At 30.1% G+C, this 113,785-nt stretch overlaps 2 protein-coding genes, 1 long non-coding RNA gene and 2 pseudogenes across 6 annotated transcripts; 3 read left to right on the forward strand and 2 right to left on the reverse strand.

The window, feature by feature from the left end:
- Nucleotides 1–4,515: 4,515 nt before the first annotated feature.
- LOC129308494 (uncharacterized) lies at nucleotides 4,516–8,799 on the forward strand. Of its 2 annotated transcripts, XR_008592630.1 has the most exons (6): nucleotides 4,516–6,459; nucleotides 6,575–6,651; nucleotides 6,818–6,929; nucleotides 7,110–7,226; nucleotides 7,724–8,362; nucleotides 8,462–8,799. XR_008592630.1 is itself a non-coding variant. In XM_054949617.1 (5 exons), exons 1-5 carry the CDS (start codon nucleotides 5,086–5,088, stop codon nucleotides 8,075–8,077), a joined length of 2,034 nt encoding a protein of 677 aa, XP_054805592.1. In that variant the 5' UTR covers nucleotides 4,516–5,085; the 3' UTR covers nucleotides 8,078–8,399. The 2 variants fall into 2 exon arrangements, 1 of the variants encoding a protein (XP_054805592.1); XM_054949617.1 differs by lacking the exon at nucleotides 8,462–8,799 and having other exon boundaries at nucleotides 7,724–8,399.
- Nucleotides 8,800–8,928: 129 nt separating this feature from the next.
- Nucleotides 8,929–13,449, reverse strand: LOC129308495 (pentatricopeptide repeat-containing protein At1g13040, mitochondrial). Of its 2 annotated transcripts, XM_054949618.1 has the most exons (4): nucleotides 11,512–13,449; nucleotides 11,031–11,123; nucleotides 10,349–10,462; nucleotides 8,929–9,550 (listed from the first exon to the last, which is right to left on the reverse strand). In XM_054949618.1, the coding sequence occupies exon 1, from the start codon at nucleotides 13,068–13,070 to the stop codon at nucleotides 11,523–11,525; it is 1,548 nt and encodes a 515-aa protein (XP_054805593.1). In that variant the 5' UTR covers nucleotides 13,071–13,449; the 3' UTR covers nucleotides 8,929–9,550; nucleotides 10,349–10,462; nucleotides 11,031–11,123; nucleotides 11,512–11,522. The 2 variants fall into 2 exon arrangements, with proteins under 2 accessions (XP_054805593.1, XP_054805594.1); XM_054949619.1 differs by lacking the exon at nucleotides 11,031–11,123.
- Nucleotides 13,450–17,864: 4,415 nt separating this feature from the next.
- LOC129308712 (uncharacterized) lies at nucleotides 17,865–97,241 on the forward strand (annotated as a pseudogene).
- Nucleotides 29,834–48,094, reverse strand: LOC129309429 (probable sulfate transporter 3.5; annotated as a pseudogene).
- A 653-nt stretch (nucleotides 97,242–97,894) lies between the features above and the next one.
- On the forward strand, nucleotides 97,895–103,883 carry LOC129307890 (uncharacterized). Of its 2 annotated transcripts, none has more exons than XR_008592502.1 (5): nucleotides 97,895–98,308; nucleotides 99,763–99,929; nucleotides 101,446–101,533; nucleotides 101,732–101,792; nucleotides 103,554–103,883. It is a non-coding gene; the product is annotated as an uncharacterized LOC129307890 (long non-coding RNA). The 2 variants fall into 2 exon arrangements; XR_008592501.1 differs by having other exon boundaries at nucleotides 97,899–98,164.
- Nucleotides 103,884–113,785: the final 9,902 nt, after the last annotated feature.

Here is a 113,785-nt window from a genome sequence, read left to right on the forward strand (position 1 = left end):
AACCCTAACCAATTTTTGAAAAGTACTTCCAAAGTAAATAATTTTTTTAATTATCCAAACAGTTATAGACTTTTCAAAGTTGTTTAAAGACTTTTTTTTCTTAATTTTCAAAAGCCATAAGCCAAACATACAGTTTCATTTAGGGATCGAAAGGAGCCTTCTGTTCAATTTGTTATTATCTAGTGTAAGAATGGTCTAGTTGTAACCCCTCTACCCACCTTCCAAAACGAACAAAACAAAAAAAAAAAAAAAATTACTGTGATGAAAATTACTATGTTGTATCCTTGTTTGATTTGGATGAGGAATCTGCTCTATTCTGCTTCGTCTCCTAAGTTGTTGAGTCCTAGTTTTTTGTCCCTTTGTTCCTCCCACTGAACTTGTTATTCCTAACCCACTAGGAAATTTCTCGACTACTCCAAGAAGAAAGTCCATGGCTGATGCGTCACTTCCTGTCTCATTATATAGTTGAATATTTAAGAAATAACAAAAATTTTCGTATTTTAAATTTGACTTAATTATTAATTTGGTTTTCGTCTTTGAAATGTAATATTTATCAATCAAATTTATAAAGATCGGTAATTGGGTATGATTATGAAGTTTGAGGGACGACATGGTAAAAATTAAATTTCAGGACCAAATTGATAATTAAGTCAAATTTAAGGATCTCAAAATATAAAACACTACAAAAAAATGTTTTATTAATTATAGTTGTTCCAATATTACAATTCCATCTTTATTATATTTTCTTTCAATATTTAATATTTCATAAATAAAGTTTTATTATAAAAGGAATTTTTAAAAATTTATATTTGTATTTTAAAAAAAATTGTAAAGAGTAGTATTTAATATATAAATTTATTAGTGTATGTAGCTTTTTTTGTTTTAAAAAAGTATCTTATAAATTAGAAGGGAGAGAGTATTTTTTTTTTAAATGGCCCTATAGTTTTTTCATATTTTAAATATTACAATAAGAAGAAGTCTTATCCTAACAATAAATATATTTTAAATACATATACTTATTAAAAGCATATCAAGACTTCATCTAATATATCCAACATATTTTTAAAATCCATTTCAATTTCATTTTCAATTCAAATTATTCTAATTTTGATTGTGGTTTCATGAGAAATTTTTCCTTCATATCAAACATGTGTAGGCTTTCAACCTCATAAATGGGTGGAAATTTATTTATGCATTATGAGAATGGATAATAAAAAATCTTAATTTCTTAATTATAATTAAATAATTGGAGTGCAAGTCAATTCAAGCATTTATTAACTTTAACACATGATTAAAAGTGATAGGTTAGTTTTTCATAACATGATCCTTTATATTCTTGATAATTTGTAGAGACTAGAGAGTGAATAATTCAAAGTGAAATTATGACAACTTTTTTTTTTGGGGAATAAAACTGGTCCACTTCATTCAAAAGAATGGGAAACACAAGTAACACCTACAATGCAAAACAAACAGCAAGAAAAAACAAAAAAAGAGAGAGAGAGCAAAAATTAGGGCCACCCCAAAACTAACTAAAAGGTTGTTGATCAAACAAAGTATAAATTTTCAAAAAATTATAGGCTAACTTAGTGAGGTAGTCTAGCATTCTATTGTCCTGTTTATACACAAAATAAAAGTAAACATTTCAATGATGACACAATAGTTGTCGTCAATGATATTCTAAAAAGGATGATAACTATAGTTATCTTTTGTGATTGTTATAATATCATAAACACAATCACAAAAACTTCAAAATTCTAAATCTTTTTACCCAACACAACTCTAACCCACTAAAAATACCATGGATCTTAGCAATGATAGGTGGTATGCTATCCAATTGTTGACTAAACCTTGGAATCCAAGTTCCATTCGCACCCCTCAAATTTCCACTGCAAGCACTTTAGCCATCAACAAGGGTAGAATTGTTAGCAGTGGCAGAGCCCTTTGGTAGTGGAAGGACCCCCTCACTTTGGAAAAAATTATAAATTGGATATATAAATTTTACAACTTTGCATCCCTTATTCTTGATATTTTGCACCCTCTGAACTAAATAAAAAATATTTAGGCTTAAAAGCTTATTAAATACATAATATTTTAATGATTGAAATAAAATAAGAAGAAGATATTTACATAAGAGATCATGTTAACATGTTCAATCTAATTTTCTAAAAAGAAACATGATAATCAAACTACTTATGTTATTACAATTTTAGTCCTAGTATAATTATTATTTTTTAAAAAGTTATTAATTTTTAAACTAATTATCTTGCACCATCTAACTTTAGGTTTTGACTCTGCCATTGACTGTTAGTCTCTAGCTTAATGGCCTCAACATTCATTCCATACTCAAGAGCCATTTGAGATTGCCCTGTTGATGGATATATCTTATCCTTTAATTTTAAGTCCATAGCAATCTTAAAAATGGAGCTATAAGGTTCTTCAATCGTCCCCTCATCACTTCCTTAGAAGGGAATTGTGCATTTATTCTTCCAAATAGTATAAGCGAACAAAATATTCCAAGGGACGACCTTTGTAAAAGGGTTTCCCACCTGTTCTTTCATATTCTAATCTACCACTTACACCAATCTAGATTAAAGAAAGTATCCTCAACATTTGGCCGCACATATTCCCCCCACTTATGTTTAGTATGAGGGAAGTCATGTATGAGATGCATGGCATCCTCCATCCTGTTGCACCCCAATGGGCATTGGCTTGTTGTGGACAAACCTCTCTGCACTCAAAACACATTTGTATGCAGTGTATCATGTGCTATCTACCAGAAGAGTGTTTTCATCTTCTCTAGGATCTTCCATCTCCAAATATTTTCCTATAGTGGATTTTTGTCACCTTTCATGCCTGCAAAAAGAGAAGAGTAGTCCAATTTCACAGTATACATTCTATCAATAGAAAACAACCATAACTGTTTATCCATTCTTCTCTCCTCATTTGAGGGTTTAATGCTGGTAATAAGGTCAATGACAAGATTTGGCAGCCCAGGCCTCATTTTGTACGTATCCTAACTACTTGAAAGAAGGACATAGTCCCTTACTTTTCCATTAATATCAACAAATTCTTTACCATTCTCCATGAAATCAATAAGTGGTTTTTTGTTGGGAAACCACTTATCAAACCAAAATGATGCCTAATGACTAGAATAATCTTTCTACCTAGGCCTTGTTGTAAGGAGTCCCATACTTTAACAATGCTATGCCAAGCAATAGACCCTCCCACTTTCCTTTTGATCTTAGGTAGTTGACCTTCTCCACACCTTTACTTTGACTTGAGGACTTATAACCATAAAGCCTTTGGATTTGACACCAAACCCCAACAACGTTTCTAAATGAAAGTTTGGTTTTGATGTTTCAAATTTCATATCTCCAAACCTCCATACTCCCTATGCTCTTGAAGAGTGTCCCAGGCTAAGAGGTGGTCCTTCCTTACATCCTCCCTATCCTTCCAAAGGAAGTCTCTACTGGCTTTTTCCAAGTCATTAAGGATACTCGAGGGGAGGAGAATGGTTTGCATATAGTAGCTTGGTAGAGTAGAAATAACAAAGTAAATCAAAGTAAATTTTCTCATCAGTGAGAAATTTGCTCTTCCAACTCGACAATTGTTTCTTGGTTCTTGGTTAGGATAGGTGTAGAGAGGCTATTAGTAGCCTCTTGTGTATAAGCGGTATCTCAGTATTTGCCCAAATTACTAGTAAATCCAATAGCCAAATCTTCACCAAGTTCTTTGGCTCTATAGAAGTAGACATTGGCAGATACACACAACTTGGTCTTATCCTTGTTCATCTTCTACCCTGAGGCTTCATAGAATCTAGAGATGCACCTATCCATAGCCTGGATTTGGTCACATGAGGCCTCCTTGAATAGGATTAAATCATCATCAAAGAATAAGTGTGACAATGGGCTTGTTCTTCACAAGCTTAATAGGCTTCCACTCCCCATCGGCTATCTCATCTACAATAATACGATTGGGTTTTTTCATACAAATATGAAGATATAATAAGTATTCGGATCCCTTTGTCTAAGATCTAGAGAGGGTTTAAACTCTTGTATAGTCTCACCGTTCGTTATAACTTTCATAGATGGAGACTTGATGCAAGCCGTAATGATATCAGATAGTCTGTCAATTATGAAAGGGCATTTCAGTCTATTGCAAGCCCTTTCAAGGACACATTATGGTGAATTGTTCCACATGGGCTGAGGATTTTTCAACAATACCAAGATAATCGATAGTGGTGAGATAATAACTAAACTATTCAGAGAATTGCTTGATTTAATTGACGTTAAAAACTTATTTGCATCACCAAGAAATGCATCGTTTGGCGTTTGAAGCAATCTGCTAAATAGAATCAGAGAAAATTCAATCCGCAATGAGTAGGTTGGTCAATTTCATGATTTGTCTGGACAACAATACACTTAACTTCTAAATATACTGGACGAGTGATTTGTCCGTTGCTATGTTTCTTGCGTCAAAGTCATCATCGGCCGCTTGGGAGGAAAACATTTTCTAGAATGTGAAGGAAAAGAAAAAGAAAATCATGTTGCCAAGTGGTTCGTCATTTCCACGCTGGAAAGACCGTAGGGGCACGAAAGGAAGGTTGTGTGTCATTTTCTGAATCGCCGTTCCTCTCACTCTCAGTCGCAGACGAAGTTTCCTTCTCAACCAAGCCGGCGCCAAAACTCATCCTCAAGCGGCTCATCATCGCCCTTTATTTTAATCACATTTCTTTTTCTTTATTTTTTAATTTTAATTTTTCATAAAAAAATTTAGAAGTGACGAATTGGGGCGCAGGATCGGTGACGGTGTTGTGTTGTGCTCAGTTCGGGTGCGAACATTTTCACCGTCGTCGTCGTCATCTTCGGTTTCCACTTGCCCACTACTATCAGCAGCCCGCGATTCCAATCAAAAGATCAAAAGAATATTCATATGTGGATTCATTATTAAACCGTTGTCCAAAACTCCCAAGTGTTCGTTCATAATTGGGTTTCTTGGATTTCCCAATTCAATACGGATTCTTTCTCCTTCCTCCAATTTCAAGGGCTTTGCTTTGGTTCCTTGATATCCGATAAGAGTATTTAAATGGCGGCCGCCGGCGACGAAGATGCCGATGCGGTCCTTAGTGATGTTGAGGACGATGACTGTCCCTTGCCGATTAGGATCACGAATCCGCCTCCAGAAGAAGTCTCCGTTGACAGAGTTAGGGAGCTTCTCGTGGAGCTCGATCGTGAGCGTCAAGCTCGCCAGGCGGCCGAGAATTCCAAATCCGAATTGCAGAGTTCGTTCAATCGGTTGAAGGCGCTTGCTCTTGAGGCTATCAAGAAACGCGATGAGTTCGGGAGGCAGAGGGATGATGCTTTGCGGGAAAAAGAAGAGGCTCTGAATTCGCAGGAGAAGCTTTTGGTCGAATTAGCCGAGACGAACAGAGTGAAGAATGAGTTATCGATACAGAGAGATGAGATTGCCAAGCAATTCGATGAATTGGTGAAGGAGAGAGACGATCTTCGAGCGGAAATTGGAAATTCTACCCAGATGTTAGTGAATGGGATGGACAAAATATCTGCGAAGGTGAGTAATTTCAAAAATTTTGCTGGTAATGGGTTATCCAGATCGCAGAAATACACGGGTTTGTCAGCTGTAGCATATGGGGTAATTATGCGAGCTAATGAAATTGTTGAAGAACTTGTTAAACAGATTGAGTCTACTGCTCAATCTAGGAATAAGACAAGAGAGCAGATGGAGCAGAGGAATTATGAGATTGCTATTGAGGTTTCTCAGCTGGAAGCAACAATTAGTCAATTAAGGGAAGAGGTCACGAAGAAAACTTCTGTTGTTGAGAATTTAGAGAGGACTCTTGCCGAGAAGGATGAAAAAGTGAATGAAGCCGTGGAGTTGAAACAGATTGTCGTTGATTACGATGACAGGTTGAGAAAGATAGAAACAAAGATGGAATCACAGAGGACTTTATTGATTGATCAGTTGAGTTTTGTCTCTAAAATTCATAACCAGGCTTACAATGTTATTAAGATCGTTGATGCAAATCATTCTGAAGTGTCAGAATCCTTGTTTCTTCCTCAAGTAACAGACATTGAAGAACTTATTCGAGCCTCTTTGGCAGGGATGGAATCTATAAATGAATTGATTAGAATTGTTGCTGAGAAAGCAAAGGATGTGTTTGAGAATAAAAATAATGAAATCAAGACTTTGGAAGATACAGTGATTCGATTAGTTAGGGAGAAAGATCAAATTGGTTCTTTACTTAGAAGTGCTTTGTCAAAGAGGATAACATCTGATCCAACTTCCAGAAAAAATGAGTTGTTCCTCGCTGCAGAAAATGGTTTAAGGGAGGCTGGGATAGATTTCAAATTTAGTAAGCTTTTTGGAGACGGAAGAGATACAGCTGCAAACGACAAGGCAAATGTAATGGAAAAAGAGGAGGATGACATATGCTCTCTGGTAAGTACTTACTAGCACTGTTTTGTTCCATTGTAAATTACTACCTTTAAATCTTTAATGTATTTTATACTTCGAAGTTTCCTTGGGGAGTTATTTATTAATATACTACTCACAGGCTGGTGCTTTGGAGAACGTTGTTAAGGCCTCTCAGCTTGAGATCATTGATCTGCAGCATGCTAGAGATGAATTAAGGTACACAACTTAGAACATTTCAGAAATTTTTTACTATCTGATTTGAAATTGGCTGAAAGTCTTCTTATTTTCACTCTCGGAAGAATATGTATAATTTCAGTTGCAAGTTGTGCTGACCCTTTTTTAATTTATTTTGGGTTTTACAACTTTGTTCAACTGATTTAAGGACAGAGTTGAGTTTACTTAAGCAGCACGTGGAAGCTCAGGCCAAAGAGCTCAACCATAGAATGCAACGAATAGAAGAACTTGAAGAGAAGGAGAGAGTTGCAAATGAAAGTGTATGCTTACATATCTTTTCTTCGTCATTTCATTGAGATAGTTACTGTCACCCGAATACTGATTAAATTTACCTATCGTTTGCGTATTTGAATGTTGAATATCCTGTGGACTGTATGACAGGATTTAACTGTTAATTCTTCTTTGATACTAAGTATGAACTTAACCTATTTATTATGTAGGTTGAGGGGTTAATGATTGATATTGCCTCTGCTGAAGAAGAAATTAATAGATGGAAAGTAGCAGCAGAGCAAGAAGCTGGCGCAGGCAGAGCTATTGAACAAGAATTTGCCGCACAAGTATGCCCCCTGTTTTAGCAGTTGCTCTTGATGTTCACACTATATTTGTTGGGATCAAATAGTAGGACTATTTTCATCACATAGGGAAGGAATGGTTCTTTTTCTTATTCCTGTAAATTCCGATATTCTTAGAAATCAAAGCTTCATTGACTATAGTACACCCCGGGGGGGGGGGGAGGGGGGGAGAGCTTCATTGAATATACAAATGGTCCAATGGCAAAGTTCAAAATTACTGAGCAAGTTTACTGGTTGCTAGTGACAAGTTATTTCCCTAGTTCCATACTTTCATCCTTGATACGACCTTTTATTCACGTATCATATTCTGATGTTTCCTCTCTTAAAGTACTGTTATGAGCTTGCTGAACAAGTTTAACACTGTAATAATGGTAGCTTGATATTTGTAGTGTATGCCAAAATTGGATATTTTCATTGTTCCTGCTCATTCGTATTCCTTTTTGAAGATGCAATATTCCTAATTACTGGTTGGAAATCTGCAGCTATCAGCACTTAAGCAGGAGCTTGAGGAGGCCAAGCAATCCTTGTTGGAATCGGAGAATAAGCTAAAATTCAAAGAAGAGACGACAGTGGCTGCAATGGCGGCAAGGGATGCAGCAGAGAAATCTCTGAAGTTGGCAGACTTGAGGGCATCGCGGCTAAGGGAAAGAGTGGAAGAGCTTACCCGTCAGCTTGAAGAGTTTGAGAGTAGGGAAGACTCAAGGAGCCGAAATCGATCTAGATATGTTTGCTGGCCGTGGCAGTGGCTTGGCATGGATTTTGTAGGATCTCATCGGCCTGATACGCAACAATTACAGGCTTCTAACGAGATGGAGCTCTCTGAACCTTTCTTATAATTGCACCATACTTCTTCCGTCTGCCTTTTTTTTTTTTTTTGGATTGCTTCATTTTTTCGTGTCCTGAAATTGTAGCTTGTAGCATCAACATCCTGAACAATCTCTATTGATCAACCACCGTGAAATTGTACAGCCCGAGTATCTGCTAGTTTTGACTTACCATTTGGTTGTCCTTTGTGATCTTTTCATTGACACATTTGTAAACTAGACTCCCCAAAATTTAGAAAGATGGGTTGTTTGTGCAAGGCCCGACCTGGGGCATGACCAGGAGCGATGCTTCAGCTTGTAAGTCAATACTATGAACACGTTACATTTTCTTTCATTGAGCGAAATTCCATAGGGTTGGCCCAGCCCTTAGCTAAACTATGTTCTTAATAATCACAGATGGATCTGTCAATCATGGTAGCTACTCTGAGGTTGTTCATTGAAAAAAGGATTTCCTTTACTCTGATGGAGAGCTCATGTTCCCTTTGGGCTTTCGACAAGATTTTGAGTCGAGATATTTGCAGCAGAAGGAATTGATAATCGTTACCAGGAGCAACAGAGGATGGGAATGTGGACCACCTCGAAGAATTTTACCAACGATTCATTTTAAGGCAAATCATGAGACTTGTCTAGCCGTCTGTGGAGGCAATGTTCCAGTTGTTCTTCCTATTTCTAGTCTTCTTACCAGGTTGGATTTTTGGAAGGTAAAAATATACGAGGAACTTGAGCTTTACCAAGTCTGAAGTCAACTGTTAGATTACCTTGTGTATAATAATAAGAGAACTCAACATCTAGGTTAAAAAAAAGTCTAAAACAGCTTGAACTTCCTTTTCTAAACTAAGCAATGAGGCGAACTTGTACCTAAATTTTGAATTCAAATATTTTACAGTCCTAAATTCCATTCCTTTATACCAATTTCTTTACAAATATATAAATGTATACGGGTAAAAGATCTAATTTACTGAACTATAACCAAGACTTCCTCTTGGATTACGAGATCACAACTTCAAGTAATATAAACCCACATTTAAGAGTACCCGCTCCAATGAACTTAAAATGGACTGAAATCTAGAATTGATAATAATATCACTTCATGTGAACCAGATTGAAAAAACTTCAATCATTAGACCATATTTTGAACTTCACCAACAAACACCTAACCTCTTGAAAATCAAACCGATGCTCCTATCAGTTGAAATACAGTTGTAGAAGAATTTGCAAATCACGGAGGGGCCAATCTGTCAGTGTGGTAAATGCCTTGTGGGCATTTCACCTCAAACTTTGAAATCAAACAAAGGAGATTGAGCTAGGCTCTGTTTTGATGCCATCATATTTTTCAAGCCCAAAAATGGACAGCCAGATGTGCGCCTAACCTTTGAACTTGAAAATATAAACTCATTGGCTTCCTGCACACTGACTTCTAAGAATTCATAGTTTCATTTCATTCATGCTTTTGCTTCTAGTATTTTGACATTCTAGACCTCGCCCCTGCATATTTTAATAACAATGGTGAATTAACATCAGTGAATAAGTTCTCCTCCCTCATTATGCAGAGATAGGAGAGGGTAGTAGCATTGTGCAATTATTATCATATACTATGAAAAAATATGACAACTAGAAGTGCATGAGTAGAATTATATCAAGTGTAGTGCTGGCATAAAGTCAACATCTATATCAACTAAAACTGACGCACAACGTACATAGAAATTCAGCTTCAGTTGTCTACCCAAAATATATATACATATATATATTGAGCTTCAGTGTAGTTAGATAAGACAGAAATTCAATGAACCAGGTGATTGACATTTTATTTCAAGGGGAATCAAAGTTAAGTCCCAAAAGATCAATTTAATGATAGTCAAGTCCCAAAACTTTTTGCCAAAAAATGAGTTGCAAATTAGGCGATTAAGTCTTATAGGCCACTCTCAATAATCTGCAACAGAAACCACCATATTTGCAAATGTTTGAACTAATATTTGAGACTCATTTTTGCACAAACTTTTGAAACTTATTAGTTAATAAATTGATCTTTAGGGACCTAGCTTCCAATTGCCCTTAATTTTACGTTAATAGTAGACAACACACCCCTACATGCATGACATTGTGACCTTATCTAAGGATAACCATTGTTACAAGTTCTTAGTTTCAAAGCAACTACATGGAATAAGCATTTATTTATGGTTTTTATTTTTTACAATATGACGGCACAAATTCTTCATATTGAGCAATTACTTGATAAATGTTTTCCACGCACTGATGGGCCAAAAAGTGAAACAAAAAACTTACCTGGTAACTTGAGATTTGGTAGCTTAGAAACCCTACAATTACATTGGGGAAGCTCTAAAGGATATATGCATCCAAGCTTTTTCCCTTGCCTTCTCCTCTTAATCTTCTTTCATCCTGCACATATAAACAGATGCATTAGATCTCAAGACGGTCAACAACTTTAAAAAGCATTTCAGGTCTTAACATGCATTCAGGAGGTAAAGAGAATGTTACAGTAGTCATGTATATCAACTAGGGTAACATATATCCATTGCACTACATTAAATATTGTACACATTATACTACTTGATACCTTTTTATACTCTACATACAAACATATGTGTAAGAGGGAGCTGTATCTTAATCTTACAAGCGTTTTATTCAAACACTTACTCCTCTAAATCTGTCTTTTCCCATCAAATATCAAAGAAAACAATATTATAACATATATGCTTGAAATTCAAAACGTTATACGCCAACAGATATGGATTCCTTTCTTGCCAACAAAAAATATGAGACCACAAGAAAGTTGTAAGGTGCACCACAACTTTTCAGAATCTAATTCAATTGAATACTGAAAGCCTAATTAATCACAACAAGCTTAACTTGTAGATGTTTCATTTTTGAATGATTATCTGTTGTGTTATGAGCAGTCTTGGAACTTGAATATAATGTTCAAGAAGGAACTAGAAAAAGGATTTACCATGATAAACATCACGGTAGAAGGAATTAGACATTGCTCACACCAAGGTGAAGTTAACATTGAATGAGTATCTCCAAAATCCAAATTAATGCTCTGCAACACACAACAAATGGTATAGCGAATATGATAAACTTCAACCTAGTGAAGCAAAATAGATATTAACAAGGGTAGGCTTGCATCTCAAGAAGAATATAAACTAGTACCAACACGAAAACAAGTTAGCAATAAAATAGTATAGCAGATTAGAGTATGTCATACAGTGCAAAAGCACAAATAAGCAGAGTCTGGCAACAGCATGGTATTGCACTGTGGGGAGCAAAACGATTTGGCAAAGATTTATTGGTGTTTGACATGCAGAAAGACGATAACTCTACAAATGTGTTAAGCATATATTATAACAAAAAATTAAGTAAGCTTAAGCTTCGATTCCATCACACAGAGAAATGAGTTATGTAGTTTGGAGGTTCACAAAAATACAAACCACTGCATTCCTCATGTAGCATCACTTGATTTGATGGCATTGATTAGAGTCTCAGAAAGAAATCTATCAAGAGTAAAACCCTTCTCCATCATTTGGTCCCAAACCCTACAAGCAACGGAAAGCTTGTTTTCCTTTAATAAACCTCTGATGATCAACTTGAAAGTCACCTCATCAGGACAGAGTCCTTTCATCTGCATTTCATTATATAAATGCAAGGCCTCTTTTATTTTAGAGGCTTTACAAAGCCCGTTTATGAGGGCATTATATGAGATCACATCAGGACTTATTCCATTCTCCACCATATCGCTGAAGACACTACAAGCCATACCAATCTTCCCAGTCTTGCATAGGTGATCAACAATTGTCGTATAGAATATACGATCAGGAACCAGATCCATCCTTGTCATTTGATCAACAAGTTCCTTGGCAATATCAGAGTTACCGTCTAACAAAAAAGCTTTTATAAGGATTGTGTATGTCACCACATCAGGTCGAATTCCCTTTCCATTCATTTCCTCAAACAACTTGTAAGCCCTTCCAATCTGACGAGCCTTACAAAAAGCTGTTATAATTGTATTGTAAGAAACAACATCAAACTGCCCTTTCCTTTCCATTGTCTTCACCATCATTAGATAGGCCTTCTCCAGCTTACGAGCTTTACAGAGACCCTTAAGCAATTCATTATAGCTATATACATCTAGTCCCATCCCACCTCTCTCCATCTTCTCCATTAACCTCACTGCCTCATCCAGCATAAGCTCATTACAGCAATAATCCAACAATATGTTATATGTAACCAAATCCGGCTCACCCCCATTTCTCCTCATGAACGATTTGATAGTTAGAGCTTTGTCAATCCTACCCATCCGACAGAACCCACTTATCAAAGCATTATAAATCAAATTATTAACCTCGACTCCACCCTTGATAACACTGACGGTAAGTTCATATGCCAAATTAACCTTTCTACCACTATACAACCCAATAACAAGCGCCGTGCTAACCTTACAATCCGGGGATAACCCCTTTTCAATCATATTATCCCACATTTGAGTGGCCTCATCAAGGCGCTCGAATTTACATAATGCGTGAATAATTATGGTATATGATACAACATCAGGTTCTCTTCCTTTATCAGACATGCTAGAAAAGACCTGTAGAGCTATGTCTAACCTATTCTCACGGCATAAAAGATTCAAATAAATGTTAAAAGTCCAAATGTCAGGGACAGACCCCAGATTATCCATGTCTTGGATAAGCTTCTCTATGAGGGTAAAATTCTTAACTTTACACAAACCAGAAATAAACCTCGAGTAAGTGAATGGCGTCAAAGAAAAACCTTGGATATTCATCCTGCAATAATAATATTCAGCCAAATCAAAGCGCGATTGGCGAACCAAAACACCGATGAAGCGATTGTAATCCAAGCTCAAGACGCGGCATTTTGATTGGATCATTTCGTTGAAAACTTGAATGGCTTTGTCGATGAGTCCTGCTTTAACGTACTTAGAAATTTGAGAGCTGTATATCTGGCGGTGAGCACCAAGACGTTGAAACATATCAGCAACGGACAGAGGGACTTATACCATATTTTGGGGCGTTATTCCTAAAGCCAGATTTTGGAGCTTTTCAACAGGCATTGGATTTCTTTCTTCTTTATCCTCTCACCCCAACCTTTACCCTTTACTTTTTCTTCACTTCAAGCATGCACCGATTGTTGCCTCCAGCAGCTTCTCATGGATGTCGTTGAACGTCTTCTGCTCGCCGCCGCCGCCACCTGTCGAGGTCGAGGGTTTTGGATTGAGATCAGAGAGATAACAAATGGAGTCATGTGCGTGTGAGCCATGAGTGATTGACGAAGATTGAGAGTTGGAGAGGCGTCGCAGGGGAAGGTAGGAGATAAATGTTGAGGAGACGCCGCAATGTCAAAGCGTTTGCATTCCGTACTCATCACTTGTGCTCGTTAAGCCCGGTGGCCTTCCATTTTAGTTTAAATTTATTTCTACCGTTTATTTAAATTAATTTTTAAATATTTTTAATATTATATTTATTAATATAAAAATACAAAAAATTTTAATAATTTTTTTTATAATTTTATAATTTGATTATACACATTGTTTCTAAATAATTCAAATATAATCTAAATAATCTAATTTAATATTAAAAAATAAAAAATTTATAAATTAATTATTTAAATATATATTAAATAGTTCAGATTTAATAGTATAATTTTTTTATATTTTTATATTAATAAATATAATATTAAAATATTAAAAAATTAATTTAAATGAATGATAGAAACAATTTAAACTGAAATGAAAGCCAAAATGTACAAATTAATTTAAGCGTTCATCACCGAATGCAGACGCTACAGTAAATGGGGAGGTAGCAAGTCACGAACTGATAGTGAATTGGTGGGGTGATAGCCATGTCTAGGGTTTCTAAATGAAATTAATAAATTTACGAGGCTTTTCCATATATAATCCACTTTATATAATTAAACTTAATAAATTACCGAACATTTGTTATTTTTTTGTATTATAACCATTTTAATATTTAGTTAAACTTTATATGATAAAACTATCATCTTTATAAATATAGTTGGTAATATAGATCAATTCACAAGTTAACTTGCAACGGGTTGCGAGCTTGGTGAGGCAAGTTGACAAGACCTGCATCTTGTGCAAGTTGTATTTTTACTAACCTACAGTGCTAACCCACCAATAAAAAATATTTTTATATATATTTTTTAATTTTAAAAATTATAAATTCACTTCTTTTCATTGTTTTTTATGATAGAAAAATCATATTTTCTTTTTAAAAATTAATTATCCAAATAACAATAAACTACTTATAAATCATTACAAAAAATACACATTGAAAATACATTAATATAGTCCAAAATAAATATATATCAATCACAAACAAATATAATAAAAAGTTTAATTACAATTTAAAGTTTGAAGATTTTTTCTAATCAATCATAATATTATAAGTTTTATCAGAAACTACAATAACATTAATTATATTAGACCATCTCAATAGATAGTTTTATTAGGGAGATCTAATGAATCTTTAATTTAATTGAGCTTGAAATTATACAAGTCCACTAATATTTTATCTTCATTCAAAATCTTAAAATATAGCGTTTGAGATTTTTAAATTCATATATACACATGTTTTCAAATCTAGCTATATCAATAATGTGATTAGCTTGTTAGAAGTCAATTAGTTTAGATGTGTTTATATTAGAAGTAGCAAGATTATAAAGTAATTTTTGTTGTCCAAATGAAAATTTATAGAAGCTAATTTGTATAGCTGGGCAATAGAAATTTATTTTTCATTTTTTTATTATCCAAACGAAGGCTTCCTACTCTTTGGTGAAGGTTAATTAATTTAACTGTTAAGGGTATGTCATAATACCTTGAGCCCGGTTATGGTTTTGGGTGGTCCAGCCGAACAAATTTTATTTTTTATTTTATAATTATTAAAATAAAAATTAAAAAAATTAATAAATTTATTTTATTATCAATCTAGATAATATAAATTTAATCTTACAGTCTAATTTAATATTAAAAGTTTTTAAAATTTTTATAAATTAATTATCCAAAACTACTTTTGGAGGTTTGATTTTAAAATTTTAATGGGTTTGAGAATTGACAGTGATTTATGATTTTTGTCTTTTTTAATAATAACTTTTTAATGTTCGAATCTATTTGGATTGCTTAAGTAAGTTTGAAAAAATTCAGGCCAAGCCCAACCGAATTCAAGCTTGGCCTGAATACTTCAAATAAAAAATAATTTTTTAAAAATATATAAAATATATAAATATTAATTAATTCTTTAATTTTTATATTATTTTATACTAAAATACCATATATTTAAATACATTACTATAGTTATTTTTTAAAAAAAATTAAAAACATTTATATTTTCATATTTTTATTATTTTTAATCAATAAAATATTTCAAAATAATAGTTAAAATATATTTTAATAATTTTTGTATTTAAAAATATTTTGAGTCCTATACATCATTTGCGTATCTAAAAAATATATTTTATACTTTTTATAAAATAAGATAATTAATTTTAAAAAAAAATAAAATCAAAAAATAATTTTAAAAATAAAATTTAGGCATGTTCAAATTTCCAACACTACTAGTAGATAAACATAATAAATAGAATAATATTCTTGAATAATTATTTAATTATCGTCTATGCCAAACTTAAAAAATTAAGAATAAACTAAAATAAATACCTTTTATATGTAGGAGTTAAAAAATATAAAAATTTAAGAAAAAAAATTCCAAAAAATAAGTATTTTATTTATAATTAAATGATTTTGTTTCATATAATATAATGATAGCTATTTTTCTCATATTTTTAAAAAATAAAACAGTTTACCCAAACGTTATCAAAAACTTTGAATTAATGGGAGCAATAATTTTTAGTTAGTGATCTAATCGTGATTGAATTGAGATCAATTTAATCATAATTAAAATAATATAATTTAATTAAAATATATGAAATATTTATATATGACTATAATAAGAGTAATATTTAAATAAATAAGACATTAATTTTTAAGTAAAGAAAAAATTTATGAATAAATTACATATAATATAATAAAACAGTAATAGAACTACTTAGATACAAAGTTGATAAGTTATTATTTTTTATTTTATTCTTTTAAAGTTAAAATAATATTTTATACTTGACAGAATTATTTAAAAATTAAAATTGATTCAAAAAATTTTAAAAATATTTTTGAAAAGTTTTGAATATTCGGATAGGCTCGAATAAGACTGAAGTCAAAAGGTATTAGGGTCAGATTTAGCCATATGAATTTTTAAAAAAAAAATAAAATATTTTAAGTTCGGTCTGAATTGAACTTGACCTGAATAAATTCAGCACGCTTGAATTACTGACTCTATCGTTAGCCATCATGAACTTTCATCACTAATTACTATTGGCGCTCATTAATTGTCATTATTTGGCACCACAACACCACCACCAATTGTCATTCGTGACTATCAACTGAGTATCATTAGTTTTTTCAACTAGCTACCATTAATTACTATAATCACCATTGTCAACCGCCATTAGAGAGCATTATTTTTAGTTGCTATTGTCAACTACCATCAACCATTATCACTAACCTTAGACTCTACCATTGTCAATTAAAACTCTTTTGCAACTTTAAAATTATTTTGAAATTAGCTTAATCAAACATTATTTTATTTTATTTTTTAAAAAGAAATTTTTAAATAGGGTTTATAAAATAGTTTTTGAATATGAAAAATGAGGGGAGAAAAAATCAAACAAGTCTCAAGTTCCCAATTTCCATTGTAAAGCAGGATAAGAACAAGATTTATTAGTATAACCATATAAGTAATTAATTGGGCACCTTAATTTGACAACCTCATATCATGTCAAATGGTTCAAAATTCCTACTTTTAAACGTTACTCCTTTTTAGTACATACATGATCAAACCAAGCCAAAAGATGGATCGATCGGTGAGGGTGAATAACTCATTTTTTTCAAAATTTGATGAATATATTTATACTTTGCATTTAAAAATACATTTACAGAACAAGTCCAGAAACTAGATCATATCTCAATGGAAAATTCATTTATTTCACCACAGTAAATTATACTATATCTGTGTGTGTGTCACTGTGTGTATAAATATATAATACAAGTATAAAATTTATACTATATCACTTGTATTTTGAGAAAATAATAATAAAATCTTTCAAATTATATAAATAATAATATGATCTCTTAAAATATTATAATTTCATAGAAGTCCTAGAAACTTTTATGTTAATAAATTTTAAAGTGAAAAAAATATTTTACTTTTATTAAAAATAATAAGCTCTAAACAAAATTTTTATTTAAGGAATAAAAATTTTTGTTATATAAATTACAAAAATTAAACAAAAAATTATAACTTGTTAAGTATAATTTTGCTATTAAAAAATAAACTCCGATCACAATTTTTATTTAAAAAATAATAATTTTTATTTTATAAATTATAAAAATTAAATAAAAAATTATAACTTATTAAGTATAATTTTTATTATTGAAAAATAATTTCTTAAACTAATAAACCACAATCATAATTTTTAAAAAAAAAATAATAATTTTTATTTAAAAATTATAATCACAATTTATCAATAAAAGTAAAATAATTTTTTTAATTTAAAATTTATTAACACATAAATTTTTAAGAATTTTAATAAAATTAAAACATATTAAATTATCATATATATATATATATATATATAAAATTAAGGAAAGTTTTATTGTCATTTTTCCTTGTATTTTTCTGATACCATTGTTTATCACTCGCATTTATGAGCATGATTCTTACAGATTTCTCATTTTCTGGAGAAGAGCGAGACATTGATGAATCAATCCAACGAGGCCCGCGAGTCCTACCCTTTCCTTCAAAGCTGTAAAAATTTTGTTCCTTTTCTTTCTCCACTGCAGGATAAGTTTCCATTTGGTAAATTACTGCGAGACGGCATGAAGTAGCGACGTGGTTGAACCAGGGAGCGATCGGGACAATATGCGACCTACCCGAAGAAGGCAACCATTGTACAGCAAAAAGACAAGCAGCGGAATAATATATGTAACCGACAACAGATTATTTTACATTATTTCACTTCTTTGCAGAAAGTTAATTTCAATAACTTCTTAGCGACTTCCATTCTATTGTTTTGGGGAACAGCCACACCAGCAACCATGAAGTGTGTCTCCGTGACCTCAATCTGCTTCTTTCTTCTTTTGGTTATTCAGAGATTTGTCAATTGTCACTATTATCATCTTCTTTGGTCAATGTTGGTGCATTAGCTTAATCAGTAAAGCTTGTTTCTGAATAATTGTTTCTAAAATCTGCTTATTGAGGAACGGTTTAGCTATTGTTTAGTGAGTAACCGAACTTACAGTGAGACAACTTTCTGGAATCATGCAGTTGAAAGCATAGCTGGGTTGCTGATTCCGGCTAAACTTTTCACATCTCATTTATTTTACATCTTATTTATCTAGTCAACGTCAATGTGGATTTATATTTTCTTACACCTAAAAGATAACGTGCTCAAAATTCAAGAGGAAGATCTTTTACCTTGTTATCCAAAATCTGTTGTAGCTATGGACCCAAGTTGTGTATATTTTGAGCTACCGTAGTTTGGTCATATTCTTTTAGTATACGACCTATAATCTTTTGGGTATCAGCCATGAGTAACAGACCTTTCTGTCGTCAGTTGTGAGAAATTAGACGAACTAGTGGCAAACACATGAACATATTGTTCTCTTATTCTCCCCTGAAGCATCTGGTTAGACTTTTCGAGTTCCTTTAATCAAATTTATTTGATGGACAAGATTTTGTTTTCACATAGTTGATAGTTTATTTTAGTGTGACCTCTAAAAATATATCTGAGAATGAGAGGGGCCTATGGCAAGCAAGTGTCCCACCAAGAGGTTGGAATTCCTATGATTCCTTTTGCTGGACAATTTTTGAAGAAGAATTCTTACGGAGTGCAGAAGTCATCTCCCAGTGTCTCCATGTTCATGGATATGAGGTATAAATACTGCAGGCCACTATATGGGTGAATTTGAATATTTTAGCAGTACTCTAGTTGAATCTTGATATGATTTCATTCATGCATAAACCTGCAGTATGTTGTAGTGGATTACCTTTGGTATAGAAGGAAAGTTGAGGGTGCTTATACTGATTCTCTTGGATTTGATGTGATTGATGATTGGGGAAGGATGATGCCTGATCCACAAAGGTGGCCTTCTTCTAAAGACGGGAAAGGGTTTAAAGAAGTGGCTGATAAAGTACATAGCATGGGTTTGAAGTTTGGGATTCATGTTATGAGAGGGATAAGTATTCAAGTGGTTAATGCAAACACCCCTATCCTTCATCGGAGGAAGGTATTGCTCCACATACCTAATTTTCTACTAAGTTATGATACATGATAATCTGTTTCTTATTCTCTCTAATGATAGTACTAATCAATGGCACACTTATGTAACATATTTTACCTAAAAATTGATCATTTGGAAGATGTGCATAACTTTGCATGAGGACTATAAGTGATATTTTTCCTTTTTGGATTTTTGTTACTCAAATAAGAAAACAATCTAATGTTGAAGTTGGTCTACTCAGATCTTAAGAATTTGTATGTTTGTTTTTGGTTGACCTTTGAATTCATCCTTTGCTAATTTTCTAGGGAGACGCATATATGGAATCCAGTAAAGTTTGGCATGCAAAAGACATAGCAATCCCAGAAAGGGCTTGTGCATGGATGCCTCATGGTTTCATGAGTGTAAATACTAAGTTGGGGGCCGGAAGAGCCTTTTTGAGGTCCCTCTATGAGCAGCATGCTGCATGGGGTGTTGATTATGGTATTCAATTTTCTGGTTTTATATCCTGCTAGATCAAAATATATACCATCGCATTAGCAAAATTTATGATCTATTTAGACTATTGATTGCTTTCAATACATCCTCCTCACCTAACTTAAGCATTTATACTTTCTGTTTCATCCAGAAGTTCGTGGACTTTGTTTGAGAGAGTTGTATTTTTCAAGTTTCCTCAAATTTATGGTGAACTTCTAATATTATTGGAAACTTCTATCTCAAAACACTACAAGACTAAATCTATTTAGCCCCTTTCTTGAGCGACACTTAAAAATTTAGTGGCTTAAGGTTCCCTTTTTTCTTTTTGTTTTTGTTTTAAGCATTTCAGACTTCTAGTTATGAGTCAATGACTTGGAGAAATTGTTTATATCTGTAAAGCATAAATTGTTTATTGATTTATGTGTGGGAAAAGAGAGATAGAATGTCATCAAAGAAATCTCAAGTAGTTCTACTTGTAACTCTTCTGCAAGTTTGATGCATATGAATTTTTCCCTTGCAGTGAAACATGATTGTGTGTTTAGTGACGACTTGGATTTGAATGAAATAAAATATGTTTGAGTGGTATGATATGGTTTCCCAAGTCCTCTTTATCTATTATTTACACTCATATCATGCTAGATTCTTTCATCTTTACACCCCCCCTCTCCCAAAGAAGAGAATCCAAAAAAATAAGAGAAAAAAAAAATAAATGGTAGGTCAGAAGCATTTTGGCAAAGACTTATTGGGCTTCCTTACTTTATGGGATGCCATGCCCAGATTCTCAAGGCACTTGATTGACCCACTGCATACTATCCGTCCCCTGGAACCAGCGTGACACCAGCCATGGCCAAGGATGTTAGTGGACTAGTCAACTTGCATCGCATAACTGGAAATGACTAGGACACATGGCATGATGTTGGGGCTCATTTTGATGTAACAAGGTGACTAATGTTAGCAACTCAACCTTCAAAGTAATAAGCAATTGTGTTACTTATTTATCTGTTTTCCAATACCTTTGTCTTTCTATTTTTATAATTTCACTTTATTCCAAATCAGGGATTTTTCTACTGCTAATATGATAGGAGCAAGTGCTTGAAAGGGATATTCATGGCCTGATTTAGATATGCTACCATTGGGATGACTAACTGATCCCGGTGATTACTTTGCTGCTACTTTTTAGTGGGTTGGTGATAACTTGTGAGTGAACTAAATCTGCTGGCTGCATGAAGCATCCTCTACAGATGTATGTTAATTGTAAGATTGAAATGGGGACATAGCTGGTGCTCTAAATCTGTTAAAGCATTTGAGAATTTAGAAAAATGTGTGTTCATTCATCTCGTATGGTAGGAAACTACTAGGAGCTGTTTTAATTCTAAGATCTCTGGGAATATGGATTGGGAAACTACTTTTCCCCACTTTTTGTCTTTATAGGTTCAAATGAAGGTCCACACAAGAATGGTTGACTTAGTCTAGAAGAGCAAAAACCTCAGGTATGCATGAAGCATTACTGGGTTACTCACCAACATACACATCTATACATTATTAACATGTTCCTTACAGATGACTTTGTGGGCTATGGCAAAGTCTCCTCTTATGTATGGAGGGGATGTTCGGAAGCTTGATCATATGACATATGATCTCATCACAAATCCTACTCTGCTGGCAATTAATTCTTTTAGTTCATATAATATGGAGGCATGTGAATTTTTTTTTTTTTGTGGGGCAGGGGTAATACTGGGTTTGTCAGATTAGTGTCTCATCAATATTACTGCATTGACAGTTTCCATTTCCATATATCACAAGCTTGATGAATACGAAGACCCAAGGGCAGGATCTTGTTGGGCAAATGAGAGGATCTAAGAGAAGTTGGCAACCATCATATACACATTTATTTGGGCTCACTGACTGTACTGAGTCAAAAGCAGTTGGCTGGTCAATTGAAAGTCTTAATGAAGATGTTGAAAGAATCTGTTGGACAAGGAGCTTAGGAGTCAAGCATCAGGCACCTTTCTGTGTGCATACGAGAGAAATTTGTGTGACATTGTAAACAAGCTTTATTTTTATCTGTTCAAATTGTCTCTTTTTCTGGTAAGACTATTTGTGCTGAATCTGCTGATGTTAACAACTGAAATTGTTATATTGGTGCTGATGCAGAGAAAAGAGCGCGAATCAAGAGGACTATGGAAAGAAACCTCATTTAGTTGCAGCCACCACCAAGCAACTTTATCTCGAAGCATCTCCAAAAAGAAAGCTTACTTCTAAAGAAGTTAAGAGAGATGCATTTTCTCATTGTAAATGGGATGCAAATTAGGTATGTGATAGTCCGTATTTCATTGACAAGAGTGGCATGTGACTCCTATTTATTTTAGAACCAGCTCGGCATAACATTATTTGTCTACCCCTTTTCCCCTATCGATAGCATGCATCCTGTTGATGACTGCTTAGGCTTTTCCAATTAAATAAAGTTTTTTTTTGTCAATTAAATAAAGATTTGCCGACCTTTCCAGTCTTAACAGATGTGGGAATTGAACCTTAATGGGACCCTGGTAAATAGTTATTCCAGCCTGTGTGCAACAGTGGATTCTGCCAAAGGTGAGCAATTGGACTTACTTACCTCTATATAATGACTAGAATTGTTTCTAGAAGTTGTCTAGCTATTTCCTTTTATCTTTTTCTTAATGCAAGTTGGCCTTTAAATGCAGTTAAAACTCTTTCTCCTCATGGGATTCGCTCTTGGATTGCAAAAGGAAGATAAGGTCTGATGCAGCAAGAAAAACTTATTCTCTAGCTTGAAAATCTTCTTTACCTGCCCCCTACTCCAAATAATAAGATAGAAAATTACTCATCATGAAACAATAACCATAATCCTATTTGCATGTTCACATCCGATCTATCTCCTCTCACACCTGAAAACCAAAATCTCAATTCTCTCAGTCAGCGGCGGAGGGAAGGGGACTAACATGGCCATTACTTCAAGTTTTCAATTTTTTCTTAGTATCATATGGATGTCATATAACCCCACCAAAAAAAAGAGAAAAGCAAAGAAAAGAAAAGTCATGTCAATCTTTTACTATATATACTTTTTAATCTCGCCTGCTCTCAACCAAATCCCGGCTCTGCCCTTGCCCCCAATGTGGATGTGTATTTATAAGGCCTGTGCTTGTGGTTATCATTTTGAAGTTTCTATTTGCTCACTGTTGCTATTACATCTCTATATATGAGAAGTCTATGTATCTTTCTTCAACCTGAATGAACAGAAGACGGCGATGTCTGCAAAGACATTAGACCTGGCCAAGGTGATTCCTGGAAGATATAATGCCTGTGGATGCAGGGAAGTGTGGAGTGGAAAAAACATCAAAACAAGACATGCGATACTGTCAGCGGAAGTGGAAAAGCATGGGTGTGCACCCTTTGTCCTTAATTGCCACTAATTGGGGTTGCACTGTTGAGGCTTGATTTTTTCCTATTCTATCTCATTCCCACATTTTAGAGTTGTATGCAAATGCAATGTAGTTTGTAATTGGTAGACCTGCTTCTTGTAAGACAAATTGCGTTAGCCTCTTTGTTTCATCTTGTCATGCCCCGATTATTTCTTTAGTTTTTGTGTGTATGTTTGTTTGTTTTGTTTATTGTTTTTGTGTGTGGGAAAGTGGTAGAGGGCTGGGGAATATCTAGAAAGCACCTGATTTTGAAAGTAATTGAGGAATCCATTTTGTTGGGCTTGAAGTTTGATCCGAACAGACCGAGGTTGCAAATGCTAAAAGGGAAATTAATGCTAAGGGGCAAAAATTAATTATACTGATACAATGTTTTCTGGCAGTAGATAAGACTACATATGTGCAGAAGTAATGTGTCCCATTGAACTAGAGTTGTAAGATGGGGTTCTCCTAATATACTCATTTGGTCTTATTTGTTGGTAGAGAGTAGAGTCGGGCAAATGAGTTGAGCTTGCGGGTTAGCCTATTTAACTCACATAATTTAATGGCTTAGGTTGAAGAAATTGGCTCATTTTTTAAAACGGGCTGTGTTAACCCAACCTGCAAAATTAGCGGGCTAAAACGAGCTAGCCCGCAGGTTAAACAAGTTGGCCTACGAGCTAGTGTATTTTTTTTTTAAAAAAATGATTTTTTATTTTTAAATTACATCATATTTTTTTATAAATCTACAATAATGATAAAATTTCTTAAATATATAATTTATGACTTTCAAATATGTTTTTTATATTTGAAATATAGTTTAAATTCTTTTTACAATTTGTAAATAAAATTTTTGTTATAGTTTGTGAAGATAATTTATTAGTTTTTATAAAAATATTTTGAATATATATTATTTATTAATCTCAAAATTTATTGATTGAAATTATAAATACAAATTCACTGAAAAAATAATATGAATTTATATTTAAATTTTCTTTTTAAGTGACAAAGATAGTACACCTAGGTGAGAAAATGATTGATAGTAAAAATCTAGCAAAATAAATTTGCTTAGTTGAATTCTATGTTTATTTTATTTATTTACAAGTTTTTTAATTTCTAACTTGCTTTAAAATATGAAATAAATAAATATATTTATATTATATAAATTTTAAATTAGTAAAAAAATTTTACTAATTTTTTGCAGGCTAACCCGCTAGAAAATGGGTTGGGTTGGATTCTCTAGCCCGTTTTATCTGGCAGGTTGGCCCAATCCAATCCGCAAAAATACTAGCTTGTGCGGGTTAGCCCACAGGCTGGCTCGTGACCTGTTTGCCTAGTACTAGTAGAGAGGTGTTTTTTTTTTGTCTTATTTATAAGACACCTCAATAATTATTATATTTATTTTTACTATTTTGCCCCTATTAAATGTGAAGCTTATTAAATGTTAGAATGTTTCATTTTAAAGTAGATATATTTAATAGGGGTAAAATTAGAAATTTGTTAGATTTTTAGACAAAGTTAATGAGGTTTACTTTTTTTAAAAAAAATTTTGGTGAAAATATTAAAAATAAATTATAAATAAGATTAGAAGGAGTATACAAACAAAATTTCTCAAAATTCATGCAAAATTATAGGAAATTAAGCGTTGCCATAAAATGCAGAAAATGGTTATAGTATAAGAAATATGAAAAATATACACCTTAGAGTAACTGCTATCAAGGCGGACGCATTAGTTGCCAGCATGAGAACTGAACATTCATCTGCACCAACTCCAAATATTTGGCACAAAGTACCTGGCAAAGTCATAAAGGTGACAAGTAAATCAATTAAATTATAACTAAAAAATGTTTCAAACTTCTCTGCTAGCTATCATGTTTCAAAGCATAAAAATTGGATCTATGGAGTCTTCGGCTTATGATCCTGCAGAACATTACATTGCTAACAAAATTTAGTTTTTGAAAGTTACAAACAAAATTGTTATGTTTAAGTAGGGTAATCAACTTACTTAAATTTACTGCGGGTGGAAGAGCCAAATGAAGAAACATAGTGAACTTGAGCAATGGAGAGGGGGAATCACGAGAATATGGACTGTGCCTTTAACAATGCCTACACCAAAGGCTGGTAAGGCAATGTATCTAATAATAATAATCACTACAAAAAAAAAAAATTAAATTAGAGATGACAATTAGAAACGGTTCAATTATCATTTAATAGAGATGAAAATAAAGACTAATTATATTTTTATAGACAAATTTAACTTTAAAAAATATTTTAAAATATAGAGACATATTTAGAGATGACTTATATATATCTCTAAAAAAAGCATTGCAAATTCTGTCTCAACTTCTATCATTATTTATTAAAATTTTAATTTTTAAAAAATTAAAATGTTAGAGACAAGTTTGAAAGTGAATAAATTTTATCTTTAAACAACCATCTCCAAATCCGTCTCTAATATTAATTTTATATGTATATATATATATACTTTACAATTAGAGATTAAATTTGAAACATTTTTTATGTGTTTAGAGACAAAATTTAATCATCTCTAATTCCCTCTCTATATTTCTTTAAAATTTTATAATTTTATTTTTCTTAATTTAGAGACAGAATTAGAGACAATTGAAATAAATATATTAGAGATAAAATTATTTTTATTTTTCAATGTGTCTCTAACTCAAAGTAGAGACATATTAAAAGACAGAGTCATTTTTAATTTTTTAATTTTTTGATTATCAATTGTTGTAATACATGTTTGAAATATGTTAAAATACAAATTAATTTTAAATGATGTATAAAAAATTTCATGATTGTTTAGTGAGCATCCCATTCAATGCCAACAACAAAAATTCGATGTTTGTATTCAAAAACATTTATCTTTAAAATTTATAGAGTGTTTGAAAATATTTTACACATTATTTAAATTTTTCTCATCTTCTTTCCCTCTTTCTCTAAGTTTAACCATTCTCATTTTTTAAAGTCTTATTCAATATTCATTAATTTATTCTATAATCATAATTGATTGAATGTTTTGTCTCTTTTCTGTTATTCATATTTTTCTTTAGTACTTATTTAATTATTAATAAATTTTTATCAAATAAAAAAATTGCCTTGAAAAAAGTCACTAACAATATTTTATAACAATATATTAAAATAAAAAAATAAAATCAAAACTCCAAAACATCTATGAAATTGAATACAAAAAAAGATTAATAAAAATACATTTGAAATGACTATAGATAATATATATATGTCTAGATTTAATTATTTTCATGCAAAATATCATTTTTATGCTAATTATATATATATATATATATATATATGAATAATGTTCATTTTTAGGATAGGAACGAGAAAAGAAAAGTAACTTTTGAAGTATATAAGAAAATAAATTATTTTATTAATATATAGTATAACTTAAATTTATATAAATAAAATAATATTTAATTTATGATAAATAGAATTATGTATTAATATATATATATATAACATATTTATAATATTTTCAATTTTAATTTTGTTCCATATTAAATAAATTTTATAAAAAATAATTTTGTTTAAAATAATTTTTAAGTACAAAAATTCATATAAATATATTTAAATTAAATATTTAATTTAAATATTTATTATTTTAAATTTTATTAGTATTTATTAAAAATTAAAAAATTGTTCAAAATAATAATTAACAAAAATATAATAGGTCATAATTATTTTTTATTAAAATAATTTTAAAAAATAATTGAAAAAATTGTGAATAAAATTTATTTGTAAAAAAAGAATGGAAAATAGTTAACCGTTATGGGAGAAGATAAAATTTAATTATTTATTTATTAATTTTTGAAAATAATATGGAGAAGATAAAAATAAAAAATATTTAATATAAACTAAAATAATACATATTTTTAAATAAATTATATACTTAATCATTTTTCATTTAAAAAATAATATTTTTATATTAAATATTTGTTTCATTTTAAGTTCATTTTCCTTAAAAATAATATTTTATTAAAAATATAATATAAATAGTCATATAAATAATTTTATCATTTTAATAATTGAAAATAAAATAAATATTTGTAAATCTTTTTAATAATATAATATTATATATATATGTATGTAGTTAAGTAATATATATTTAATTTTGCATATAGTAACTGTAAGTATATTTTAATTCAATTGACAATAAAGAAGAGTGTAAGGCTTGAAAGGTGAAAAGTCAATGGATCAAATCTTAACTTTAATATATTTTGTAACAAATATGTGATGTGCACGTGGTGGTAGCTAACATGGTATGAGATGGCGACATGATGCGTGACATGACATTGGTTGATCCACACATGGGTAGGTGAGTTGGCATGTGTAGATGTACACGTGACTAGTGAGGTGTCAAGTAACATGGCATTGACATGGCAATATAGACATGAGGAATTTAGTTTTCATTTTTTAGAGACGGATTTAGAGATTATTTTATTCCTTCTCTATAATTGTATATAATTTTTATAGCATGTTATAGCAACGGATTTTTCATGAAAAATATAGATGGTATTTTTTATTTAGAGATAGAAAAAATTTGTCTCTAATTAGCGGCGGCTTAAAAATTTTTATCTCTAATTATTTAGTGACATCCCTTTTTAAGACACCACTATATTCATCTCTACTTCTTTAGAGATGGATTAATGGATTATTGTGTGTCTCTAAATAACATTTTTTTTTGTAGTGAATCTCTTGTCCTCTACAATAATTCAATATTGCAAGGTTGATCTTATCAAATCTTGAGGTGTTCATGGGATGGGATAGGATCAAGACATTCTCACCCCATGTTTCGTCTTGAAAAAATGGTTGGGACTCAAATTTTATCTCATGTTCCGTCTTATCTTGAAAGCTGTCTCATTTCGGCAGCAGTTGAAATAGGATTGGGATGTCCTGATACTTATTTTAACTACCTTTGTATCTTCAAGTGATGAAACTATAGTTTTAGTTTCAAGATATCCTATAGTTTCAATGTTTCCTTGAGATTATGTGTGTGGTGGCCATTTTACTTCATCATGTGAATTAAGTTTCAACGAAATAGATAGCAACAACCATATACAATTGAAACAACAAATGTGCATAAACTCAAATTTAGCCATTAACTGAGATTATAAATTCATATTACAAACTCAAGTTAAGCCATAAACTTGGAATAGTCATAAACTCATATTTGAAATTCGGATTATAGATCATGTTATAATTGGCAATAACCGGGTCTAGACTCTAAAAATAAACTTATTATTTTACTTGAATGGTAGCAATTTGAGCTTACATTTTTTATTTTTCAAATCAATATCAACAATTATGAGATAGGGTAGGGGTGTTCACTATTTAGGTATTAAAAAAGTAAATAAAAAATATATAAATAGAAAATATAGACAAATAAACAATAAAAATAACATAATAATTAATATATATATATATATATATAATAAAAGGAATATATATATATATATATATATTTATATGTATGTATGTACATAAAATATTAGGACAGGATAGGACATCCTAAAGGTTAGAGCTGGGAATAATGGCTGGGCCTGAAGGGCCGAGCTTGAAGGCCCTATTTAAATAAGAATTCGGGCTTTGAAAATAAATTTTTTTAAAGTAATCGGGCTTAAGGGCTTGACCCTGATAAGCCCTATAAAAAAATACTCACCTGATCCTACACACATTTTATTATTATTAATTTTAATTTATTCTAAAATTAATTTAATATAATTTAATAAATATTAGTGTATAGTATAAAATTCCTGATTTTTTTATTTTTCTATAATTATTATGTTTGTGTATTTATAAAAAATGAGTTATTTTTTAACTAAGATTTAAATTTTATTACTATACTTCTAAATGTGTGTTTAATTTTTAAAAAATTATGAGAATTTTATTTTTTTAATTTCAAAATATTTTAATTAATTTATAATGTTTAATTTTATTTTTATTATTTTTATTTTTTTTGAAAAAGGGCTTGCGGGCCCAGCCTTGAGCTCTTCACATAAGGGCCAGGCTTGAGAAATGGAGTTCAAACTAGGGAACCGAGCTTTAGGGTTCAGGCCCTTAAGGGCCAAGCCCATAAGGGTCGAGCCCGCCCGTATTCCCAGCCTTACTAAAGGTGATCCCGAGTTTCATCCTATTCCTGCCTTTTTTCTGTCCCATCCAACAAATGTCCCATTCCAATTTTCCTAAGGCCAGGATATATCCATCCTGACATGATTAGGACAAGTATTGGCTAATTGAGATGGCTACAACCTCGAACACCCCAACTCAAACCTTAAGAAAATTCAGTATTTGTCATTAGATTGTTTATATATATATATATATATATATATTCTTCAAACGCATACCAAAATTATGGCATTGATTTTAAGCGGAGAGATCCCAAGCTTAATTGCGGCAACACGTTTTGTGTTACGTATAGACAAGCTGGCTATAGTTGATTGAACTGATCTGATAATTTCTCAAGCATTATCTGTCATCAATGCACGAAGAAGGTGAAGTTGACTTAAATTGACTTGCCGCCATAGCATCATCCACACACAAAAAGAAGGACTCCTTCCCAACCTCATCTACAAACTTGGAAGCTACCAGCTTCTCCAAAACCTCTAATATGTCTTCTGTCTAAATTTTGACTAGTAAAGCTATTAACTACTGTAATTCAATGGTGTACCTTCTTTCCATTTTTCTCCAGGATTTTATGTAACTCCAATAATCCTTCGATAGCAGTTACATCAATGGAGGTCACTACTGCCCATATATAAATAATTAATTATTTTTGCTTAATGTATTGATAAGAGAATGCATGAGAGAAAATAAAAAAAAAATATGTATGTAGAAAACTTCATGGGAAACATGCTATACAAACCTGATAAATCAAGCATGATATGCTCTACAGTTTTCCCGGTACTAGAACTCTCATCGCATTGAACATACCTCATGATCCTATTCCATAGTTTTTAAATTTATAAAAAAAAGGTTACTTACTTGAATTGTCATGATATATATACAGAAGGAATAGAGCGCAAAACGAAGTATTACGTACCTGTGTTTGATGTAGGAAGAGTTTGCAAAGTAGATAGGAGAACTCAGTTGAATAATGAGAACACCTGAGATTATGGTGGAACTTGGATAATGCTCAACGTCTCTGTACAAAGTCGAGTTTGGTATCTTTCCAAGCCTGCATGAGTTTGGTCTGGCCACGTACAGCAATGCCCTCGCCACACCAAGTCCAATCTTCTCACACACGCACAACCACACGTTTGATCAGTTTTATATAATAAGACTTATATACTTAATATATCAAAGCATATACATTTTAATGTGTTAATAATATTAATAACAAGAATTTGTTATCAATAAAAAATATTGGTTTAATTAGAAATAAGAACTTTAAATATATAAAGTTATATATAAAAAGTATCATTTATATATGAATATATATATATATATATATTAGATAATCATTATTTATTATATCATTAGCGATATGTTCATAGGTTAGGCAGAGTTTGGACCCGTGACAGTACAGGCACCTAAACCAGGTTAGGACTAAGAAGTTACAAATAGTGGTGAATGCAAGACTGAGAGTATGAATTGTATAGTGTAAAAATTGTAAAAAAAAAAATTGAAAATGAAAATGATTTGAGGGGTTTAAAATTATAAAAGCAGTGGGGGCAAATATTCAAAACCTAGGGGTGAATTTTTCCAAGATCAAAGAAGCATGCAGATCAGCTGCTTTATAATTTACACACACACACACATGTTAATTAGCCTATATAAATGCGTGCGCGCACATGTATGTATGTATATATGTATGTATGTATATATATATATATATATATTAAATTGTCTTCTCTTCCAGTTTTTTCCCTGTTATCTAATTCTCTCTCTTTATATGCTAATTTTCGTCCTCTTTCCTTTTCTCTTCTTCCTTTCCCTCTCCATTTTCTGGATTAGGACTAATATGCTATAAATGTATGCATGTACATATATAATTCATCTAGCCCAATATAGCAAAATTAAAATTATAAGTCATTCTATATTAACAAGCTATATATAGGAGCTCGCAAAAAAAAAAAAAAGAAGCTATAGATAAGATGTAAAAGTTAAGTTAAAATGTGGGGAATGCAAATAAACTCACAGATAAGAAGAGCTCGCCAAAAGAAGAAGCAGCTGTAGATAAGATGTAAAAGTTAAAATGTGGGGAATACAAATAAACTCACAGATAAGAAGAGACCGATGTCCAAGCTGATGAAGATGACTCCTAAGAAGCAAGAGATGCAAATGAGAAAGTCAAACTTGTCAACCTTGAAGAGATGGATGGCCTCTTGATAGTCAATGAGTCCCAACATAGCAGACATGATGATGGCGGACAAGGCCACCAGAGGAGTGTATCCAAACAAAGGAGCCAGAAATATGAGTGTCATCGCCATCAACGCTGCTTGTACTATGTTCGACATCGCTGTCTTGCACCCTGCGTTGTAATTCACCGCACTTTTCGAAAATGGCCCTGAAAAATAAAATAAAATATATATATATATATATATATATCCATTCATTAACTAATTAATTATAGATATAGATATATGTATTTATGTATATGTACTTACCACTGGTCAAGTAGCATGAAGTAAAGGAGCCTAAGAGATTCATGAAACCAAATGCGATCATCTCCTTGTTCCCATCATGAGGGGTATTTTCGGCCACCGCAAAGCTTCTTCCTATTGCTATCCCTTCCTACAAATTCATAAAGAAAATTAAAATATATATATATATATATATTGAAATAATGTTACTGATGAATTAGAAATGAATTATTCTTACCGCCAATGACAAAATGCCTGTGATAATGCCAGCTTTTAGGACTGCCGGTAGATATTTAGGATCGAAGTTTAATAAACGGATGGATAAAGGATTTAGGCCTCTATCCAAGTGTCCTACCTAAAAGATAAGTACATGAATATATGTGTGAATTCTGATGCCAAGAGAAAGAAGAGAAGAAGTGATTTTTTTTTTTTAAAACTATCTCTAACCCTTCTTCTTCACAAGAAAGGAGTACCACTTACATGTATCTCATATGAATCGCACAAGTCATGCACATGAATCGCGCACACAATTTTTGCCCCCTTCAAATCATATAGGATTTGATCTTAAAATTCTTTTTTTTTTTAAAGGGATGAGAATATGTCTTGGTGAAGTGAAATTAATTACTCCCTCTTAAATATCACATATTAGGTTTATTTGTGCAACTAAACCGAACCAAACCCAATTAAAAGCTTATTTGTATTAACGTTTGTAGAACCACATTTTACATAAACTACAATTTGCAAATTAAAGATAAGTTAAAAGTCCGTTATGATAATGTGACCTATGTTTGAATATTTTCTTATAAAAAGTTAATTTGACAAACTCAAACTTATTTGGATGACATAAGTAAAAAGCAGGGTTGGTAAAAAAAAAAAACTAAAAATGACATGGGTTGTATGCCTCTCTCACACGCATATATAAGTATGCAATTAGATAAATTTAAGAAAAATATTAAAATTAAAATTAAACAAATAAAAGAGTTAATGTATTAACATAAAAAATATTTTTAGATACTAAAAACTTAATGAGATGTATTTAAAGAAAATATATATATAAAATAATAATAATTTTAAATTTATAAATAATAAAAATATCAAACTTCCAAAGGAAATGTGAAATAATAAATATTTTAGTCAATAAATTTAGAATAAAAAACAATGATATCCCTTTAAGTTTATCAAAATTACAGAGACTTCCCCTCTGGACATACATTTTAGTCTATTTCTTGGCACCATTAGGAATATTTTGTTTAAGATTCTAAAATACTTTGTTATATTAATTAAAATTTTTGAAAAAAATTTAAAATTATTAACATGCCCTCATAATCTAATGTATTCTCTGTCCTCCAATTTTAAAGAATATTATAGTCATATTTTCATCAACATTTTACAAAATATTAAAATAAAAAAATGAATATTAATTATATTAATTAATTTGTCTCTTGTTATATTAAATTGTTAATTCTCTTTTTTGTCAGGAAATGATAGAATTTTTATTGATATATGCCTGAAATATTTTTTTGTCTTATATATTTAAAATTTAAAAAATTATTATATAAATAAGTTTATATAAATAAATATTAAACTTATATACTATATAAATAATTTTTTTGTATTTAATATTATTTTCTTAACTTATAATTATTATTTGAAAACTTAAATATCACTCTTACACAAAATGTGTTTTAAACAGGGGCATTTTAGTTCAAAATATATGATTTAACAGTTAATTATTCATTGAACGAAAGGAAATGGAATCTTTAAAATAAAGGGGAGGTATGTGTTATGTAAATTTTAATTTTAAGGAAGGTTTATAAAGTTTTAAAAATAGAAGAGAGGTTGGTGTATTTTACTCATAAATTTAAAATGCATTAAATATTGCTAATGGTTGGATTTCAACTTGACTAATGTCAAATTTTCAAAATCTAGCACTTGGCTTAATTATAGCTTGAAAAAAACGAAATGATCATTTCCCAACTACTCTTACGCAAACATTTTTTTTTTTTATCTCTAACTAACTTTTAAGCCTACAAACTATGGTTTAAGCTGACTAAATGAAATCCTAAAAGCACTAAATCTCTTTGAATTAATTGGACTTTTCAAAACAAAAAAAAATGAAAGGGAGTAAATAACTGGATAAGTAATAGATTAACTCACAATTTGAATTCCATGATTTTGGCCTTTGACAAGGTAGGTGAAAATAGCTCCAACGATCACTGTTATTATTGGAGCTATAGCTGCCACCCAAAAGAGCTTCTTATTTTTCTTCTTCTGGAAATTATATATAGATCCCAAAAACAACAATTTGTAACACAAAAAGTGAAGGCAAAGTTGACTTAAAAAAAAAAAAAGAAACTCATCAATCAAAATTTAGAGCTAATAACACGAGCTAACCCGTGAGTTAGTGGGTGAGGGTTGACTTCGCGACGGGTTAATATTTTACCAAACCGAGCTGCCAGAAGTGGGCTAGCATGTTAACAGTCCAACCCGCCAACAATATAACATGAACCCGGCAATAGCCACACCACACCCTCAATATGTACGTCCACTGTACTTTGTGCATGTCCTTTATTTACCCTTTCCACACACACACACACACACACAAAACTTATCTGTTAACTATACCTATCCTTTTGCCATGCAAATCCACGAATTAAATCAAAACAGCTCGTATTTAAAGGAGCTTCATTTTTACTAACTCAACTCATTATGTTTTAGCGGCTTTTATGGTTGATCTGTGCTTGGTAAGGGCAAAAATAGATGTTGAAAAACAGAAACATGAGCGAAATTAAATATTACAAAATAAATTATTTTTTTAATTCATATAACTATACAAGTTCAGAGAAAAGAGGGATCACTTACCACATACTTGAACATCAAAAAAGCAACGAAGATGACACCCATGACTGTGGGCTCCCACCTTATCTGTTTTAAGAAAAATATTAAAATGTTACAAATAAAACTTAATTTGTTTCCCATCGAGAACAATATAATATAGTTAGATAATATATAAAATTTGCTATTGGTCAATATATATATATATATATATATAATATGATCAAGTTAAATGCTGAACCTCATGTGTATTGGCCACGATAGACTTGAGCACGGAGACGATACTTGTGTGGTTAGTGAAATGTTTCATTCCAAATATACCCTTAAGTTGTTGCAGACATAGCATTACGGCTGCCCTTCCCATGAACCCCATTATCGTCGAATGCGAAAAGAAATCCACCAATATCCCTAGCCTGTAAATTTAATTCAAAATAATAAATAGACATTATTACAAAATTAAATTTATTAAAAATAATAACACATAAGATTTTATTTAATTAAATTAGGATAATTTATTGGATTGAGCGTGAATAAGGCGATACTGTTTGTCCAGGCAAAAATTCCTCATTTAGTAGATACAAATATCTCTTTAGCACATAGATAAACATGCGGACAGAGAAAGGAAGAAAATTTTACAAGTATTCCAATATCAGACCTGCTTTCTTAGTGGGGGGTTTTTTTAAATAATTTTTTTATGAATTTGATCAGAATTCCAGATTAAAATTAAAAATTGTATTAAAAATGGTACTGTTTAGAATATAATTAATTAATTACTATAGGTCTGTGAGATTATGGGTTGAGAATCTCACCGTAGAATACCTAAAGCAGCCTGAAATACGCCGGTGACGAAGGCGGTCGTGAAAACCAAATGAAGAAACAGCACAGGGTCGTCCTCCAGCTTCACGACGCTCGAAATACTTTGGTTTATAAGTAGCGACGCCGCCGCTATCGTCCCCACCGCCATGTGTCTTGAACTCCCGAACACGGCATACACTAGCAGCGGCACAAAACTGCAATCTGATTTCATATATACGATTACGCACACAATCACTCTATTCGCAGAAGAAGAAGAAGAAGAACTTACAGAGGCCAATGATGGGGGGAATGCCGGCGAGTTTAGCGTAGCTAATGCCTTGAGGGATTGCGAGGCTGGTGATGGTGAAGCCGGCGAGGAGGTCCGACCAGAACAATCGGAGACTGTAAGTGGAAAGCCATTCGAACATCGGAATGAAGTACCGTACTCCATTCACAAATCTATCTCTCGCCGTGCCTCCGCTCCTGAACTGCCTGAAAGGGTCGTCTGGGAACAACGTTTCTTTTACCGCCGACTTCATTTTCTTCTTAAAGCCCCTTGGCGCCAACGGGAAGTTCACGGAGCGGCGGCCGTCAACTTCCGTGGCGACGGCTTTGTTGGGGGTCATTGAATTGTTTTGGATGGAATCCATGAAGTCGCCGGCCTGAAGGATTCACAGAAACACTGACTGATGAGTAGAACTTCGCTGTATAGAGAACAGGGGTTAACTAACTGCTTATAGTTTTCGGCTAGTTATTTAATTAATTGAATAATTTTTATATTCCCATATCACTTACATTTCAGGAAGAAAATCTTTTAAATTTGTTTTTCGTTTTAGCCAGAGCATTGAACTGTTGACTTCTTTACAATATCCAATATAAATCTTAATCCACATCCTAGGTGTCCTTAGCATTTTTGTGATAACATCCATCCAAATTTACCTCTATCTCCAAGCCTCGTCATTCGTATAATAATAATCTGACGTCGGTTTGAAGTTTTTTATTTCTCGTTTTGCTATTTTTTTAAAAAAATAAAAATATATAACCTGATCTATAAATTAACAAATTCAATTAAAAAATATAAAAGTTAACAACATAAATTGTATAAATGAAAATTTGAATATAGGAACTCTTGATAAGATATAGGTCCATTTGTTTAAAAACTCAGAAACAAAAAGCCTTTTAGATAGTCTTTTTTCTTGTAAAAGTTATTTTATAAAGTAACTGAATTTTATAAAATTGATTTTTTAGAAATTTTACTAAAAGCATAAATTATTTTGCCTTTGATTACTTTTTTTTGTCGACGGAAATTTTGCCTTTGATTACAATAATAAAAATTCTTTATTATTTAATTAAAGTTTAGATTTTATGATATCTTTGTTTATAAAAAATTTCACAATCTCTTATTTAATCTTCTTATTATTAGGTTATTAATTAAAAAATGCAGGCTGATTTCTTCAATCCAAGCGATAAAAAAGGAAAATAATTAAGTCTGATATTCTGTATTAATTAATTCTTACGCGTTTTCGATTTCCCCACACACACGATCTGATTATATATATATGAAGGTTATTAGGATAAGGTGGAGATCTCTGATCGTATCCTTATTTAACCGGAATCTTAGAAAAATTAGTACGTCTCTGGATTATGTTTAGGAGCATATTAGGTCATAGCCTCGTAGGCTGTATTAAACGCATTCTTTCTCAATAACAAGGCTGTATTAAACGCATTTCTAAATCTACTTTTTAAAAGTTTCATCATTTTAAGTTGGTTAAAACTATATTCAACCACATTTGGAAAGGATTTTTTAAATGGACTTCTTAAAAAAGATGAAAAACCAAATAACATCTGAATCTAAAATTCATTCAAAAGTCCTTTTGGTAAACTGAACAAAAAACTAAATAGATTTTTAAAAATTGAAGGATTAAAAAATTAATTTTTTTTAAAAAATACAATAAGCATGCTTTTTTTCATCATACACCTCCTCCAAACATAAAGGTTAATGTGAGAAGTTATAGTGTGTGTTGTGGTGTATTGTGTATGTGTGGGCCTTTTTTGTTTTCGGTTTATGAGCTGTATATAAACCAATCCTTTTGTATCTTTTGCTTTGTCTCATATTAATAAAATGTTTTTGATTCTTTTCAAGGGTTGGTTTTCTCCAAGATAACATGGTATCAAAGCCCATCTGTTTCTTCCCCAAGTCATGAAATCATTCTAAGATCATTAACAGAACTTCAAGAACGACATCGCCTTCATCAAGAAAGGATGAAAGAATGATGCCGTTTTAATAAGGAAATGTGCATCGATGATCATCTTCCTTGCCATAGAAGCTTTCATGGATGTTAAATTCCCACGAGCAACACTTTGATTAGATTTTAAGACTTCCTTCATTGTTTCATTCTTATAAAAGAAATCCTAACCACATCAACATTCTTGCTCGCATCTTTCTCCTTTTCACCACTTTTTTTGAAACCAACCATGGCAGATCAATCGAAGCCCCTTACCATTGACTTTACTCACCCTCTTTATCTTCATCCTTTAGATACACCGATATAGAATATTGTCCAGCAAGTTCTCATAGGTTCCGACAACTACAAGATCTAGAGTTATGCATTCTAATTAGCGATACTTGGGAAAAACAAATTAGGTTTTATCAATGGTTCTTGTACTCGAGAGGCTCAAGATGTTAAATTTTGTGATCAATGGGGTCAATGCAATGCGATTGTGATCTCTTGGCTTCTCGATTTAATGGACAAACAAATTGCGATTGGAATAGTTTTCTCCGACGGTGCACATCTTATTTGGAAGGATCTGGAGGAGAGATTTCACAAAACTGATGGTATGCAAATTTTTTCCCTTCATTGAGCCTTGTCAACTTGTATCCAAGGATCACTCAATGTTTCAAGCTATTATACTCGTCTAAAAGAATTGTGGGATGAATATGCAATTCTCGTACCACTTCCTTCCTGTCAATGTGCTACTTCAAAGGAATACATTTAGATTATGGATAAACAATGATTATTTGTTTTTGATTGGGCTCAATGATGATTACCATGCGATTCATTCTCAAATTCTTCTTACGAGTCCTTTATCTTTTATAAATCACGCTTATTCTATGATAACGCAAGAAGAAGACCAATAAGGACTCAGCCATTCCTTACTAGGACAAAGCACTCCTCTCGAACCTACTACCATGACCATGAGAGGTAGACGACAAGGTAGAGGAGGAAGAGGCAAAGGGCGTACTCAAGATGAGTGCACTCATTGCAAAAGGAAAGGCCACAAGTGAGAAAATTATAATCGCCTTATTGGATTCTCAGTTGATTACTAGAGGTGGGAAATAGGCGGGAAGCCTAATTTTTCAAAAATAGACTAATTTCTGAAGCCCAACCTTTATTCAAAGGGCTCAGGGTTGGGCCTATAAGCCTTTTATTATCATTTTTTATTTTTTAAAAAAATTTAAAATTTCAATCATAACATTTCATATATTTCTAAAAAAACAAATTATAATATTAAAAAAATTAAAAATAAATAATAAAAAATCAAATCTTAAAGTATAAACATATATTTTAAAGTTCAAATTCAATTTAAAAGATAAAAATATTTTATTTTTTTAGATTTAAGATGAAAAAGGGCTTAAAAGGGCCATTTGACCTTGAGCCCGTTTTTCTAAGGCCTATTAAGGCTGGGCTTCAAAGCTCAGTTTCTCTTAAAAATTGATATTTTTAAGCTCGAACCTTTATAAAAATAGACTTAAATAGGTGGCCCATTAAGCTTGACCTTTATTCTCAACTCCATTAACTACAGAGGTCGCATCAAACATGATAATCAGATTGAAGGAGATCATTCAAGCACAAATCATCCTCCTCTGACCAAGGAACAATATGATGGCATCATTCAATTACTGAAGAAAGACACTCCTGATGTTGCTATTGGGATAATTGATTACATAGAAGAACGTGTGTCAAGTTTGCTTAATGTCATCCCTTGTTCTATTTATAATTCTAATTGGATTCTAGACTCCGAGGCAACTTGCCATGTCATGGGTAGTCTTAACATGCTTGATTTTGCTAAGCCTTATGTTGGACCTTTGAGGAAGATTAAGATGCCTAATGGAGATAAAATATCTGTTACACATATTGGTTCTATAAAATTGCTTAATAATGTTGTTTTAGATTATGTTTATTATGTGCCACAGTGTTATTTTAATCTCATCTTTGTGTCTAAATTAACTAAGAGTGCTAGGTATATAGTCTCCTTTTATCCATAATTTTGTACTTTGTAGGAGATCTCAACTGGAAGCTCCCGAAAGATTGGTAAAATGGACAAAGGGCTATATTTGATTGGCAAAGACATAAATCTGAATTGTATTATGACTACAAAGGAAACTCTTTCCAATAATGAATAGAAGTCTACTTTATGGCATAATAGGCTTGGGCATGCCCCTTTAAAAGTTCTTAGGCATTTAGATTTCTTAAAGCAGGACATTAGGCATGATAATCAAAATAAATGTGAAGTTTGCATTAGAGCTAAGCAAACTAGACTTCCTTTTTCTTCAAGTACATCAAAAACTTCATGTTGTTTTGAGTTAGTGCATATAGATGTTTGGGGACCATAGAAGCAACCAACATATAATGATCATAGATATTTACTTACTATGGTTGATGATTTTTCTCATTGTACCTAGTTGTACATGATGAAACATAAGAATGAAGCTGTACATTGCTTAAGAAATTTTATTTCTTATGTTCATACCCAATTTTCTACTTGCATTAAAAAAATTAGGAGTGATAATGGTCTTGAGTTCATTAATTCAAAAGTTAACAATATGTTTAGCATTAAGGGTATTCTTCATGAAACTTCCTATCCTTATACCTTCAACAAAATAGGGTGATTGAGAGAAAACATAGGCATTTACTTGAAATCGCTAGAAGTTTAATTTTTCACTCAAATGTTCCTATAAGATTCTGGGGAGAAAGCATTTAGACTACTACCTTCTTAATTAATAGAATTCCTTCAAAGAGTTTAAGCTATATGGGATGGAATCGATGTTTTATCTCCATAACCCCTATTATTTTCATAACTTTTCTATCCATAAATTATAATAAGTATTTGTAACTTTCATAAGCTCCCAATAAGTGCTTTTAAGTACTTTTAAATCCTATAACCCCCTCAATTTGGAATTAAGTTATTCCATAACCTCTCTATTTGCATTAATTTTTTGCCTACTTAAGACTAGTATAAATAGCCCTCATTCTATTGTATTCAAAATCACAAAAGAATAATACAAGTTTTTTATTAAAGTGAGAATGTTCTCTCTTTTTCCCCTTGGCTCCTGAGCCACTATAAAACTCCTTATAAGATCTTATATAACAAGTTACTAGATTTGTCTTTTTTTTTAAATTTTTGGTTGTTTGGCTTTTACTATTGTTTTAAATTCTTCTGATAAGTTCATGGCTAGGTCTGAACCATGTATTTTTTTGGGTTATCCTCCTAATAAAAAAGGCTTCATTTTATATCATCTTAAAATAAAAAAAAATTTGTAACCCGACATATGACCTTTTTAGAAAACAAATTTCCTTTTCGCGACAAATATTTTACCTCTCACAGTACTTCTACACCTTCCAATGAAAGCGATCCTTTCTTGTATGAGCATGATTCACCCTTGATCATTAGAGACCACAATTCTTTCCATGATCTACCTATACCGCCAAAACATCCTAAGTAGGATCATGTGCAATTTGATTTGCACCCAAAATATCCTGAGCCAGATTAAATGCAAATTGACTTGCCTCAATATGAAGAAGAGGAAGGTAATCCTACTCAAGTTGACATAGAAAACACCTTTCAGCCACTACCTTCAAGACGAGTTAGGAAACTTCCATCATGGCTTAACGATTACACTTGTCATGCAGACTCAAGCTGCAAAGGTAAAAGGGTAAGATCTAAATATCCTATGCATCATTATATCTTATGCTAACATTTCATCAGAATATAAATATTACTTGTTGCATCTTGATGATGATTTTCTTGAATCTTCTAGTTTTGAGGAGGCTGTTAAAAATAAAAAAAATGGATAGATGCTATGAGAAATGAAATAAAGGCATTAGAAGATAATAAACTTGGATAATTGTAGACCTACCTAAAGGAAAGAGGCTTATAGGATATATGTGGGTGTTTAAAAACAAATACAAGGTAGATGGGAGTTTAGAAAGGTATAAAGCTAGACTTGTAGCAAAAGAATATAATCAACAAGAGGGAATTGATTATTTTGAAACTTTTCTCCTGTAGTTAAAATGGTTACTATGAGGACTATTCTTGCTCTTGCTACTATGCATGCTTGGCCTTTATTTCAAATGGATGTGAATAACGCTATTTTACAAGGAGATTTACATGAAGAAGTTTATATGAAAATTCCTTAGGGATCTAATCAAGTTGATCCTAATAAGGTCGCCAAATTTACCAAATCTCTATATGGTTTGAAGCAAGCTTTAAGGTAGTAGAATGCCAAGCTTATTGATATTTTGATCCAAGGGGGGTTTAGGCAAACCAAGTACGATTATTCTCTTTTTATTAAGCAAAATAAGACTGAAATTACTCTTATCCTTGCCTATGTTGATGATTTTCTTGTAACTGGGAATAATATTCACAGTATAAATCCCATCAAATAGCATTTGCATTAGAAATTTAAAATTAAAGACTTAGGCAATTTGAAATATTTTTGGGGATAGAGTTGGCCATATTTGAAAAAGGGATTGTTTTAACACAGAGAAAGTATACTTTAGATTTGATTTCAGATATAGGATTAAGTGGTATAAGGCCTCTTAGTATCCCAATGGAATAAAATGTTCGTCTCTTAGCAGAAGGAAGAGTTACTGATTAGAGAAAGATGCAAAGAATAGGTCAACTAAAATGGTGTAAACCAGAATAAAAGAAAAAGGAAAATTCATTTCTAAAAAATCTAGCTTCATATAAAAGACTAATGGCTAGGTTATTTTATCGTACAACTACCTGTCTTGATTTGAGCTTTGTTGTGTAGAATCTGAGCCAATTTATGAGTGCACCAAGAAAGTCTCATATGGAAGCAGCTGTGAGAGTTGTGAAATATCTTAAGAAGCATCCAGGACTACGTATGTTGTTGTCAGCTCCAAAAGGGAATGCATTAGAGTGTTTTGTAGATTCTGATTAGGGAACTTATGGAAATACAAAATGATTTATGACTGGTTGTGTTGTCAAGTTTGTAGGATCCTTAGTTTGCTGGAAAACAAAGAAGCAAAGCACAATCTCAAGATCTTCAGCAGAAGTAGAATATCGTGCATTTGCATCTGTTGTGGTAGAATTTGTTTGGGTTACTAGAATGTTGAAAGACCTTAGTTTGCATGAAGTGGAACCTATACAAGTCTTTTGTGATAGCAAGGTTGTGATACATATTGCTAATAATCCAGTATTTCACTAAAGAGCAAAGCACATAGAAATTGATTGTCATTTTGTTAGAGAGAAATTACAGTAAGATGTTATTAGTCTAAAGCATGTTAGGACAACAGAACAACTTGCTAATGTGTTTACTAAAAGCTCTTAGTCCAGATGATTATGAAAGAATTTTGTACAAGTTAGGAACCTACAAATTTGTATGGGTCTGAACTTGAAGGGGGTGTGTGAGAAGTTATTGTGTGTGTTGTGGTGTATTGTGTATGTGTGGGCCTTTTTTGTTTTTGGTTTATGGGCTATATATAAATTGATCCTTTTGTATCTTTTTCCTTGTCTTAGATTAATAAAATGTTTTTGATTCTTTTCAAGGGTTGGTTTTCTCCAAGATAACAGTAGAGATTGATCAAAAGGCCAAAAATCTAGACTAAGTCTATGAGAAATTAACTTGAGCTAATAGGTGGGCATGATAATTAGCTTCCTTATATATAAAATTAATAGAAATCTGCATGTCCTAATTATACATCAATCAAGCTTAATTCTTCTATATCTTTATGAAATTAATCTAACACTCCTAAAAATAGAAAAGAAAAGAAGAAAAAAAATGGTAGGTCAGAATTATTTTGACAGACTTGTTTAGCTTACTTACATTTTCATATGCTATGCACTAGATTCTCAAGGCACTTGTCTTGATTGCCCTATTATATACTCTCTACCCCCTAGAAACAATGTGACACTAGTAATGGCTAAGGATGTTAGTGGGCTAGTTAACTTACATCATAACAGAAGATGACTGGCATACATATCGGGTGATGATGCTAGCTCATTTTATAATGGGACAAGCTGAGTAAATATTGTATCAAAGATAATATTGACAACTCAGCTTATAGAGTACTTGGCAATTATCTTACTTAAATTTATCTATTTTTAATCGATCACTTTTGTCTTTATATTCATATATAACTTCATTTTATTCCACATTAGGGATTTTTTTGCTGCTATATGATAGGAGCAAGAGGTTTAATAGGATATTCATGGCCTGTTTTAAATATGCATGCTAACATTGGGATGGTTAATTGATCCAAGTGATTACTTTTCTACTACTTTTCTCATCTAGATTGTCTACTATGACCTTTACATTTTTTGGGTTGGTGATAACTAAATGAGTAAATTGAATCTGCTGGCTGCATGAAGTTTGTTGATATATATTATAGTACAGTTTAAAATGAGAACACTACTTGTGCATTAAATTTTTTGGAAAGAGTTTGAAAATTTAGAAAAATTGTGCATTATTCATTCATGTCATGTGGTAGCAAACTACTATGAGCTATTTTAATATCATTTTAAAAGGGTTTGTCTTTATTGGATCAAATGAAGGTCTGAAGAGCAAAGAACTCAGGTATGCATGAAAGGAGAAAAACTGATATTTTCTAAAGTAACAATTATTAATTGTACTCTGTGTGTGTGTGTGTGTGTGTTTTGCAATAATTTTAAACAACATTTTAAGGCTACTGCTTATAGTTAGATAATAATCATAGCATATTTTCATAGCAAAGGCAACGGTTTTAATGAAGTATGGCAATAATTTTCATAATTCTTGCTACATTTTTTTAATATTCTTAAAAGGCAAAAACTATTGCAGACAACAAGCAGTGACATGACTCAATTCAGGCGTTACATCTTGGAAGAATTGCTTGATAGCATGTCAAATATAATATTGGTGAGAAGTATTTTAGCACAAGCATATATCAATGTTTGCAAGATTCGATCACATTATAAATTAAATATAGATCAATTTTAGTGCAAGTACTAATCATACTTTAGGGTAAAATAGCTATTTTCTAGTGTTACTGTTTCTACTACATATTCCTTCTTGTTGCTCTAAGTTTTCACTTTCTCTTTTTCATGATAGATATATGAAATCTCTAACAATAAAAAAGAGGACATCCAACACAAATGGTTACAATATAAGCCATATGAAAAATGTACACCATAAAGTAATCGCTGCCAAGGCACAAACATTTGTTGCTAGCATGAGAACTAAGCATTCATCCACACTAACCCTAAATATCTGACATATAGTATCTGGAAAAGTTATAAAGGAAACAAGTATATAGTCTCAATTAAATAAAAGCCATGAAACAGTTCAAACTTTTTTCCAACTGAAAGGAAAAAAAAAGTTTCGTTGCTAGCTATTAATCCTCGACATCTCTTGACTGCCTACAGATAAACATGTTGCAAAGTATAGAAATTAGATATGTGGAGTCTATGGTTTATGATCTTAAAGAATAGCACATTGCTAATGAAATTGAATTTTTGGAAGTTATGTAGAAACATAAATTGTGTTTGAGTAGGTTAATCAACTTACTTATGTTTATTGCAGGTGGAAGAGCATAATGAAGCAACAAAGCAAACTTATATAATGGATTAGGATGGATCTTGCTGATATGGATTGCGCGTTTAAGAACGCTTATGCCAAAGGTTGGTAAGGCAATATATCTAATAACAATGACCCCTATAATGATTTGATGTTGTAAGGTTGAACTTCTTAAGCCTGAAGAAAATCTAGTATTTGTCATTAACTTATTGTTTAGTTTATTTTCATTTTAAATGAAATTAATCTAAAATGGAAGATGATCATGTTTTAGGTTACCTTTTACAATATATACCCCAACTAACAAGCTTAAAATTGGAATAGCTGCATCACTACATTTCTAAAAAAAAGTAAAAATAAAATAAACATATTTGAGCACTATAATAAGTTCTATTATTATTTTCGAGCAAAATAAAGCAATTTTTTAATGTATCTTTTTCATTAGGAAAGATTAAAAGCCAATTAGAACATACATTCTATTTACCTTAGCATAGATAATGTGTCATCAATTACATGAAGAGGAGCATTTTCACCTACTAATATGTTTCGAAATCTAGGGATTGTATCTATTATTGTGCCAATCACCTATATAAGAAAAGGGATTAGGAAGGATCCTTAAAAAAAAGTCTTGGTAAGCTATAACCCTATTAATTAAAATGACTTTTTGAAAGGAAATTTCTTTTCTTTCCTAGGTCATCCAGTACTTTCCTTTTTCCATTTTTGGTGTAATATAACTGGTGATAGGCTAAAAATTATATTATGAAAAAGATTCCTATGATCATATTTAGAAAATTTTAACTTGGTTCATATATAAACATGTCAAATATCTTGCACTCATTCCTTGAAAGTAATGATTACACCATAGTTTGTATAAGTTAGATACATAAAGATGATCCTTTAGTACAATTTTTGTACTTTAGAGATGTTTATGCATCATATGCATATTCTTCAAATAATGTGTCAATCATGTTAGAGTTTATGTGTGGGTGTAGGCATTAGTGTATGTACCTATATATATTCTCTATTAATTAACGAAGAGAAACAACAAAAAATAGTGTTCAGAGAAAACTTTTATCATACTGTTCCAACTGTTGCAAGTGCTATCAGGGCCTTTAGATTGATTTTTTCTGCTAACATTTTAAACAAATTCATTATCTTTACAAGTTTTGTTACCTGTGAACTTTCTAAAAGAATGCAAGGTCAAATTACCAAGTCATACTGCTTGTAACATTGCAGATAAAAGGAAAAATAACAAAGGAAATAATGTTCTAACTCATCACTTAGGTATAAACTAGTAAAAAGAATTTTATGCATGCAGTCATATTGAACTCCATTCTTAGCATTCCTGTTTTGTCACAAGCTAAATAAAATTTGAACAAATCACATATTAATTATTAATATGTGCTCTACTTATTGATATTAGGTTTCAATAGTAAAAGTCTAATGGAAACATAAATATTTAAACTAAAGTGAAAAAAAGTATTTTATAATAAAGGAATGTAGAACAACATTTCCTACTCCCTGAAGCCTTGCAATTTCAATTTCAACAACGTTGTCTTGGTCATTTGTTTGCAAGATGTTATTCATAGTGATTGACAATCCTATGGAACTTGTTGAAGAGTTCTCAGGATCAATTCTTGGTACAAACAATTGCTTCATTTGGGAAACATCAACTTGGCTTACAGTAGAATTTTGACATGAATATCTACAGATAAGGCTATAGACATAAGTCCATATGAAAACGCTTCCTACTTGAAAAATAAAAATAAAAAAGATGAGAAATTTTCATATTGGTTCATAGGTTCTGAATTTGTCCTTTGGTTGAACATACATGTTCCCAATTATTTTTTAAGTATAAAGTATCTTACTGCTAAGGATAGAGAAGCATATGTCATTGCATCTCTTTTACAAATATCTTTATCTCCAAACAATTTGCTTCTTTCCTTACATACAGCTGGAATGATAATGAGATGTATGTTTTCCATATTTCCTATTGATATCCATTGAAGTAGTTAGAAACAATATGACATCTTTAGTTTGAAAGTTTGATTAAAAGGACTTTTAAATTTATAAATATGCTACTGAGTTTGATTGCACTTGCCTACTGCACAGCATCCCAACACAAGACCATGTAAATGACGAGGAGGCCTTGTTATTTTAATTAGTAGCCATCCAAGATCAGACCCAATGATGAATGTGAGAAGAATATTTAATGGCAGAAACCACCTACGTAATTAGCAAAAGCATAAAACAAACTACAAGAAATGAATGAAAACAATTCAGTAAGATTTCTTCTTATGAAGGAATTTAAAGGAAAAGAAAATGCAAATGGAGAGGTAGCAAAAAACAAACATACAACATAAGTAGACTTTTTAAATTTACAGCATGGGCCATGTTGCAAAGAGTAAGAGTTGGAGTAAAGACAAAATATATCATCTAGAAAAAGAGTGAAAGAAAGAACTACTTAGCTTATGTTAGTTGTTATGAAAACATGCAATTTTTTCATTATCTTGTAGTTGCTATTTTTTTTACCAACGTAGTTGCTAGTTTTATGAGTATAGCAATCATAAGGATGGCACTTACAGTATTCAAGTACTTCCTAGCATTTTCACCCAATACATCAAATCGATCTAGTGCAAGAACTGTCCCACTGGAAATTAGCAAAAGTACCTTTATGACTGGAATTAATGCTGTAACAAAAAGATTCCCAAACTCCATGGTACCTTCTTCCTATAAAACCTAAAAAAAAATAAAAGCAAAAGAAATAGAGAGAGGAAGTCTTACTTCTCCTGTTAGAACATATTAGTCACTAAAATTACTAATGAAGAGATAAGAAATAATGTTGCTTTTGAAGCTAGGGTTTTCAAAGCCCTTATGCCCTCAATAATCTACAAGCTTTCTTCTATCATGCATGATCATATTATAGGAGAATTGTCATGTAAGCTAGTTAAAGAAATTTTTCTTAGCCCCAAAAAGATTTTGGATATGAATTTTAGCCAGAATACATCACCCTCATGTTCTTTGTTGATGACTGGTTATGAGTTCATGGATAAGGTGTGATATTTCAGTATGGATGCCTATAGAAGTTGATTTTGCCACTAGAATATGACATTGAAACATGAAAATGATGGGAAACTTCCTAGACAGGTTCAACTAGGACAATGAAACTTTTTCTATTGAGAATATGAGACAAAATGATATTACGATGGATAGTTTCCACCAAGTGTAATTGTTTTATTGCTTATTAGTGTTCTCTTATATTAAATTTAATTTTTTCAATACAAGTATGGATGAGAGATCTAGCCATGGTAGCAGGCATTGTAAAAGGTTTAAAGCTATATGGGCAACAAAAAATTACTACAGTTCATGTGATCACTAACTGTGCAGTGTCATATTCAACTTACTCATCATGATGAAGCAAGATTGTTTTAGTGTAAAGATTGGGTATTGCATTGCAATTTGATGTACGAAGACACTCTTCATCAATTAGCTATAAGTTTATAGAAACTGTAGAAGCCTTTTTTTTAACTTAATTTACTGAGAATATCATTTTTCATTGAAAAGACGAAAAAAAAAGTTTATCATTGACTTTATTTGGAGACTGCAAGAATTCAAAAAACATGTATTCTAAAACTAGAACAGTGAGGCAGAAAGCATTATAAAATTAATTAGAGATTGAGTTCAAAGTTCATGCAGCCTCTTAAGCCCATGCAACCGTAAATTTAGTTCAGGTTTAACACAAAAACCACAAAAGCATAGCAGTTATATCATCCCAAAAAAAAAATATAATAGATATACATGTAATTTTTTATTTTTTATAGATAATGGATATTATCAAAAAATTTAAAATATATTTATAATATAAAAGAAAGATCACTAATATTAGATAAAAGAACATTTAAATTTAAAATAAAATGAAAGTTTAAAAATTATACCTAAGTGAAAATATATAATAATTAAATAGTACATTACTCTTACAAAAAAATTAAAAACAAAAACAAAAATATGTACTTAAAATACTTGTTTTCAATCGTATCAAAATGTGTATATTTTTCAAAGCTTCTCTCTATTTACTTATCCTTTCGTATACTTGTCACAAATCTTGAATATAAGATCAAATTACATATTTTTCTCTTGCATAATTTATCTTCTAACTAACACTAGTAATATTTTTAATTTTTTTAAGATCTAAAATCCAACTAACTTGATTGAAAATGAGAATTAGTCTTCTCTTTGGCCAAAAACAAAAAAAAAACAAAACAAAACAAAAGAAACCTTCAGTCTTTTCATAAAAGAAAATTAAACCTTATACGAAACATATAAAAAATTAATGGTTTGGCATGTTTGTTTAAACTTTTCTTCATGAAAAAATGTATTATAAAATTTTATTATATTTTTTTAATATTTAAAAATAATCAAAATCTGAGAATGAAAATTAAAAAATATAGGAAAAATGACAATTAGGTTTTAAAAGAATGAATTAATGACAGTTAGATCCTCAACAAAATTTTCTACAAAATGAATTATAAATAAAAATTTAAATAGTTACAAATAGAAATGTCTACTACAATCTAAAAGTTACATTTGATATTTAAATACTTATTTTTAATTGAAATTCCTAGATTTATAATCATTTGGATCGATATTTTTAAGTTATTTTCAAAAAAAAATTGGGAAACTTAATTGATATTAATTTAATATTTTTGGACATAATTGTCATTCTCCCAAAAATATATGTTTTTTTTTAATTTTGAGAACTTAATTTAGATAAATTCTAAGGGTGATCTAGTGGGTGATGCAATGAAAATAAAGATATACATACACATAGAAAATGACAATAAAATTTCAATACCATAATTTCTCTCAAGTCCTTAGGTACTTTTTTAAAATTAATGAGTTTAAGTTAAATGATTGAATTGCCCCTTGTTTGAAATAATCAATGCCAATGCTTTTTTTTAATAAATCATAATTTTTTTTATGAAAAACAAAAATTAAATAAGAAATTACAACTTTTCACATGAAATTTTTTTTATAATTGAAATTCAAGCTTTGAAAATAACTAGTCATTACTTTTATTTAAGAAATTACAATTTTTATTTTGTGAATTGCAAATATTAAACCAGAAATTACAATTTCTCATGTGAAATTTCTTTTGTTATTGAAGTCTAAATTCTGAAAATAACTAATCACAACTTTTGTTCAAACAATCACAACTATTATTTTTTGAGTTGCAAAAATTAAACAAAAAATTACAATTTTTCAAGTGAAAATTCTTTTATCATTGAAGTCTAAATTTTAAAAATAACCAATCACAACTTTTATCATGCGAATTGTAAATATTAAACGAGAAATCACAATTTTTCACATAAATTTTTTTTTTAAACAAGAGGCAACTTAGTCATGATCTCATGGCTTAACATTTTTTGGTTAATCTTTACTCTTGTTTATTTTTAATTTTGGGCACTTTCTCATGATCTCATCACTATATCTATTTGCATATAATCACCCTTAAATATTAATAATTATCATTTAGTCCTAGAAAGGTTACTATTATACTTCTTACTTGTTGATCTTCTCTTTTATTTCTTAGTCTAGTTAGTAATTGAGATATCAAAGAAAAAATTAAGAATACTCTCTATATAATAACGCCAAACGTAAGAGGTCTCTATATTACAAACTCATTATAGGCCATCGTTTTCTTAGAGAACTGTCATATATTGTGTGGCTTAGTAATTTTCAACTAGGTCTACTGTGATTATGAGATCTAATTGTAATTTCACCGAGCCCTTTTTGAATCTACTATGATCCTTAAGATCTAACTACGATCCTTTTTTAGGAGACTTAGGACATAAGAATAAAGTTGTTAAATAACTCTACCTCTATTTAATTTGGCAAATTTGCTGATTATTCTTTGAGACTGATCTTAGCTACCTCAGTTACTCTCTTAGGCCTTATTTATTCCTTTTTTTAATACTGGACACTTTTGAAATTTAACTTGGCTCATTTCTTAATTCTAGACACTTTCTTGAAGTCTCTAACACTATTATATTTTTGCCAAAGAGATACTTTAAAATTATGATTTGGTCCCTAAGAACCATTCTTTCTTTTCAGGTCACTTTAGGGACTTTTGATTACTTGGGCTTAGTAGCTTACTGAATTTTGGCTTATTCTTAAGCTTCTAAGCTAAAAATTTGGGATGTTATTATCCTCCCTCTCATTAAAATTTTGTCCTCAAAATTTGAGGATTAAACCTCTACTCATACTATTTTGATAATGTAAATTTCATTACCAAGAGTTTACTTAGGAGATATCTTTGATGTCACTCTTCTAACTTGACTCTTGGCCCTTCTATTTCCTTTAGTATGGGGCATTTTTCTTCTTATTATTTTCCTTTTCATGCTTTTATCACACAAACTCCATTTCTTGTACTATTACTTCTCCTTTGCTTGATGAATTCTGACCTCTTTTACTATCTCTTTTACTTAAATGATAGTATTTTTTGCTCAAATTTTTGTCTTTCTATTTGAGTTGTTGATTTTATGCCAAAACATTTCTTACTTTTCTCACTTCACCTTGGCTTTGACTTGAAATTTTTGCTTTTCTAAGTCTTTTTGTACTCTATTTTTTTTATACTTTTTTATTATTTTTCCAAGCTTTCCTATTTACATAGGCGCTTTTAACTTTTCCTTGGAGCTTTAACTCTTTATACTCCATCTATTCACTTATATTTGTAACTCTTCTACATTCTTATCTCATACTTAGCTTGCTTGAATACATCTAATTCAAGACTTATAGCTTTAAACCCTATCAATTATTACTTTTATCAGCTTGCTCAACATGTTTATTTCATTTTCAATGGGATCTTGAGCCATTAATTGGTCTCAATTAGGTGATATTTTCTCTTTCATACTTTTCTTTATGAATAATCACCACTTCTTTAAGCTATTTGATTTTCTTATTCTCATTAACTTAGGCATCTTGTCTACTTCATTAGCTTGCTAGCTTCTTCAAGCCTTCTCATTTATTCTTTTACTATGCATTTATAATTCTTAGCCACTTATTTATCTTTGTGGCCATTTGACTTAACATTATGCTTATGTCATTCTTGTATCGCCTAAATGATACTTCAACTCTTACAAGTCTTACCGCTTCCACTAAGTCTAGACATTGTAGAAAGAATTCATTCTATTGCCTTAACTCTCTTAAGGCTGCCTCACTCTCTTGAGACTTAGGTTGCCATTATGCTTTTGTGCTAAACCACAAAACATTCCCCCTGTTTGGCTTACTTAATTATAGATCACATTGATCTCTATTCATTACCCTCTAGTGGGGGGTCTCCTAATTTTGAGTTGGTGGCTACCTATACTTTCTCATGAGAAACTATCATTGTTGTCTTGCTACTGGACTTATCTTTTGTTGTGGTGGTGGTATTTGTCTAGTTGCTAAATATGGTAGTAACTTGATAGTTATCTAATTATTTGCAGTGTAAGAGAACTTCCCTTTAAATCTTCTTTAGAATCCTACCTCACTTGAGGGATATTTGATCCCTACATTATTCTTGGCCAACCTTTACTTTATGCTTTCATTAAAGTAAGGTCAACTTTGCTTTGCCTTGCCTCGGCTGCACTTTCTCTTTCTTTCAGAGGACCAATTCCCACTCTCTTGAGAAAACTTCGTGGGCAAGAATTTCTCTTACTAGGTCTAGTAGTCAACTACATATAGGTTTTTTAGAAAACTCTTACTACTCACAATAACTCTTCTACTAGCATGCCATCATTGAAGTATCATATCAAGGAATCACATATTAAAATTCATTACTTGACTAAGGACTCTATTCATGTACCTCACATCATTATTGGTACTTTATCTAACCCCAAAATTTTATTGAGGATCTAAATATTTAGGGAAACATATTCATTCTATTATACCATTATTGGTGTATCAATCATCTTTAATATCCTTGTCCATTCATCTTTATTTTCTTTCCCAAGAAATTTATTAGGATTGGCTAACATCTATTCTTTTTAACCTTTGATATCTTAGACAATTTCCTATTCGTATGATCACATGTTCATTATTATACTTTTTTGAACATAATACTCAACATACATAAATCATTCAATTCAAACATTCAAAATTTTCTACTGAGCTTGCAATATAGTTATGCATCTAACTCATGATCAATTATACTAAGCCTAACATAACCACATAATTTAGAGCAATTATCTCATACTCATAACTTAATTTTCTAAAATCACACTCATGTAACCCATATATCTATTCTCATATGGGCTTTGCCTGAACCTGCTTTGATATCAAAATGTCAAAACCTAATTTTAAAATTTTTTTTAGGCAACTAGAAGTGATATGGTTTAGGGAAAATGGAAATTGAAGCCTAAAGATTAAATTCACACCTTAGTCATTGGGTTACCGCTTATTTGGTAGGTTCAGAATTTTTTCTGAACTTTAAAAATTTATAACTAAATCTATAAAATTCGTATGAGAATTATATAAAATTATATTGAAATCTCTGGAAGTACTTTATATGGTAAAAATAAGTTTTAAACCTTTTTCATTCCAAATATTATAGATGATTCATTTTCCAAATCTGCTCTGTTTCTTTGACAGAATCTGTGTGATAACTTGAAAAATTCATAACTCAAGTTGTACATATCCAAATAAACTGATTTAGGACTTTTTGAAAATATTTAGGTGTATAGTTTGCTCATAAAAATTTTCATGAGCATTAGACATAGATTATTGTAGGTTATATACTGAAATATTAACCTTCCTTTGAAAATAGCCTAAATTGGACAGTCCCAATCCTATATATTAAAATCATGATTTTAAGGCTAGTTTAGGACTCATAATTAGCCATCATACATCATCTTATGTCACTTATACATATCAAGGTCTCATCATAAATTTACATAGCTTATGGACTTATTTATACATTTCTCATTTCTATAAAAGTAATGCCACAGGAAAAATTATTTCCTAGTTCACTTACCTTTGCTTTTGCTCTAGCTCTTCCTTTAAAGTCTTATAATCTAGCATGTTTAGTCATTGGAGTTGAGATTTGAGTGAGCCTCAGTAGCAAACAATACCATTCAAGCATACAAGGCAAAAGTTTCATACATTATATACACTTGCATTACAAGACTTCATTACTAACTTATTGACATGTTTCATGTTCATACATCATACATGAACCATGAAACACTTAAAAATAGAGCTTCAAACATTCATTCATGATTCAAAGAATTAAGGAAACAAATCATGCATATCATCATGTAAGCACAAATATCAAGCATGCAAAGAAGGGTAAGTTTATTACCTTTTGGCTTTACTAGTTCTTCTTTGTTTTCCTTGCTTCCATTTGATCCCCCATGACCAAACCTCCAAGCTCTGTTCCATGACACTCATTGGCCCTAAATATTTTCCATAGAATATATATGTCAATTGTTAGAGCCAATAATCACATTATCAATTTATGACAACTTACTCTTTATTTAATTCTTACTTTCATTATCTTAATTTTTCACTTTATTTTTCCTTTGACATAAAATTTTTGTACCATCACTTTCCCCCTCTATTTTTCATGAATAATTCATTTTTGAACTCAAATTTAACAAATTCAACCTCCTTCCCCTTGAACCAGCATTGGCAGTAATTATGGGTACTTAAGACCTTATATTGTGCTTGCTTCCAAGCTTTTTCATGCTTCACATTTTTCAAGGCTCAAGACTAGGTTTTAAAATCATATTTAAACTTGATTAAATTCATTGCTTTACCATGAAGAAAATTGGACAGCACCTCCCCTTAAATTTAAGCTTTCCAATTTTTAACAAAACTTGCTAAACACTTATTCTATCATGCCTAAACCTCTTTCAACATCATTTCTATGATCTTAAAATCATCAAAATCCTATGGTCTCCTCATTACAAAAATAGGGTATCAGCACAACTCCATAAAAACTTAATTAAATTTCAAGATACTTAGCTCAAAATAAAACTTGTACTTACATCTTTCCTTTTCGATAATTCTTTTCTTGGATTCTCCAATTTTCACACTTTCTGGCTGCACCAAAATCCTCCTCTCAAGAATCTAAAATCATAGGATTATTGCTCTCGAAGAGTAGAACAACTTGTATGAAGGCACTTTGAGGAAGAAATGTGATTTTGATTATGCTTTTGCTTGATTTTTCTTTTCTCTCTCTAAACCTCTCATGCATTCACCATGGAAGAAGCTTAGAAATTCTCTCTCTTCGCACTCCTTGGCCTGATCGAAAGTGAGGAAGATGAAACAGGTATAATGGTGTTTGAGGTTTGAGTGGAAGATTAAAACATTTTTGGTAAAATTTGGATTCCAAATTATCTAATTTCCCACGTTAATTTTAACCAAGCATTTTTCCCTTTTATTTAGGCCAAGTAATATTAAAATTCCTCCTTCATTTGCTGCCCAATATCATGCCATCTCACAAGTTTAATGGACTTTATTAGCCTCTTGATAGTTTTTAATTTTGGGAAGGAGTTTTGGACATTTTCTTGTCCTAATATAATATAACCTCGATAATCAAGTCCTCAAGAAATTCTTAACCATAAATATTGGTATTACTATTCCCAATATTTCTTCTTTTCATAGACTATAATGTCCTTTAATTTTTCCTAAATTTTGGATAATTTTATGTAATTATACTGTAAGACAAAAAACTTTTAGAAATTATATTTTAGCCGTAGTTGAGCTTAACATTTCCCTGTTAATGTTTACTCTTGTTTATTTTTAATTCTAGGCACATTCTCATCATCTCATTATTACATTTATTTGCATATAATTACCCTTAAATATTAATAATTATCATTTGGTCTTGGATAGGCTACTACTCTTTTTACGTGTTGTTCTTCTCTTTCCTTTCTTAGCCTAGCTAGTCATTGAGATATTTAAGAAAAAGTTAAGGATGCTCTTTTTGTAATAGTTAGCCAAACTTAAGAGGACTCTATATTGTAAACTCATTATAGGCCATCATCTTCCTAGAGAAGTATCATATATTGTGTGGCTCAGTAATTTTCAACTAGATTTGTTGCGACCATGAGATTTAACTGTGATCTCACCAAGCCCTTTTTGGATCTACTATGATTCTTAGAATCTAACTGTGATTCTTGTCTAGGAGACTTAGGATATAAGAATAAAGTTGTCAAATAACTCTACCTTTATTTAATTTGATAACTTTATTGACTATTCTTTGTAACTCCCTAACCTTACCAACTAAAACCTTAATTCCATCTTATGAAAATTTAAAACAAGTTCTCAAATTTATTTGATTTTTTTTATATATATAACCATACTAGAAAAGAGTTAGACTTATTTTCAAAAGCTACCATGATTATAAAAAGATTTGCCTAACAAACAATTACTTAAAACTAATCTCGACAGATAATTAAATTAGTTAAAAAGACTACCAAGGTCATAAATGTTTGACCTTAATATTTAATTAAAACCTTATGCAACACCCTACCATGGTAGAAAAGAGTCTACCATAGTAGATAGAAAGAACCTACAAATAAAAATTTAATTTCACAAAGTCTATCCTTATTAAAGACTTCATATAAATGTGTGACACCTCATCACAAAGACCCAAATATTTATTTCAATAAAGGTCTCCACGCTAAAGTTCTATGATAAAATATTTACTCCGGAGATAAATCAATTATGCAATTCATATTGGCTCAGGCTTCAACTAACCACTCTTATTAGTCATCCATAAATAATAAACAATTTAAAAAAATCAAAGACAAATGAGAAACGCACCCAAAACTAATAAATAATTATTCTGCAAACTAAAATGAGACTTAAAGCTTACTCAAGCTTCCAGACATTCCCCTTTGTCCTGTTAGGCTTACCTAAAATGTTAAAAAGGGTGATGAGTGCTAACGTCTCGGTAACTCAAGATTTTACCATACATTTATAACTAAAAAACACACAAGAGAACATAATATAGGCATACATGCAATTCCATTATGATTATTTAGTTATAAGCATAAAATCTTAAATGACACAATTTAGAAACATTAGATGCAACACATGATCATATGCAAAATAGGCAACCCCTTTATTGCTCCGTCCAACCTTATACCGCTGACTGAAACCATAGCCTTATCGAGGGTCTAGCCTATATGTTAGTTTGACTAAAGCATCTCCAAAGATCGAGATATACTCGGCCAAAAGGAACCTAGCACCTCATTGAATCATGACTATAAGTCACAATCATGCTATATATATATATATATATATATATATATAGTTACATCAATAGCTCATCTCCTGAACCCCTCACCAATGCATGTCATGTATATGCGACAATCATAACTTACATACAAGCTTTAAAAGGAACCTAGCACCTCATTGAATCATGACTATAAGTCACAATCATGCTAGACAAGATTAAAGTAACTCATTAAATTCTATAATCACATTCTTTAAAATTTCTTTACAATTTATCACGCGCACATATATAGTCTATATACAAGTATTGTACTCAATTAGATAAAATGATACATGAGAAATACTCATACAAAATCATCATACCAAATATATATAATTTGCATACACATGAAAAAATCCCGATTTACCTGTTCTTTTGGAGCTAACAAGCAACCACATAGCAAAACCAAGCAAGAAGAGCTCTCAGTGAGAGTCTATAAAAGTTTGCCGAAAGCAATTAGTTGTCTTGGAGGAATGAATGGAAACTCAATGAACATAAAAGCAGGGTTTTCACTAGGTTAAAAATTTAAACTTATGAATTTGTAGTTAAAACATATTTTTTAGTTGTTATTAATTTCATAATATATTTAAAGATAATTCTAAAATGATATGATTTCTTTTAAAATTTAACAAGATTATCTGGCTATAATATATATATATATATATTATTTATAAGTTAGTTCAAACATTCAATAAATTTAACTACTTCAATTATTATTTTATTTTATTTTCTTAAGTCTACTACTTTAGGCCCAAAATTTGATCCCATGTGTGCTCTTCCAGGTGTCTGCGTCAATCTAATGCCCATAAAATCTAGGATGTTACATTCTCCAAAACTAATCTTAGCTATCTCAGTTACCCTCTTAGGCCTTATTTATTCCTTTTTTTTTTTTAAATCTTGGACACTTCTGGAATTTAACTTGCACTTGCTCATTTCTTAGTTTTTGACACTTCCTCAAAGTCTCTAAAAATATTACATTTTTTTCAAAGAAATACTTTAAATTACAATTTGGTCCCTAAGAACCATTCTTTATTTCCAGGTCACTTTAGGGACTTTTGATTACTTAGGCTTAATAGCTTACCAAATTCTTACATGTTCTTGAGCTTCTAAGCCAAAAATTTAGGATGTTACAATATATATATATATATATATCATAAAAATTTAAAATAATTAATTATAAATTATTTTTTATGAGCAAAGATACACAAAAATATCATAAAATTTAAAAATCAATAAATAATAATTATTTTTTATCTTGGTAAACAAACATACAATAATTTAAACTTTTATAAAATCTCTACAAAAAATATCATTTTATAAAATTTTCAAACTATATAAAAATCACATTTTTTTATTTTAAATAAACAGATTAAGAAAAAGATGGTGGTGGGTCTTTTGATCTCTATTTATATTTGTTCTGTATATAAATTCAACTAGAAATTACAATCAGAATTCCTATGATAAATAAATTATTATTAATTATTAATTAAGATATAATTTTTAAGAACAATCCGCCAAGAAAATGTGAAGAACAGGGGAAACAAAGAAAGTAGAGAAGACAAAGAAACTATAGTATTCAATAGTGTGAAAGACACTACCTGATGCTTTGTTCCTCAATTTCAAAAGGATGAAAGGCTTGGCGTTGGCTTTTGCCTTTTATATATACTTATTTTCTTCTCTTGCAAAGGCTTTTCTTGGGTTCACTTGCAATGTGGCTCCATTTTTTCTCTTTTTATATTTACAAAAATCCTAGACATTAGACAATATAATCCTGCATAAGTACCATCTCATTCATGTTTTATTTAATAAAATTATACTAGTTCAATCAAATAAAATTTTATATGTTATTATTTTTAATGATTTTTTTGTAATAGAGTATCTATTTATTTCTTATATTTTCTTTTTCTACCATCACCATAGTGAGATGGAAGAGAAAATACTAGAAATAAAAATAATTTATATAAAGTTTCATAAATCAGAGAGATAACACATCAAATTAAATAAACTTGACATTGGATGTTTTTGTTGAATAATATACAAATGAGATGGTCCATGCAAAAATTTTTCAAAATTAAATCTCTCATGCAAAAGTTGTGAAAAGCACAACGAGCATCCAATACAAACAACCAAAAAAAAGTATGAAAAGGCCATGGTTTCACCAAGAAATTAAATGTTGATTTATTTATTAAGGATTTGGCTCATAACCTATAAGATAGTGGAATTAAATCCAATTGTTGATCAATGTGAGAACATTGTTAGTAGTGAGCAATTTGTAAGTACTTTTGTAAATACATTTTAAGCCTAAAAGTATTATTGAAGCCATGTCAACTACCACATATTCAAGTGAAGCACCCATCGTATCAATTTTTTTATAATTTAATGAAGTTATTAATGGGAAGTAGTTTTATTTTCAAAGTTTAGAGGTTGATCCACACAAAAATTTCTCAAAATTAAATTTGTCACGCAATAGTTACCAAGAAATTAAAAGTTGATCCATTTGATAAGGATTTGGCCTATAACTTATAAGCCATGAAGCACCGATATTTCAAATTCCTAACGTATTCGTATCGATATCATATCCAATATTGATACTTTTTCGATACGTATCTATGAATTAAAATATTAAAATAATATTTTTTTTTAATTTTAAAAAATTTTAATTTTTAATATATATCCGATATTTCTAAATTGCTGATCGATACTTGAAAAACAAAATTTTTTTTAAAAAAATTAAATTTATTAAAACTTGCGATATTAAATTTTTTTATTACTAATATCATTTTTTAATTTTCTTTTAAAGTCAAAGATTATATTTTTCATAAAAAATAAGTTTTGAATGTAATAAAAAAATAAATATTACATTTTTTTAATTATAAAAATGTAAAAATGTAATCTTATGATGATCGAAAAGGAGATGTTGATATTATATGGTAAGCAATTAGCTATAGATAAAATAAAAATATAATTAATGATTATATTTTACACTTGGTATTATTATAAAGGACTATATATGTATGCTAATTTGAATATTTTTAAAATTAAAATTAAATTTTTAATATTTTTTATAATATATATACACATATTGAAAATCTATCATATCTTATATTTTTAAAAATTAAAGTATCGACATATTGGATATGCATATCGGTATCTGTGCAACCTAGCTTACAAGATCGTGGAATCAAATCTTGCTACTGATGTAAGGATATTGTTGGTGGTGAGTAATTTATAAGTACCTTTATAAATACGGATATTGTTGGTGGTGAGTAATTTATAAGTACCTTTATAAATACTTTTCGAGCCTAGAGGCATCACTAAAACCATGTTGACTACCACATATTCAAGTAAAGCCCCCATTATATCATTTTTTTTAACAAAGTTATTGAGGGAACGTTCAAAGGTTAAAGGTTAAGGGATTTAAATTCAATGACTGTACTTAATACAGGCATTCAATCATTAAAATTCAGATAAATAGTTATGAATTTATACTTCACTTAAGATTAATAAATGAGTGAATTTATTTAAATTATTAATTTATATTTTAATGGTTTAGATGATACAAGTACTCAATAACTATATTAAATATAGTTATTGAATTCAAATCTAAGGTTAAGGGGTCTATGGTCAAGTTTCAGAGATCAGGGAGGTTATATACAACTGATATAATTTTCAGGGGTTATATGCATTTTAGTTTATTTTAAATTTATATTTTCATCAAGAGGTTCTTGATTCAATGACAATCCACATGTCCTTAAATAGGGATTGTTATGAATTCTTTACCTTATATATATGGTGAAGGCATGGGTGTGTGAGTTTGTCATTCTTCCTTATGAGCATTTAATTAACTTGATCATTGTACAGATTCACCAATAGCAAATTTTATATTTTATATGATATTGTTCTTGTTGGGAAGCAAATTAATAAGCAAATACGTTTTATTTATACATGTTACTACATTTCCTAAAACAGATAAGGTGGGAGCCCACAGTCACTCACCTTCGTTGCTTTCTTGATGTTCACCAAGTATGTGGTAAGAGATCCCTCTTTTCTCTGATCTTATATAGTTATATGAATTAAAAAAATTATTTTTTTAAAAATGTCTTTTTTATTATTATTTCACTCCTTTTTATCTATTTTCGTCCTTACTAGAAAGTCCTTACTGATAACTTACTTTTGAAGTCAATTTTGCGTTTTTTTTTTTTTTTTTTGTGTTAAAACATGGTTAAACTACATAAAAGTCCTCTAAATTTTAAAGTAGTTGCATATGATCCCTCACTTTTAAAAAATTTAAAATTAACCTCCTTAACTTTTAATTTTATTTTTCAAAGCCCCTATTGTTAATTATATTATTTTTTCATAATGTTTAAAATGTCATTTAACTAAAAAATGTTATTAAAAATTTATATTATATTATAAAACTATTTATAATCAATTTCTTATATTTTTTGATTAGTTGAGGCATTTATAGCCAAAAAAAGTTATTATTACTGTATAAAATTCTAAATATTTATGTTTATATTAGTTTTATCCATTTTTTGTTATAAATGATGCATAATTTTATTTCTTTATTTATATTTTTGAGTTAGATTAATGCAATGCATATGGATAAATTTTTATTTATATTTTTTAAAAAAATTATGCATTATTGATAACAAAAAAAATAACACTGATACAAAAATAAATATTAAAATTTTATATGGTGATAATAATATTAATATTTTTTAACTATCAATATCTTAACCATTCCAAAAATATAAGAAATTGATTAACCATAGTTCTACTATATAATATTTTGTTTAATGATATTTTTTAGTTAAATAACATTTTAACCCTTATAAAAAATAATATAATTAACAGTAGGGGTTTTGAAAAATAAAATTAAAGGTTAGGGAGTTAATTTTAAATATTTAAAGATGAAGAAGATTATATGAAATTGTTTTAAAATTTAGAAAATTTCATGTATTTTAACCTTAAAAAAATTGTCGTATTGGGCATTGACATGTGAAGTTAAATTAGATATTTATTAATTCATTGGGACATATATAATTTGCAAAAGAGGAGAACTAAAAAGCTCATTTGGGTGGTAGATATATGTCATGACTTTGAAACTCCCTTATCCTTGAACCATGTCATCTTTAACTTAATCAACCTCTTTGCTAAGTTAGCTAAACCTTCTCAATTGTAGGCAAAAGCAGCTAGAACACTTAGAACAAGTGAGAGAGTAGAGAACTTGCTAAGAGAACTTTAGAGCTTGAAACTTTACTTGCGCTTGTTGGTTACAATGAGAGGTCTAAGGGTATTTATTGACTTTCCCCTTGTTCCGAAACTTTCTCACCTCCTTAATGGACGGTTGGAGATCAATATAATCTAACGATCTACAATGCTTCTCTAAAAGATTCTATGATAATATTTAAAACACTATTCTAGATATTTACAAAGCCTCTCTAGAGATTTTTTTTAAGATATGTTGAAATATTCTAAAACATCCTAAAATATTTTAGACATTTTTACATTCCTTCATAAATTTTTAGATATTTCTATATTGTTTCATATGCTTCTAGAATATTTTGGAACATAATAAATTTTTCTTAAACATCCTAGACTTTCTTGAAATTCTTTATATCATCCTAGGCATCTTCAAAAATACCTTGACCTCATAGGTTCTCCTTTTTAAAAGATAGGTTGTGACATATAACTCCAATAATAATAGTGATCGTTGGAGCTATTTTCACCTACCTTGTCAAAGGCCAAAATCATGGAATTTAAATTGCGAGTTAATCAATTAATAATAATTACTTAATCACTCTTTTTATTAATCGTGTTGCATTAAATGTAAGGCATGTTTTGTAATGTTAAATGTGTTATAGTATATAAGGCATTTGGTGGATTTATAAGGGCAATTAATATTTTTTTTCCTAAAATAGCCACTCAGTATATTAAAATTTCTTACATTAATATAATTATTTTCACATGCATTTCAAGGAAGCTAATTTTTTTTTAAAAAAAAATTAGAACTTGTTTGGTTATGTTATCTGTTTTTTACGTCCTTAAAATAAATCTATAGAGTAAATTTTGGAAGAAGTTTTGAAAACAAAAAAAAAATTTGAAAAAAATTTAAATCATTATTTTGAAAAACATACATAAAATGGTGAAATAAAGTATGAAAGAGTATCGGCAAAGATTGATCTAGTTATTAAGAATTTGGCCTATAATTTATAAGATTGTATGGTCAAATCTCATTGCTAATATGAAAACCTTGTTGGTAGTTGATCTATCTATATCTATATATATATATATATATAGCTATGTAAGTATTTTTTTTTTTTTTTTTGAGTTTACAGGCATACATGGGTTATAGTGAGTCATCGAAACCTAACTCACTTAAACCTTTTTTATATAAAAAGGGTGAAAGAGTTATTTACTTTATTAACATGATAGCATTAATAAAAAATGATATCTTTTGCCTTTTCTCTAATTTTACAAGACAAAAAGTAGTAAAATATCAAAAAAATGTTAGGATTTTTAAATTTTGAAAACAATTAATTTAACATTTTTGTTTATGAAATAAATAAATAAAACACATTTTTAAATAAATTTTTTATTTTTAAAATAAACAATATTTTTAAAAATAGGAAATCTAACGGGTACTAATTAAACTTAACTATTTTTATTCGTATCATCGTATTTGCACCTTAGATAATAATTCCGTTTCTTCTTTTCTCTTTCATGGCAAAATTCTCATGGCAGACATGTATTTATTTTACTCCAGGTGGGACATCTAGATCGAAGCTTAAATCCTCTATCCATCCGCTTATATTAAACTTTAATCCTAATTATCTACCCGCAGTTCTAAAAACTGGCACTGTCACAGGCGTTTTGTCATTGACAGTAAGAATTCATTTCTAACTCATCAGCAACATTATTTCAAAATATATTTATTTATTTTAATTTTCTTTATTTGTAGGAAGCAATATTTTCAAAACCACATTGAATATTAAATCATAAAGGCTAGCAGTTTACAATTTAGATGGTTCAATCGAATTAAACCAATAGTAGAACCAATGACGTAATAGCTAAATTAATATATATATATATATAATAATCTAAATATAAGGAATAAATATGAATTTTCTAATTAACTAAAAAATAAAACCAAATATTTTAAATTTATCGTGACTTAACAAGCTACATGATACGACATAACATCCAATGATTAAAAAAAATAGGTCATTTTCCAAAAAAAAGGGTTAGTTTTTGATTTGTTTGATTTTTAAAAACTGGATCTGGTTCCCAATTGAAAGTGGTTTAATCCGGTCCAACTCTTCATATAGTTTTTTTTTTTGTTTTAAACCGAGCAATTAATGGCTCCAGTTGATTGTACAACTAATCCAACTGTTTAATTTAATCTGATTTTTAAATCATTGATGGGAAGGGATAGCAATAGGAAGAAGCTCCGTGCTGGCCAGCCGAAAATACCCCTCATGATAGGAACAAGGAGATGATCACATTTGGTTTCATGAATCTCTTAGGCTCCTTCACTTCATGCTACTTGACCTATGGTAAGTACATATGTACTTACTCTTATTTAAATTATAAGATACTTTTAAATATAATTCCCATATCAATAAAATTTAATTATTTTCTTATTTTTCATAAAAAATAACATTTTTTGTCTTTAGCCCCCAACTACCACGTGATTAACAGAATTAGAAACAAATTATGAAAAATGAGAAGTAGATGATATTTCCTATACTACACAAGAAACCTACATTAATAAATACAATGATAAATCAATGGGGATTGAGTTTAGCAAAAGGGACTGCTCCCTCACAACAAAGTAAATTAAAGTTTAAATCATTGCCTAAAGGAGGTATCTACATTCAGTGTCCAATTATATCTTGAACATGATTGTTTCTAATAATAAGAGTACACATTTTCTTTAGAAATAACTTATTCATATATTTTTGATACTGTAATGACTTCATTAAATTCATTGAAAGGTGGTTTTTTTCTTTGTGCATGGGTTTGGAGGAATTGGGAAGACTTGCTTGTGGAATGCATTAACACCTTCAATTTGAGCCCAAGGAGAATTTTAACTGTTGCATCAAGTGATATTGCTTCAACACTTTTACCTACTAGCAAAACTGCTCATTCAATATTTACAATCCCGATCTAAATTATTGAAGATTATGTTTGTGTTATAAAGTAAAATTCTCCACTGACAAGACTCATATAATGCACTAAATTAATCATATGGGATGAAGCATCAATGGTTCAATGGTATTGTATTGAAGTATTGAATCATTCATTGAGGGATATAATGCATTCGAATCAAATTTTTGGTGGTTGCAGGTGATTTTTGACAAACCCTTCCTGTAATTCCTAAAGGTACAAGGCTACCATTGTTAATACTTGCATTAGTTCTTCACATCTTTAGAATTATTGCATAGTTTTCAATTTGACAAAGAATATGAGGTTGTCATTTGCTTCATCAAAGTATGATCATGATAAGTTAAATAGATTTTTCAAATGTTTATTAGATGTAGGTGATGGTAAGTTAAGATTATCGCATGATAGAATAGTTGATACTGAGATCCCTCCTGAATTGTTGATTGTTGGCTATAGGGATCCTATCAATGCAATCATCTCTTCAACATACCTAGATATGTTAGAGAAGTTATCTAATTACAATTACTTTAATGATAGAGCAATTCTTGCACTAACAATTGAAAGTGTGAATCAATTGAATGATTATGTGTTCTATATTGCTTGGTGATTTTGTAGAGTATTTTAATTGTGATACAGTCTACAAATCTACCCAAGACAGTGACTCTTTTGATTATTTGTACACAACTGAATTCTTGAACACTATCAATAGTTTTGGATTACCTCTACATAAGCTATGTTTGAAAGTTGGAGCACCAGCAATACTATTAAGGAATATTGATCAATCTTCAACTTTTTGCAATGGAACAAGATTATAGGTAACTTATCTTAGTAAATCTCTTATTGAAGCTATAATAATGAATGGATCAATGTCTAATAACAAGGTGCTAATACATCATATGGTCCTTCTAAAAGTAGGTGGCCTTTTCATGTGAAAATAAGACAGTTTTCAATCACCCTTTCATTTTCCATGACAATTAATAAGAGTCAAGATCAATCTTTGCATTATGTTAGAGTATATATTCTGAAGCCTATTTTTACCTATAGACAATTGTATGTTGCTCTATCTAGGGTAAGAAGTATGGAAGGTTTGAAGATATTGTTGTATGGGGATGGAAATCATGTCTCAGAAACTATCAATGTTATTTATAGAGAAGTTTTTCGTAATGTGCATACAATAAGTGGTGATGACATTTCAGTATAGTTCTATGCAATGCTGTCATGCATTCATTTATTGTGATAAGTTTTTTATTTTTGTAAGCTCGGTTTTTTTGTGCAAAATTATTTGTAAGTATGTTAACTTCTTTGATTGTTAGTCCTTTTAAATACATCATTGATTGCAATGCATTGTTTTCATTGAATGTATAGCAAATTTCATCATAGAATTTGGTGTTTAACTTGTATAATCTTTTTTATGTTATTTACTACATTAATTACTTTTAATTGATTCTGTTTTAGTGAATGCTTCCTGTGCAATGCATCACGGGGGAGTTGATGCTAGTTCTGTCAACACTAAAATGAATGAAAAAGAAATTAATGCACCTAAGATACACTAAACAAGTGCAAAACACTAAAAACAATCAAAGAATTCAAATCTGTCCAGCACTTCCAGCAAATCCCAGCAACAAAATAATTCACCAAAAATTCAAAATTAATTCAAAAAATGATAGAAAATGCTCACAATTAAATTCTAACAACTAAACACATAAAGATGTACTAAAACAAAGACACAAAATACACTTGAAAACGCAAAAACAAAAATTACAGCACAAAATTTGAAAATTCCAGAAAAATTCCATCAAAAGAAAATGCTTCAAAAATACAAATTAAACACTAAAATAATCTCAAAATTAAATCTAGCACACTCCTCGACAATGGCATCAAGTTTTGACTAGGCTAATCACACATTTATCAAAATAATATTAGTTTTAACCCTAATGTAATATAGTGTTAACCCTAGGACATCTCTCTAGTGGGTGTCTAAAATTCAAAAGTGAGGTTACCAAATGAATAAATTACCAAAATGTTTGAGAGTTTGAACTACGCTAAGCTATTACGAAAACTAATGCAAGCTAAGCTAAATGAAATGGATGAAATACCCTTTGTCAATTATGGAGATTCATAGGGATTCAATATTAGAGATTTCATTGCCCACTATATGATTAACTAAGGTTACCTTCTTCACTAGATTGAGTTTCACCTAGATTCAATTAAACCTAATTAGATTAGCTAGTTAACCTAACTCAAATCCCTAGATTAAGGTGAAGAGAACTACAGCCAACCATCTATATTAGGTTTTCTAGTGTGCATTCCCTAGGCATAGTCACAGCCAAGCAAGAAAGAGACATGAATCATGCATTACAAGATTATGCAACAACTCAATTCAAGTCAATGAACAAATTCAAGGCTAATTCAAGACAAATCATATCACATTAACTCAAGATTATGTAGCAACATGATATAGATGAAATTCATGCTTTGAATGAGGCAAATGAAAAAAGTCTACAATCATTCATTCATTACAAAAGATGATGATCTCAAATTAGAGTTCATGAATCAATCAAATTGTATCCTAAATTTAGCATTACTATTAGATTTCTTATATTAGATATGCTTAATGATAGTATACTCCACCATAATAGCTTAAGTCATTTGGTCAGATATTTCCTAAGTTTAAATATTTATCATCCATTTTTTTATCTTCAGATGTGAGATTTTTTTTATGTTCTAATATTCCATCTACTATTTTTTTTGTCTTTTTTCTCCTTCTTTTTCTTGTTGCTTGGCCTTGTAGTTTTTTATAGTCTTAGAAGCCTCAAATCTCTTCAACTTCTTCTTCTTCTTCTTTTAATCTCTTTTTTCCATCTTTTATTCTTTCATTCTTTTTCTTCTTTTTTCTCTATTTTTTGTTTTTTTGTCCCTAATTGAATGGCTGTTGATATTGTGCTAGATTTCTTATATTAAATATTCTTAAGGAAAGTATACTCTACCAAAAAATAATTTAAGCCATTTGGTTAGATATTTTTTAAACTTAAATATTTATTATCTATTTTCTAATCTTTACATATGGAACTTCTTTTATATTCTAATAATTACAACTTGAAGTAAAATGAAGAGAATATAGGGTTAGAATATCCTTAGCCAATTGAAGAAGGTGTGAACTCCATCTCTTCCATCTCCCTTCTAGGAATTCTCCATGATCTCTAGCCTTCCATCACCATAGTTGAAGCCATCAAGCTTTTCCACATTTGAACAAAACTCTTGCCTTCTCTCATAGTTGATTTGAGCCTTCAATTCTTGAATTATTTAGAGAGTTCATATGAGATTAAGAAAAGGAGATGAATGAAAGTGGTTTCGTGTGATTTGGATGAGAAATGAGAGAGATATGGGTAATTGATTGGATGAGAAAATTGAAGAACAAGTGAGAAAATGAGAGAAAAATATTTGAAGATGTGAAAATGAGTGAGAAATCTGAATGGAAATGTGTTTGCACAAAAATAGCCATAAGAAAATGAGAGAAAAGTGATGGAAACTTCTAAATTGATTGTGGATTCAACTATTTGCACAAATGGCCAAACTACTTAGTGAATTTAGAGGGAAATTGGTGTTAATTCCAATGTAGACTTGATCCAATAAAATGACCTTTTGAAACTCTCTTCATTTTCTTTGAACTATATCTTCATTTATCACATTAATTCACCTAGGTCACAATTACATCAAATAACCATAGTGTGACATTTATTTAATTAGATTAAGATAGAAAATATTTAATTCATCCAAAGTATTAAAATGATTAAGGAAAATTGAATATAAAAGCTTCACAAGACACAAATGTAGACAAACACTCACTTGAACTAAAATCAAAGGTTAAATAGAAACCTTAAGGGAGACAACAATAAAATGTTGTCTTTTTCTAATAATTCTTAACCTATAATGAATCAATAAAAATTAATTAGACTAATTATCTTAGCTCATTAAAAGATATAAATCTCTAGCTTGATCTGAATTTGGTGAAAAAGTATATTATATGATCAAAATACCCCTAATGCGTGTACTTGAACACTAAGGCAAAATTCTACTAAGAATGTGATATGTATGGATATCGAAACTCTGAATGTATGTAAAATGGTCCTAATTAGCTAAGAAATGTGTGTAAATAATATGTCTTATCAATAAGGTAGAGAAATTTTGGTTATTAAGTAGTTATATTTACCCCTCTCTCTTAACATTTTATAGGCTCTAGCTTGGGTGTTAAAAAAGGAAAGGCTCTAAAGGCTTAAGAATCTATTTCCTAGTGTAAACCCTCCTATTTTATATTTTAATCTGTAATTTATGATGATAATGCTAATTAGGTTTATGTTTTGATCTCTACTTGCACTTTGTGATTTGTATGGTTAATGTACTGTATAAATTTGAGCAAACTTACTAGAAGGCTAAAATTTTAGGGCAAGTGTTAAATTGAATTAGAATTTACTATTTGAGCAATGTTTATTACTGTTTCATGCAAGGCTAGACCTCCCTCGTCTGTTTTGATGTTAAGGGATTAAGAGTTGAGAATAAAATATGTGAGTTATATTATGTGTGTGGTGCATTGCACAGGTAGTTCTAAGCCCATTAAGTTGGTTATAGCTTTTAGCACAATTGTTGGGTTTTGGGCACACTATGTATTTATGAAAAGTGTGAAAATGAGTTTGGGTCTCTAACTCTTTTGTGTGAACTTATTTGAAAGTAAGACCCATGCCACTAACAAGTGTGTGGAAAGAAATTTTTATAGATATCTAGATTAATTCAATCAGATGCCGAACGAAAAAATGGAGCATGCAAAAGTTTGCCTATGTGCTGTCAATTTAATGGCACAATTGTTATCAAACTATGCAATTCATCATAACGTGAGGCACAACAGGGGACATGCTATGCCATATGTACACATGCCATGGCACATCCCTCTGTGTACTCCCACTTATTATTATTCAATTAATTTTTAATCTTTTGATCATCAAATGATATCTCATGTGTCCGCAATTATCATAAACTCTATTTTTGGACCAATTAATGTCCTTGAAAAATAATTTTGAGTGATTTGAAAATTGAGATCTCAATTTGTGAAAGAATACAACCTGAATTCAAAAGTGTTTTGAAAATGATTAGCCATAGTAGGATAAGCCATCGGGGTTAATGCCATGATTATTTAGGATTGCTATAAATAAGTATGGATTAGTAAAGAAAACCTTATATGCTGTAACTTAATCTCTCAACTTTTGACTCATTTGTAACTTAGCCCTTATTTTTTAATTTTTTTAAAAATTATCCTTATCAAATAAGAGGGACAAAAGAAATGCTCATATCTTATTCTAAAATACGCCCTCTTATTCTTTGATGTGAAATCTAAGTTAACATGAAAAAAGAGAACCAATAAAAGTTAAGGGATTGAGTTATAAAAAAGTTAAGGGATTGAATCATAGGTGAATCAAAAGTTGAGAGACTGAGTCGTATTGAGTTATAGTTAAGGGATTAAGTTACAAATGAGTTAAAAGTTAAAGAACTAAAAACTTAATTTTTCCTCTATTTAATTTTATAAACTTAATATATATTTTTTTCAATCAAATCAAGGCAAGCAAATTTTAATATGTTAATAATATTAATAACAAGGTTTTATAATACAATAATTATAGAATAAATAATTTATAAAAATTCACATTTCTTGATTTAATTTAAAAAATATATTAGTTATATAAGAGTAAGTATACAAGTTTTTTTTCTAAAAGAAATACACAAAATATTTATAACTCATGTTTATATTTTTCTAAAAATATCAAATTAATTACAAAAATATATATAAGAAATGTTATATCTATTCTTGTTATTATATATCTCAACTGACTTTTAAATTAACACATTTAAACAAATTTTAATTTATCCAATTAATTTCTGACAAAAAAGATATTAAAACATAAATAATATTAAAGTTACAGATTTTTTTTCTAATCTCAATTTATTAATCTTAGTTGATTCTAAGCACAATTATAATTTTTTTCTAAGTAGTCGTGTTGTGAATACTAATGAATTGAAAACCAATGCTTTTCTTGATGTAGAATGCAATACTAAATATTCTCTCTGTTTCTTTGTTTTCTCCCTTCTGATAATTTTTTTTTTTCCTTGGCCTAACTGGAGGCGAGAGGGATGGCTAACCAAAAGGGTAAGAAAGAGTGCATTCATCTTCAACTAGGAAGAATTCCCCCCCCCCCCTCCCCCACCTTTGGAATTCATAGTTTGTGAATTGGATTGAGTTGACAAATCGTTACCTCTTAATCCAAATAATTGTTGAGCTAGATGGACTAGCCCACTTTTTCCTATTTTATTTGGGACCAATCTATAAGTTTATTATAGAAGAATGACGAGCACTTTTCTAAGGTTTACACATACACATTTTTTCAAATAGCAATTCTAAACTATCCACATCACCATTAATTTTAAAAAATATTTTTTAAAAATAATATCAAAATTATGTCTAAAACTGACCTACTTTTCATTATTCTGAAATATTCTCTCCTAAGATTTCAACCATAACTTCTCAACTAATTCATGATTTTAAATTTTAGTTTTGAAAATCTTAAAAAAAATTTTAAAAATCTGAAAAAATTTCAAGTATAATAACTTCCTCAATTTATGCAATTAGACTATCATTCTAATAACTACCCATTAATTCCATGTCTTGGATATGCTTCTCTACAAGGTTAAAATTCTTAACTTTAATCACCAGAAATAAACCTCGAGTAAGTGAATGGCGTCAAAGAAAAACCTTGAAGATTCATACTGCAATAATAATATTTAGCCATATTGAAGCACGTTTCACGAACCAAAACACCGATGAAGTGATTGTAATAACCCAAGCTCAAGACGTGGCATTTTGATTGGGTCATTTTGTTGGACACCTGAATGGCTTTGTCAATGAGTCCTGCTTTAACATACTTGGAAATTTGAGAGCAGTATATGTAGCGGTGAGCACCAAGATGTTGAAACATATAAAAGTGAACACATAGCAACGGATAGATAAGTAGCCTCCTTGTGAATACTAATGAATTGAAACCCAACGCTTTTCTTGATGTAGAATGCAATACTAAATATTCCCTCTGTTTCTGCATTTTCTTTTTTCTGATATTTTTTCTCGAGGCCTGGTCAGAGGCGAGAGGGAAGACTGAACAGAAGGGAAAGTTGAAGAGAAAAAGTGCGTTCGTCTTCAACCAGGAAGAACTGTTTTTTTTTTTTTTTTTTCCGTTTGGACTTCACAGTTTGTGAACTAGGCTGAGTTGACAAATCATTACCTCATAGCCCAAGAAACTAAAGCCAGAAGGACTAACCCACTTTCCCCTATTTTCTTTCGGACCTATCTATGTGTTTGTTATAGAATAATAAGAAGAACTCTTCTAAAGTTGACACGTATATATTTTTTAAAATGGCAATTCTAGGCTATCCACATAGCCATTAATTTCTAAAAAATATTTTTTAAAAATAATATCAATATTATCTCTAAAACTACCTTCCATTGTCCCCGAATATGCTCTTCCAAGATTTCAACGATAACTTCTCAACTAGTTTACAACTTTAAATTTTAATTTTAAAAATATTTAAAAAATTAAAAATTTTAGAAATTTCAAGTATAATAACTTCCTCAATTTATCAAATCAGTTTAAATATTTTAAATTTAGTAACTACCCTTTAATTCCTTTTAGTTTAAATATTTTAAATTTTAAATTTATAGAATTTATATTTAAATGTGAAATTTTTTGAATTATGAATAGCTTTTATATCCCATGATCTCTATTCTCTAATATCATAACCCTTTTATTTTTAAATTTAAAAATTTGTGATATATTATATTTTTAAATTAATTTATTTAATATTTATAATAGATTTTTTCATTTTAACAACTGCTCCTTAATTCTTATTAATTTAAATATTTTAAATTTTAAATTTATAAAATTTAGATTTAAATGTAAAATTTTTTAGTTAGAAATAATGTCAGGTGTCTCTTATTTTATTTCAAGTGGCTCTATTTAATGTTTAATTTTATAGTATTTGTTTAGATGTTTTTGTTGTGTCTTTAAATTGCAAAGTCTTGTAAGTTTCAAGGTGATCTTAGATAATAATGAACTGCATTTGTTAAAAAGGCATTGAAAGCATTTACATATTCTAAAAAATATCTAGTAAAATAAATGTTTTAAAGCAAAAAAATTAATTGGATATTACTATGAATTAAATGTTAGATTTAAAAAAGAGAATGCAATTTAATAAAGAAATCACATATGATATTATAGTTTTGAGTTTAGTTAGATTTTTTTCTTGTGTTTAGGGTTTTTTCTCGGTCTAACAAACAGTATGAAAACTTGTTTATATAGGGACTATTAATATAGAGCTTGTTTATGTAAGGACTAGTGATATCAGAGCTTGTTTACATAAAAACAAGTAATATCAGAGTCAGTTTAGAAAAAAAAAATGATATTTGGCTTGATTCCAAGGTTGTATAATTGTAATATATTGTTTTAGCAAATTTAATATTTTTCTCTCTATTTAAATTTAATCTATTTTAATAAATTCTTAAATAATAAAAATTTTACATATTATTAATGCCTTGATTTATTTATCTAAATAGGAATAATTATATGCTTAAGCCTAACTTTTTGTTAAGCAAACTAGACCATGAAAATAAATTTAAATAAGTCAAATTAATAAAATGGGTCCGTAGACCATATCCCACAAAATTTTTATTTTCAAGCTCGTAAATTATTGATCTTAATGGAAAAACCAAAAAAGGACTCCAATGTTCTCTAAAGATACAAAAATAGATATTTGAAAGCTCTTCTTTGGGATTATATTGCCAAAATCTCAGGTTAGCTCACTTGTCTTTACTTTAAATAGATATTTGAAAGCTCTTTTTGGGACTATATTGCCAAAATCTCAAGTTGACTCACATGTCTTTATTTTGATCATTATTAATCTCTTAAATATTCGTTAACTTCTTTTTTTGCTTTTTTTTATTTGTTTTATTTTTTTTGTATATAATGTGACTTTACTATTATCTTCTTTATTATTGATAGGAATTCTCTTATTAAGATCCTATAAAATCAATTAAAAAAAATCTTAGATTCATGCGAAAAACACAATGATTCAATAAACTTTTAGTCTAAGTTCAAAATTTTCCTAAGTAAGAACCATTTGATTATCATTTATTCAATAAATAGATATAATAAAAAATCTAAATAAACATTTGTTCTTTTAATTGAAAAAATGATAAGTGATAGTTTGAAAGAATCAAAATCTTTTGATTTATTATAACTTCTAATTCCTTGAAAAAAAAATTTAAATCTGGTAGCAGGGTCTAAATATTAAGTATGAATAATAGTTCTAATACTTTTGAATCCATTTTATATATATTATAACTAAACAATTTTTTCCCCTCAAAAAATGTATTGAGAGTAATTTATCAAACAAGTTTTTTCATTTTTTATTTTTGAGATATCATTTTTTAGAATAATTATTCAAATATGTTTTTTAAAGAGACTTTTGCAAATTTAGCCCATATCATAAAACCAGCCCAACCTTTTTTTAATTTGAATTATGGCCTTTTAATATTTATCTAAAATTTAATTGACAAAACTGCCCTTTTAAAATTATAATGCTCTGGTTTCTACAAATAATTGAAGACTCTAAACGCAAGTGAGCAAAGCAGACAAATGGAGAATTAAATTGTTCATAATTTTTTATTTTATTAGTTTAGGCATTTGATTCTCTGTGATAAAATAAGAATTCAAAATTTTTTGTAGACTATATTTGATCCATTTTAGGTAAATGATTATGTGTTCTTTATGTTACTGATTTGTGATACTATATAATTGATATATAGCTATATATCAATGATAAATGAATTTATATTTGATTTTCTAGTTATATTGATTTGCAATAGTACATGAGTGAAAATTAGTATATAAGTCATATTAGTAAAAACTTAAAAACACCATTTTATCTTGTATATATAGGTATGCTTAATCTCGTCATTTCTTATGATGAAAAATGAGATTCAAACAAATATTATGTCGATGGTTCATACCTTGAAGTGCTTGTGGAATATGCAACTTCATAGCTTAATGTCACGGAAATTATCTACAAAAAATTTCAGTTGAATGCAGGTCATGAGGTCAAATTAATGGTTTCTTTTGATATTGAGACGTCAACATATAACATTTTAAAGGTCAAGAATAACAATGATTTTGATATGGTATTTTAATTCATTGAGAAATTCTAATCTCTTTAACTTTCTATTGATTGTCTCTATTTTTCAATTGACCTTTATCCATACGAGAAGTGTTTGAACCTTATCATGAAAGAGCTAGTTCCTTAACCTTTTGTTCTTCTACATTTAGCAATAATAAGCATTGTAGTGAAGCTGATGAGCTGATGAGCTATTTGCAAATGGATGATATTAAGGAGGGAGATGTGTTCTTTAGTAAATTAGATGTTCAAAAAGTTTGACAACTCTTAAGTAGAATTTTAAATACAAACTCTTAAATTAAATAGTCAGAGGCTTGCTGTTGCTTGCAGTATTGATAGTTGTAAATGGTATGTGCAGGCCTCAATGGTTTCTTCTACTCAAATTTAGGTCATTAGACAGTATGTTAAGGACCATAGTCGTGCTGTTGATGTTGTGCATGATGATCATAAGCAAGCAACAAGCCTTATCATTAGTGAATATGTGAAGCAAAAATCTTGTACAAGCACTTCAATGTATAAACCATTAACATAACGGTTGTTCGAATCTCATTTTTCATTATAAAAAATGATGAGATTAAGCATTCTCATATTTACAAGATAAAATAGTGTCGGTATATTTTCCCTAATATGGCTTATATATTAGTGATATATCACTAATATACTATTGTAGGTCAATATAATCAGACAATCAAATATAAACTTATTTATCATTTACTCTTAGCAACATGGCTCAAACACATAAGTATATATAGATCAAACATATAATTATTTTAGACTCTTAGCTTATCACAAAGAATCAAATATCTAAACTAATAAAATAAAAAATCATGAACAATGAGAGACTTGTGTTTTCTAGTAATAATCTAAACAAAGTTTCGTTATCAATGATAACAAATTACAGATTATGAACAAATGAATAATTATTTGGTGAAGATGTTATCAAAAAATATGAAGATGGTGAACGATAAATAATAGGTCCTAGCCTCGTTTTCTACTTCAAGAAACAAGTAGCCAAGCCAACTTCAATTAGGAGTTTGAATTATATTTTTTAACAATGTGAAATTCTAAAAATTTTCTTTGAAATGTTATTATTATCTAAAAAAATTATATTTTGTTTCAAATTATTAGGTGCATATTATATGAAATTCTGAATAATGGACCAATTATGTGGGATATATTGTTTTCTATTTTGGATATATGGCGTTGAAAATTTTATATATCTATTGAGGGAAGTTTTTGTTGGGCTAAAAAGGGATATCACATTCTAACATATGTAAAAGGTCAAACTCCAAATTTTCATAAACTCTGTTCAAATTTGTTGGGGCTACATGTTTTACAGCCACTGCGCCAATTTTTTCTTTTTTAAATTGTTTGTTTTCAGAATATGTTCTATGAAGTATTAGTTTTGAAAAAAATAAAACAAAAATAGAATCAAAGAAGCCCCATCTCTCAATAGCCAGAACCATTTCCTTCTATGTGCATTTCGTTCTATTTCTTATATTTTTGTCATTATATGTGATTTTGGCTTGAACATAATTTCCGTTGTAATATATGATTTAGTTATCCAATAAAAAATATAATCCATCCCATGTTAATTCCATTATCTTGCTGTCTATTTTTTAGTTTTCATCTATTATTTGCTTATTATAATTGAGAGGTCTATCATATTCTCAATCAACTAATTAAGAGAAATAACAAAAATAGTGTTGAAGAAAATTGTTTTCATACCGTTCCAATTGTTGCAGGTGCTATCATGGTCTTATGATTGATCTTTGCTACTATTTTCTTTAACAGCTTTGTTATCTTGGCCAATTTTGTTGCCAATGGACTATGCAAAAAGATTTAAGGTCAAAATTAACAAGCCAAACTATATATATATATATATATATATAAAGAGGACAAAATAAAGAAAACTACAATATGTATGTTGTATTGACTAAATAGTAAAAGGTTCTATAAAACGTGCATGTTGTATTGCACTTCATTCTTGCCATTAACGTTTTGCCATTAAATAGTATTTGCACAAATCACATATCAATATCATATGTTACACATAATGATATTAAATTATAATAGTAAAAGTTCAAGGAAAACATAAATATTCACACTAAAGTGAAAAAATTGCTTATAATAAAATAATGTAGAACAACATTTATGTACCCTTGCAATTTCAATTTCAAGCCCATTGTCTTGGCCATTTGTCTCTGAGATGTTCTTCACTGTGATTGATGATCCTGCGGAACTTGTTGAAGAGTTCTCAATATTAGTTTCTTAGAGAGACTCATGATTCACTGGGGAACCATCCTTGGCATGAACATACACAGAGAAGGTTGTAGACATATGTATGTCCATACCAAAGTGCTTCATATTTGAAAAAATAAACATAAAAATTTTTATATTGGTTTAGACTTCAGAGGTTCTCAAATTTCCTTTTAATGAACATACATATTTTTCAATTTTTTTTTTAAGGTAAAATGCCTTACAGGCTACCGCTAAAGGTAGAGAAGCATTAGTCAACGTATTCCCTTGTTGCAAACATCTACTAAATGGCCTGCTTCTTTCTTTAGATACAGCTGGAATGACGATAAGAGGTATGTTTTCTAGACTTTATGTTGATATCCAACAAAGCAGTTAGAAACATGACAACCTTAATCAAAAAGTTTGATCAAAACTAGGACTAGCTTCAAATTATATATTTATATACATATATAACTTGCCTGTTGCAAAACATCCCAACACAAGGCATTGTAAATGATGAGGAGGTCTTGCTATTTTTATGAGTAGCCATCCAAGAGCAGACCTAATGATAAACATGAGTAAAACATTTAGTGGCAAGAACCCCTTGCATAATTAGTGAAAGCTTAAAGCTTACTACAAGAAATGAAGGAAAAATTAATAAGATTCCTATTAGTGAAGGAACTAAAAGAAAAAGAAAATGCAAATGGAGAGGTAAGAAATAAACATGCAGCCCAAGTAAATTCTTCAAATTCACAACTTGAGCCATGTTGCTAAGAGTTAATGCAGGAGTGAAGACAAAAGATACCATAGAAAAAACACAGAGAAAAAACTACTTATGTTAGCTTTTATGAAAACATGCATTTTTTTCAATTTACCTTATGGTTATTAGTGTTATGAGTTAGAACAATAATAAATATGCTACTTACAGCAATCAGGTACTTCTTGGCATTCTCACCCAAATATATCGAATGGGTCCAATGCAAGAATTGTCCCAACAATGGTGAGCAATAGTACCTTTATAATTGGCATTAATGCTAGAAATGTCTGTGAACTCCATGTGAGTCTCCTCACTATAAAATCATAAAAATGAAAATATCTCGGTTCTTTACTAAAATATTCTAGCAATTGGAATTACTGATAATGAGATTGGCGAGATGTTGCTTTTAAAATTGGATCCTTCAAAACTTTATGCCCCTAAAGGTCTCCAAGATTTATTCTATCATGATCAGTAGAACATCATAGGAGAATCCTTGTGTGAGTTGATTAAAGATATTTTTGTTAGCCAAGGCAGAACTGCGTTCGAGCACGAAATGGTTCGAGAAAGTAGTGATATAGTGGTGAAATTACGTCCCTCTCAATGTTAATGGGCTCCACTACTCTCTCTCTCTCTCTCTCTCTCTCTATTTGTATATGTGACCCTTCCTCTTCCTTACCAAATATTTATTAAATCTTCACTTCAACAAAATAAAAGTAATGATCAATACTAATATTATACACATTATTTTTTTCAACAGAATTGTCTCGAAGTCGAGAATTTCTGCATTTCTATGAAGACATATTTTTTATTTAATTTGTATATTATAATGTTAATTAAAATTATTTTGAATACCCAAACCTTACAATCTTTTAAAAATCAACATAAAGATATGCGATGTCACTTTACTTTTTGAAAGATTTTTTAAAATATTATATATAGTTGTACACAATTTTAATTTAATGATTTTTTAAGCTACAAAGTTATTTAAAAGAAAGATTAAAAAATGTAACCAAGAGGATAGCGGTGAGAATACGCAGTCTCAACTCACCAACTCACAAAAAAATACAAGTTGAATATTAAAAAAATAAGTTCATTTCTATGCAGAGCAGTTTTGGCTTGCCCTACGTAGTTTGAACCTGCAGTGTGCTAACCTACATGTTGGTGGGTTGGCCCTCTTATTTAAAAAAAAAAATGACAAAAATCGTAGGATTGTTTTTTGAATTCTCAAAATGTCACCATTATTCAAATTATTAGAATAAGTCAAATTATGTGCTCAATACCTACTGTCATTATTACCTGCCACATTTAATGAGCTAAGATAACTATATATCCATAGCCAGTCAAGTGCATTAGTGTAGCATACATCCAACTAAAGACTTCTTCACAATTTAATTTGAGTAAAATGTTTTCAAGTAGGTACAAGAAATACAACCATCTATTTGTTTTTTCTTTTAAAAAAAAAGGTTACATGGGATTCAAACTCTATCATTGTGCTGCCATTTAAAGTAGTATTGTCTCAAGTGATATATGAAGTATTTTTAAAGTCATTTAAAATGATCTATAGATCAACCTTTAAATCCTCTTCAACAGCTTTTAAATTATGAGTTACTAGGTAGTTAAGTTATAGACAAATCCTAACTTTTATTTTTTCTTGTATTGTCTTTATTATTATGTTTTACTACAATAAATTTAGAATTTCTCAGCCAGGTCAAAAAAAAGGGGGTAAACCCGATAACATTTACTCAAATTATTATCAAACTTAATTTTACTTTCTAAATTTTTACATGTTATTTATACTTTCATGTTTAATTGTATGATACTAATAACTAACGATAAATAAAACTTCAAACATTATGAAAAATTTATAATTTTTAAAATTATAAAAATATATATATATAAAAATATTTTTTATTGATGGATTAGCCACCAACTTGTTGTGAGTTGGTTGAAATATAACTTATATCAAATGTAGGTTGACTCATACTTTCGCTTCTACGAGAGGAAGAGAAAACCTTCCATTCTATTCCCACCTGTGCGCCCTCCATTCTACTCCTACCTGCGCGCGCGTGCAGGGAGGGAGGGAGGGAGAGAGTAGCTTTTTTGGGGCCAGGCACTTTGAACCCATTTGCCATATTGGGTTATGGGCCACATCAAGAGTTTGAAAGTGAGGTTTCTCAATGGAGTTAGTGGTCCAGCTCGAGTGGTCCAACAATCAGAAGAGATTGGGCTTGTTTTAACATGGAACGTGTCTGTTCTTCATCTGCCTTTTTTTTGAAGTCGGATCATAGACCCTTGTTTTGAGGAAATAAGAGTACAAAATACTTTAGGAGAATTATAATGAAACCTCACATAAAAAATTAATTATTATAAGATTTATTAAATTAATAAGATTGATAACTGATTATGTTGTCAATCTTTTTTATTCAATTATTAATAAATTTTATAGTAATTAATTTCTTTATATAGAATTTAAATGTAATTCTCCCAAATACTTTTATGTTGGGGCTAATGCTAGGAAAAAAATGGAACAAGATTGAAGCTTTGAAGAATGATGATAATTGTGAATGGGTTTAAATTTTTTCTATTTTTTATTAGATAATTAATATCGCATCTTATATAATCTTTCATTTTATAAAAAATAGTTCAACTTTTAATGAGATCTCTATTATCAAAAAAGCTTTGGCATTCTTTCCACTTCTCTATGAAAAATTGAGACCAAGCGCTCGACTTTCGTTCAAAAAAGGTGCCAAGAAACCAAAAATCAAATACTTGAGTGAACTGCCCGAAAAACGATCCTTGGGGCAGTGCTTTTCTTTCACCGCCGGCTTCAGTTTCTTCTTAAAGCCCCGAGGTGCCCAGAAGTTCACAGCATGGCGGCTGTCAACTTTCGAAGCGTCGTCGCCGCCTTGATGGAGAAGGAAATTCAATTAACTGATTATATATGTTTCAGGAAAAAGAAGTTATGATGAACTACTTACTTAAATGAATAATTTTGGAATTCTCACTTTTTTTTTTGGGAAAATTATCATTCAAAATCTTTCAATGACATTTAATATCACACAAGGATTAAGGAGCTAATTTAAAAATAATTTCAAATGTAAAAAGGCAATCATGCCTTGCTTTTCTTTCTCTCTCTCTCTCTTTTTTTTTTTAAAAAAAAAAAACTCCACCATTGGCTGCCATTGGACATCTGCCAGTCAAGCCCCACCATCACTGGCAGTAGGCTGCTGGATGATCACTAGAGATCAACGCCGTCAAGCATTTAAATGCTCTTGGTGGCCAAGGGGGGTTTGAACCGAGATCCCTTGGCCACCAAAAGTTAAAAAAGCCACCAAGCTAATTTTTAAATTTGAAAACTTAAAAATTTAGAAGGCGACATGCCATATATAACTAAATTAGTTTGGTAGCTTGGTGACTCTTTAAACTTTTGGTCCTTGACCATCAAGAGGATTTAATTAGTTGTTGGCATTGAAGATTCAGTGATTCTCTTGCCAACAACATTGGTCCAGTGGTTAATAATGTTTTGCGATGGCTGACAATGGTGGAGATTTTTTTTTTTGAAAAAAAAACAGGATTATGATTGTCTTTTTGCATTTGAAATTATTTTCAAGTTAGTCCATTAGTTCTATAATGATATTTCAGAATATTTTAACTCTTGTTTGATGTTAAATGTCTTCAATAGTCATTGAATGATATTTTTCTTTCTTTTTTGGGACGGGTTAAATTTGGTATTCACTATTGAGGTCTATCCTCATTACCCTATATCCAAATGTCCATATCTTGTTTTATGTTTGTCATTGGCATGGGCATTAAAGTTATTTATTTTTTTAAGAAATAAAAAATATAATTTAGGTGTAAATAATCAATTTCAATTAAAAAATAAAGATTAATAACATATTTATTTAAATGAGAAAAAATTTAATATTCCGCCTCTACTCTAAATTATAGAGTAGTTCCTTTAATTTAAACTTAAAAACAAGTGCATTCTAGAAAATTTAAGATTTTTAAATTGAAAAAAAAAATGGTATTGAGATTTACAAAAATGATTTATTTGATATAGATTTTATAAAAAGAAAAAATATTTTGTGTTTGGTTATAATAACAAAAAGTGAGTATTATTTAGCTTATTTTAGATTTTATGATTTTTCATAAAAACAGTTTATCTAATTATTTTTAAATTTTATAATATATTTATGCATTTGATTATTGTCTAGAGAAGCGAGTCAGATAAACTTTTTAAAATAATCAAAATATTTTTCTTAAATTTTTGATTATTTTTAAGGAAAAATTATATATCAGTCTTGTGAAAGCAATTTATTTAAAAATAAATCTCTCAAAATTTAAAAGTTACAGTCAAATTTCTTAAAATTTAGGTGTAATTTAAAGTTGAAATGAAAAAATAATATCACCCTTAATAGTAAGTTATACTAATAAAGATGCCTGTCTATCCAAGGGTGAAGCTACATTATACTTGGACCCCCCTCCCAAAAAAAAGTTTTGCCAATAATGCAAGGAATTGCAGATTTGCAAGGTACGCGATAAATTTCTAGTTCCCTATCCACAAATATATATATATATATATATATATATATATAATATTATATAATTATAGAGTCTTGCATGTGATTGTTGATGTGGCATGGCAAGGTAATAATGTATTGTTGATGTGGTACTCTAAAGGTAATAAAATATGCACATAGCTTCAGAATAAGGATTGGAAACTATAAATTTTTTATAAGAGTGTGGCCTATTATATTATATTTTTTATGATTAATACACGCACTCCCTTTAATTTCTTTATAAGGCAAAAAGAGAAAGATTTTCTATTTTGTCACTGGTCCTAGTTATAGGGCAAGAAGAGAATATTTATTTTAGTCATATTTATAAAACACCTCAATAATTATCACATCTATCTTTACCCTTTCACTTTTGTTAAATGTTGGGAAGATTATCAAATACCAAAATATTTTATTTTTAAAATAAATAAAATTAATAGGGCTCAAGTTAAAAATTAATTAAATTTTTAAATAGAGTTAATGAGACTTAAAATTTTTATTGATTTCCTTTTATCCCTATAAAAATATGTTATTAATGTTAGAATTTTTATTATGGATTAACATTAATTAATGAGCCCAGGCAGATTGTTTCTTATGATATTGTGTGGACTGTGATAGATGAACCATACAAGTGAGCCCAATGGGCAGAGGCTCAATCCACAACCTAGTAGCCGTCAATTTTTTCCTATCTCTTAACTGACTGAGTTGGAGATAATAGATAATAATTATTTAATTATTTAATAAGGTGGTTAGCGATTTGATCCTTATAAGTCGATCAGTTGATAACCGCAAACACACGACTCATTCTCTACTGCTCCATTATCTCTGCACTCTCTGAAGACTCTGGGGACCAGTGGATTGTGCATCTATCTATATTCGAGGTAATCGAGCTTTCTCAAGCGGTCAATGGATTCTTCAGGTATGCATACATTACTTTACTTGTTCATATGAATTAAGATCATATCAACACGTGGCATCAGAGCCTTGGTAATTAATTTGAAATTTATATATCTCAATTCTGTTTATGCCTATAAAATATATTGATAGAAATTCATACTCAAATGTTAATAATTCTCCTCATGCATCATTATTATTAAAGATGAGTATGAATATTTAAATATACTCAATAATATGCCCCATGAAATTAACTAAGTGTTGTAAAATTTTATTCGTTATCAGTTCATTATTCTCTCCTTCCCCTGCGTCTTCTTCATGGTCACTGGTGTCTCGGCATCCGCTGCGCCATGCTGGAAAAACAATGCTGTGATCTTGTCTAGCTCTTTATCACTGTCCTGAAGTTCAGGACCGTCAAAGAGAGAAAGTTATTGTCTGTTGTGTTTCACATCGCTGTCGCCGTTCTCCTCATTGTGACTCCACTGTCTCTATGGCTCGCAGCGTTGTCTGGACTGGCGGGTGAAAGGAGGAGTCATCGGAGATAGGGACGACGCTGTGGTCTTCACTTCTGGCCTCGGTCGCTGACGTCGTCTCCCCTGGCTCTTGGTGACAGCATCTCCCTATCTTGAGCTGGTTCACAACTGCTAGTGTTGAAAAGGGAAGATTGAAATAGGTTAGAAATCGGATCCTAGGAATTCGGTTTCATGTATGCTGGGCCCAAAATTTCATTTAGACCCAAATCTATTTAAAAAGAAGAAGAAGGTGAAAGGAAAACTGGGCCAAGTGAACACATGTTTCACTTAAGGAAACTAGTTCTGGGCCCAAATCGTATGGGCCTAGATCAGTGTTAAAAAAAATTTAAATTATGTTAATTTTGTTCAAGCCTCGGTTTAAATTACATCATTCAGCCCATAATTTCTAGGATTTGCATTGTGACCCTAGGATATTTTTAGAAATTACAAGTTAGTCCCTTAACTTCTAGAATTATAATTTTGACCCAAATCTCTTTTAGAATTACCTATTTACCCTTGGACACCTTTTCAAAATTTCACTTAAATCCTAAATTATTCTCTAATTTTCAAAAGACCGCAAGAACTTTTAAAATAATTTTCTTGTCCTAAGGTCATAAAATTTGTGACTTTGTGAATTATTGATGATGCTTAGGATCTTATAGCATTGATAATGGACATACCCCATAGGTGTGACATTATTAATGTGATTTTTATAGTTAGTTTTGAGAATAGGCTAATAGCACTCATTTAACATGTTAGATATTTGTTGTACCCTATAGGTATGGAAATGTTTAATACATTATTTTGTATGGACTTTTGTATGAGCTAAATCTTTATGGTATTTGAGCCTTCTTGGTGCATGATTATAGTTGCATAATTGATAATTGCTTGTTGGGAAATTCTATTTTATAATTATGTTGTGCACGCATAATTAATATTTCCCATTTTCTATTTTACGATTTTAGTTTCCACTTTTGCGCAACTATCCTTTATGAAGGCTCTCAATGAGACTAACTATAATGACTAGAAAGAGTCCTTAAATATGAGTCTGACTATTTCTAAGAAAGATTTAGCTTTGAAAGAGCCTAAGCCTGCGGATCTCTCTTCCGAGTCCAGTGCTTCTGAAATGGCTTTCCATAAACAATGGAGTAAGTCCAACAGGATTTGTCTAGCGATTATCAAGTACAAAATTGAAAAGAAAATTAGAGACATCATTCCTGAAAAGGATTTTAAGTGGAATATTTGAAAGCTGTTGGCAACAAATACAAGAAACTTGATAAGACTCAAAAGAACTACTATTTATCACTTCTTGACAATACTCAATATGATGGAGTTTTTGGTATCAAAGAGCACATTCTGAAGCTTGTTCATTACTATAACAAGCTTAAGTCATATGGGATTGATTTGGGTGAAAGTGCCTTAATTTACCGTGTTTTTCAATCACTGCCATCGGAGTACGCATTCTTGAGAACTTCATACAACTCACAAGAAGCTAAATGGTCTGTTGACTAGATGATATCAATAGTCACTCAAGAAGAGGAAGCTGTAAAGAAGAATTCCTCTCACTCAATAAACTATGTTTCTCATAGCTCTAGCAACAAATCTAGAGGGTCATATAAGAAAAAGGGAAAGAAGCATGATGCTTCAAAGCCTAATAATCTAACTTTTAAGAAGGATGGTGATAAGAGTGAGAAGCCGAGGAAGAAACCCTTTAAGGGGTTATGCAATTATTGCAACAAATCAGGTCACATTAAAGCTAACTGCTTTAAACTGAAGAACAAACAAGAAAGTGAAGGTACAATTCTTTAAAGTACCCCTCTAGCTCTAATTTGTTTTGAATCTAACACTATTAAAACTTCCTTTGACTCATGGTGGTTGGATTCTAGTGTCACTATACATGTTGTGAATTCTCTACAGGGGCTAAGAAACCAGAAAGTTCCAAGTGAGGCACAGAAGTCAGTCTTTAGCATAGCAGGAAACAAGGCATCAGTTGAATGTATTGAAACTATTTCTTTGTATTTAAATGCTGGTTATATTTTACATTTGAATAATGTTGTTTATGTACCTTCTACGAAGAAGAATTTAATCTCAACTTTTACATCGGATATTTGTGACTATTCATTCTTCCAAGGAAATAGGAAAATTGATATTTGTTTTGATTTCATTAATGTTGGTTACGCTTCCTAAAATTTGCTAGATATATGGTAGTGGGAAAAAATATGACAATTTGCAAAAAGGTTTGAACATTTGTAAGTAAATTAAAAAGTTTTACTCATAAAATTTAAAATTACAATTCTAAGTAAATGATAAATACAATTTTAATCTTCTATTTATAAAACATGAAATAGGACTTGTGAATTAAAAAGCTATACTCATAAATTATGAAGTTATAATTGTAAGTAGATAATAAATATAATTTCAATCTACTCTTTACCACCATGGCAATAAAATTGATAATACATGAGCTGAGCTTAGAGGTACAACATCCCATAATTGTTAGTATTAAGAAAAATCATGTCTCACAAGCGAGTGTAATAGCTTTGGTTGTACAGCTCCTTATAAGTGAAAGGCTTGGGTAGTTCGAGTTTAAGGACAAAACCTATTAAATAGCCATCAATTTCATGTTAAAGGTATCAGAAGGGTATAAGGTTGTCATTGATCATGCATATAATATCCCAGTCACATGATTATTATTATTGTGGTTTGGCATAATTTGGTAAGAGCATATGGTTATTAGTGTTATAATCTTATATGTGTTTTTGATGCTTAAAAATGGCGTGAACTTTGATATGTGTTTGTGCCTGGCTACATGGTTGTGAGTTTTATGGTCATGGCAACTTTCTAAAAAGCAATTAAACTTGTTAAAGTAGCATAATTGCCATTGCATCTTTATAATTGGTTGACATGTTTCTATATAATTTAAATTAATTTTGATTACTGAGTGGTTGTATTCACCCATCTTTCTTAAATATATTACAGGCACTAGCTCTGATCCAAACAAGTGAAAGGCATATGAGATTTGAAAATTGAATTTCTTATTATAATGCCTCAAGTTCTTTAGATAAATTCATATAAAACACGTAGACTTATAATGTAAACTCATATCGTAAAATCATAAAAGCTTACTATGGTTAATAAATTATTATTAAAATATCTAATTTGTTAACCTCCATCTCATAATGTAAACATGACACACACCCAATTATTTAAAAAAAATTAATCCTGGCATTTTGATTCCTATAAATTTTAATTCAGAATTTTTTATTAAAAAATAAAATTATTGAAAATTAATATATGTTTCCGAGTAAACAAAAAATTAATACAATTTTAGTTTTACTATTTACAAAAAAAAATTATAACAAATCCTACTTAATGTAGAATTCTTTTTATCACTATGACTTCATGAGTTGCCTCGCAAGCTATTTATCTTATAGGACTTCCATTTATTAGAATAAGAAAACAATTTAAATTTATTTTTATTATATATTAAAATACTGCTAATTTACTAGCCTACTACATCTACACCGTGGGAATCCTATAAATCTCAAGAAAAAGAGGGCAAGACTTCATACATCACCCTTATCAAAGCACCCTTCGCCGGAGAAGTGAGATGTGCAACAGGTTGCTAACTCGCCACTAATATGCAAAGCCGTCCGTTTCAATCAAGTTTGTGCAACTTGAATACGTGAATTGATTGTGCGAGTTGGAGCTCCCATTAAGGGTGTTCATAGACTCAATTTGATTTAGTTTTAACCAAAAATCAAACAGAACCGAACTATTCGATTTACTCATAATTGGGACCTGATTGGTTTTTACAGAATTCGGTTTGGTTCGGTTTAATTTTCAATTTGGTTCAGTTTGGTTAAGGTCTAGATCGAGCTTCTATGCACTTATTTATTTTTTTTTCTTTTTTTCCATCTTCATAATAGTGCTATGTATTAAAATTAAATCTAATTATTTTTTGCTCCTTTTTTTCATAAATAGAGGTATAAAATATAATGAAATTTCAATGTAATAACGATAATTAATCATAAAAATTGATATAAGTTTTTAAGATTAAAATTATTTAATATTATGCATTTCCATTCAAGTTCTTTGAAAATGTTTATCTATGTATCTATATTTTAATAAATAATGAAAAATTTATTATATAAAATTCAAAATAAAATGCTTCTTGTATTGAGGCTTTCAAGTTGTAAATAATTAAATGATGGTTATAGCATCATTATTATAATTATTTAATATTATGTATTTCCATTCAAATCCTTTAAAAAATGTTTATCTATTACTATAAAAAATTCAAAACAAAATGCTTCTTGTAGACAAATGGTTATATATTTTATAAATAAATAAGTAATATTTTTTAATCAAGTTTGGCTCAATTTGATTCGGTTTCGTATACTTAAAACTGAACTTGAACTAAACCAATCGGTTTTCATATCATAAAAACCGAAGCATGCTTGATTATGGTTTGGTTTTGATCAGTTTATTTGGTTTGGGTTGGTTTGGATCAATCCTTTCGGTTTGGATCGGTTTTAAACACCCTTAACTCCCATTGAGTTAAGCTTTGATCCAGCTCATTACTAAAAATGCAAATTTAGAGAGTCAAGTTGACTCACGAATTTGACAACCAAGATTTCAATTTCCAACCACAACTCCTCAACTAATTCACAATTTTAAATGCATATTAAAAAATTTAAAATCTTAAAAAATTTCAAGTATAATAACTTTCTCAATTTACCTAATTAGTATATCATTCTAATAACTACCCCTTAATTCCTATTAGTTTAATTATTTTAAATATTTTAATTTTAAATTTATAAAATATATATTTAAATGTAAATTTTTGGGTCAAAAATAATGTCAAGTGTCTCTTTTTTTTTTATTTCAAGCAGCTATAATTAAGAGTTTAATTTTATAATATTTATTTAGATATTTTTGTTGTGTCTTTAAATTGCAAAGTCTTGTAAGTTTCAAGATAATCTTAGATAGTAATGAACTGAATTTTTCAATAAGTCATTGAAAGTATTTATGTATTCTAAAAAATATCTAGTAAATCAATGTTAAAATGAAAAAATTAATTAAATATTACTATGAATTAAACGTGGGTTTTGAAAAAGAGATAGCAATTTAATAAAGAAAGCGCATATGATATTATAGTTTTTAGTTTAGTTAGATTTTTTTTTTTTGTGTTTAGGTGTTTCCTTAATCTAACAAATAGTATAAGAACTTGTTTATGTAAGAACTAGTGATATTAGAACTTGTTTATGTAGGAACTAGTGCTATTAGAATTTTTTTATATAAGGACAAGTGGTATTAGAGTCTATTTAAAAGAAGCATGAAATTGACCTTTACTCAATTAAGGTTGTATAATTGGAACATATTGTTTTAGCAAATTTAATTGAAATATTTTCTCTCTATTTAACTTTAATCTATTTTAATATATTCTTACAATAACAAAAATTTTACATGTTATTCATCGCTTGATCTATTTATGTAAAGAGGAATAATTATATGCTTAAACTTAACTTTTTTGTTAAACAAACCAGGCTATGCAAAAATTAATTTAAATAAGGCAAATTAATTAGATGGGTCAGAAAGACTCTCCCACAAATTAAGTAATCATCCTCAAAAGAAAAAACTTGCTCCATCACATACGAGATCACCATTCATGGCTTTCATTTTCAAGCTCGTAAATTATTGCCACTAATGGAGTAACAAGATTTTTAAAAACTTCATCAAAGGATTTCAATCTTCTCTAAAGATAAAAAAAAAAATAGAGATCCAAAAGCTCTTCTTTGAGGTTATAATCAAGATACTAAAAATTAGACTGATTATTAAATCAATTAAGATAGTAGGTCAGGGGATAGTAGTTTAATCGGCGATCAATCCAAAATCAAACGGGTCTTAACTAAATTAATATAATATAATTTATATACATAAAAATATTCATATTTGAATATGAAAAAAATGGTTTAGATAAAAATCATTAGTTTTGATTAAATAACCCAACAAAAATTCAATAAAGAGAGAAAAAATTTATAAATATGAGCATAATATCACCAAAAATTCAGCAAACTCAATAAAATCCAAATAAAAATTTAAAAAAATATTTTTCTCAAATAAATGGATTGGGTTGACCGGGTCACCACCAAGTTGATCCACCTGGTTATCAGTTGAACCGTTCTATCCGATCTAGATTTCTATTCATTGGTTATAATGCCAAAATCTTTAGTTGGCTCGCTTGTCTTTATTTTGATTATTATTGGCCTCTTGAATATTATTTAACTTATTTTTTTTTGCTTTGCTTTGTTTTATTTTTTTGTGTGTAATGTGACTTTACTATTATCTTCTTTATTATTGATAGGAATTTTCTTATTAAGATCCTATAAAATTAATTAAAAAAAACTTCAGATTCATACCAAAAACACAATGATACAATAAAACTTTTAATTTAAGTTCAAAAATTCCTTAAGAACTATTGGATTATCACTCATTCAATAGGTATAATAAAAAAATTCAAATAAACATTCGTCCTTTGGATTTAAAAAAAAAAGATAAGTGGCAATTTGAAAGATTAAAAATCTTTTGATTTATTATAACTTCTAACTCCTTGAAAAAAATTTAAGTCTGATTGCGGGGTCTAAATATTGAGTATGAATTATAGTTCCACTACTTTAGAGTTCATTTTATATATTTTGTGTTCCAGATACTAGAATAAGTATCCAATGAGGTAAAACTATCTCTATCAATATGACAAACAAAATTTTTGTACTTTCAATAGGATTAATTATAACAAACACATGAGATTGAGAGTAAAAGATGGGATTTGGAAGCCCATTAATGGGGCACCAACTCAATAATACTATAACATCCAGTGACGAACCCAAAAAAATTAATCAACAAGGGCAAAACTTGAATTTAAAATGAACATTAATATTTTTAAAACAATATTTTTAAAATTTATTAAATTAAATTAAAGATAAAATTTCTGGAAAAAAAATTAAGGATAAAATTCATTAGCAATTCATAAAATATAAAATTGTAACAATATAAAAATAATATTATCTTTATACAACCAAAAATTTCATAAATATTAGAAAATAATAATGTCTTTAATTTTCTTATTTGTTAAATAAAATTTACTACTTTCTTTTGTATAGTGTAGATTTTTATTTAGATAAAATTTTTTATTTAAACAATTAGAGAAAGTTATTTTTTAAATTATTGCTCCCTCCATTCTAAAACTATTTTTATTAAGTTTATTATAACATATAAGTTTAGATAAATTTTAGGAGAGGAGTAGAAAATTTTAGGGAGACAAATGATTAATTTTCTTACGATGGGGACAGTTGAAAAATTGTAGGGGAGCTAATTGAATTTTTTCCTAGGCATAATTTATAATTTGTTCCTTACATAGTGAGGACAAATGATGTACATAGGTCTGTCCGACATCTCATGGAAACTGTTTTGATGCTCATCAATTGTGGCTATTGCTACTCAGCCGAGTCTTGTCAACCTTTTGACTGCGTTCGTGATCATGTCCTCCCTAGTGGTCATTGGAATGCTCTAAAATAGCAGGGTCTATTGCCTCAATGGGTTATATCGACTATCCTAAAGGTCAGACCACATAACGCTAATGTTGATGATGAATATAAATGGTGGCCAGCTGCGAATGGTAGTTTTTCGATTAGAAGTGCTTATAATTTTCTAGTTAAACCTAATGTTGAAAGAGGTCCTTTTACTTGAGGTAAAATATGGAAATGACAAATCCTGAAAAAGTTCAAGTATTTCTTTTGGCAAGTTAAACATGAGAGACTAGTCTCACTTAGAGCCAAGAGAGGATTGTCAAACACTTGTCTTTGTCCTTTTCAGTGTAGTTGTGAGGAAACCATTTTACATATTCTGAGAGACTGTGAGCAAGCTAAGATGGTGTGGTCCCATGTTTTAAGAACTGATAACAACTCTAGTTTTTTTTTTTTTTTGTTGGCAATTTACAGGTATAGCTCATGTGGAATACTAGACAGAATCCTTCGAGAAGAAAATTTGGCTCGTGGTCTAGGACAAAAGTCTTTGCGATGATCTGTTGGTTACTCTGGCCATCTAGATGCAAGTTTATTTTTTATGGGACTACGTCTACAACTACAGACATGGTACATAGGTGTAACTTTTTGTTGATGGAAAATGTGATCAACCAAGAATTTTAGCATAAGATCTTTCCTGATGTTACATTTCGTGACCAATGTTGGGCACCTTTTACAATTGGAAGGGTACGTGTGGATGTTGATGGATCTATCCAACACTTACACAAAGTAATCAACATGATTTGGGATATTGTTCTGTCATTGAAGCTAAATTACAAGCTATTAAATCTGGGTGGCTAGTTTCCCAGCAGTTTGGAATTTTGAGAATTAATTTACGTTCAGATTCTTTGGATGCTCTAAATCTCCTAAGCCAAGATTCTTTAATAAATCATCCCTTGAGAAATCTTGTACTAGAGATCCAAGAGCTACTGTACGATGCAAGAGACGTTTCACTCTATTACTCTAACAGGCAGGCCATTATGTGTGCTGATTATATGGCAAAGAATGCTTATTCAAATATGCCAGGAATAGTACTAGTTCATTCCATCCCACAAGGATGTTTGAAAAGGTTCCTTGAATACCAAAAACAGCTCTGGTTGAGTTTGTTATTAATGTTTAGAACTTTGTTTCTATTTTCTTACTTTCAAGCTTCTGTTTGCCTTTGTATCTCAAAACCAAAAAAAAAAAAAAAAACACACACACACACACACTCACACAAGTGATTATTATAATGGCAAATAAATATTATAATATTAAATAAAAAATAAATTTAAACTGTTAAAATTTATTAAGTATGAAAAATGAGTAACATAAATAAATAAATAAATATAAAGTGTTTGTAAAATAGTTTTTCAATATGAAAATTGAGGGGGGAAATAAAACAAGTCTCACATTCTCAATTTCCATTGTAAAGCAGGATAAGAACAAGATTTGTTAGTATAATAACCGTGTAAGGAATTAATTAGACACCTTAATTTAATTTGACAACCTCATATCATGCCAAATGGTTCAAAATTCCTACTTTTAAACATTACTCCTATTTATTACATACACGATCAAATCAAACCAAAAGAATGATCGATCAGTGAGGGTGAACGGCTCATTTTTCTCAACATTTGATGACTATATTTATACTTTTCATTTAAAAATACATTTACATACAAATTGTCCAAAATCTAGATCACATCTCAATAGAAAATTCATTTATTTCACCACAGTAACTTATACAGTTGTACTATATTTGTGTGTCTCACTGTGTGTATAAGTGCAAAATAAAAATATAAAATTTATATATCTTTTTTTTTGGCCAAATAAAATTTATATATCACTCTTATTTTTTTGATACCATTATATATCACTTGTATGTATAAGCGTGATTTCTCACAAATTTCTTAGTTTCTGTGAAGAGCCCGACATTGACGAATCAACCCAATGAACGAGGTCCCCAAGTCCGGCTCTTTCCCTCAAAGCTGTAAAAAAGTTGTTCCTTTTCTTTCTCTACTGGGTTATAAATTTCCATTTGGTAAATTACTGAGAGACGGCGTGAGGTAGCGACGTGGTTGAACCAGGGAGCGATGGGGACCATATGCAACCTACTCGAAGAAGGCAACCATTGTACAGCAAAAGGACAAGCAACGGAATAATGTAGGTAACCGACAACAGATTATTTTACATTATTTCACTTCTCGCAGAAAGTTAATTTCAGTAACTTCTTAGCAACTTCCATTCTGTTGTTTTGGGGAGCAACCGCACTAGCAAACATGAAGTGTGTCTCCGTGACCTCAATCTGCTTCTTTCTTCTTTTGGGTATTCAGAGGTATGTCAATTGTCACTATTATCATCTTCTTTGGTTGATGTTGGTACATTAGCTTAATCAGAAAACTTGCTTCTGAATAATTGGTTCTACAATTTGCTTATTGAGGAACAGTTCAGCTTATGTTTACTGAGTGACAGAACTTACGGTGAGACAACTTTCTAGAATCATGCAGTTAAAAGCATAGCTGGGTTGCTGATTCCAACTAAACTTTTCACATCTCATTTATTTTGCATCTTATTTATCTAGTCAACGTCAGTGTGGATTTATATTTTCTTACACCTAAAAGATAATGTGCTCGAAATTCAAGGGGAAGATCTTTTACCTTGCTATCCAAAATCTGTTGTAGCTATGGCCCCAAGTTATGTATATTTTGAGCTACCATGGTTTGGACATATTCTTTTAGTATACAACCTCTAATCTTTTGGGTATCAACCATGAGTAACAGACCTTTTCTGTCATTAGTTGTGAGAAATTAGACAAGCTAGTGGCAAACACTCAAACATATTGTTCTCTTATTCTCCCCTAAAGCATCTGGTTAGGCTTTTCAAGTTCCTTTAATCAAATTTACTTGATGGCAATATTTTGTTTTCAAATAATTGATAGTTTATTTCAGTGTGACCTATAAAAATATATCTGAGAATGAGAGAGTCCTATGGCAAGCGTCTCACCTGAAGCATCTGGTGTATTTGTAAGGCCTGTGCTTGTGGTTATCATTTTGAAGTTTCTATTTGCTCACTCTTGCTATTACATCCCTGGATAGGAGAAGTCTATGTAGCTTTCTTCAACCTGAATGAACAGAAGACGGTGATATTTGCAAAGATGTCAAACCTGGCCAAGGTAATTCCTGGCAAATACAATGCCTGTGAATGCAGGGAAGTGTGGGGTGGAAAGAACATCAAAACAAGACATGGGATGCTATCAGCGGAAGTGGAAAAGCATAGGTGTGCACTCTTTGTCCTTAATTGCCACTAACTGGGGTTGCACTTTTAAGGCTTGATTTTTTCCTATCCTATCTCATTCCCACATTTTAGAGTTGTACGCAAATGCATTGTAATTCGTATTTGGTAGACCTGCTTCTTGTTAAGACAAATTGAGTTAGCCTCTTTGTTTCATCTTATCATGCCCCGATTTTTCTTTAGTTTTTGTGTGTATTTTGTTTGTTTTTGTTTTGTTTTGTTTTTTTTTTTTGGGTTGTTGGTGGGGGATAGTGGTGGGGAAGCTGGGGAATATCCAGAAAGCACATGCTTTTGAAAGTAATTGAGGAATCCATTTTGTTGGGCTTGAAGTTTGATCGAACAGATCGAACTTGCACATGCTAAAAAAGAAAAATTAATGTTAAGGGGGAAAAATTAATTATACTGATACAATTTTTTTCTAGTAGTAGATAAGCCAACATATGGTAGAAAAAGTGAGGGTGGCACTTATTGAGGAAAAAATGGTAGAAAATTGGTTGAGATGGTTTGGGCATGTACAAAGAAGACCAAGGGAGGCACCGGTGAGAAGAGTGGAACATATAACTTTGAGTCCGATTAAGAGAGGTAGAGGAAGGCCTAAGAGAACACTCTTGGAAATTGTTGAACGTGATCTCTTAATTAATAATATTTCTAAAAGCTTAATAAATGATAGAGCACAATGGCGTCTTGCAATCCATGTAGCTGACCCCACCTAGTGGGATAAAGGCTTGTTGTTGTTGTAGTAGATAAGCCAACATATGTACGTAAGTACATAGAATTGTAAACCTGGGCACTCTTGATATATACAAGCAAAATTTCCCAAAATTCATGCAAAGTTACAAGAAATTATTTGGTGCCATAAAGTGCAGAAAATGGTTACAGTACAAGAAACATGAAAAATGTACACCATAGAGTAACTGCTACTAAGGCACACACATTGGTTGCCAGCATGAGAACTGAACATTCATCCACACCAGCCCCAAATATCTGGCATAAAGTACCTAGCAAAGTCATTAAGGCAACAGGTAAATCAATTAAATTATAACTAAAAGAACGTTTCCAACTTCTCTGCTAGCCAACATGTTTCAAAGCATAGAAATTGGATCTGTGGAGTCTATGACTTATTATCCTACAGAAAATTAGATTTCCTAACAAATTTGAGTTTTTGAGAGTTACATGAACAGAAATTGTTGTGTTTAAATATGGTAATCAACTTACTTAAATTTATTGCAGGTGGAAGGGCATAATGAAGCAACAAAGTAAACTTGAACAATGGATCAGGGGGAATCATGCCAATACGATTTGCGCCTTTAATAATGCCTATGCCAAAGACTGGCAATGTATCTAATAATAATAACCCCTACAATAATTCGATATTGCAAGGTTGATCTTCTTAAACCTGAAGAGAATTCACTATTTGTTATTAAATTATTGTTTATATTTATAAGAAAAGACTTGAATGAAATTTACCTAAAATAGAAATCAAATACTAGATGATCATGTTGTTGATTACCTTTTACAAGATATGCCCCAACTAACAAGCTAAAAATTGGAACAGCTGCGTCACTGCATATAAAAAAAATAACTAAAAGAGTAAAAAAGAATCATAAAACATATTTGAGCGACACGAAATAAGTTCCCTTATTTTCTTGAGCATGATAAAGCAACCTTTTTTTAACAAATATTGCTTACCTCAGTATGGATACGGTGTCAACAATTACATGTAGAGGAGCATTTTCACCTACTAATATCTTTCGAAAATCAGGGATTGTACCAACTATTAAGCCAATAATCTACACAGGAAAAAGGGTTAGAGGAAGGATGACTGTTAAGAAATAGTAAGTCTTGGCAAGCAATAAAGGAAATTTCTTTTCTTTCCTAGGCCATCCAATTCTCTCTTCCACTATTTTTAATGAAAATTTTTAACTTTGTTCATGTATAAACTTTTCAAATCTGTTGCACTCATTCCTTGAAAGTAATGAATACATAATGGTTTGCAAAAGTTTGATACACAAATACCTTCCTGCAGTACATCATACTTGAACGATTGAAGCTTTGATTTGCTTTTTGATCAAATTCTTTGTTTGGGAATTTAAAAATTAGTTGATTTAGATTTTATTTAAATTCTAATTCTAATTTTATCTTATTTCTTTCCTAATTTCAAATGCTTTCTATCTAATGCCCTGTTGCTTGAAATCTCCTTCGCCTCTCCTCGGCCTCGCGTTCTCATCTCTACCGTAGCGTTGTCGTTCGCTCGTGGCCTACGTGCTAGTCTCTCGCTCAAGTGAGTTCAATCTTCCGCTTCCCTCGTCTCTCTAGCTAGCTTTTCTTTAGCCTCACTTACTTCGTTTCATCTACCCTCTTCATTCTCTTCTTCCTTTCCTCTTATCTCTGCTCATCTCTTACAACTTCACGTCGCTCAGGTCAGGTCAGTTTTATCTGTTTCCCGGGTATGCTTTTGGACTGAATGAATCTATATCTGCTGGGTGAACTAGTTCTGAGATTTATATTGTATTTGAGATTTTCCCCTAATAGTTTTTCCTGATTGACCTGGGGTTAGATGAATAAACTGGAATATCGGAACTTCTTAAAGCTAGAGACAGCCTCGTGATACTAGCTGATTTTCTTTCTATAAATAATGGTGGTTTCTTTCTGTCTGATTTTGTTTTAAATTATACGTGATTCCAATGTTTAATATTGACAATTTCAAGGTAAGTGAAAACAGAATATAGCTATTCAACTCAAAAATTAGATCTACTTTATATTGATATTATTGCTTGTTGGTATTGATTGATTGATTGATTTCATTTCAGCTTATTTATTGTCTGTTGAATGAGATCATCTGATCTTTTTTTTTTTTAATTATTATTATTTAAATGTAAATCGCGGAATCATGTGTAATGTCTTATTGTCTTGCACAAGTTCACCGCGCCAAACGTTTCACTTCTGCAAAAGATTTTATCTTCGAGAACCAGAAAGCACCAAGTAATTTTGTTACTCTTTATAAGGGTTTGTTCATGAGATTCATGGATAGTGGCGTGGACTGGAGTGTTCATTAATGGAAAGGGTAGGACAAAGTGTAGTGGGAAGAGGGAGTGTTCCCGTTCAAGTTATTGGAGGTTTAACGGAAAAGGGATGTTAACCTATTCTCCACTGTTATGATGTTGCTAGATTATTGATGGAGCTAGGTGGGTTTGGGGTCTAAGTTTTCAGCATATATATAATGTGTATGAGATTATCTTTCGATTTTATAATGTGTCTTCTGGTTACTGTATGTGCCTTGAATGGGTTGTTGCTATTTTTCTTCTTACAGTGTTCCAGTAATCTGTACATTTTTTTCCCTTTTTTGCTTAATGCACCGAGAATCCTTCTAGATTCAATCTAAGAGTGCTTCTTCTTGTCATTTATCGTTGCTTACTCTGAATTAACTTTTTTGTTTGAAATTGAATCACATAAGAAGGTAGAAATATCTTGGTACTTGCATATCTGATGAAACCATGGTTTTGCTTTCTCTCACATCTGAAGGATGAGTAAATGATTAGCGAAACAACAATATTGAAATTTATATTTATGGTTTCTCCAGCATTATCCTTGACTTCGCAACCGGAGGGGAACTCTCTGAGATTTGGGATATATATATTTGATAACTGTATGTGGGGAATATATCATTTGATAACTCTACGTGGGACATGTACATAATTAGATTTTATCTTGTAGGAAAAGTGTTTTTACTTTTGTTCATTAAAATTCTTGGTCATACGAGTCAACTTCAATAGCTTTTTTGTTTCGGATGCATTTTGTTTGATACAATTCTACTCCTTAAGATCATACTTCTGGTCAGACTGGAAGCTAGTTGCATTTGAGTTACTATTTTTCTTCCAGGGGCAAAAATTAGAAGAGGGATTTTACTGGATCATGCAACAAGATTGGTGGCAGGAGAAACCGCAGTGATTGGTAACAATGTGTCAATTCTGCATAATGTGACATTGGAGGAACTAGTAAAGCTTCAGGAGATAGACATCCCAAGATTGGTGATGGAGTTCTTACAGGTGCAGGGACTTGCATTCTTTATTCATTCATTTATTTATTTAATAACAGGAGGGACTTGCATTCTGGGGAATATGAATATGGCCGAAATATTGGTTTTGAAGATATTGACATATTTAATGGTCTGACTATATTATTTTTTGCTAACATATTAAGGGTGTGGGCTGAGGCATCTAAAGAAAGGGTAGAAGTTCAAATTGCTAACCATTGATGATGTCCATTGTCCCTGATGATGTCTATGTCAAAGTAGTGGATAAATTCACTCAAGTCATCATAGGAAATTATTTATGACAGTGACGTGTGGTTGTGGCTTTTTAAATTTAATGTTTTGGAGACTTTGCGTAAATCAATCTTTTGGAGATTTTGCTAATGACAATGTTAATATGAGGTTTGATTATGTTATCAAGACTTTCTCTCATATGGATCAATGTTACTTATATACGTATTGATGATTCTATTCGAACTTTATCATTAAATTAAGTCGCGGTTACAATATAATGTTAAATGTTAAATAATTAGAAAAAATTATATCAATATTAATTAGGTAAAATAGGTTAATTAAACAAGTTTTTTCCTCCTCAAAACATGTATTCAGTGTAATTTATCAAACAAGTTTTTTCCGTTTTTTAGTTTTGAGATATCATTTTTAGAATAATTATTCGAACAAGTTTTTTAAGTTTGTTATTCCCAGAACATCTTTTATAAAACATTGGTTCTCAAACTAATAAAACAAAAATAAAATCAAAAGGTCCCCTCTCCCGATAGCCAAAACCATTTCCTTCTCTGTGCATTTCATTCAATTTCTTATATTTTTGTCATTATATGTGATTTTGGCTAGAGCATTATTGCCCTTGTAATATGATTTAGTTATTCAATAAAAAATATCATCCATCCCATGCTAATACGATTATCTTGCTGTTTATTTTCTAGTTTTCGTCTACTATTTGCTTATTAGAATTGAGAGATATATCATATTCTCAATCAACTAATTAAGAGAAATAGCAAAAATAGTGTTGAAGAAAATTGTTTTCATACCGTTCCAATTGTTGCAGGTGCTATTAGTGTCTTCAGATTGATCTTTGCTACTATTTTCCTTAGTAGCTTTGTTATCTTGGCCAGTTTTGTTGCCGATGGACTCTACAAAAAAAAAAAAAAATGTAAGGTCAAAACTAGCAAGCCAAACTATACATAAAAAAGGGACAAAATAGAGAAAACTACAATATATATGTTGTATTGACTAAACAGTAAAAGGTATAACGTGTTGCCACTAAATAGTTTTTGGACAATTCACATATCATCATATGTTACACATAATGACATTAGATTATAATAGTATAAGTTCAATGGAAAGATAGATGTTCAGACTAAAGTGAAAAAATTGCTTATAATAAAGGAATGTTAGACAACATTTACGTACCCTTGCAATTTCAATTTCAAGCCTGTTGTCTTGGCCACTTGTCTCTGAGATGTCTTCCACTTTGATTGATGATCCTACTGAACTTCTTGAAGAATTCTCAGGATCAATTTCTTGTATAGACTCATGAATCACTGGGGAACCATCAACTTGGTTTGCAGAGGAATCCTGGCATGAGCACACGCGGACAAGGTTGTAGACATATGTCCATATGAAAGTGCTTCCTATCTGACAAAAATAAACATTAAAAAAAATTCATATTGGTTTAGACTTCAAAGGTTATCAAAATTTCCCTTTAATGAACATACATATTTTTCAATTATTTTTTTTAAAGTAAAGTGCCTTACCGCTAAGGATAGAGAAGCATAAGTCATTGCATCCTTGCTGCAGACATCTTGATCTCCAAATGGCTTGCTTCTTTCTTTACATACAGCTGGAATGACGATAAGAGGTATGTTTCCCAGGCTTCCTATTAATATTCACCGAAGTAGTTAGAAACATGACAACCTTAATCTGAAAGTTTGATCAAAACTAGGACTAGTTTCAAATTATATATTTATATACATAGATAACTTGCCTGCTGCACAACATCCCAACACAAGGCCATGTAAATGATGAGCAGGTCTTGTTATTTTTATGAGTAGCCATCCAAGAGCAGACCCAATGATGAACGTGAGTAAAACATTTAGCGGCAAGAACCACCTGCATAATTAGGGAAAGCTTAAAGGCTACTACAAGAAATGAAGGAAAGATTAATAAGATTCCTATTGAGGAAGGAACTAAAAGAAAAAGAAAATGCAAATGGAGAGGTCAGAAATAAACATACAGCCTAAGTAGACTCTTCAAATTCACAGCTTGAGCCATGTTGCTAAGAGTTAATGCAGGAGTGAAGACAAAATATACCATCTGAAAAAATAGAGGAAAAATAAAACTATATATGTTAGTTGTTATGAAAGCATGCATTTTTTCAATTTATATTGTAGTTGATAGCTTTATGAGTTAGAACAATAATAAAAATGCTACTTACAGCACTTAGGTATTTCCTGGCAGTCTCACCCAGAATATCAAACCGGTCTAATGCAAGAACTGTCCCAACAGCTGTCAGCAAGAGTACCTTTATAATTGGCATTAATGCTAGAACAAAAAGGTCTATGAACTCCATGGTGTCTTTTTCCTATAAAATCAGAAAAATAAAAATGTCTCACTTCTTTAATGAAATATTCTAGCAATTAAAATTACTAATGATGAGATTAGGAATGTTGCTTTTGAAATTGGAGCCTTCAAATCTTTATGCCCCTAAAGGTCTCCGAGATTTATTCTATCATGATCAACAGAACATAAGAGAATCATCGTGTAAGCTAATTAAAGAGATTTTTGTTAACCAAGGCACAACTATGTTGTCAAGGGGGCTCGCTATTTGATATATATTTACACATATTGGAGGTTCTAGCAAGCAATGGCTCTAGAAAGTAATGATATAGTGGTGAAATTGTGTCCCTCCCAACGTTAATGAGCTCCACTATTCTCTCTCTCTCTCTCTCTCTCTATATATATATATATATATATATCCCTTCCTCTTCGTTATCATATATATATATATATATATATATTAAATCTTCACTTCTAAAAATAAAAGTAATGATTAATGTTAATATTATGCACTATTTTTTCAACTGAATAGTCTAGAAGATGAGAATTTCTGAATTTGGATGAAGACATATTTTTTTATTTGAGATGTATATTATTTGCAATCTTTTAAAAATTAATATAAAGATACGTAATGTCACTTTACATTTGTAGAAATTATTTAAAAGAAAGATTAAAAAATTTAACCAAGGGGGAAAAAAAAACGTTCCATTCCACTCCCACCTGCAGGGAGACATGGATTTAATAGAAGAAATGGAAACAGTGTAGCTTTTTTGGGCCCAAGCACTTCGAACCCATTTGCCATATTGGATTATGGGTCACATTGCCAGCTCTTGTTGCATAACAATCTGAAGAGATTGGGCTTGTTTAAAATCTTTCACTGGCTTGATTAAGTCCAAATTCTATGATGGTAGTGAAAGTAGAATTGATCGAGTGTTCTACCAAAAAAAAAAAAAACAAAGAATTGATCGAGTGTTTGTGAATCATGCTTTCATGGATCAGTTTGTTAACGTGTCTGTTCTTCAACTGCCTTTTTTTAAGTCTGATCATAGATCCTTGTTGCTAGGATATAAGAATACAAAATACTTTCATGTTGGGGCTACTGCTAGAAGAAAATGGAACAAGATTGAAGCTTTTGAAGAGTGATGATAATGGTGAATGGGTTTACGATGCTACAGAAATACAACATGCTGTGTTGCCTTTTTCAGAGAAGGAGGACATCAAGAGGTTGTTGAGGGGGATTTGCAGAGTCTTATCCTAATATTGAGTCACAAAAATTGAGGGAGATTGGTGAAATGTTTAGTGAAGAAGAAATTAAGACGGCAGTGTTTAGTCTTCGAGTGCCTAATGGTGATACTCTCAGTGCTGGCATTAAATAATAGATAAAATAGCTTGGAAAAAATTTATATCGGTGAAAGATTAATTATTACCAAAATTTGAATAAAAAAAAGCTTAAATAAATTATTAGTAATTTAGAATAAGTTGTTATTAAAACTTGAATGGATCCTTGTTGATAAAAGATTAATATAAATCGACAAATATTAATTTAAGTTTTAACAACAAGTAACTCTTGATTAATATAAATTTCTTTTAATGATTCTTAGTTGACATTTTCTCTAAATAATATGTTGAACGCGGGGCATGTGACTTAGTTTTTTTTTTTTTTGGCTTTTTCTTTCTTTGCTTTGTTTCTTCTTTTTTTTCCCCCTTTATAAAAAAAGCTTTCTCCATCATATATATTATTTAATGTTTAATGCGTCTTTTTTTATATTTTGTTTGTCAATTGAAAGCTTTGTTTTTCTTTTTCATATATTTGGAATTTTTTTTTGAGAAAAAGGCAAGGCCTATTATATTTAGGATATAGGATTAATTAAATTTAAGGCTTTTATTTTATTAGAATAATCTTTTAAATTTAATAAGGATTTTTTTTCCAAAATAAGTGTAATATTTTAAATTATTAAGGTCAAATTTTTATTTAATTTTTATAATATGACTTGTTTAAATTATCCTTTACATTAATTAGGGTTAGGATTAGAGATCTATAATAAAATATTGAGTTAGGTTTTTTTTTTTGTGATCATGCCTTTACTTAAAGTCGGGCTTGAAAGGCCAGGCTTGAAAGTTTTATTTAAATAAAGGTTTAGAATTTAAAAATTATTTTTTTAAAGTAATCAGGCTTGAGGGGTTGGCCCTGATAAGCCTTGTAAAAAAAAAAGCTCAGGCGGCCTTTGAAGCCCTGATAAGCCCGGTTATCTTATATATACAAATATCATTCATATATTTGATTAATAATGACACAATTTGGTTAATATTTATTATAAGTGATGAAAAAGAAGTTGTAGGGATAATGGACATTGAATCTCCACCTCTATCTTGAACAAGTAGATCTATATATGAGGAGTTTAATATTTTATATTTAAATGACGATGGGAGGATTTAGATTTACATTGATGAAGATTTTAATCTTCATCTTAAATTTAAAAATTTTAAATTTTTGTTAAATTTTATGTTGAATTTTATGTGAGACTTTGATTTATTTCATGTTGAAATTTAAAATATTCTATTTAAATTAAAATGTTAAAGTTTTTTTAAGAAAGAGGGCTTAAGGGCCAGGTCTTGAGCCCTTTAAATAAAAGTCAAGCTTTAGAATCAGTTCAATTTTAGGTAATCAAGCTTTAGAACCTGAGTCCTTAAAAGTTGAGCCCGTCTTGATTCTCATGTCTGCCTTTACTTATGAATTGAATAGAATTAATATTATATTTGAATATTTATTTTCCCACTATATATCCACGGTAGCTGGTAATGGCTGGTGAGAAATGGAAGTGGGTGAGGGAATAGCCAAATTTGACATGTTTGGTAGGTGTCATTCCATTTCTTTGGGGTGCTTCTCTCCCTCATTTAAGGCCAAGTTTGGTACCAATGAATGTCTCATCAAGAATAATAATAGGTGAGGGAATGCCAAGCTAAACATGTTTGGTGCATGAGAAGCTGACTACTGCTTGATAAGAAATGACCCCCCCCTTTTGGTTTTATGCTGGATAATGAGCAATCTTTTGCCAGACTTACACATTGTTTGGCTTATTGACTTGGGTCCTTTCCTTCCAAACGCTCGTCTTTAAAATGGGGGATCATGAAAAAGGAAGGAGTATAATTTTATTGCATTGCTACCAACCTGTCCATATCATAACATGGTAATTCAAAAATGTCCCACCCCAAATTAAATTCATTGCATCATGCGGAGCAGCTCAAGTCCGCACTTTTGTTCTTGTTGCACTATTAATTAGAGCTAGTCTTTTTAAGTTTAAAAATAATTAAGGTCGGGCTGTTATTTTAGAGTAAAAAAAAATTATTTGACTTAAAAGGGCCGGCCCTTTAAGACTAAGGCTAGCCCTTTTAATCCTTTTTATTATTATTTTTTCAAATTTTAATATGAAAAAATAAAAGACTAAATATCTAATTAGAACAAATGAAAACCCTAGACTCATTCTTCTCTCCCTCATTCATTCACCAAAATTTAGCTAATAATGCTAGCAAACTCTAATTTTTATTTGTGTTAATTTGGATGTTGTTATTTGATATTAGACTTAGATTTTTACTTTTACATATTTGTTGTGGTATGGATTGACTTATATTTATTTTTAAAACTTAATTTTATGTGCAATAATTTTTTTAGAATTATAAATATTTTTTACATTTTAAAATTAAAAAAATAAGGCTAAGGCTTGCAAGGTCAGCCCTAGGGGTGTTCATGAGACAGGACCGGACGGGATCGGGACACCTCCGTCCCGTGTCCCGTTCCGAAAAAAAGATCGGGACTGAATTTTGGTCCCGTGTCCCATCCGGTCCCGAAAGTCGTCCCATCTCGTTAAGAGTCGGGATGGGACCGGAACAAGATCGGGATGTCCCGTCATCCTGATAAATGGAATAATATTGAAAAAAGATCTGAATAATAATGTTCATTAAAATTTTGAATCATATAATTTATTAAGTTTAAAATTAAAACAACACAAGCACATAAATAACAATAATTTAAAATTAGTTATTGAATTATATTAATCACACCTACATATTATAATAACAAATACAAGTGATCTTTATGCTATAAGATAAGTAACAACAGGCAAGTCAAATACAACTTCAAATCATTGTTCTTCTACTTTAATGAAGATGTACTAAGCTAATTACTCTTCTAAAAATAAGCAAGAAATATTTTATAAATAAAATTTATTAAATAGATAGATATAAGAATAAATTATATTAATATAATTAATATATTATAAAGAAAGATATTGTCATGTTTACTCCATACCATTAAAATTATCAATATAAAAAAATTTTAGTTTTAAATAAAAATTGCAAGTATTAAAATTATAATTGATATAATTAATATAAGTATAAATTATATTAATATAATTAATATATTTCAAATAAAAAATAATATATATAATATTCGAGACAGGACGGAACGTCCCGATGGTAATCTCGTGTCCCGTCCCGTCCCGAAACCCTTTCCTGTCTCGTCTCGTAAAGTCCCGTCCCGATTATTTTCGGGCCAAGACAAGACCCGTCCTAATATGATTGGGACGATACTGGGCCAGTCGGGATGGGTCCAGACTGAACACCCCTAGTCAGCCCTTCAACCCTAGCTTAGGGCAAGGCCTTGTAAAATGGTACATTGAAATGTAATCAGGCTTATTAGGCCACTATGTTTAGACCTTTCCTCTTCAAGGGCCAACCCTTTAAAGTTGGGCTAACCCTAATTGATAGCTCTATCAAATTTCACCTTAGTGGGTGGCAGCAATGTCTATTGTTTGATGCACTAAGGAGATATCGGTTTTATTTCTTTTTCCAAATCAACAATGACTATAGGCGATAATTTGGATTAAACCCGACAGGCTAGTTTGAATAAATCTGAAAAAACTTATGACTGAGTTTGGGAGTTTAAACATTTTTTTTTACATTAGGCTTATTCACCCGAATAAACTCGAAAAAATTTGAGCCAAACTCGAACCTAAATAGGCTTAGACCAAGTACCAAAATTTCTTTTTTATTATTAATAAAATAATATAAAAATTGAAGACATTAATTTTTAAAAAATAAAAATTGAAATTAGAAAAAAATTTAAAATAAAATAAAATTTAACAATTTAAGTGGGGCTAGTAGAGTCAAGAATAAGGGTCAAACATATTTAAATAAAGGTTCAGATTTAAAAAATAAGTGATTTTTAGGGTGACCAGGCTTCGAGACTCGGCCTTGATAAGCCTTAAAAACAAAAGGCTCGGGCTTAAGCAACCTTCTAAGCCTTGTTACAATTTTTTAAAAAAACTAAAAAATCACTGTATGATTATATTAGAGATTTTTTTTAAATATAAGATTTTCTTAATTTCAAAAGTAGGGGTATTTTTTCCATTAGAAAATTTGAATTAGATTATTATTTAGAAGAAGCTTCCTTTGATGGTCATTAATTTTTAGAATTAGATGAGTTGCATTGGTGGAAGCCTAATAAAAAATGATTTCCTAATCTTTCAAGCATGGCATATAATATTCTAAGTATTTCAATCATTATAATAACTAGCAAATTGATTTTAACATGGGTTCCTGTGTTCTAACAAAGTATATTATTCTCATGTCCTTCTAGATAATGTGCAAGCATTAATTTGTACTTATAATTAAATGATTTTGTGCCATGTTATGGTAATATATATATATATATATATATGTTTGATATTTGGTTAATATTTATTGTAGGTAATGATAAAAAAATTATAGAAATAATTAACATTGAACCTCCACTTCTATCTCTAATAAGTGGACCTACATATGAGGGATTTAATATTATGTTTTTAGATGATGATGAAGAGGATTTATATTTAGATTGATGAAGATTTTAATCTTCATCTTAAATTTAGACTTTTAAATTTTGTTTGATATGAAACTTTGATTTGTTTTACATTGAATTTTAGAATATTTTATTTAAATTATAATATTTATTTTTTATTTTTTTAAAAACGGGCTTATGAGCTCGATCCTGAGCTATTTGAATAAAGGTCAAGCCTCAAGATTAGATAAAAAATTAGAAAATTGAGCTTTAGGGCTTGAACTCTTAAAGGTCGGCCCTGCTCGATTTCCCATCTCTAGGGGCTAGCCCCTAAAAGTTTGAGAGATTAGGGCTAGGTTTGGCCATCATATGGGCTTTCTTTTATATGATAGAGTATTTTAAATCCATTTTAAATAAGCCGACTTAAATTGAACCCAACTTGCTCGAATTATCCGGCTTGCACATGCACATAAGGTAAGTATGATGCCTAGCATCCATAAATATATTATGGGGAGAATCTCACTTAGGGCCTCTAAAATACAAAAGTTTATAATGCAAGCCCAATAGAATTTGAAAACACACTATAGGCCCAAGTGCCATTCTTACAAATTTTGTTATAGACGAAAAGACGCAATTGCCCTTCTCTCAAGCGCATGTTTATGTATTCACAATAATATGTCTACAAATTCTCAATCCAATATTCATAAATGCACAACACATCTTATGAATATAGTTTAATTTGAAGTGAAATGTATAAGCACGCAAATGATAATATTTATGAATACATAATATAATGTCCATCAATTCTCAATATAGTGAATATATGTAGACTTGCAATATTTATATAGCATAAAGTTCATAATGAATAATATATTTTCATTGAAACAATATATTTCAAGTCAATGTTTACCAAATGTGTTGTGTATTCATGAACGTTATGTTAAGAATTTATGAATATCATGTTGTGCATACCTACATATTCTATTGAGACAAGGGCGAACGCGTCTTTTTGTTAACAACAAAATTTACAAGAGAGGCTCTCCAACTTGCAGTGCCTTTTCATATTCTATTACGCTTGTAGTGCAAATTTTTGTTTTTGTTTTTTGTTTTAGGGATGATAAGTGAGATTCTCCCTATATTTTATATGTGAAACAAGAACAACGGAATGAATTACATATCCATGGCAAGAATTTAAAAAAAAAAAATCGTCGGACGTTTTCTTTAATGTTGATGTTTTGGTTTGGACACGTGATTCTAATTAAAACGATTCAAATGTTTGACTACTATTCTCCAGGAACCAAGCCCTGGAGGATTTTATACAAATTAAGAATTAAGAATGCTATCCGGAAAGATACATCAGGATTCATCCGTAAATAAACAAGATAGAGCTCCCAGTGGAATAGTTGCAGGGAAGCTGAAACTGGTTTAAGGACAAAAGAAACAAATACAATATGGGAGAGTGATTGCGCAGTTTAAGGTTGCAATTAAACATTAACACTGTCAAATGCCTTGGAAGGAAAGACACGGAGCTCATCCCATCCCTCTCTTATCTACTGGTATAGAAAATTTAGACCATCAAATTTAATCTAGATAGTCTAAATTAATTTTTTTTATTTTTATTGTATATTTATTAAAATAAAAAAGATTATAAATTTTCATTAAATCTAGTCACCGATGTGAACAATCCATATTTAATTTAAACAGCACAAGGCTGAATTTAATTAACAAGATTGTTATAATAATACCACATCTGAGAATGTTGCCATCTCTTTTGCATAATTTCTTCCAATAATCTAGACGTTTGTTTTTATATAACACTTTTATTTTTCTTCAACCATCATGCCAACGTAGCATTTAATAACATGTTCAGTAGACAGTAAATAAGAGGATTAGTCGTTAGGCACTGAAAAGAAAGTCCAAAACATCCTTCCTAACAAGTATTTAGACTTGACAAAAGAGAGAGAAGATGAAACTGAAGGAGAATGGAAGGGAGAGAGGAGAACTCACTGAAGATAAATTCCTAATTCTTATTTCTCTTCCTCCTCTTAACGCAGCAGCAAGCCTTAAATCGTCGTTCTCTCCTCTTTCCTCTGATATTGGCGTCTTCGGCTTTGTTGTTTCCTCTGCAAGTATATTCGTTACAATGAGGCATAATGGGTCCCCTTACCTGTTTAATATAGCTGCCTCATTGCCTTTCCAAAACAAAAGCTGAGTCTGTGGCCAATAAGCTTCATTGAAGAAAACTGTAGAGTTACAATCAGAGGGGAAAGCAAAATTACGTCAGAATTGTATAATTCTATAAGTGGATAATGGTATGATCAACTAATACTTCAAGTCTCTCCAACTTCACTCTGAAGGTTTCTCCAGAATAAACGATGTTGATTTTTCTTTTTCCTCATTTTCATGTGCGCACTGCGCACGTAAATTTACTATATTTGATTTCAAATTTAAATGTTTATAATCTTTAGGAAAATTATAGGGAGAATGATAAATATGTCCCAAAAGAATTAATTAATTTAAATTAAAAACTAAGTGCCAAACTTAATGAACTTATAAGTTTGTCTTTCAATTTTATAATTTCATTATGATGAATTTATAATTAATTTTTTAAATTGTAATATGATTTAAGAATAAACAAATTTATTTATTTTTGTTAAAATTTAAAATACAAGCTGCAAATTCATCACAATGAAATTGTAAAAATGAGAGCCAAACTTGCAAATTTTACAGTTTAACACTTGAGCCTTAATTTAAATTATTTAATCCTCTCAAGACTTCTATATCATTCTCCTAAAATTATAAACATTTAAAGTTTCAGTAATTTAAAGAGTAAAATACTTTGACCACCATTTTGTTTTCCCTTAATTATGCAGGCTTTCTCTTTATTTTAAAAACATACAATTTAATCTAATCTATTAACTCTATTGGTAATATTCTAAAAAGATTTTAAAAACTTATTTTTTAAATTAAAATTTATATAATAACAGATTTTATTTACTAATTTACCCCGCACTCTAATAAATCCTAAATTATATTATTTTGACTGTTACATGATCTCATTATAAAAACATATTTAAAAATTTTAAATTTAAATTATTTATAAAAATCTCTCAAACTTATATCATGTTATGCTATGAATAACATATTTTTATAGAAATTTAAAAAACCATAAATAAATAAGTTTCATAAAAATTAGAATTATAAAATTTTATTATATGATAAGAATTAATAAATTTTATAATATCATAAAAATTTAAAAATGTATTTATTATATTTATTTATCTGTACACAAAATGTTTTTTTTTTTGGCAAATATCAATTTTTAGAAAACTCTTAGGTTAAAGAAAGACATTTGTCAAATTCAAAATTTAAAATTTAAATTTAATGATTAAATAATAGTTGGATGGATATAAATAAAATCTTAAGTATACAAGAAAGGTTTATGTAACATAAATTTTAATTTTAAGGGAGGCTTACATGTGCTTTCCAAATACATAGAAGGTGCATGCAATTAAGTCATAATAAAAGGGCAGTCAAGTCAATGTATTTTACTATAATTTAAAATATAAGTTAACAAATTTTAAATAATTTTAATTTTGTGTAATTTTTTAAAATATAGAAACTAATATTTTAAATAGTTAAAATTATAGGGATTGAGTTGCACTAGATTAAGGTTTAATAGTTGAGTTACAATTACATTAAAACTATATGAATCAAATGATTAATTTTTAAATTTATACTTTGGTGGTATTTTTCAATTTTTTTAAAAATAAAATTACAAAAAGATAGGAAATAAAATACTATTTTCTGCTTGTAAAAGAATTCCCTGCGTGTACGTTATACTACATATATTCTTTGCTATTCTATTTATAAAGAGGTGAGAGAATAATTTTTCAATTCTATTTAGTATTTACTAGTCGTATCATTTATTTTTTACCATAATTTTCCTTCTTTAATATCTATTTAATATTAGTAAGAGAAAAATATGTTATTAAATAATGGATATTTAGTAGGAATAAATTTAAAGACTTATTACTACTTTGATCCTTATTGTAAGGTACCTCCTAAAAGAATTTTTTAGTTCTTAATATAAAACACTTGATAGAATATTAATTACATTTTTTTAATATTACTCTTATTTAAACTTATTGATTATAAGAGATAATGTAATGAAAATTTAAAAAATTTTGATTTAAATAGGGGTAAGATTTGAATTGTTTTTTATATTTTTTGACAAAATTAATTGTTTAATATGGATAGCCCAAATTTAATATTAAAACTTTTATAAATTGACTGCTAAAGTAAACTTTTATTCTTTTAATTTTATACAAGGTTTTATTTTAATCTCTTAATTTTAGAAAGTGTAGTTTTAATCATTTAACCCTAACATTGTTAGTTTTATCACACAAAAAAATTTACATTAAAATGTTAAATATTAATAAAGCATCCTCAAATATTAACTTACTAAATTTAATTTTTTAAAAAATAAAAATAGTTGGTACAAAAATAATCATTTACAACTAATAGTGTTAGAATTAAAAGATTAAAAATATATTTTATAAAATTAAGAAATTAAATTACAATTTTATATAAAGTTGTAGGACAAAAAATATACTTTAGGCTAAATTGACTATGTAGATTTACTTTAAATTGTTTAGATTTAAAATTTTTAACTTGTAATATTTTTTTAAAAAGTGCAAGTTAAGAGATTTTTTTAATTTTTAATATTGTATTTATATAAAGATTATAAAAAATTTAATATTAAATTGAATCCTTTAAATTAAATCTAGACAAAAGTAATGATAAATTAAATTATTAACAATTTTACAAATTCCTTTAATAAATATAAAATAAATAAATATTTTAAATTTAGATTGTTGAGATTAAAATTTAGATGACAAGGATAAATAAGATGTGGATAATGGTTAATGTTGATAAAAGTCAATAGTTCAGAACTCTAATTAAAACAAATGGAAAATATCAATCAAGGATCGCCAGAAAAAATTTATATCAATTAAAAATTATTTGTTATCAAAACCCGAATGTATGCATGTTAATTTGTGTTAGTTTTTTTTTTATCAACAAATATTTATTCAGATTTTAATAATAATTTATTTTAAATTAATAACAGTCTATTCAGGCTTTTTTTCATTTGGATTTTAACAACAATTAGTTATTAATTGATATAAATTTTTTTGGCAGTTTTTTATTTCTGTTTTCCCTAAAACAAATAACAAACTATACCAAATTCGTAATATAGTTCAAACATTAATCACTTTAATTATTATGATTTCCGCGAGTTTGTTTTATCTTGTTTGTTTTTATCTAAAATTGTGGTCGTTGTTGTTCAGTGTTTTCTTTTTGTTATCGAGATGAGATTCAAGCGACTTGTGTTTGTGTAGTCAATCTATCACATTAAGTAACTCGTTTGTGCTGTCATTGAATACTAAATTTGACATGACTTTTTTTTTTTTAGGAGA

Source organism: Prosopis cineraria, unplaced genomic scaffold (assembly GCF_029017545.1).
Source record: "Prosopis cineraria cultivar Desert tree isolate PC_DT_omini unplaced genomic scaffold, ASM2901754v1 PC4, whole genome shotgun sequence".
NCBI lineage: Eukaryota > Viridiplantae > Streptophyta > Magnoliopsida > Fabales > Fabaceae > Prosopis > Prosopis cineraria.

Excerpts from the sequence above, each read along its gene's own strand:
- LOC129308494 (XM_054949617.1), top strand. The coding sequence starts at position 5,086 with ATGGCGGCCGCCGGCGACGAAGATGCCGATGCGGTCCTTAGTGATGTT. Across the intron at positions 6,652-6,817 it reads CATGCTAGAGATGAATTAAG|GACAGAGTTGAGTTTACTTA; the intron begins GTACACAACTTA and ends AACTGATTTAAG. Across the intron at positions 6,930-7,109 it reads AGAGAGTTGCAAATGAAAGT|GTTGAGGGGTTAATGATTGA; the intron begins GTATGCTTACAT and ends TTTATTATGTAG.
- LOC129308495 (XM_054949619.1), bottom strand. The coding sequence starts at position 13,070 with ATGTTTCAACGTCTTGGTGCTCACCGCCAGATATACAGCTCTCAAATT.